Source organism: Asterias rubens, chromosome 2 (genome assembly GCF_902459465.1).
Source record: "Asterias rubens chromosome 2, eAstRub1.3, whole genome shotgun sequence".
Taxonomy (NCBI): Eukaryota; Metazoa; Echinodermata; class Asteroidea; order Forcipulatida; family Asteriidae; genus Asterias; species Asterias rubens.
The window spans coordinates 8,931,696-9,075,874 of NC_047063.1; the positions used below are offsets into that span (position 1 = coordinate 8,931,696).

Below are 144,179 nucleotides of genomic sequence, written 5' to 3' on the forward strand. Positions count from 1 at the left end.
AAAGTCTTGTTTACTTGGCATGTGCGCAACGCTGGTTACCAAGAGCCAGTTTCATAACACAGTGCAGAGTGACCAGTTATAGCAAAATGATAACAGGCGTCAGGCCGAAAGTCATGTTGATGAGTCGTTAATGGTCCGCCGCGGTGGGATAGTCGAGTTGTGGCAGTGCCCTTCGCGAGATCACTGCTCTCGTGCAAACTGCTGGTTGCCGACTTCTACTAAATGGGACCGTGGTATTCAGGGCAGTAGTCTCGAGGGGCCAGCAGTCTCACGCGAATACCGCAGGAATCGCGGGGAGATTGGGAATAGAGTCTGTGACTATCATCGCGACATCAGACATTTAACGACTTGTCCACAAGTCTAGTTGATGACATGACTACAGTCGTTCGCATGCTTTACATACGTCACTAAAAAACAACCATTCGCTTGTTAACCATTTTTCTTGCGTGAACTTGACTTAACTGGTCCTGCTAGCCAGTCCCTTAAAAAAGTTATGGGCAAACCCAGACATAATAAAATACTTCACCAATTAAAAATAAAATTGATAAAAACAAATTCTCCAATCCAGTCTTACCATTAGTCTTAGCGCGACTGTTGGCGGCAAACGGGAACTTTCCCACTTTGTAGGCGACTCCCTCCTCCTTAAGCTGCTCTTCCGTCTTGCCGACCCACGCCACCTCAGGATGGGTGTAGACGACCGACGGCACGCAGTTATAGTCAATGTGAACAGCGCCACCGGCAATTCCTTCAACGCATATGATGCCTTCGTCTTCTGCTTTGTGCGCAAGCATCGGCCCGTGGATGCAATCACCGATAGCGAAGACACTGTATCAATTTGAAAATAGATAGATAAATAATAATAATAATATGAATAATAATAATTATTACTAGTTCTTATATAGCGCATTTTACAATAACGCCTCAATGCGCTTTACATTCCTTTAACATGTTTAATCTTTCTCAGCTCCCTGAGGAGTATACAACCTGGGCAACCGTAGCACTCCTAAGGCTTTTTCATACACAGTATCAACCTCTACCCTCGCAGGTATCCATTTATACCCCTGGGTGAAGAGAAGCAATTGTAGTGAAGCACCTTACTCAAGGACACAAGTGTCATGGACTCAAACCCACACTCCAATGACTTTCCTACCAGATCTTGAATTTTTCACAGAATTCTGAGAAACGGATCATGCATGAATAGTTTCTCAGAATCAATGCGTTTGTTGATTTCTAATCAAGGGTAGGGGGGCCTTGAAGGCGAAATAATTTCACTAGATGCTTGATACCACTATCATCTTAAAGGCATTGGACACTATTGGTAATTACTCAAAATAATTATTATCATAAAACCTTACTTGGTAGCGAGTAATGGGGAGAGGTTGATTTTATAAAACATTGTGAGAAATGGCTCCCTCTGAAGTAACGCAGTTTCCGAGAAAGTATTTTTCCATGAATTTGATTTAAAGACCTCAGATTTAGATTTTGAGGTCTCGAAATCAAGCTTCTGAAAGCACACAACTTCGTGTTCTTTCATAGTCTCGCAACTTCCGACAACCAATTGAGCTCAAATTTTCACAGGCTTGTATCTTATGCATATGTTGAGATACACCAAGTGAAAAGACTGGTCTTTGACAATTACCAATAGTGTCCACTGTCTTTAATAACAAGTAAGCTTTTAAGCAATTTTTTGCAGGGACATTACCAAAGTATGACCCTACCTCAGTTAAATATCACATTAAGAAATAAAATGAACATAGTTTTAGAAAACATGACTACTGTTTTAAGAACAATTGACCGTCTTACACCCGTTACAGACAGGCGTGCCAAAGTCGCGCCGAATGAAATAGATTAGGAGCAACTCTAGGTCGACCCAAATAAATGTTGGTTTCAGACTGGCGAACTTGACATAACATTTACATTAGGTTCAGCTCATGACTAGATCTACGTCTGAAACCAAGGCACTCCAGAGTCGCTCCAGAACGACTACAACAGTTTCAGACATTGAACTTTTCATGTACTTAATGCAGAATTTGGTTTGTCTCGACTCTGGAGCCCCCGTCTGAATAGGGTGTTAGAAGTTAAACTTACCTTGGGACTTTACTGGCAAACCTTTCATTAACTGGTACTCTGCCGCGTGCATCTAGTTCAATTCCAACATCCTGTCAGAACATGTATTGATAGTATTAGAGATCAAATGACATAGATGCAGTATGGAACTTAAGTCGATACACGATGGTGGGCTATATACGTTAGGCCTACTGAATATTCATACATGTTCGTAATCTAACGAATCTAAGTTAAATCAAGAATCAAAACCAACCAAGTGGAATTGATTCTACTGAATATTCGTAAGTAATCTAACAAATCTAAATCAAGTTAAAAATCAAAAGTCAATCAAGAATCCAAACCAAATTAAGTGGAGTTGAATCTACTGAATATTCAAAGTAATCTAACGAATCTAAATCAAGTTAAGAATCAAAATCAAATATACCAAATCAAGATGTACTTTAATAATTAAAAAAAAAATAACAATAATAATAATAGTAATAATACTGGACTCTTATATAGCGTTTTATCACACCGCTAGAGGCGTTTTTTTTTTAAGTATTTCTCAAAATATAAAATGTTAAAGACATCAAATCACACTGACGTTATATTAATATCCTGTTTAAAAAAAGGATGAGTAAATAAGAAACAGTTAGAAACCAAAAGACATATCAGCTGTTTGAAAAATATGTAAACCTGCCACTGGGTTAGACATATAAATTGGATATAAAATGCTCCATGCCTAAACCAGGTCATTGCCTGTATTTGGTCTGGGGCATCGCACATCAATATTTCATTCACCTTAAAGTTGACATAATTCAATTCATATTGACACATATTGACACATATCTTGACATTTCAATATTAATCAGTCACCAAAACAAACATCTAAATCAATATTTGTTGATAACATTTATAAATAAAATAGCATTGTTGATTATAAACACACTTGTATTATTAAAATGCACATACTATCCCCAAAACCCAAATGAGGAAGAAATAGCAAAAAAAATGTGAGTTGAAAATGACAGAGCAGTGAGATATACTCATAGTATAATGCACATATCGAAAACCCCTGATGGAGGAAGAAATAGCAGACGAATTGAGAATAACAAGAATAAATATTTGCTGATAAAATCTATAAACGAGCAAAGATACACTCCTTATATATATGAACATATCGAATAAGCTCACTGAGGAATACAAAAGATGTACCAAGGTAACAAAAAATGTGAATTGAAAATAACAGGAGTAAATATTTGCTGATCAAATCTATAGAAGAGCAAAGATGCACTCCTTATATATATATGCACATATCATATCAGCTCAATGAGGAATATACAAAAGATGTAAAAACAAATGTGAATTGAAAATAACAGGAGTAAATATATGCTGATAAAATGTATATCACAAGAGCAAAGATACACTCCTTATATATGCACATATTGAAAGTTCAATGAGGAAGAAACATCAAAAGTGAAACAAATGTGAATTGAAAATAACATGAGTAAATATCTGCTCATCAAATAAATACAAAAGCAAAAGAACACTCCTTATATGCACATATCGAATGAGCTCCATGGGGAATAAACAACAGAAGTTAAAACAAATATTTGAATAGTTACTGATCAAATATATATACAAGAGCAATGATATACACTCCTTATATAATACACATTATTATCCAAAACCCAAGATATGAAAACAAAATTTAAATTAAAAAAAAAACGTAAGTGAATATTGGTTGCTAATAAATATATAAAAGAGCAATGATATACACTAGTAACATGCACATATCAATCAAGTTTAATGAAGGAAGAATAAACAGCAGAAGTAAAGAAGATAAATGTGAATTGAAAATAACAAGAACTTAAAATTGTTGAGTTCATCAAGACAACCAGAGAAAGTATACGGTCTCTCTTAATCACATCAAACAGAAACCAACCGGGGCTGGTATTTCACCTTTCAGCCGGGAAAGCCAATTTTAAATTAACATGGGCAATTGGTTTAACTCCTGGCCCGTTAATCACAACAAAAAATAGAAATCTACCAGGCCTGGAATTTTATCCTTGAGAGGGCAAGGCCATTTTTTTTTTTTACAAAGGACACTTCAATTGGTAAATCTTTATGTTTATGGGGTAAAGGGGGGGCACAAAGGCCAAGACCAGGGCAAAATAGTCCTAGGCCTCTGTGTAATTCTGCTCTGCAGTTTTTTCTCAAATCTAGGAGTTCGGTCACAACAAGGGTTACTACGATTGTCTTGTTTAAAGGAACGTTACAGAATTGGTAAGAAACAAAAATCGTTAAAGCCATTGGACACTTTCGGTAAACAGTATTGTCCAAAGGCCCACACTTCGTGTATCACAGCTTATATAGAAAATAACAAACCTGTGAAAATTTAGGCTCAATCGGTCATCCGAGTTGGGAGAAAATAACGGGAAAACCCACCCTTCGTTTCGCCGTGTCATGACATGTGTTTAAAATAAATCCATAATTCTCGATATCGAGAATTGATAATTGTTTTAATGTTTTCTCAAAAAGTAAAGCATTTCATGAAATAATATTTCAAGAGCAGTCTTTTGCCATTACCTTCTGTAAACCATGTAAGTTATTTGTAAATCTGTGAACTTTTATTTGATTTTTTTGTTCCGAAAGTGTATTTATAATGGCTTTAAGATCACAGATTTACATAAAACTTACACGGTCTAATGATGATGATAGTAGAAAACATCCCTTGAAAAACATTTCTGTCTGAAATTTCATATTTGATGAGAAATAAATAATCTAATATTGCGTTATTTTTTGTTTTGGCATCGATGCAATGCAACATTTGTAATCGGTTTTTCACTATTCTCTGTGACCCAGATTGCCGATCGATCTCGAACTTCTACAGGTTTGTCAGTTTATGTATATTGTGGGTTACATAAAGTACTTACACTGCCAGCCCCTATTTTGCTAGCAAAACCAGTTCTGTAATGTTCCTTTAAGATATATCCTCGCCTCTTAAAAGGGTGAATCGAGATCAACGAAAACTCCTCAAATCAGAAAGGTTCTTATTAGTGCCTAGTTCTTATTTTCAAATAAACGATTACGTACCTCAAGACCGAGATTTTGTGTGTACGGTCGTCGACCGATGCAGACGAGAACCGTATCACACTGCAGCTCCTCCGTCTTGCTCGCGTCTTTGACCGACTCGACGGTTACTGTGACTCCTGAATCTGTCTTGGTGGCTCCCATCACCTTTGTGTTCATCATGAATTCCATTCCTTGCTTCTTCAGAATTCTCTGGAAGTTTTTCCTGAAAGAAATTGGATGGAATCAAAATAAAAACATCAGATATGCGGAAACATCCAAAAGGTATCACAGACCTTAAGCCCAGTTCATACTTCCCCTGGACTGCGAAGGCGATAGGAAACTTGACGTCACAAAGTCGCAACGAATAATTCGCATCAGTTGATTTGTGCTCAACTGTGAAAAAGAGCCCTGTGACGTCAAAACTTGTGTCGCATTCGCATTCGCAGAAAGTAAGAGACGGGCTTTACTTCAAAGACGACTGACATTCAGTGGGCACTGCTGGATGAGCAAACAGGAGCAGGGTTCTCCACATGCGGTTTTGTCCGGGCGCTGCGCCCGGACAAAATTCTGAAAATACCAAATGCGCCCGGACAAGAAATGCAGCGCCGGGACAAACAAAATTGAAAAACACTCCATGACGAACTCAAACCACCGTTCGATGCGCTGTATCAGTTACCTTTTTGTATATAATAATAGTGTGCAAAGACTGGTACCCAGATCTCAGCTATTTCGTAACGGCATTACGCGTGCATGTTTCTCTGTGTCGCAGGGTATCCTGACTACCATTTGACAACAGCACGGTATTTAGACTTGGTCCCAAGTCTGTGAATCGTGCGGTTTAGTCGCTCTGATATATTATTGGCTGAAACAGCGCCCTCTCGTGAATTAACATCCGTCATTAGAGCACTCTCAGACTTGAAATCAAGTTTACGTGGTATAAGGAGACCGATCAGAGATCGAAAAATACCCGGACGTATTGTCTGAAAGTTGAATTTTTTTTCGGGCGATCGTGCATAAAGTGGTTTTGTTTGTTCTGAACAAGTGGTTTTGTTTGTTTGCACAATCAGTCGATCTTGCAGGAATACTTTGTGCAACTGCCGATCGTGCAGGAATGGTTTGTGGTTTGTGTAATTGGCTTATCTCATTGAGCATGAATAGTTTGCGCAATCTGCCGATAGTACAGGAGTAGTGTGCGCAATATGCCGATAGATACGGAACAATTTGAAAACAATGCAGGAATGGTTTGCGCAATTTGATAATAGTGCAGGATTAGTTTAGCGCCCGGACAAAATTTTACCCTGTGGAGAACCCTGAGGAGATGGCTCAACTAGTTTTACTCAGGGAGCCTCAACATAGCAAAAGATCAAGAGGGCGTCCTGCAACAACATTTTGTGGACACCCTACAGCGGACTCTGGCATTAACCCACGTGAACTACCAGCAATCATGAAGCAAATACATGTAGACACGAGGAGAGCCGTTGTAAGATATGCCCGAGCTCGCTCGATATGATGATGATAAAAATTTTAAAACTCAACAGGCCCTCTACTCTAATCTTTAGTGAATGAGGAACTTACGATATTTCCATGTCGATGCCAAGACCTCCTATATGTCCAAGGAATTCAACAGCAGTGACTTTAGCTCCAAGCCTCTGCCAAACAGACCCCTGAGGAACAAATCACAAGAATAGTTGGTTTCATTCTTTGAGTTGTCTGAAGGGAACTTGTTAGAGACACCGGACACTATTGGTAATTGTCAAAGACCAGTCTTCTCACTTGCTGTATCTCAATTGGTCGTCGGAGTTGCGAGATAATAATGAAAGAAAAAAAAACCCTTGTCACACGAAGTTGTGTGCTTTCAGATGATTGATTTTGAGACCTCAAATTCCAAATCTGAGGTCTGGAAATCATACTTTTGAAAAATTACTTCTTTCTTGAAAACTATGTTATTTCAGAGGGAGCCGTTTGTCACAATGTTTTGTACTATCAACAGTACTATTACCAAGTAAGGTTTAATGCTAATAATTATTTTGAGTGATTACCAATAGTGTCCACTGCCTTTAAGTCAGACAGTTTTATAACACCCAAAGAAATGAAAAAGACAGGGCCTCGTGTACTAAATCTATTTATTTATTAATTTATTATTATTTATTTATTTCCAGGCAAACAGTACATACAAAGAATAGGTAATCAAAATATGACTACACAGAGAACAAGCCTGCGGATAACCAAAAAGTGAAAATAATCACTACCTAAAGGCGATCCAGACAATAAAAATAACAAAGGCACAAAAGGGTACAAAGACAAAAACGTCATAAATTTTTTGAAAATAGCACATCAAATACCATCTGGTAAGTGTACCAATCTACTTAGCACATTTCATTTCATTTCATTTATTCTGGTGGTAGGCGAGTAAAGATACCACTATGAAAACTTGACGCCATCCTGTCAACCGCCCACAGATAAATCTTGCTCTAGACCAATCAGGTTCATGGACATGATATCATCGAATCAAAGTAATTTTAACTGGTTTATAAATAAAAACGTCATCCCAGGATTTGAAACGTTTTTAGCTACTGGGCGGTCTAGTGGTAAGACATCTGCTATACACCAATCCGTGTGCGCACGGGGCACGCAAGTGTTGAGCACCGCGCGCCATTTGCTGCGGTGTCTTCAGTGCATAGATTATGCACAAAAAGACACCGCAGTTGTTAATTTTGTCAATAGAGAGCGCTACCAATTTCGTTTCGTCGGATTGGTCTATAGAATCGTCAAGGTCTCGGGCACCAATCCCACCTATAGTTATTCGCCCGTGAATTTTGTTCTCAGAACTTGGGAAAGTAATCTACTATCTATCGTATCTACTCACCAGTTCAAGTCCGATAACACCAGCTCCTATAAGCACCATGTGTTCTGGAACCTTCTCTAGAGATAACGCTCCAGTGGAAGAAACAATCGTCGTTTCGTCTATCTAAATATTCAATTAACACAAACAAAAATAGAAAACATAAGAATATTGTCTCTTCGAAAAAAACAATGGCTGACTCTTGAATCGTCACTGTGGTCCAGTGGTTAGACTGCCCGACAAACTAAATGCTGATTTCACAATACCTAGAATAAGTATTGTTGTCTATGTATATTTTGTTTGCGGTAACACCATGTATGTGTCTACTTGCCAGGTAGAGTTTGTTCTTAGAGAACTGTCTTGCTTTATTCTACTACCGCGAAGTAGATGTTCGGGGGTTCGGGAGACTTCTCAAATCTCAAAAGAACTACCCTGCTTTTGAACTATTACCAGGGCGGATGGTATAGAAAAAAGGCTGGGACTACTACTTTAGCTTATAGGATCGTAATTAACTGTACTACTGTAAAGTCAGTTCTTAAACTGGTCTCAAGGTTTAGACTAGCTTGCTCTAATAATATAATATTGAAGTCTTATATAGCGCACGTATCTACCAAACAAGGTACTCAAGGCGCTGAGTATATACAAACTTTTAGAAAGATGGGTAATTGCAGTAATTAATTTTGAGACCCATTTATTTAGCACCTTTACAAGGTGCTACGGCACATACAGCAGCCACAGCCAGGAACACCGCGGCGAACCCCTTCTCTTTTTGATTAGTGCACTGGGTTCTTTCACATGCGTTACACAACACATGGGACCAACGGCTTTATGTCCCATCTGAAGAACGAAGCAATGGTTAAGTGTCTTGTATAAGGACACAAGTGTCACGGCTGGGGATTCGAACCCACACTCTGCTGATCAGAAACACCGCTCGGCCACAACACTAGTCATCGTCTAGTTACCGAATCATAATTCAAAATTGAGTAAGCTTACTGCTGGTTTCACAATGACTAGAATAAGTATTGTAATCTTTTCACTGAATCACAATTTCTTGATTTGTGCAATTCATAATCATAGACCTCAGACCAATGTTTGTATGAGAGAGAGATTGTCTTATAGCCAATTTGGTGTTTATATCCCTCTGTGGGAGCTTTGCAGGGTTCCTTTGCTGGGAAGATCATTAAAACAAATCAACAACCAAAAAATCCAAACAAACAAACAAACAAACAAACATAAAACAGGGCCCATTTCCATGTCGTATTCTGCACTTACCATCACCATTCTCAAAGGCAAGCAAGGAATTTCTGCGCCAGCTGTGTTTAAGCGAAGAATGCCTAGTAACGTGGAGTGCACAAGCCAAAATTCCTCGCTAACCCGTGAAATACGCTTGACATAAGCGAAGAATTCCCTGCCTCTGCAAGCGCTGATTCTTTGCTTACAGTAAGCAGAGTCATGAAATTGGAAAGAGGGGGCTAAGTTAAGTGTGAGATCACATGACAAATCACTATGATAATACTGACAATGAACCTGATGCATTGACGACATCCAGCCGCCATCTTAGAGGTAAAATGGTATGCAGCGCACAGAATTGGCCAATGAACAACCACCTTTTTACCTCTAGGTGAGGGCGCCATACGGAAAGCATGCCATGTTCATAAGGTCTATTTCTCTTCAATGAATTTTATTGCTTCGTGAAATCGACCCCTGGTAATATGAATGAAAAAAGAACGGCAACTCACCTCCAGGCCGGGAAATGGGGTGACCTCTGACCCGGTTGCGATGAGGATATTTTTAGTCTTGATGACCTCTTTGACCTTTCCGTCTGGGTGAAGGACGGCGACCTCGTTGGGTGTGGTTATTTTACCGTGACCCTCCAATCTTGTTACCTGCGGGTTCACATAAAAGCAGGAAGAAACATTTAAAGGCACTGGACACTAATGCTAATTACTCAAAATAAGTACTATCATAAAACCTTTCTTGATTACGAGTAATGGGGAGAGGTTGATAGTATAAAACATTGTGAGAAACAGCTCCCTCTGAAGTGATATAGTTTTCGAGAAAGAAGTAATTTGATTTCAAGACCACAGATTTAGAATTTGAGGTCTCAAAACCAAGCATCTAAAAGCCCACAACTTCGTGTGACCATGGTGCAACAAGGGTGGGTTTTTTTTCCATTAATATCTCGCAACTTTGACGACCGATTGAGCTCAAATTTTCACATGTTTGTTATTTTATGCATATTTTGAGAAGACTGGTCTTTGACAGTTACCAATAGTGCAGTGTCTTTAAAAGGTTGGAAAGAATACCATGATCAAAAACATTTATTATGAACTGAATCGTTTCTTTTGAGAGTTTTTGGTTTTAAATGACTGAAGCTAGACCACAAGTCCAAATTGATATAAAGAAAACACCACTGTGATGACGAGTATTGCATTTTGCTTCTGGAAAATGGGTGGTATAACGTCACTTTTGACGATGAGAATCACTGGAGTAAAATATTACATGCGGAGGTGCTCTAGTTTTTGAGAAATGAATGAGAATAATGTTCACTCAGGAGGTGAAAATTAGTTTAGCACGCACTAATGATTTACACGACCCCTGAAAACATTGCTCTGTGATTTTAACATTATTTTTTTCAAAAACTTGAAACTTGACCACTAATGAAGCTGAAACTTGTACAGGTCAATTATACTACATACATCTTCAGTCACAATGAGTAGGAATTAGTGTCAACAAAAGATATCAAAACCAGTGAAGTCGCTTGATTCATACGCAGTTATACTTTAAATCGTAACCCTCCAATGCCTAAGCCTGTGACCTCTGACCTTGTTCTGTTTGAAGAGGTGTGCGATACCGTTTGTCAGGGCCTTCACGGCTCCAGATTTCTGCTCCATCATCTTGGGTAGATTCAGCTTGATATCACCAACTACATCATTTTGAGTCAAATCAAACACAGAATTCTATTATTCAACAATTGCTAGAGTATTGGTTTGAAAATGGTAGAATTCAGGAGAACTTCACCACTTTAGCACAGGCCTGAAGTTTCATCTTTATTGAGGGGGCAAGGGCATTTTCATTTTGCAAAGGGCATTCTTTTGCTTTCTGTCAAACAAAAACATATTTCAGACCAAATACAGTAAATGCAGCATGAATGTTATATACACTTCTGTTTTTCTTGTACAGTGTATTCAAAACAAACACAAAATATCTCATATTAAATACACACCTCATTATGAAACACATTACACCAAAAAATACACAGAGCATAAATCATAGGAAATTCATATACAAACTGAATAAATGTCTTTCTTGTATACATCATAGCAAAAATTTAAACACAAAATATCTCAGATGTATTTTTGCAGTTTTATTGTGCAAAAATAGAACAAAACGTTTAAAATACACACCTTGAAGAATAATTCACAAATAAAATACACAGAGCATAAATCATAGGAAATTCACAAACACAGATTAAAAAGTTGCACAACAGTTCAAACACAAAATATCTCAGATGCGTTTTGCAGTGTTGGTCAAAGATTGGACAAAATATCAGACACACACTCAGTACAAAAGAAAGGTGTACATGAACATAAAAAGGAATGATTCAATGGTATTAGCAGTAGCTGAAGATTAGATTAGGTCAGAGGCAATATCCATAATACACACACAATACGCAGAAAACAAATCAAGAATAATTGACCAATCAAAGGAAAGTGTTTGAGATTTAAATACATAAAAATATCAAACAATAATATAAACATGTGGCCTGACAACATAATACACGAATATAGTTCACAGAGCATGACTCAAGAATAATTACTTGATATAGAAAGGTTTGCGGTAACACCATGTAATGACTATCTCTAATGAGTTGGGGGTGGTTCTGAACAGAACCACCCCAACTCAACCAACGGTTCTTTTCAGAACCACCCCAACTCATTAGAGATAGTCATTACATGGTGTTACCGCAAACCTTTCTATATCGTATTTCCACCATGCAAAGTTTCAAATCCTACTTAATAATTACTTGGTCGAGTGTTTTTCTCTACCAATACACCGATCCATTAGGCTCTGCCCACGGCGCACGTGTGAGCAAGAACATTCGAAGCCTCTCCAATGCCTTTCTGCACAACTCAGCCATGCGCGCAAAGCATACATGTACGCATGTCTGCCCACGGCGCACGTGTGAGCAAGAACATGTGAGCCTCTCCAATGCCTTTCTGCACAACTCAGCCATGCGCGCAAAGCATACATGTACGCATGTCTGCCCACGGCGCACGTGTGAGCAAGAACATGTGAGCCTCTCCAATGCCTTTCTGCACAACTCAGCCATGCGCGCAAAGCATACATGTACGCATGTCGGACTTTATAGTGTCGGACTTTTAATTGCGCAATAGGTTGTGATTGTACACAATGGGGCGGAGCTTAATGGATCGGTCTATTGGAGTCAATGCTCCCTAGAGTTGGGATTCTGCATGTTAGGTCCCCTAAGGTTGGGGTTGTGTATGATAAGCCACCTAGGGTGGGGGTTCTGTATGACAGGCCCCCTAGTGCAGACATGCCAACCTCTGGGATCACAAAACTGTATTCTGAAACCCCAAAACCTGTATTTTGAATCAAAAACCTGTATATTTTTTTTAAACACGAGTAAACGTAGTTTTAAGCCCCGAGATAGGCAAAATAGAGAAGGTGTGAAGGCCATTAAGTTATCAAACAGCCTAATTAAACCAGTTAATTAAAACTTGAAGAAGAAAAAATAACAATAAAAAAAAAAAATTAAAAGATTGGGTAGAGGTTTCCCTACGGGTGGTTAACCCAATGGAACAGGTTTTGTATGAAAAAAAGATATTGATAATCATATCTTAAAGACATTGATTAATCATCCTATTTCATATAGAAACCCTTGTCAGTTAATTAAATATCATTTTCTTTGTCAAAAGAAGACAAGTACAAAACAAAACCAATTTAATTTCAATGAAGAAGAAAAAAAAAAAATCATCCCAAAAAGTTTCGTTTGATGTATTTGGGGGCATAGTTCTTAAATTTATCTTATAAAAATCTCGCTTCAAGCGCTCTATATCTTTTGTGTCTTTATTTTGGCAAAAAATTCTTTTGCAAACTCGATTCGTCCATTCACAAAACGACCGATACCATATAAGGGCATTTGAAAACAGCGCCCTCTGTGTCCGAGCCCATTTGTGTCAATAATAAAATATTGAACTTGAGTTAAAAAAAGGGCACGACGGCCAACTGGGATAAAATTGTATATTTGCGGTGGCGATGCTCAAAACCGTATTTTTTGGCAAAACCCGTACACCCGTATTTTTTACAAAAACCCGTACGAAATACGGGAAAAACGTACTAGTTGGCATGTCTGCTAGTGTTGGATGTGTATGACGGGCCCCCCTAGGGTAGAGGTTGCAATAGACCTTTTCGCAAATACTGGGGCGCGAGCGTAACGCTTGGAATTAGGTGCATTGTGGTCTAGCTGGTATCCAAATTTGATTCATATCTATCCCACAATGCACCTCATTCAACAGTCTGCGCTTGCGCATTGGTATTTGCGATAAGGTCTATGTATGACAGGCCCCCTAGGGTTGGGGTTCTGTATGACAGGCCCCCTAGGGTTGGGGTTATGTATGACAGGCCCCCTAGGGTTGGGTTCTGTATGGCAGGCCCCCTAGGGTTGGGGTTCTGTATGACAGGCCCCCTAGGGTTGGGGTTCTGTATGACAGGCCCCCTAGGGTTGGGGTTATGTATGACAGGCCCCCTAGGGTTGGGTTCTGTATGGCAGACCCCCTAGGGTTGGGGTTATGTATGACAGGCCCCCTAGGGTTGGGGTTCTGTATGACAGGCCCCCTAGGGTTGGGGTTCTGTATGGCAGACCCCCTAGTGTTAGGATGTGTATGACAGGCCCACTAGGGTAGGGGTTATGTATGACAGGCCCACTAGGGTAGAGTTATGTATGACAGGCCCCCTAGGGTTGGGGTTCTGTATGACAGGCCCCCTAGGGTTGGGGTTATGTATGACAGGCCCCCTAGGGTTGGGGTTCTGTATGGCAGGCCCCCTAGGGTTGGGGTTCTGTATGACAGGCCCCCTAGGGTTGGGGTTCTGTATGGCAGACCCCCTAGTGTTAGGATGTGTATGACAGGCCCACTAGAGTAGAGGTTATGACAGGCCCACTAGGGTAGAGTTATGTATGACAGGCCCCCTAGGGTTGGGGTTCTGTATGACAGGCCCCCTAGGGTTGGGGTTCTGTATGACAGGCCCCCTAGGGTTGGGGTTCTGTATGACAGGCCCCCCTAGGGTTGGGGTTCTGTATGACAGGCCCCCTAGGGTTGGGGTTCTGTATGACAGGCCCCCTAGGGTTGGGGTTCTGTATGACAGGGCCCCTAGGGTTGGGGTTCTGTATGGCAGGCCCCCTAGGGTTGGGGTTCTGTATGACAGGCCCCCTAGGGTTGGGGTTCTGTATGACATTTTGTACTCACCATCAATGCCTCTGTTCTTGAAGTCATTTGATGTGGCCAAGTGGTAATAGTGGGAGTTATTAAGGAGAGCCTTGGATGGGATGCAGCCGACGTTCAGACATGTGCCACCGAGGGTTACGTTCTTCTCGATACACACCGTCTGTGAACAGGAAGCCATAACAGGAGTTGAAAGGCAGTGGACACTATTGGTAATTACTCAAAATATTTAGCATAAAACCTTCCTTGGTAACGAGTAATGGGGAGAGGTTGATAGTATAAAACATTGTGAGAAACGGCTCCCTCTGAAGTAATGTAGTTTTTTGAGAAAGAAGTTATTTTCCACGAATTTGATTTCGAGACCTCGGAATTAGATTTTGAGGTCCCGAAATCAAGCATCTGAAAGCACACAACTTTGTGTTACATAGGTGTTTTTTCTTTCAATATTATCTCGCAACTTAACTAACCAAATGAGCTCGAATTTTGACAAGTTTGATATTTTATGCATTTGTTGAGGTACACCAACTGTGAAGACTGACCAGTCTTTAACAATCACCATAGTGTCCAGTGTCTTTAAAAAAAAGGTTACAGAAATGGTAAGAAACAAAAATCATGAAGGTCGCAGATTTACTTAAAACTAGAACAGTCTAATGATGATGAAAGTAGAAAACATCCCTTGAAATATTTCTGTCTGAAATGTCATATTTGATGAGAAATAAATAATCGAATTTTGCGAGGAAACTCCAAGTAAGAAAACCCATGCAATTAGGAAGGGATGAAATCGCTAAAATATGTATCCATTTTAAATGGTTGTTCGACAGTTTTTTAAAGACATCCGACTAGGCTATTTTTCAAATATTATTTTTATTTACTTTTTTTAAAGAAAAAAAAGGAGGTGGCCTCTTAAAAAGGAAGCGAGTGGGAGCAGGGATGCTAAACATGTTTTTTTTTGCCTTAAAGCCATTGGACACTTTTGGAACAGATTTACAAATAACTTACAGGGTTTACAGAAGTAATGGTGAAAGACTTCTCTTATTATTCCATGATATTCTTTACTTTTGGAGAAAACATTAAAACAATTATCAATTCTCGATATCGAGAATTACGGGTTTATTTTACACACGTCATGACACGGCGAAACAGGCAGAAACAAGGGTGGGTTTTCCCGTTATTATCTCCCGACTCCGATGACCGATTGAGCCTAAATTTTCACAGGTTTGTTATTTTATATATAAGTTGTGATACTCGAAGTGTGGGCCTTTGGACAATACTGTTTACCGAAAGTGTCCAGTGGCTTTAAAGATACAGGCCTTACCTTCATGCCAAGTTGGGCTGCTTTAATTGCTGCTACATAACCACCAGGTCCAGATCCAATCACAACGAGATCTTGCTCCTCTACCCCCTCCGAATACTGCCTCCTATGGCCGACAAGAGAGGGCGCTGTCCATCTTGACAATCCCGGCAAATGCCCCACCTGTGTAGATCAAAATTACAGACCAGTTATTTATACAGTGTTCCTCCTTTAAAAACAGTGGCAGGCCTGTACGTAAAAAGCAAGGGCACCAAGGCATCAGTCAGTATCACTTTCAGGCCTGTAGTGGTCTGCCTGCCAAATGGCAATTAAAACCTCCAAGGACAAGTTTTAACTTGCCCACACATGCCAAGGCTCAAAAAGAATACTTTACCACAAGCCCGAGGACAAAGGTGAGTGATTTTATAGCATCGCACATTTTCATGTTTAAAAATGGCTCTATCACACTGCTTAGCAACTTTAGCATGCTTAGTGCTCTCCACAATTCACAAGTCGAATGAGCTTTGATAAGTCACAAGTCTGCAAGTGACAACTTGGTGCAAAATCTTGGCATAAGAGTATGCTTCTCTTCTGGGGAAGTTTATACCTCCATGGGTTAGGTTATTATGTAAGTAATCCTTGTGCAACCACTTTTTACTACTTTATAAAATAATTTATTTAGTAAGTAGTAAAATTTAAATTGAAAATATGACATTTATACTAAAATAGGGCCTGGAAAAGTATCTGTATGGCGCCACAACTTTTTCATTCGATATGAAATAACATACTTCTACTTCTACGTGATCCTCGGCAATGTCCGTAAGTCAGGATATAACGCAAATGTGCATGCGCAGCGTGGGCGCCTCTCCATACAGTGCCACTTAAATGTATTTACAAGGTGCAAGTAAAAAAGGGGTCCACAAAATTATGGATTTCATGTGACTGACACTACAACTTCCTTAACACCTCGTATGTGTGTGAGGATAAGGTGCTTCCAGGAAGGGTGTTCCACCAGGCGACTGCACGAGGAAAGAAGTGAGTACTTATAGAGCATGATACGGGAAACAATGGGTTGGTACTTTTATATGGGTGGTAAGATCTCAAGGATGATGGAGCCATGGGAGTGAGGTATATATGTCAGGATTTACTGCAATGATACTGTGCTGAATTTTGTACGTATGAGAAGACTAGATCTTTTGCGTCTTTCTTCTAGTGAGGCCCATTGGAGTTTTTGCAGCATTTTGGAGACGCTTTCAGTCCTCATGTATCTATTGAGGACGAATCCCGCTGCTTGACGTTGTATGTTTTCGATCCTGGAGATGTCCTTTTTTGTGTATGGGTTCCATATGGCAGAGCAGTATTCAAGGTGAGGACGTACCAAAGTGAGATATGCCTTTTCCTTTATCTTTACAGAGGTGCCTCTCAGGTTGCGTCTAATTAGCCCCAGAATCCTGTTGGCTCTGGTCGTAGCTTTACTGATGTGTTTGGACCAGGACATGTTGCTAGTGAATGTCAGCCCAAGATATGGGTAGTCTGAAACTGAAGTTAGTGCATTGCTGTGCTTCCGAGTTTGTAGTTTGTCTCTATGGTGTTGCGACACAAGGAAAAATGTCATGGAGTGACATTTGTCAGTGTTAAATTTCATTTGCCATGTGTGGGTCCATTGCTGAAGGCGGTCAAGATCTTGTTGCAGGATTACTGTACGTTGCTGATGGTTCTTAGAGGAGACAATCATCTGCAAATAAGCGTATACTTAAGGAAATGCTTGTGGACCAAGTAGCCTACCGTCCCTTGTGGAACTCCTGAACTTACATTTGCCCAGTCTGATGATTTTCCATCTATGACAACACGCTGTGAACGCTTTGTTAGAAAGTTTTCTATTCATATTTGTTGTGGGCCTTTGATTCCGTAATGATGGGGCTTTAGAAGGAGGCGCTGACGGGGAACACGATCAAAGGCCTTTGAAAAGTCAAGCACTATTGCATCCACTTGGCATCGATCGTCAATGGCTTCAGCAAGGGCTCCACCAGGGCGGAATCCAAGCTGGGCATCTGTGAGTATTTCATGATCATTGTAGTGGTCCATTACTTGGCTGAATATTATGTGCTCTATGATTTTGCTGCAGATAGATGTGATGGATACAGGGCGGTAGTTGGCTGCTGTGTTCCTAATGTATCTCCTTTCTTATGTTGGCATTTCTCCAGGCAGGAGGAACACATCGCACTGGTATCAAATCTGGACCCGTTGCTTTGTTGATGTTCAATGATTGTAGAAGTTTCAGAACTCCATTATATGTTACAGTGATCTTGTTCATTGCTGGGAAATCAGGTTCAGTAAATGAGGGAAGGTTGGTGGTGTCCTCACTAGTGAACACTGAGCAAAATTGTTCATTGAAGATGTTAGCCTTGCCTCTCCCGTCAAATATAACTCTTCTTCCTTCCTTAAGTGAAGAGACACTGGAGAAGTCTTGCTTCTTAGATTTTATGAATCTCCAAAAAGCCTTATTTGATTTGTTTTCAGGGTTGGTGAACCTGTTGTTTTGATATGACTGGAAGTTTTGAAGAACTTTCTTTTGTGTGACCTTCCTGAAGTCTTTGTATACTCCAGTCTTCTGGTGTCTGTGAGGTTTTAGCTTTGTTGTAAAGCCTCTGCTTTCTTTTGCTCATTCTCTTTATACCTTAGGTGATCCATAGACTGACATGCTTCGAACTGGACATCTTTGAAGGTACCCTGGTGTCATGTGTTTTCAGTAGGATAACAGGAGAATTGTTCACAATCAAAAACTATTTTTTTTTTTTTTTTTCAAATCATCTATCCAATTTTTTAACAATAATACGTTCAGTTCATGGTGTGTTGGAATTTTTAAAGTTTTGGTTTTACGTTGCGAGAGACAGTCCGCCATTAACAGTGCTTATGCATGCACGACATTGGAGCAACGTCATATGTTTTCACACCTTTCATTGGTTGGTATTTTTTTGAATATTCAGAAGCTAGTATGGCGTGCAAAATAAATCAAAAATATTATTTAATTAGTACTTAACAAATTTAATTACATTTTTGTCCTAAGGCATTACTAAGACATGAAAGTACAAAACCCCACCCCCCCTCCCCCCCTTGATGCACTCATACTTCATAACAATCCGTTTTCCCCATTTCAGACCAGTAATGTTTGGTTTCAGGAGATAAGAAACCAATCTATGATATTTTCTCTTTAATGTAGACTTAATATTTATTACGCTTATCCGAATTCATAACAGTTATGCAGTAAATAAATAAAACAAATTGTTGTCACTTAAAATATTTTAATATTTTCCCCACATTTGCACACCATAGAATCCCAAATAGTAACCACCTCACGTGATTCATCTAGTGACTAAAGCAGAATGAAACTCAATCTAGCAGATAGTAATTTTGTTTTGAACTTTCAAGGTTGGATGATGTTTCTTTGACTCATTTGAATGTTGGCATAATAATGCACTAGTGGTTAGTACCAAAAATCAATCATTTTATATAAATGTTTGAGCATAACCAACGACAGGAAACTTTATTCTCAGCATGATTAAGCCGGATGAAAATACAGACCGTGAGTAAACTGCATAGCTTCTGTCACCGGTGCAGCTTGCACAATTTCGCGGTAAACGGGAATCAAAGTTGGGGACCGAAAACATATGAGGGTTGATAACGTATGACGCTACGATATGCGTTGCTCCATCAGATTGGTTAACTTGGTTGTGAACATCTCCCAGTTAACATCTATCTACAGATCTTGCTGATGGATTGCTGTAACTTTACCCACCCATCATGCAGCCCAGCCCAGAGCAGAGGAGGAATATGTTTTCTTAAAAATCTTACTTAGCACCCAGCACGTCAGTGCAGTGACTGGCGTCCCGACTCCTACACAGTTTCTGCAAGTAGGGCTCAATGCAAATGATGCAACCGGTGCAACCATGGAGGTAGACCAACGTTATCAAACATTTTTTTTACCTATTTATACCAATGTTTCATTGCAAATGGCAGCTTTATTTGTAAATTTATCATGGTCCTATGCAGCTGTATACATTTTTGACAATAACTTAACATTTCTCACCTTCGAAATCCCAGCGGATACTCGACCCAAAGATGGTAAAAGTGCCATTCTCACAAAAGTGCGCAGAGCAGAGGCCGGTCAACATCGGATGACTAGTATTATATCATGGGTGGCGTCAAGTGAGGGCGCTATACTAAACTAACGGTGCCCCACCAGCTAGAATTAAAGGGCGGTTCGAAGTCGCTTTTAGAAAAGGAATGTTTTTAAATGACCTACTTAATTAGAAAGCACTTCTATACCAATTTTAAAGTGATAAATTTTGCATCAAAATGTTATAAAAGGACAGAAGGATGTTGCAAAACTCTCACCTATCCCAAATTGCAGGAAACCTGAATGACTTTGGGGGAAGAGTAAATAGATATTTCAATAACACTCTAGTTTTCAATGAAACCTATCCCAAACAAACAGTTGCAACACATTCGTTTGTCATATTCCTGGAAAACAAAACAAAAAATATTATTTTTGTTTTCATAGTTACGCTCTTTCATTGCCTTGTGAAAACTGGAATAAGCAACAATAATTTTGGGGTCTTCAATTATCAGTGCCATTATACTATAGGGTAAAACAAATAAATCCAACATTTTTCAAGGGGGTCGGCTTTTGTCAAGTTTCGTTGTTCTTTAAAGCCCCCTTTCAGTGCTCTTATTCAGCCCTTATAAAAAAAAAAATTCGGAGCATTTTAAAAAAGTGTAATGGAAAAATAGACACAAAGTAATGAGTTTTGTCGTTATATTGGCTCTGAAATACTGGAATCCTAGCTGCCTCCAACTACATTCCCTTCAAAACAAACTTCTATATTAAACTACAAAAACTTACAGGTAACAAATTTGTTTTCTGATTAACACTATTCTTTATTTCATCGTGATAAACTGCATTCCCCACAAACATGATAAATATAATTATATACATGTACTTTTATGTGTTTTTTCTATATATACTAAAAGTTCAAATTTGTTCCTCTGAGAATTATTTGTGAAACACTTGGCTTGATTGATTTTCATTTATATAAAAAACAGTTAAACAGCATTGATAACAAAATAAAGTTGCATTAAAATAACTCATCTCTGTATGTATTGAAGACTACCACTGATAGAAAGTATTTTAATGTTTGTTTAAAGTCGGACTTTTTATTAGTTCAAACTTCAAAGACCAGTCTTACTTGGTTGTATCTCAACATATTGCATAAAATAACAAACCTGTGAAAATTTGAGCATCCTAGTCCCATAAAAGATTGTGAGAAGTCATCATCAGCTGAGGTCTCAAATTCAGTTCAAATATTTCAGTGAGAAATCACTTCTTTCTCATAAACTAAGTCATTTCAGAGGGAGCCGTTTCTCACAACCTTTTATACTACCAACCTCTCCCCATTGCTTGTTACCAAGTAAGGTTTTAAAATGCTAGTAGTTATCTTGAGAAGGCTTAATTACCAATAGTGTCCACTGCCTTTAAAACATCTTTCTTTACCATTATGCTTTTCATAACAAACGGTTACAAATGCTTTTGTATAGAACAAGTCACCCCCCCCCCCCCAAAAGCTTTGATGTTAACATCAGGGGAAGGCATATATCTACATAAACATTTATTGCGCACAACAAAACTTCACATAAACATCAGCTGTGAATTTACAGAAAGAAAAATGGCGGTTGGTGTAAAAATATGTATCATTATGTATAAATAATTGCAGTTTTGGTACAGGGCAGGGGGGAGGGGGTTGGGAGGGGTGTAATATAATATTAACAATAACATAATAACAACCACTAATTATATAGCGCATTTCACAATAACTGTATCAATGCTCTTTACATTAGTGCCCTGGTCATCGGGCAAATAACATCCCTGTAATGTTTCTCAGCTCCCGTGGGAGTATACAGCCCTGACCTGCCTCTAAGGCGCTTGTGGCTTTTTCATACACAATATCAACCTCTACCCTCGCAGGTACCCATACCCCTGGGTGGAGAGAAGACATTATAGTAAAGTATCTTGCTCAAGGACACAAGTGTCAAGACCGGGATTCGAACCCACACTCCGGTGACTGCACCGGAACTTGAATTTGATGCTCTTAACCACTGGACCATGACACTCTGCTAATATTAAGAGTATGTGCAAACAAACTTGAGTCTTTGTTCGCTGTATATTTGTTAATAATTTGCACAAAATAGTTTGTGTGTGTTTTGATGCTCTTCACAAATTGAAGAAATCAGGGGATTTTAAAAATATTTCCATCCAAATTTGTTTTGTTCTAATTTCAATTATTAAGTTTTTGAATTCATTGCTCTGTCTGTAACCTGAGTAAGTTTGCATAGAAATACAATGAACTGGTACCCAGTGCTATTGTGTGTATAATAGATTGGTAATACATGTACATGGTTTAAATCAACACCAAACTATGTTAACAGCCTTTACTTTCATTCTCGTTATACACCTTTTAAAAGCTTTCTCTTTTTTTTTGTATGGTAAACAAAACGTGCTGGTCAGCATGGGCGTCCAAATGTTATCAAAACAATCAATCCTGTTAAAAATGTTCTAACCAAATTCAACGGTTTTTGCAAACTTTCAATTAAATAAAGTATCTCCCATGTCTGTTTTCAACAAATTCACCAATGTTTTGAATAATTGTGTGACATTGTTTAAAAACTACGGCCATCTATTTTTTATTTGCATTTATGACTTTCCATAGTTTTTCAACCTCTGTTGGCAAAAGCTCAGGCTATGACGTTGAGATAGAACAGGTTTTAGAGTAATTTAGGAAAGATAAAGGCAGCTCACATATTTGAAGTGAAATAATGGGTGTTTTCTGGGTTTTTTTTCTCCCCCCTGAAATACTTATATTTCTAGAAGTATAGATGTATGAAATAAACAAATCTATTTTAAGGTTTAAAGTGCATAGATTATTATTTTGGCAATACAAAAAGTACCACCCAGTCATGTGTAAAAATAATTATGTACAATAAAAATGTGTTCCGACATTTCCTGAATATATTACAATAGAATATTTGCTTATTAAACACAACTATTATACTTTTCTCAATTGTGATTAAACATCTACACTACATGTAAATCTTTGGCATTATTTTAATATATACTTTTTAGGCCAATAAGTTTAATTGTGCAGGCACTAGTAATTTTCACACAAAAAATATAAACACCAGCCTCCAATGTTACAAACTCATAAAAATGTTAAACAAAAATGTAATAATAGATGTTAAATTTGCATCGGGGATAAAGAATAATAATTTTGGTTTTTACCAATATATACACTGATGTGTATTAGCACTGTATACTCAGTACTTTCCCCAAGTTCTGTGAAAACAATCACAGGCATATTACTCGTGTGGGATCAACAAAAAATGTAATAAGAAAAATAATTTAGGAGGCTTACCATCCTTACTAACAGCTGAGAAGCTGAATTGCAAAAGACGCGGCTACAGCCTGTTTTAGACATAGGCTCTCAACTTGCAAGGGTACCTTTGGCAGCCAGCCTCGCTAGTACTTTTGACCACGTCACTGAGCACAGCTTTGGTTGATTTTTTTTCTGAGGGAGAAAAACCCTCAAAGTTATGACTAGAAAGTGCATAACTCTATACTCATCTATAACCCAAGCCGGGAATCAAATCAAAGCCAAGGTATTGATGAGAGGCGAGGACTTTACAAACTGAAAAGTTGTCCATGCCCATGTCAACCCTTACATTTTCGCAGCAATTCAGGGTCACCAGTTGTTAATAGTTTTTAAATTTATTTGTTGTGCAAGTCGCCAGACAAACAAGGCCTGAAGGCCACTTCAAGGTGTAGGCTACAGTTTTTTTTTCAGGGGTCGTTGCCACCTACTCCCGGGGCTGAAACAGGGTTACCCCCTTTATGCAGTCCATACGGATGAAGTGTCCATTACATTGTATTTTGGATGGTAGCCTGTTTTTGCTATGCAAGATTTAATGATTGTCTTACTGATGAAAACTATTAATAATATCAATTATAGAGCACAACCCCAGCAAACTTTTATCTGACGCAGCAACAGCAAAACAAATACTAAATCATTCCTAAACACTAATAAATAAAAATAAATAAATAAATAAATAAAGAAGAAAATAAATAAAAACCAAAATATGGTTTTAAAAAACATGACAATAAAAGGTAAACAAATACATTAAAAAATAAAAAAAAGAAAGTAAAACAACATCAACCAATCAAAAACAATGTAGATTGAATCAAAGCTCCAAAATGGAACGATAAATCAAAGAAACTGTAAATAATTAAATTGGTACTCTAATCAAAACCTCATGTAAAATATCGTAAACATGAATGTTTTCATATTTCAGTTGAGGCTGAAAGATCTTAGTTTTTTTTTTTTTTTTTACTTCTGTAAAATGCACGGATCTCAAAGGAACATCACAGAATTGGTTTTAGCAAAACAGTAGCTGCCAGTGTAAGCACTTCATGTTATCCACCATATACATAAACTGACAAAGCTGTAGACGTTTGGGAGCGATCAGCCATCCTTTTTCACGTTTTTTAAATGCTCACTGAGCGATAAACTCAAAACGTTTTATTTATTTCTCATCAAATATGACATTTCAGAAAAATATTTCAAGGGATGTTTTCTACTATCATCATCATTAGACCGTGTCAGTTAAAATTCTTTAATGTTCCTTTAACTGTACACTAACAAATGCTGTTTTTAGCGTTACGATTTTAGTCTTATACACATTAAGTGAATACTTGATGTAGAAGGCCGTGTTGTTCATTTCTTTGGACCTTTCGCAACATTCTTTGTAGCCTGGCCAAGTGAAACCTGCTTAGCATTTGAACCAAACTGTAGAGTGCTTAGCGTTTCGCTGATGTTGTTGACATCGGGGCTGGTGTTGACAAACAAACAAGCCTGAATCAAGAAAAAGTAAAACCGTGCTTAATTGTTAGCCAAACTACAAGAAGATTTTGCTTAACAAAAAACCGGTTACCAGCCCAAATCATCAAGTTTACATCGTTTTAAATTGAAAATGGTTCCGCACTAATTTGTTGCTTCGCAAAGACATTTGCTAAGAAGTTATTTCTGTTTATACAGCTTTATGACATTGGAGCCTGCAGCTGATTTCACGAAATGCTACGATTAATCCAATCTCGAGTTAGGATGAGTAACTCTTCCTAACTTAGGATGGGTTCAATGCATCCTAACATCTGTGGATACGGATTTTAACTTGTCCCAAATCCCAAGATTAATCTGAAATTAGGAAGAGTTTGTTGAAATCAACAGCTGGGCCCAATTTCATGGCTCTGCTTACCGTAAGCACAGAATCGGCGCTTAAGGAAGCAGGGAATTCTGTGCTTTAAAAGGCAAGCGTATTTCCTGGGCTATCAGCAAATTTTGGCTGCTGTGAGTGCGTACTGAACGTTACTAGGCATTCTATGCTTAAAGGGCTAGCGCAGAAGTTCGGCGCTCGCATGTAAGCGGGGAATTGTGATCGTAAGCGGGTTTTGGTGGTACGCAGAGCCATGAAATTGGGCCCTGGTCTCTTGCAGAAATATCATCTTTGACGCCGTAGCTTTACAATAGACAAACAATATTTTTACCCCAGTTCCTTTCAAAACAAATCACTCTCTTCTGAAGATTCATATAGACCATGTGAACTTTGTTGACAACAAGTGTGACCTTGTACATTCTTTGGCTAGTCTGGCAGGCAAGATACTGCACTGGTCATATGGGAAAGTTTAATTTTTGTGTCATAACTTCCACATAAATCCAAAGAGTTATGAAAGTAAAAGCTGGACAAGTTTAGAGATGTGCCCCCCTTTCATCATATCAAAAGTTGATAAGAAATAGACAGTGCAATCTCCATAAAATATAAAATTTTATTTTTTCTTCCATTGGGCTGTGTACAAATCGTGCCTGCAGAAAGTCCAGGCTCTGTGGCTCTTTTGTAAACATGTGATGTCACAGCTCACATTGTCTATAGAACCTAGACTAACCTTAGCATCACCTCCGAGCGCTTGTTGAAGTAGATGAGTCAGCTTGGAGTTCCGATACGGAACGTGAAGTGCACTTGTTCTGAGCCCATTGAAAACCTGAAAACATCGAAACAACAAAATATTGATAAGAAATTGCAATTGTAACTGTTGTTATAAAACACCCAAAGTAGAACCTTGTCATTGGATTGGAAGATTGTGGCTCACATGGCCGAGCGGTTAAGAGCACTGGATTCAATCTCTGGTGTTTGATCAACAGGGTGTGGGTTCGAGTCCCGGCGTGAAACTTGCTACGTAAAATTGGGGAGGTAGTGCTTTCTGCTCTACCAGCCAGGCTTTGGATTGATGATACCCAAAGCCTACATGTACATTCGTATGGACTGTGAAAAGGGTTAATCTGTTTCAGCCCTAGGAGCAGGTGGCAACGGCCCCTGTAATAAAATAATTGTAGCCCACACCTTGAAGTGGCCTTCCGGCCTTGTGTGTCTGGCAACTTGCATAAAAAAAAAATTAATTAAAAATCAAGCAAATTATTACATTGGGAGAAAAATTACTCAGTTTGAACCAAAAAAGCTGGCTCCTCTGTTCACAAATGGGTCAAAAGATTAGCTTAAAATGAGCCATGATTGGCTCACATTGAGCCAAGACTGGTGTGGTCAAAATTGAGCCATTTGTGAACAGAGGAGCCGGCATTTTGGCTCAAACTGTGCCGTTTTTTTTCTCTCAGTGTATGTACCTGCCCAACCACGGCAATGGGCGGGGAGGCATCGCTTTTTGTTGCCTCCGTAAAGTATCGGGCCAGTATTGGCGTTTGTGCTTGTGTGTGTGAATTAAGAAAAAACAAAAACGTGATTTGGTAGATTTGACGAACCTGGCCGAGCGAGGTGAGTGACTTATTAATGGCAGCTGCCTCCACCAAGGTTTGTCCTGTGGCACCCGTCTTGGCGATTCGTTCAGACCCTGCCAGATCCACCAGCATCAAGGAACCGTAACTCGTTGCATTGGACACCTTGTTGACGCCCTCAACGTTCAGAATCAGCAGCAGATGGGAACGAGAACTGAAGATTAAATACAATACAAAAAGAAATAAAATGCGATTTATGCTTTTGAAAAACCATTGGCTCAATTTGATTAAAGTAATGCTTTTAGTAGTAAGTTTATGGGCCAATAACACTTCTTTATTTTTTCTCAGCTTCCTGGGGAGTATATATAACTTGGGCAACCCTAGCGCTCCAAAGGCCCTTTCATAAACAATATAAACCTCTACCTTTGAAGGTACCCATTTATACTCCTGGGTGAAGAGAAGCAGTTCTAGAAAAGCATCTTGCTCAAGGACACAAGTGTCATGACAGGGAATCGAACCCAGACTCTGATTACTTAACCACCAGACCTTGAATTCGATGCTCTTAACCACTCGGCCATGACACCCTCTTAAGATTTGTCTCCTGACTGATCGTTATCTGCAGATGTGGCTCAATTGTGAGTGGACACTCTTCATACTTTGCTAAGTATGTTAAGCACTGGATTCAGAAATATTCAATGAAGTCTTTGTAGGGATTACACATACCTGGTGGAGTTCATCTTAGTGGCAGCCGTTGTTCGGTTAGAATCTCCGGTTTCCATGACAGTAGTGATGTCACGCTCCTCCTTCACCTCGACTTCCGTCAGTCCTTGCACAAAGAGTCTCTTGCCTTGCATCTTGATGTCCAATTTCTTCTTGTCGCTTCCTTGGCACAGTAGATCCAGCAGAGCTTCATTGTACACCTCTAGCATGGACACCTGAAATGAGAATGAAATGTATTTTCTCATGAGGATTCTGCTGGAGTTCAAAACGCATACAAAAGAATACAAAAGGCAGGATGGTGATTGTGGTGTACTCAGGAATGCATGGGCCACAGTGGACAGGGAGTGGTCCACTCAGGGCTTTGCCTCAAGATCGGTGCTCCCCAAATACAGGTCTGTATTGTTAACATGTTTTTTCTTTCCGGTGTAATTCGATGCTATGTAGGTAGGCGCATGAGAAAATGTTTTATTCACAGTCGAGAAATGAGATTAGGAATATAATAGATGTTAAACTTGCATCGGGGATAAAGAATATTAATTTTGTTTTTTTACCCATACACCGATGTGTTAGCACTGTATACTCAGTACTTCCCCCGAGTCCCGTGAACAAATATCACAGGCATATTACTCGAGTTTGGGAATAAAAAGAGTTTACGTAGAAGTTGGAATCATATCTATTCAGCCCGTGCTTATCTTCAGGATCTAATTCAGCATAATCAACCCACTAGAAATCTTCGTTCAAAGAACAAACATCTTCTGTCAGCCCCAGGTATCACTAATAATACTTCCTATATGGTTCTCGCTCCTTCCAGAACGCTGCTGTGCATCTTTGGAACAGCTTACCACACAATTAATGTCAAACAGGCTGATGGAACTACTGATCAATTTAAAAACCGGGTTAAAACACATTTTGTTCAATTAATGTTATCACAGTTAATTTCATTTATTTCTGTCTTCTTCACTGAGCATTTCCTCACCCCCATTCTGAAACAACTTCACTGGCTCCCTATCTCTCATCGAAACATCTTCAAACTGATGCTCATTGTCCTCAAACCACTACATCTCAGAACTACTTCAAGTTTACACTCCGTCAAGGAATCTTTGATCAAGTTCTATGCTTCTCCTCATTGAAGCCAAGTCTCGACACTCATGGGGTGATAGGTCTTTTTCTTTAGTTGTGCCACGCATCTGGAACTCTCTACCACTTATTCCTAGATCTTGTCTTTGTACCACAACATTCAAATCTCTTCTCAAAACTTATCTTATGTCACAGGTTTTCATAAACTGATTTTGTTATGTCTGTTTTTCTTTTCTTTTGTTTTTGGGGGTTTTACTGCCCCTAGAACACCCAGCAGGGTGGATATGTGCACATTTGAAGTCTTTATTAATATTATTATCTTATGAGAGCCTGGAATCACATCTGGTCTAAAATCAGCACTAAAAAACATCCATAACTTGACATCGTCAATCTCTTTTAGGAAAAAAAGTACACAATCAGTACTCTTTTTTTTTGTTTAATGGTACGTTGGATCATGGCATGTCATGGCCGAGTGTTTGGGGGCGCCAGACGAATCTCTGGTAATTCTGATCGATCTAGTGTGGGTTCTAGTCCCAATGGTGGCACTTGTGGCCTTGAGCAAGATGCTTTTACCATAATTGCCTTGGCCTAATTTCACAAAGCCTGTAAGCACACAAATTTGCTTAGCATGAAATTTCTTCCTTGATAAAAACAGGATTACCAACCAAATTTCCATTTGTTACACATTGCTTGATACGAGTAGGAAGTAGGTTGTTTGCTTATCATGTGGCAATTCGGTTGGTAATCCTGTTTTTATCAAGGAAGACATTTTATGCGAAGCAAATGTTTGTGCTTAAAGGCTTAATAAAATTGGGCCCTTGTCCTTTGGGACATAAAGTGGTAGGCTCTGTGCATTACGATTGGTAGTACAAGTAAACAACATTTATTGTGGAAGAGTTGTGGTTTGGGTTGTATTTCTGATCTTCCCAACTTAATGAGGGATAGACAGGGATGGGCAAATCTCAACATGATTCAGACCTCGGTCGACTAGAGAGAGAGAGAGTGAGAGATATACAAGCCCTGCGGTCTTGTCGATTATCCCCCAAAAATCGAGCCGTACTTCTTTCCTTACCTTCAATGAGTAAGACACCTGGTCTCTCTCACCACAGATCTTAAGAAGTTCTCTAATTGATCGGACGTTGACCCCGGGGTCATCCTTGGTACCCATCATGGTGAAGGTTTTACCGGAACCAGTCTGCCCGTATGCCATGATGCAGACGTTGTAGCCGTCAACGCAGGACGTGATGATAGGGAGGGCCTGGTTGAAAACCTATTGGAACGAGTCAAGAGAGTTAAAATTTGCGTCGGGGATAAAGAAAGTTCACTTTGGTTTACCCTTCACATTGGGGTGTGTTAATATCAACCGGTTCTTATAGCGCTTTATCACACCCCTAGCGGTGTATCAAAGCGCTCAGTAGTTTGTCCTACAAGGTATGTGGAGCTATGTATTGAAGTATGAGACCAATTCCCATTTATAGCACCATGTAATGATTTACAAGGTGCTGTGGCGCAACATGCTGCCGATCAGGCCAGGAGCACCGGGGCGAGCCCCTTTATTTTACGATAAGTACACTAGGTTCATTTACGTGCATTAAAATAAATAAATAATAAATATTTGAGTTTATATAGCGCTTTTTCACTCCCGAATGGGTGTCTCAAAGCGCTTCAAATTATTACCCCTGGTCACTGGGCCTTAATTCACTCCTTAAACCATCTCAGCTCCCTGGGGAGTATACAGCCTCGTGCAACAAATGCGCTACTCGGCTAAATCAATCACAATAACCATCTCTGCCCTCACAGGTCCCCATTTACCCCTGGGTGGAGAGAAGCAATAATAGTTAAGTGTCTTGCTCAGGGACACAAGTGTCATGACCCGGATTCAAACCCACACTCTGCTGAACAGAATCAGCGGAGCTTGAATTCGGTGCTCTTAACCGCTCGGCCACGACACCCCATACACACAACACACAGGACCATTACGTCCCATCGGAAGGATGCAGCAATAATGGTTAAGTGACTGAATTATTGCGGCACCCGGTGCTAAAATATAGGATTTGTACTGCCTGTAGCTACCGGGCAATCTCAGTGGTCTAGTTGGTAAGACACTGCTCTAGAATTCACAGGTCTTGGTTTGAATCACACGCGACGTGTAAGTACTGGGAACCAAAGTTAAAGGCAGTGGACACTAAATAATTATTAGCACAAAACCTTACTTGGGAACGAGTAATGAGGAGAGGTTGATAGTATAAAACATTGTGAGAAATGGCTCCCTCTGAAGTAACGCAGTTTTCGAGAAAGAAGTAATTTTCCATGAATTTGATTTCAGGACCACAGTTTAGAATTTGAGGTCTCAAAATCAAGCATCTGAAAGCACACAACTTCGTGTGACAAGGGTGTTTTTTTCTTTCATAGTTATCTCGCAACTCCGATGACCAATCAAATTCAAATTTGCACAGGTTTGTTATTTCATGCATATGTTGAGACACACCAAGTGAGAAGACTGGTCTTTGACAGTTACCAATAGTGTCCAGGGTCTTTAACAGAGTCCAGAATGATCACTGGTCATCAAATGGTCATGGTCACGATCACCGTAGTCCAGTGGTTAGACTGCATGACTTGCAATCACAAGATTGTGGGTTCGAATCCCACCATGCTACCCAATGGTTTCACAAAGAATATTATAAGTGTTGTCGTCAAGTTACTGAATCACAATTTATACATTTGTGCAATTGACAATAAATCGATGTTAGTATGAAAGACATTTTCTGTTGCCAGCTTGGCGTTTATAAAGTATCCACTTTTGGGAGTTTGCCGAGTTCCCCTGATGGGAAGATCATTACAAAATTTTGTAACAAAATGTCACATACTGTAACGTACCTAACATAATGTAATGCCAAGATCATAGCGCAAATAACACAAGGAAATTATCCGAATAAATTATGATTTTTTTTTTCTAGCAAATATTGTGGTGGGTTCTACCTCCGTTTGAGTCGATGACGGAGTGAACACTTTATCAAAGCTGTACTGCATCTTCTTGCCAGCAGGGTTCACACCACAGATTTCTGTGTCGTCCGGGAATTCCAGGCAGCATTCAGTGCGCGAGTCATATCGCACCCTGCAGAACACTCTGATATTCCCGCGCAGTTCCTGGAGCTACAAAAAAACAACAACCCAACTTTGTTTTGAAAGTCAATCCAACCAAAAAAACATCCAATAAAAATTATAATCTCCCTAAAGAATCATTTTAGTAAACACTTCATTGCGGATAAATTTATGTACGGCTCACACAGTAACACCACAAAATTCTTCAGTAAATGGGGCGCTTTCTCTGCACTGTGTCTTATCACAACATGATGGTTGTAAATAATCTGTACTTTTTATTTTATTTTTGCAATTAATCAAGAGGTCAATAAATGAAAATCTCCTTGGATTAAATAAAAACAACTAACAAATTGTTATCTTGGATCAAAATGTCATTTAATCTTCTAAGCAAAATGTTCATCACTTCTCCAGTCTCAGCCCAGGTCAAAATTCCAGTTGAACCTAGTTAAACTGGGTTTAACTGGAACTAGTTGAAACCAGTTGATAAACTAGTTAAACACAGTTAAAACCAGTTGCTTTAATATGGAAAATGGACAGAACCCAACTGGTTTATAATTTCAACCTAGTTGAACACAGTTAAAACTAGTCCAAACCAGTTGGTTAATATGGAAAATGGACGAGTTTGGTCACTATCCAGTTGAACCAGTTGAGGTTCAACTGGAATTTTGACCTGGGAGTCGATATTGGTTTCATGGTATTTGCTGGTAACCGATTAAAGCCTTTACCTGATTATAAAGCAGTTTCCTTTGGAGGCATTCTTTCTTGTAGAGTACTTTGAGACTGTCGAGTTCGTGAGACGTACTCGAGTCTAGATTCTTCATCTTGGACAAACCAGAGAGGGCAGCTTTAACCAGTTCCTTCATTTCTAAAACAGCAAAAGTCATACAATTAGATTCTTTGTTTTTAAAGACACCGGACACCTTTGGTAATTGTCAAAGACCAGTCTTCTCACCTGGTGTAACCCAACGCAAGCATAAAATAACAAGCCTGTGAAAATTTGAGCCTAATTGGTCATCGAAGTTGCGAGAAAATGATGAAAGAAAAAAACACACTGTTGGTCGAATTTGTGTGCTTTCAGATAAAAATAAAAGACTTAACTTCAAGAAGTCTTTTATTATTTTAGTGAGAAATTACCTCTTTCTCAAAACCTATGCTACTTCAAAGGGAGCTGTTTCTCACAATGCTTTAAAATACTATCAACAGTCAAGACGCTTTTCGCAAATTCAATCGAAGGGACTACAAACCTTTTCATTGTTGATAAACAAAGTGCCCTGGTTGGCATGGCCGGCCGAATGTTAGCAAAACAACCACAATTTTTTACCAACTTGAATGTTTATCTTCTATGATTTGTTTACTTGTTTCAAACAAGTTCAACTTATTTTGTTATATTTGTGTAACATTTCTAAAAACTATAGCTCCCCGTTTTTGATTTGCATTTTTGGCTTTCCAACGTTTATCCTGAGGTTGGCAAAAACTTAGGCTGTGACATTGCAGTAGGAAGGTCTATATATATAGTTGACTATTGTGGACCATTGGGCGATTTTGTTTGGTACTATGTACATACATGCATAGGTAGCCGTCGAACATTAACTAATGGTTGACAAATGGTTGCTGCTCGATTTTGGCCTTTGTAGCTGGTCCCCCTCATCAGGCCCGGAAGTTAATCTTTGAAATGGGCAAGGCCATTTTCATTTCGCAAAAATCTACGAGGAATTTTCAAAGGGGCACCAAGGCCTATACCAGGGGCAACGAAGGCCTCTGTGGCCTGCAAGTTATCCCAGGCCATGACACTTACCATCAAATCCTTGAGTCACTGCCTTCTTGAGTGTTAATTTAGACTTGTCCAACTCCTTAGCCGCTTTGTCCACTCTAAGCAAGAGGTCAGTGTCGATGGTCGGACCCTGTGGCTCTACCACTGGTGGTACTGGGGGTACAGCAAGGTGCTTAGGGGACTCGTCAAACGTGGAATCGGGATCTGTGTCCGGTTCGGCCGTTTCAATGTCCTGCATAAGAAAAAAAAAGACCGAAGGGCAATTCCATGGTCAGTCGCATTACACTTTCGTGTCATTTCTTGATCTTGGTGCTAGTAGTTTTATGTGAGATATTCTTTCCAACAAGTTTATAGACTGATTTGTACTTGACACCCAAGGCCTTGAAGTGATGATATAAGAAATGTGGGCTTTGTGCTCTGGATGTTATAACGTTGTAAAAAGTGGTCAGTAGCACTACACAAAAAAGATGGTAAAAATAAACTACAAAGACCTGTCTCCTTTTCTCTAGCGTTCGGGAAGACAATTAGCAACGCACACAAAAGCCCTGGGCCCACCAACCATCTCCTTTTAGGAGAACCAATCAGGGCAGTGACTGAGAAGTCTGAAAATCTACAACGCGGTAGTAGAATATAAAGCAAGACAAGTTCTCAAAAGAACATAATCTACCTGGCAAGTAGATACACACATGGTGTTACGGCAAACCAAATATATATTGATACCTGACCATGCAAGGGTATTCTTGGTGAAAAGAAACTACTTTTAGTAAAACTTACCGGTGTGGGCGCCTTGCGTCTAGCTGTAACTGGTCTGCCTGTTCTCGGTCTCTCTTGCTGCATTGCGGAAAGTCTAAGGTTGGCCGTCTTAGCCTCCACCTCCAGGCTGACAGCCTGTTTGCGAAGCTGCTCGACCTATACAACATCAAACAAAAGTGGATTTGTTATATTTGTGGCGCCTGAAAATAAGTCTCAAGTAAGATTCTCAAATCCATTCCATCCTGGCTCATATTTTAAGAAACATTCTTCTTAAATGGTTGAGTGCTTAGTACTGACTGTCTTTTTCCCATTATTTGTGCCTTAATTTATTTGATTCAGGGTTGAACAAAGAAAAATTTACTAATAATAATAATAATAATAATTGTGGCGGCTCATATAGCGCACACGTCCGTCACTCAGTGACGCTCCTGGGGCTGTAACATTCAGTATTTCCTGCAAGATGAGAGTGAGACTCGAACCAACGACCTCCGGGTCAACGCGCCTGCGCTCTACCAACTGAGCTATTAGCCCTATTTTGGCGGTCTCCCTATTTTCTCAATATCTTTGTTCAGGGGTGCCAGGAAAAGCCATAACACCAATAACTGCCGTGTAGAGCCAGGGATCACACCCAAATTATGATACGTTTTTATATGATTATTTATTTGCTTCACTTATATGTACCATTTCTTTGAATGGTTTTACACCAGATTTAGTGCGCCTCTATAAATGCTGTGTAATTCAAATACATTCCATGCATTCTGTCAGGGGCGTCTAAGTACAGGACAGTAAGATTACAAATCAACTGTTTAACTTCCAGTTATTGGGATTGCTACTCAATGCCATATGGATAGATTACCTCAGTCATCATCTTGTCAAAGTCAGTCTGCAGACGCTTTTTCTGATAATTGATATCTTTGTGAGACTTTTGCTGTGGAGAGAAAGAGACAGAGACAAAATGAATTTGATTTAAATGTTGATCAATAACTGGGCACTGCTGCAAATTTGAGTTTGTTAACTAAGATTTAAGTTTACAATTAAGAACTCACTCTGCAGTAGCAAGGTTAAAAACGAGAAGTTCCCCGATCCACTAAAGCGATTTACTACCTTCCGCCCAGGTATTAGTTAAGAGAACTCTCCCAAATTCCAAAAATCAACTTCGCTGTATTAGAATATAAAGCAAGACAAGTTCCCAAAAGAACATAATCTACTGTGGAAGTGTCGTGGCCGAGCGGTTTAGAGCAACAAATACAAACTCTGGTTTTTCTGATCAGCAGAGTGTGGGTTTGAATCCCCAGCTGTGACACTTGTGTCCTTAAGCAAGACACTTAACCATTGCTTCGTCCTTCGGATGGCACGTAGAGCCGTTGGTCTCATGTGTTGTGTAACGCATGTAAAAGAACCCAGTGCACTTTATCGAAAACGGAAAGGGGTTTTCCGGTGTTCCTGGCTGTGGTTACTGAATGCGCCATAGCACCTTATAAGGTGCTACATAAATCATGGGTCTCAGAATTCATCACTGCAATAACCTATCTTTCTGAAAGTTTGTATATACTCAGTGCCTTGAGTACCTTGTTTGGTAGATACTTGCACTATATAAGACTTCTATATTATTAAAATTATTATTGTTACTAATACCCAGCAAGTAAATTCACACATGGTGTTATCGCAAACCTCATTATTAAGTCCTGCTGTCTTGTGGATTTTTCCCCCAAATGAGCCCTGAAGACTTTTAGTACTATTATTAATATTAAATTATATAAAACATTCTGTCAATAAAACCTTAAGCAACGACGTCATCCAGCGGCCATCTTAGAGGTAAAACGATGACAAAACAATCAAAACGCACAGATTTGGCAAATGAACAGTTGCTTTTTTTACCTCTAGGTGAGGTCGTCCCACTGATATAACGTCATGTACAAAAGGTCTATTATGAATATTTGGTTTGCGGTAACATCATGTGTGTATCTACTTGCCAGGTAGAGTTTGTTCTTAGAGAACTGTCTTGCTTTATTCTACTGCCTCGGAGTAGATAATCAGAGGTTCGGGAGACTTCTCAAGTCTGAAAAGAACTGTCCTGCTTTTTAACTATTACCTAACAGACTAAAATAGACTGGACTACTACTTTAGCTATATGATCGTAATTAACTGTACTGCCGCGGAGTCAGTTCTGAATTGGTCTCAACGCTTCGACTAGCTTGCTCTAGTCATTGTCAGAACAAACTCTACCTGGCAAGTAGATACACACATGGTGTTACCGCAAACCAAATATACATTGATACCTCACCATGCAATGCCTCAAATCCTATATAGGTCTATATGTTTATGAAGGAACAAGCATTTTTCAACTTACTAATTTGGCCAACTTGTCTTGCAAGATGGAGATCTTCTCATCTTTTTCTTTGATGAGTTTCGTGTTGACCCCAGTCAGTCTATCCGGGCTGTCCATGGCCCCGGTATCGCCGATTGCAAAGTAGGTGGAGATGGCATCCTCCGTGTCGTAGTTGCTCTGACGTAGAGCCGCGATCATGTCATACTTGTCTTTCCACATGGGCAACGCTTCCTAATAATAATAATAATAATAATAATAAGACTTGTAATGCGCACATATCCACCCTGCTGGGCTGGGTGTTCACCAGAGAATATGAGGTCACAGCTACAATAACACAGGAAACATTTGTACAAGAGGGAGGACTGATTTGTTAAAGTAGTGTATCTCAAAACAGACCATTTTGAGATAAATAGGTTTGAAGATTTATTTACAGCTTTTTTTTGTATACATATATTAGTGTCACAAACTTTGAGTTTTACAGGCCGACATCCAGATTGTATCTTCCAAACCAATTATCGGTTGACATTGAGATTTTCAGAATCGGAGATAATAATAATAACCCGTTTTTATATCGCGCTTTTCACACCCGGAGGGCGTCCCAAACCGCTTCACATCATTAACCCTGGTCACTGGGCCTTAATTCACTCCTTAAACCATCTCAGCTCCCTGGTGGGGAGTATACAGCCTTGTGCAACATTAATATGCACTACTCAGCTAAATCAATCATAAGAACCGTCTCTGCCCTCACAGGTACCCATTTACCCCTGGGTGGAGAGAAGCAATTATAGTTAAGTATCCTGCTCAGGGACACAAGTGTTAAGACCGGGATTCGAATCCACACTCTGCTGAACAGAAGCACCAGAGCTTGAGTTCGGTGCTCTTACCTGCTCGGCCACGACACCCCACTCCCAACATTGCAATGTTTCTTTGCTAATTACTCAAAGTTGTCTGGTGTACCTGTGTTATCTTTTTCCATAACCGCAGTACTTCGAAGTAAAACGTTTCTCAAAATGCAATATACTATTCAAAGCTGTTGTACTTCTTACAAGGTAAGTTTTTAACATAAATGTTTTTTTGTGGAGAACTTTCAGAATCATAATCTCCAGCATTTAACCTGTCAAAAAATGTAGAGTTTCCTTAGACCCACAGGAGTTGGAACAGGATTAGATAAGATAGGATTTGATTTATTGTCCACGTTAAAAAACATAGAAACTAGCCAAATACAATATACACAATCAAAATCAAAACTATATAAATTACAAAATAAGAGAAGTAGAAATGCAAAGCAACAAAAGACATGCAAACTAAACAAAAAAAATGCACCAGCCAAAACAACGCCAACCAGTCACATGGGACATCAAGACAACAAAGGCTTGAAGAAACACCCAGCCTTCCTACCCCCGTGACCAGTTAACGCTGCCCCGACAACCAATTCAATCCATTCCAGGATCATGATAAGGTAAATTTTAGCCCGTATGGCCGTCTATAACTAAAACAATTACCTGGATCTGTCTAACAAGAGGTTTAATGAAGTCCGAATGTTGCTCCCAAGAAACTGGCATCTTCACCCACGCTCCTGACGAATCGTCAAAGTAACAGTGAATATTCCGCTTTTCCTACATTAATTATAAAAATAATAATAATAACAATAAATAGCATTTGTATAGCGCTTTCCACAAGCATTTCAAAGTGCTTTAGCATTGTCTGAAAAGATGTGTTTTTAAATGTGAGTTCTGAATAAGCTGATTGAAGATGAGTCACGGATGTGTATAGGGAGCTGTTCCAGCAAGTTGGTGCAGCTACTAAGAATGCTCTATCACCATAGCGATTATTCGTGCGTGGGCCATCGGAAAGTTGAAGATGAATGTTGGATGTTGATCGAAGGCTCACAGATGAAGAAGGCAACTTTTGTGAGATGAGATTATTGATGTATGTGGGAGCGAGGCCATGTATTTCTTTGTAAAGAGATATTATATTGCTTTGTAAACAGATATTATGTATATTAAAACCAAAATGAATACTCTTTATTCCCGATGCAAATTTAACATCTATTATAACGTTGCGGTACCTGCTGCCAAAAACATAGGATTCGAACTGCCTCTAGCTACCGGGCAATCTCGGTAGTCTAGTTGGTAAGACTATGCTCCAGTAGCAAGGGTCCTGGGTTTGAATGCCACCCGAGTAATATGACTGTGATTTTTCATCACAGCTGAGCTCAGGTCGGGTACTAAGTAATTACTTAGAATGTAACATAGCTAACACACATCGGTGTGTATGGGTAAAAACAAAAATGCAAATTGTTTATCCCCGATGCAAATTTAACATCTATTCTATACTTTACGCATTGTTGTTGTTTTCTTTCAAGATACTTGATCAAAATCACTTTGACGAGTTTACCTATTATCCTCGTTTAATTTTAGTTTAGGTTATTATTTGGTCAATAAGTAATGAAGTTTTCCTCCTTGTGGCATTGTTGAAATTTGATCAGAAAAAAATCAAGATTTTAGTTTAACTTTGTTTAAAAAAAAACAAGGTTCTGAATCTTACAAAAACACAACAATCGTAAAAAATTTGATGAAATATACCTCAAATATATAAGTGAGGAGACTTCCCCGAGTTGGGTGTTTGATTGATCCAGCCCGGTCGTCATTGTTACCGCTCCCGAGCCCTGGTGAGATATCGATGTCTCCGACATCATGGGTTTGTGATGTCGAGGAAGCTGGGTTACTATTAGAGCCAGCATTGTTGTCTTGTATTGGATCTCCATCCACTGAGAAATGACCCTGGCCAATCCATCGTTCTGGAAACGCTTGCCATTCCTGGAAAAGAAAAAAAAAGATTTATCAATGGGTGCTTTCAATTAGCTTCCCCGTCTCGACCCCACAATGCTCATTCGTGTGAGCCCCTGACAAGAGCTAATTGAACGATCACACTCGCGCTTTTGTGGTGACATCATGGAACTTGGGCCAGCCCCAAGTGACCCGCTCCACAAGCAGGGCAGACCGGGGTCAACCCGGGGAAGCTAATCAAACACACCCTATAAGATGTAATTGTAACACTAATAGCATGAAAGCCAAGAAGTCCTTGTTCTCAATTTTTTTTTTAATTGTTATTCCGCCAGTTTTTACCAAGTCATATTGTCGATTGCAGCTTTGCTCATCACACTGCCTCAACCTTATGGAACAATCTCCAGGAACATTTGAAAAAATATGGATTCCATTGATAAGTTTAGGAGTTGTCATCTAATTCATGCATTTTGTTTGATACTCACCAAGGCCCAATTTCATGGCTCTGCTTACCGTAAGCACAGAATCAGCGCTTACGGAAGCAGGGAATTATGTGCTTACGGCAAGCGTGTTTCACGGGTTGGCGGCGAATTTTGGCTTCTGCGCGTGCGTACTCCGTGTTACTAGGCATTCTACGCTTACAAGGCTAGCGCAGGAATTCGGCGCTTGCACGTAAGCGGGGAATCGTGATCGTAAGCGCAGAATTCGGCATTAAGCAGAGCCATGAAATTGGGCCCAGTAAGCTACATGTACCTCTTATATCTTGTATATTTTTTTGGTTGTCTTTATTTTCTCCATATCAGATAAGGACATGTTTAATTACTACATGTATGTGTTATGCGCTATGTGAACATTTTTATTGTGTCTTTTGTCATAATTTTCAATTTCTTTTGACATAAGCCAATCCATGACCCCACCTTTGAAAAAAATCTTGATCTTTGAGGGGCAAACAAATAAAAAATGACATCCCTGAAGACAGTATTTCAGTTGATAAATAATGAATGTCCGATAGCGGCATAGTAGCCACAGGACATTGAATACTCCTTTAATAACCTACGTATGTAGTTGCTAGGAAACACACACAAATTTACTTTCTATTTTAGGATAGTTATTTTATGACCTACTGTACTTCTAGAGCTTAGCAGTCTGCAAGTTATTAGCGATAATGATGGTTCGGCCATACATTAAATATTAGGTTCTCTGGCGTGTCGTTGCCAAGCAGATAAGAACACCGGACTCAAGCTCTGGTGTTTCTGATCAGCAGAATGTGGGTTCGAGTGCCGGTCTTAAAGGAACACGTTGCCTTGGATCGGTCGAGTTGGTCTTTGAAAAGCGTTTGTAACCGTTTGTTATAAAATGCATATGGATAGAAAGATGTTGTAAAAGTAGAATACAATGATCCACACAAACATGCCTCGAAATTGCACGGTTTTCGATTTTACCTCGTCGACTAACTTGATCGGCCATTTATGGGAGTCAAATTATTGACTCCCATAAATGGCCGACGCAATTTCAAGGCAAACTTGTGTGGATCATTGTATTCTACTTTTTAAAATATCTTTCCAACCATATGCATTTTATAAAAAAGGGTTACATACGCTTTTTATAGACCAACTCGTCCGATCCAAGGCAACGTGTTCCTTTAACACTTGTGTCCATGATTTAAGGAGATACATTGAAATGGTGCTACGTCCACCTTTTGGTAAACCCTTAAGTTATTTAGAATTACATTTAATAAATAATACGGGAAAGTTTCCTTTATAAGGGAGTTTTTTTTTTTAATTTGCTCAGGAGAATCTGAAATGATTGGGATTTTTAGGGGACTTTCTGCAGAATCAAGGAGAGCTGGCAGCTCTGTATGATGGCTGGATTTGTCCTATATTTGCCTCACAAGATGTTTTGTTTGGAATGCCTTAAAACACACCTTTGGTAATTGTTCTTACTTGCTGTATCCCAACATGCATAATAACACTCAACTGGTCACCGTTTCTCACAATGTTTTATACTATCAACGGCTTTCCATTTTATACTATCAACATGTGCTTTCTCCAGAAGACGTTAAGAGCATACTGATTGAATTGAGTCTAAACCAACGATTCTTTTCAGAACCACCTAAACTCACATAGAGACAATCATTATATGTTACCGCAAACCTTTCAATATCATATTTCCACCATGCAAAGTTTCAAATCCTAGTTTCCATTGCTTGTTACCAAGTAAGTTTGTATGCTAAAAATAAAAAGTTATTGTGAGTAATAACCAATTACTCAGTGCCTTAAATGTAAAAAATTAGTCTGTGTGCCTCGACTGTGGTGTTACATGGTTTGTTACCTGCGTATTCCAGTTGTCCAGGTAGTGTCTTTTGCCAGACTGTTTGATACACGTGTAAGTTCTTCCATTACTGTGATGAAACGTCTCAAACACAATGTCGTCCTCGCCCTGGTTGGGGGAAATAAAGGTTCATTTAGAACAAAATTTATATTCAATTGACCCAATTCACCTGACGTCATCATCAGAATAATCTTGGATGCGCCATTTTGGCGGTCAATGTCAACGTGTTATTCAGTGAAGTGCGCATTTTAGGCGAGGCGGCGTTTACATGTAAACCTATTGACCACCAACATGGTGAGCGTAGCATCAGTTGCTGCGTGTGACACGCGTGCAGGTGGTCAATAGGTAGATAGGCCCTATGGTGTTTTGTGTGCAGCCTCTGTAGTTTTTTTCCAGAAATTAATTCACTAATTTGGAAGTTTAATATGTAATTTGAGAAAAATCTAAGCTTTTGAAGAATCATTGGGGTGGCTTCTGACAACTCTTTGAAGTTATTATTGCTCTCCACTGGAGGGCCACAGATCAGACGAGGGTCTAATTTCATGGCTCTGCTTACCACCGAGTTCTACGCTTGCAATCAACATTCTTCGCTTACTGGGCAAGCGCTGAATTTCTGCACTAGCTGTGTAAAGCAATAGAGAAACGTGGAGTACACACCCCCACTAGGACACAATTGTGTTTATATGGTGTCTACTCATAGCTGTGTTTATGGTATCAAATGAGGACTTCTCTTTGTTCTCCAATTCTTTGGACAAAACATTTTTTTTAGACGTCCCAATTGGTTTTATATACATGAAATCGAATCCAGGATGTCCTCGGTGCAACTTTTCCCTGGATCCCTTCTGTTAAAGTCCTCGGTTAGAGTGCATAAAAATTCTCTGCTCTCTCATGAAATACACTTGTCATAAGCAAGGAATTCCCTGCTTCCAAAAGTGCTGATTCTTTGCTTACGGTAAGCTGGCTTTCAAAGAGAAATGAAATGGGGCCCAGGTGGCCAGAAGGACTTTAATAGCCTATGCTACACTTACTATAATAATAATAATAATAATAATAATAATTTGGGGGGCTAATCATCCTTACTCGCAGCTAAGAGCTGAATTGCGAAGGACGCGGCTACAACGTGTTCGAGAAGCAGGCATGCAAGGGCGCATTTAGCTGCCAGCCACATCAACCCATTATGACCATGGAGCACAGCCAAGATCGAAAGTGTTTGATTTTTCCTAAGGGAGGAAAACCGGATGGTCTGGAAAACCCTCGTGGCACAGCAGAGAACCAACGCACAACTCAACTCACATATGGCCCTGACCGGGAATCGAACCGGGGTCACCTTGGTGAGAGGCGAGCGCTTTACGCTTTATGCACGAGCCAACCGTGCCTAGACATACATCATATAGGTTTAGTGCAAGGGAGCTAATAATCATTCCAATCTCAACAGTGCTTGGGGCCAACAATTTTTCTGGATACATATTTTGCTTATTTGCTTAAAACCGAAATTATACTCTAAGGGGCCATTTAGAATAGTCCATGTTTCAAAAATAATTTTATTTAATTTTGTATAAATTGGTTTGACCCACCTACCCCAAATTTAGATTTTTAGATAGTGAACGGCTTCATAATATAATCTATACGAGCCAGATATTTCAGATCAAACATCTCCAACATCAGTAGTTTCCAATGGCCTTTCCCTGGCTTGAACATACAACTTTGCAGTTTAATCAGGAATGAATTTCATAATCTTCACCAGCTGCGTTATTGTTTAACTTCTTTTTTATAAAATAAAAGTTTATTTGTTAACAGGTATTCTGTCAAAATAAATAACTGAGTTTTTGACCAATCCACCTAAAATTTTGAAGAAAAACGATTTTATTGATTTTGTTTTAATTTTCAACATTAGGCCTAACTGTTCAGAAAGGCTGCTAAGATTTAAGATTTATTATTATTGGTAAAACTCTATTGTTGAAAAAAAAAGGCAAACACATGTTTTAAAGCAATCGCACAACATCGCAAGAACATAATCTACTCTGGGAGTGTCCTGGCTGAGCGGTTAAGAGCACCAAATTCAAACTTGGGTGTTTTTTGAATCCCCAGCCGTGACACTTGTGTCCTTAAAGCCATTGGACACTTTCGGTAAACAGTATTGTCTAAAGGCCAACATCGTGTATCACAACTTATATATAAAATAACAAACCTGTGAAAATTTAGGCTCAATCGATCATCGGAGTTGGGAGAAAATATCGTGAAAACCCACCCTTGTTTCGCCGTGTCATGACATGTGTTTAAAATAAATTTGTTATCCTCAATATCGAGAATTGAAAATTTGAAAATTGTTTTAATGTTTTCTCAAAAAGTAAAGCATTGTATGGAATAATACTTCAAGGGGAGTCTTTCACCATTAACTTCTGTAAACCCTGTAAGTTACTTGTAAATCTGTGATATTTTAATTTTTGTTCTGTTCAGAAAGTGTCCAATGGCTTTATGGGGATGTAAATTGCAGCATCATACATAAACGAGCCCTCAAGCGCAATGAGCAGAGCGTTAATAATACTACATTCAGAAACACAAATGCAGCGACGACAAAACCAGGTGAGACGACGCTATTATTAACTTCAAGGACGAGACATGTAATTATGGAAAACATGACGTGCACATCAGTTCCTTGCAGTTATTGCATTCGTACTAAATTGAATAAACTCAATTTCTTGATCTTCTACGATGACTGTACTAACGCAACCAGCGATCTCTCTTATAGTAAATCAACTATGGTGAAAATGTAAATTAACATTTCAAATGATTTAATTAGGATTTTTGTTGTTGCTTATTATTGGTTTGATTTTTATTATTCATCTGCAAAGTTAAAGGCAGTGGACACTATTGGTAATTACTCAAAATAATCATTAGCATAAAACCTTACTTGGTACTCCCAGTCTTCTCACTTGGTGTATATATTATGCATAAAAATAACAAACCTGTGAAAATTGGTCGTTGAGTTTGCGAGAAAACAATGAATAAAAAAAAACCTTTGTCACACAAAGTTGTGTGCTTTAATATGATTGATTGTGAGACTCCTAAAAATCTAATTCTGAGGTCTTGAAATCAAGTTCGTGGAAAATTAGTTCTTTCTCGAAAACTAAGTTACTTCAGAGGGAGCCGTTTCTCAAAATGTTCTATACTATCAACAGCTCTCCATTGCTTGTTAGCAAGTAAGTTTTTATGCTAACAATTATTACCAAAAGTGTCCACTACCTCTGTTCTGCCTCTGCAGAAGGTCTGGTTTGGATCAAAAGCTAAGGCCATCTACCCTACTCATTTCATACTAACACTACAATAAATTTCTCTCTAAAGGCAATTTCAAAGTCCTATGAGTTAAAAATACTGCCTCTCAATCCTGACGACAAACACTATATTATTGTATTGTGGAAACCCCATGTCTTATTATGGAGACAAGATGAACTAAAATCAATACAAGCAGCTTGCAGAGGAGCTGCTATTGTTCGCTTGTATTTAATCCTTGTGTAGTGCTTGTACAAACCAACCCAGAGATAGATCGTTGTGAAATACTTGACATTTTGTAATGACGTGTGTTAACATGGTTCAGTAGGAAAAATATAATGCACATTTCTCCTTTATAAATCATATTTATTTTATATAAAGTATCATATTTTCTTTGTTGAGGGGAGGGAGCAGAGGTGGGTAGAAAATTCCTCTAACGGCAGTGAACACTAATGGTAATTTACTCAGAATAATTGTTAGCATAAAACCTCACTTGGTAACGAGTAATGGGGGAGAGGTTGATAGTATAAAACATTGTGAGAAACTTCTCCCACTAAAGTAACGTAGTGTTCGAGAAAGAAGTGATTTTCCACTAAAATATTTGAATTTGATTTCAAGACATCAGAATTAGATTTTGAGGTCTTTAAATCAAGCATCTGAAAGCACACAATTTCAGGTGACAAGGGTGTTTTTCTTCTACTATTATCTCGCAACTTCGATGACCAGTTGAGTTCAAATTTTCACAGGTTTGTTAATAATATGTTAATTTGTTAATGTTAATTTATAAATGCATATTTTATGTGAGGGGACTGTCTTTGACAATTACCGGTGGTGTCCAGTGTCTTTAAAGGCACTGGACAGCTTTCATTGCCTTTGTAATCTTTAAAGTGTAATCCCAACAAATCCATAAAATGACAAACCTGTGAAAATTTGGACTCAATTGGTCATAAAGGTTGCAAGAGAAACAAAGATAAAACATCCAGTCTTTGACCAAAAAATTTGTGTGCTTTCAGATGCCAATAAAATGCTTCAGGCCTGACGTTTTTTACTATTACATGTATACCCAATGTATAGCTGAAGTTAAAGACACTGGACATTATTGGTAGTTGTCAAAAACAAGTCTTCTCACTTGGTGTATGCGTAAAATAACAAAATTTGAGCTCAATTGGTCGTCGAAGTTGCGAGAGAAAAATTAAAGAAAAAACACCCTTGTCACACGAAGTTGTGTGCTTTCAGATGCTTGATTTCGAGACCTCAAAATATCATTCTGAGGTCTAAAAATCAAATTTGTGGAAAAATAATTCCTTCCGACCACTTTGTTACTTCAGAGGGAGCCGTTTTTCACAATTTTTTATACATTCAACAGCTCCCCATTACTCATAACCAAGTAAGTTTTTATGCTGATAATTATTTTGAGCCAATAGTGTCCAGAACATTTAAACTGCATGGTATAGCCACTACTGTTAGTTGTTTGTTCTTTTTATTTTTGTCTTCTTCAGGAATGATGTTATGGTCCTGAGAAAAATAGTATGATTTTTTCAGCGCAAGGGTTGTTCAACATGTTCAACATGTTCAACGTGTTCAACATGTTCAACGTGTTCAACGTGTTCAACGTGTTCAACGTGTTCAACGGTGTAGGCTTTATGGACTTTTCAAGCTATTTATGCATGGAATTTCATCTTTGAGAAGGCAAGGACCATTTTCATTTCATAAAATCTGCAATTCTATACTCGACACTTTTGAAGGGGCACCAAGGCCAAGACCTGGGCCACTGGAGGTCATGGCCTCTATTTATTCCTGGCCTGTATTTAATCATGTCTGGGTTTTTTTCAAGGGCCAAAAAATAAATCAAAAATCAGGTTTAAGTAGGAAAAATATAACGCACATTTCGCCTTCTCTAAGGTAAATAAAATCTTTCTTTTTTTCTAAACTAGGCACCTATCACATTTTCTTTGTTGAGGGGAGGGAGCAGAGGTAGGGAGAAAATTTCTTTAAAGGCAGTGGACACTATTGGTAATTACTTAAAACAATTATTGGCATAAACCTTACTTGGTAACGAGTAATGGGGAGAGGTTGATAGTATGAAACATTGTGAGAAATGGCTCCCTCTGAAGTAAAATAGTTTTTGAGATTAGTTTTTTAAAATCTTCGCAAATTGTAAAAAGGTTGGTGCTTAGGTCTCTACAATTCCTATAACTCTGCTGGCCAATCCATACTGACACGGTTTACTTTTTCCACTAAGTTCTATGGTCAAAGATCCTTCCATTTAAGTGCTCTTTTGTTATTGACTAACTTATTACTCCTTCATATTCTTCAATTCAAGCTGACTCTCTTCAAATTTTTAAGGGCTGTTTTAAAAGACTCTTTGTTTGAATCTTTATTTTTGTAACTATTGCTTGATATTTCTTGTCATTGTTTTAGTATGTTGTGTTGCGCATAAAGGCTCCAGCATTGTTTGCAACATAAATGTCTTGTATGTATGTATTATTTCATCTTATCATCGACATAGTACGCAAAAGAAAGTTAAAATTTTTCCTTTGTGCCGGTAAGTGTTTAAGTCGGGCTACGTCTCATCTCCTTAGATCTCAAGGGTTTTTCTTGGGGTCTATGCTGTTCCCATAAACGCAGGCTTCTGCAATAGATATTTTATATCCTCACATTTGTAACTATTTCGTCTAGATGTTTACCAAGTGTTTTCGGAATGGTGCCAAATCTTACAAAGTTCCCTGGCCAGGTCTTGCTACTTTCGGATCTTTTCTTTCTCCTTCGAAGCTACCCTTCCCTTAAATCTCCCGGCACAGCTATGTCAATGAGATGACACGTCTTCTTCGTCTTAATCTAAGACTACAACATCCGTACGCCTACATGTATGTTCTATAACATGATCAGTCTGACTGTTAAAGTCCCAGAGGTTCTTGACCTGGTCGGTTTCTGCAACTTTCTCCCAAACATATTATTTGTATTAATATTATTATAAATATTATTAAAATTCTTCGAGATTGATGGCAGAGGCTAAGAATTCTGAATTATCTGAGATACCTACCATTTCCTGCATCTGTAACGCCATCGACAAGAATTCATCGGGGTCTTGATTCGGCTGCGGCAATAGGGTAGGAGGCTCCTGGGCCTGTTGATAGTGCGACTGCAACGCGCTCGTGAAGTTCTGCTGCGTATTGATAGCATTACCAGCGTACTGCCACTGCTCCTGTGGGCCCTGTTGACTATACCCGTTATACCCGTTCCTGTAGTGGTCAACGGGTTGCACTCCTCCGTACGAGCCCCCACCGACCGACTGCGACGGCTGCTGCCTTTGTGGTGAAGGCCGCGCATTCGGGTCGTGAAACTCGACTTCTTCAAAGTTACGTCTGCCGCGACTCTGCGAGCCGCGGCTAGACGGTTGAGTCATGTTTGTGAGATCTGCTCCTGATTGGGATGGTGTGGTTTGCTTTGAGCTGGACCCACTTCCCATTATCAGGGGCGGAGTTTAATCTAAGAGGATTTTATCAGCCGACCAGCATCATTTGCTGGACGGTGATAGCTGCATGTTGTAGAACGAAGGTGTTACAAACTCACTACATGGCCGTTGCTCTGATAAGATCTATCAAACTTCAAGATATGATGAACTATTTTTTTTCAAATGAGTCCAAGTTTATTCCAATTGAAAAGCGTCACATCATCATGGAATCCAGACCTGCATAATGAAACAAAACATTTAAGACAGAATGAGTGAGTAATTAAAAGCAACATCTTTGCAGAGATTGTTTGTTAGTTGATGATCTTGATCAAGGTGCTTTACAACATTGTTATCCCTGCTCATCAGGGCCCAATTTCATGACTCTGCTCACCTTATACAAGGAAGCGGCGCTTGCGGAAGCAGGGAACCTCGCGCTTACGTCAAGCATATTTCACGGGTTAGCGGCGAGTTTTGGCTTGTGCGCGTGCGTATTACAATTCACCATTACTAGGTATTCTATGCTTATATATACAGCTTGTGCAGAAATTTTGCTTTTGCACGTAAGCGGAGAATGGTGATCGTACGTAAAAGGCAGTATTCCTGACAGCTGGAGGAGAGTTGTGAATATCGCAACTACTCTCTGGTTGAAACCTGATGTCCCTCACTCATCATAGAGGTCAACCCATTCCAAAAACTGTTGAAAGTCATTCGAAGATCGGTGCGTGGTGTGAACAATTCAATGTCCATCAAGTTTTAAATTAATATATGTTTGCATACTTCTTAAAAATATAGACAACAAAGAAAGGTAATTAGGACATCAGTTGATAATGATAAAAATGGCATCATTATATTTTTTGAACTCAAAGAAAAAGGAATGGTACCTAGAAAACAGGACAGTGGAGGATATGAGTGTCATGTCCTGTGTTAGTCCTGTGCTGGATATCCATCAGGGGCCCAATTTCATGGCTCTGCTTACTGCCGAATTCTACGCTTACCTTACGATCACAATTCCCCGCTTACGTGCAAGCGCCGAACTTCTGTGCTAACCTTGTAAGCGTAGAATGCATAGTAACGTGGAGAACACACGCATAGAAGCCACAATACGCCGTTAACCCGTGAAATACGCTTCTCCGTAAGCGCCGATTCTGTGCTTGTACCGGCCAAAATTGAGTTTGAACAGCAGTGCATACAGCATGTTGTACAGATACCTATATACTCCTAAACTATGCGGTTTTGATTCGCTATCGAAACCGTATAGTTCTAGGAGTAACAGATACCGATACGGTCAAAAGCAGTGTGACTGTGACCCCCTGTGTGGAGGATGCAGGAAGGAATGTGGGTAGGAAGGAAAATACACTACTTCTAGAAACTATGGCTCCCCGCGAGCCTTAGGGCCTACAGTTTCTAAATTCTAGGTAGGAGAGAAGTAGAAAATACACAGTCATTGAGTCTTGACAGATCTGATGACAGTGACACCAGGCAGGATCGGTTTTGGTCACAGTTGAACCATGAACCTACACCGTGTAGTCAACGCAAGTAATAACCACACAACTTACCATTGTTTATACTTATAGTGGACAGAAAGTCATCTTAACGTTGCAATCGCTCTCAACATCTCCACCGATCGCAAGGAGACTGATGACGGATCAATCAAAACAGAATGCACATTCTTCAGCGTCGTGTGCTGCTAGGTGACGTCTAACCAATAGAGGGCGCTGTTTACGGTCACCACTAAAAAGCATCATCACATTTTCACGTCGTCTGCTAACTTTTTTATTTTTACGGTATACCACTTTGTAGCCTTTTCTCATGTACCTTTTTTTTATACTAAACTGTTATGATTTATAATTCAAGATTATTAACAACTTTTAAACAGGAGCATTGTAATAAAGAAGGGGGGAACACATATTCCATTTATTTCCCCTGGACCTGGTTTTTAACTTCCATGCTTTGTCTTTTTCTACCTCCATGTTTCGACCACCAATAGTGTGTAAACAAAAGAAAAATCGACTATTATTATGTTTATAATTGATTGGGCAGGATGTAGCACAATTTTCGCCATCCATCCTCGGCAGCTTGACTTGAACACTGCAGAACAAGAAAAATAAACTATTCTATTTGATCACCTACTGAAGCATGATCGTGCCTCAATTGAACAAACTGGCAAGTGTTTTCTTAAAGGGATAGGTTTTGTAGACATTAAAAAAAAAAAAGTTTGAATTGAGGGGAGGGGCGGGGTTGAAACGGGATTATTATTTGTTTTATTCATTTGATATTGATACAAAAAAAAATGTCATTTGCTCATGTTTCGTTTTGAACTTAATAATTTGACTCATCAACTGAAATAGTTTTCCTTCAGTTTTATTATTATCTCCCTCTTTTGAGGTACACTTTTTGCTTGTTTGTCTGGTGTTTCGAGTTGCAAAAGAGAAAATACAAAACACGCCTTGGGATGGGCAAAAAGTTGTGTACTAGAAGTTCGTAGTATGGTTCCTCCACATGCACGGTTTCCTCTCTGCTCTATTTAAGATGTACTGGACGCCAGACCTAAAATGTGGCAAGTTGTTTCGGTTGTGGTATTGTTTTCATAGTTAAGCTAAGGATACGTATAGGCTTGACAGTCATGCCCGTAGCTATCATAGGAAATAACTAAGTTGTTCGGTTGCAATGTACCGTCACCATCTGAAAAATGTTGCGGGTCATTTGATAAACGTCGTCTTTCTTTTGGCTTTAGCTTAAAAAAAGAGTCTGCTTTTAGGATTTTAGAGTGTTTGAATTTGGGTTCAAAGATCGTCAAAATGATTGCGGTAATTGCAACTATTCTTGTATTTGTTGGCTGCTGTTCGAATGTGATATTCTTGGAGTTAATCGTAAGGTAAGTATTTCAAGTTTCAACTCATTCCAATTTCATGTTCATTTCTACACAACACAATCACACCAGGGGCATGACAGTTTTTTGAGGGAGGGCCCAGCACAAAAAACTTGCTAAGCACAGAATAGTATATCCTTGCCTGCTTAGCAGACACACGTGTTACAGCCCAAATAACGTTACTAATTATTTTAGTAAGTTTTTCATGTTGTGGTTCAATCAATCAATCAATCAATCAATAAAACATTGGTTGTTGCCACACTCAAATTTGCTAAATTTAATTATAATTTAATATCCTCCTCTTACCACTACCAGTTTTCACGGTATTACAGTATGCCCTTTTCTTCGAATTGTGAAAAAAATATTGATGTCAAATATCAACCAATGCCCTAATTATCTTCATTTGTTAACATGAAGTATGCAAACATATATTAAATCATGATGGACATTGAAATGTTCAGGAAAAGTTTCCGTATGGCGCAACCACTTTTTCATTCGAAATAAAATAATATAGTATCTAATTTACCTGATTGATATATAGACCTTATGCACATGACGTCATTTCAGTACAGCGCCCCCGCATTGAGGTAAAAAGGAGGTTGTTCATTGGCCAATCTATGTGCGTTTCGATTGTTTCGTCACCGTTTGACCTCAAAGATGGTGGCTGGTTGACGTCAATGCATAAGGTCTATCCCTTTGTGTAAAAATGAGTGAAAAAGTGGTGGCGCCATACGGAAAGTTATTCAATGTTCACACCACACACCGATCTTCGATGACTTCAACTGGCCCCATTTGTGTTCTTTGAGACTCTGTGTATGACTCTATATTCAGCAGTTTTCTTCATTTTATTCAAAATATTTTTTTATTAAATTTTAAAAATTACCATGGTAACTTGCAAAAAATAAAATAAAATTATAAAAAGTGTGAATAATTACTGGCTTTCAAATCTGATTTTTATTTCTTTATTTTATTATTTTATTATTGATATTTATAATAAAGCGTATAAATAAACAGTGATAATTGAATCAAAAAGCTGTTGGTTTAAATTTTAATATTAATAATAATATTGATATGAGGGTTAAAAAATAAAAATCTAAAAAAATAATAGAAAATGATATAAGGCACATGGCTTCTTTTAAGCCTCTGGGTGTATTTTTTTCCCAGAATGCTCAGCAAAATATTCAGTCATATGATTTTATCATCATGAATTGTGAATTGAAATAGTGTTTGATGAAACTTTTTTGGTGGGCAAATATTTTTATATGGCCTCAACATTATGAAATATTTTTGTATCTTGTAGAAATGCCTAAAATACCAAACTTTTTGCATTTACAAGTGCAGAGAGAGGTAAAAGATATGCCACGATTTTAGGGACACCTCGAAAACAGGACCTCGTGCGATAAAACAAAGGAATTTGTCAAGCATTCTGTCATTATTGTCACGCAGTATTTTCTGCTTTCAACTTTATTAATGTACTACCATGACTACTAAAAAATGTATAGGTAATTATATACCTCATGTATAGAATCCTCTTATCCGATTGGTTAAAAATGGAGTCATGAAAATAGCTATACCCCTTTTTCTACCAAGATGACGTCATTTCTATGCCCGGGGCATCTATAGTCAATTGACTATGCCCGCTCTGAAAATAACACAACTATGATGTGTAACACAACTATGATGTAGCGTTCCGTGTACCGACGTGCGACCTTTCTTCGCAGACAACCTTTCACCGTATAGTCAGAGTATTGTTGATTTGCTTAACATAATAATAATCGGGGCACAGTTAAATTTATAGGCCCTCGGTGATGTCAAAACCATGACTATGACCGAAGCGAAGCTGAGGGCATGGCCAATGCTCATAGCAGTCAATATTTCCATACTATTAACAACAAAGGGTCGTTTTGTGTCAAATCACCCCAAAAAAGAGCTTCTGTACGTGTTTTTTTATGATTATAATGCATTATTCTGATTACTTTAAACCTTGTTTTTGACAATTAACTAATTAGTTACTAAATCATGTTTTTATACAGTGAGTTTCCAGGGAGTGGGAACTTGTTCACATTTGCACAGTTTTTACTCATCTCCGTTGAAGGCTTCATCTTTACAACACAATTTGGCACAAAGGCACCTGTTATCCCCATAAAGTGAGTATTAGTTATGTTTCTTGTCTTTTATCGGTGATTGCCTAACATCACAAGCCCACAGACGCCGGCTTTATGGTGAGGGCTGTGGACCCAAATCAACTGTCACCAGAGGCACGTTGCCACCTACTCCTGGGGCTTAATTACAGTCTGTAAGGATGTAGGCATTGGGTATAATCCACTAGGAGCTTGGCTGGTACAGCAGAATGCACATCATTTTAGCCTGGGCGACTAGTGTGACTAGTGTCCCAGGTGTGACTATTGATTGCTTAGTCGAGTCGCAACAACCATTCAACTACATTCAGTTGATCGTGCCACAATGACTACTACAAAAATAGTCGCAACTACTACAAAAATAGTCGCGGCTACCTGTTTTATGAACCTATTGTGTCGCTCACGATTATCCACGAAAACATAATTTACTCTATGTAACACGATCAAACATCAGTGACACATTTGTTCAACCCTTTCGGTGTGATATTTACTATTGGACCTGCGGCAAACATGCCGTTAGAAAGAAGTTGACAATTTTGTGAGCCTTTTAACAAACAATTTGTTCTTCTACTTCAACAGAAATTATTTTGTACTAGTGTTCTTCTTCTTCACAACAAGTATTGTAAACAACTATGCTCTCAACTTCCATATACCACTACCTCTTCATATGATATTCAGAAGTGTAAGTAACAATTCTCGTTAATGTTTGCTGTTTAAAGCGCTGGGGTCGATTTCACAATGAGTTAGGGTCCTAGGGGATATTAAAAACGATCAACTCGTCCTAACTCGAGATAAGACGAATCCAAACTCTTTGTGAAACGGACCCCTGGACACCTTTGGTAAATGTCAAAAACCAGTCTTTTCACTTGGTGTATCTCCACATAAAACAACAAACCTGTTAAAATTTAAGCTCAATTGGTCGTCGAAGTTCAAGATAATAATGAAAGAACATATGTTTTTGTCACACAAAGTAGTGTGCTCTCAGATACTTAATTTCAAGACCTCAAAATCTAATTCTGAGGTCTCAAAATCAAATTCGTGGAAAATTACTTTTTTCTTGAATACTGCGTTACTTCAGAGGAAGCCGTTTCTCACAATGTTTTATGCTACCAACAGCTCCCCATTACTCGTTACCAAGTAAATGTTTATAAATGCTAACAATTATTTTGAGTAATACTAATAGTGCCCACTGCCTTTAAGCAGCTCTATGAAATTGGGCCCAGGTTTTACCATAAACTTGGGTGTAATACCAGGCTTTACCATAACTTGGGTGTGATCCCTGGCTGTGCCATAAAGGACCACGCCTTTGGCTTAGACCCGCGGCCTTGACCCTGTCAACAAAATTTGTATTCCCTTATTAAAATGATGTAAAAAGTTGCCCTGTGAATATATATTTATTTGCCGCTTGCATATTGATGCAGATGACCACCAGGGTCCAATTTCAAAAAGCTGGTTAGCAGAAAATACTGCTCAACAAGTTTTTTGCTAAGCAATTTGTTAATTAATATTTTCTGCTCAATAGCTTTATGAAATAGGATCCTGGTTGTCATCTGCAACCAAATGCACTGCAAAGTAAAAACAAAAATTAGTTGGGCGAAGTAACTCTATTGGCTGGTAACCTGTTTTTTTGCTAGGCAAGATATTCCTGTGCTTAGCAAGTTTTTGTTCTTAGAGGCTTCTTGAAATTGGACCCAGACCTTAACGTGCAGTTTGAGTCCCAAGGAGGCTAACCATGAGCAGACCATGACAAATGACCATCTTCAGAGCTCGAAATTAACACTGGACCACAGGCCAGAAGCCAGTGATTTTAGCGTCGAGCCAGTAAACTTATGACCGGTTATGTCCAACGATCTTGTGTTTTTGAATTATAACACCTCCTGTATATTTATTTTAAACTGAGTGAGATATATTGAGATACAAGAGAGGTTTTGCAAGCGTGCGGATACAGATACAGATACTGATATAATGATCGTATCCGTTCACGTCAGTTGCGTGTTGGATTTTGTTTTGCAAACTGTAGGTATGTTTCACTTGAGTGCGCTCACATTCATCATGGGTGTTTTTCCAACAAGCATGACCTATACAGACCCAGTGTTTTATACACTGCATTTTCTCATCGTTTTGCTTGCAAATGACTAACAACTTTCCATCTATGTCAAGCACGATACCAGTGAAAGCAATTCCGTGGGAAAATGTTTTTGATCTGGGACAAAAATAAAATTTAAAGTCTTAAAAACAGTTTCCGTTTTTCTACGACATGTACAGTATGAGCTCCCGTATCCTATGCTAACGTGTATGCAAAATACGATAGTCGCGGATATATGGGTCACGTGAACACACAAAGTGATAACGTATCGATATCTGTATCCATACACTTCAAAACCTCTCTATTGTTGAGTTGAGAAAGTGCGATCTTAGTGCATGTGGCTAAAACAGCTCAAATGTGAAACTACCCTGATAGTGGTCTTCTCATTTTGATTCCGGTCTTATAACAAATTCTCTTGTCCAGTAAAAGTGTTTGAGCTGCAAGCTCTGCAGTCTTGTGGAATTGTTGTTCCCCCTAAATTCAGGCCCTGATCTTGGTTTCTTTTTTTCTCACCAGGGGTCTCTAGTGGCGAATATGGCCCTTGGAATCATCCTTCTTCAGAAGAAGTAAGTACAGCATTTCAGCAAATATATTTTTAGTCTATATTTATTATTACTTTACCACATACATATTCATGACCAAGAGTTCGAGTTCTTACTGGTCCTTTCGTCATCACGTGCCAAGTGCTAATTTTGATATTTACCAAGCGCGCACGCGAGTAATCACGCACATGGTTTATACCCATGATAATTAGAATAGTGCCACTTCAATATTAGTCGATATTAGTATTATACACATATTGACTGGCAATGAGGTAACTAGTATACGTCTATTCCCACGAGGGACTTTGAGTGACCAGAAGAGGGCCCTATTTCCTGAGGCTGAAGGCAGTATTTTCAAAGACTAGTGCCCGCTCGGGTACTAGTTCCCGCAAATCCTATATGGATAATTATTCGGCGCTTCAAAGTGCTGTTTCTGAAACAAATGGTTTCGGCACTGTTGTCCAAACGTCTACAAAAAGTTGTCTATATTTTTTAGAAGTGTGGGGTGGACTTGTTATCCTTGCCCGTTTTGTGTTTATTTTAAACTTGACAAAGATAAAAGACAAAGATAAAGGAGTGAGTAGTATATCAAACACGGAATGCAACTTTGCTCACGCATTTTTGGGCAGCATAGTATATAATCACCCGGTGAAATCTGGCTCTTGCATTTTCACTCGGTTTCCCCAAATAAAATGTTATAGTTCAGGATTGTTTGTGGATAATGCTGCTGGTAGGATAATATCCTACCAGCATCATATACAAATATTGTGTAGAGGAAACAATCTATGGGTATGTTCAGACAGCGTACAAAGTTAGACCATGGTTAGACCGGAACTGGTTGAAAGAAACAGAACACTTTTAGTGATTGTCAAAGACCAGTCTTCTCACTCGGTGTATCTCAACATTTGCATAAAATAACAAACCTGTGAAAATTGTTACTGCCTTGTCACACGAAGTTGTGTGCTTTCAGCATTCAGATGCTTGATTTCGCAACCTCAAAATCTAACTCTGAGGTCTCAAAACCAAATTCGTGGAAAACAACTTCTTTCTCGTAAACTACGCTAATTCAGAGGGAGCTGTTTTTCACAATGTTTTATTTTATCCAAAAATCATTTACAAATTTACCCAGTCAGTTTCCCTTGTGGTTTATATTGATATCTGAAACAAAAAGTCGCATCCCCTTAAGGTGATCCCCTAGCTGCCGCTTCCCAGGTTGTATCGTAATTTGGGTGTGATCCCTGGCTACACGGCAGTTAACGGTTGTATGGCTTCTGACTGGCACCCCCGAACAAAGATATTGACAAAATAGGGACACCGCCAATATAGGGCTAGATAGCTCAGTTGGTAGAGCGCCGGCACGTTAACCCGGGGTCGTTGGTTCGAATCCCACTCTAGTCAATTCTTTGTTCAACCCCAAAAATCATATTACAAATTTACCCAGTCAGTTTCCCTTGTGGTTTATATTGATAATGTTTTATTCTATTAACAGCGATAATTACTCGTTACCAAGTAAGGTTTTATGCTAATAATTATTTTGAGTAATTATCAATATTTATCACTGCCTTTAACTTTCGAGGTGGTTGTAAAAAGTTGTTCCCCTTGCGTTCAGACAGCACTGAGTTAAACCCGATACAGTTTTTCTTTGGTTTTAAGAGGTCAAAGCAAACACGACCCCATTACTCTAAAATCCGGTTTATTGTCCAGTTCATCGGTCACCGTGTGTTTACAAAAGTCAACGAGTCGTCTTTTGTGAGATAAACTGGAAACTTGGTGTGGTCTTTTTTTATTCTGGCCACACACAGTGTTGAAAGACAAACCCGAAGCGGTCTAAAGATAAACCGCCTCACTGGACGGTCTATCTTTTGTGGGTTGAATTCGATTCGGTCTAACTTTAGTACCAGACACACAGAGTTGAACTCGATCTGGTTGAACCATGAGTTAAAGGGTATACTTTATATGTACTTTTTCCTAACAAAAAAACACAATGTCCACAGATTTACATTAAACTTTCACACTTTGAAGATTATGATAGTAGAAAGGTTTCCTTGAAATTTTACTTAGGCCTACTGAGGTGCTGTAGTTTTTGAGAAATGAGTAAATGTAATAATTTTCCTCTCAGTTTTAGCATGTAAAAACGTATTAACCAGTTATGCTATGGTTTTGGTATAAAATCATAACTAGTTCAGGGGATTTTACATGCTAAAATCATTTTAGTCTCATGAGACCAAAATGATTTTGTGACTTGTTTTACTAATTTCTCAAAAACTACACAACCTTATTTAGTAATATTCGAAGGGAAGCTTTCCACTATCATTATCTTCAAACCCTGTAAGTTTAATGTAAATCTGTGGACATTTTGAAAAAGTACCCGCATCCTTTAAACCGACTTTAGTACTGTGTCTGAACGACCTCTTTATTTGTTCTTTATTTGTTGATCAGTTCAGTAACACTACACCACTAAGTACCAGTATGTCTACCGACTGAAGCCTGGTTCATACTTCCTGCAAATGCAAATGTGATAACGAATTTTGTCGCCAAAACCATTGCAACAAATAATTTGAGACAGTTGACTTGGGAAAACATTTATGAAGTATGAACCGTGCTTTATGTTTTATGTCTCTTTTGATAGTTGCTCTGATCACAGAGGTGCGCCTTTAAATTGTAAATTATATTCCAGGCACCAGCATGATAAACTTCTGGTTTTAAAATAGAATTCCAAGTTGATGGTTTTTTTTCCCCGTTCAATGCAAGAGTGTGCATTTGATATATTATTTTTCCGAAGTGGGCTTGTTTTTGCTGTTAATTTAAAGACACTGGACACTATTGGTAATTGTCAAAGACCAGTCTTCTCACTTGGTATATCTCAACATATGCACACAATAACAAACCTTTAAAAATTTGGTCATCGAAGTGGCGAGATAACAATGAAAGTAAAAATACCCTTGTCACACTAAGTTGTGTGCTTTCAGATGCTTGATTTCGAGACCTCAAAATTCTAAATCTGAGGTCCCGAAATCAAATTCGTGGAAAAATACTTCTTTCTCAAAAACTACTTCACGTCAGAGGGAGCCGTTTCTCACAATGTTTTATACTATCAACCTCTCCCCATTACTCGTTACCAAGTAAGGGTTTTTGCTAATTTAGTAATAATTTTGAGTAATTACCAACAGTGTCCACTGCCTTTAATAGTGTTGAAGAATAAGCGTACAGAACACAGACATGTCCACACAGTTTTGAAGGGAAACAGATGAGATCATGCTTTTTGTAAGTTAACCTTGCCATTTGTTTACACACTGAAGTGATAATTACAAATATCTATTTTGTTTTTTAGATATGAAGTTCATAAGTACATTTCAGTTTTTATGATCACCATCGGAATATTTATCTGTACGCTCATGTCTGCTCAGTCAGTGGTAAGTCAGGAGTTAAGCCCGGTTCATACCCGCTGAATGCAAATGCGAAGCCATTTTTGACGCCACAAATGCGCAACAAATAATCCGCATCAGTTGACTTAAGTGCTAAACTCCTGCAAAACTTTTGCTGCAAAAAATTGCAAGGTGGCGTCAAAATGTTATCGCATTCACATTCGCAGGAAGTACAAACCAGGCTTTAGTTTAGTCATGAGGCAATAAGAGTGTGGGAGCCGGTCTTTAATGTCTGGTAATGACCGAGTAGGTGGCTGTTGTTAATGGACCGAGCCAAAGGTGAGGTTCATTAACATCTAACGGCCACCAACCAGGGTCCAATTTCATGGCTCTACTTACCCCCGCGTTCTGCGCTCACGATCACCATTCTCCGCTTACATGCAAGCGTCGAACTTAAACTTAAACTGTGTAAGCATAGAATGCCTAGTAACATGGGGTAAGTGCGTGCACAAGCCAAAATTCCCTGCTAACCCGTGAAATGCATTTGAGTCATGAAGTTTGGGACCGGTCATTACCATACTGTGAAGATCCACTATTATTACCATTGATATATCTTTAACAACAAAACTGTTAAAGCCATTGGACCCTTTCAGTAAACAGTATTGTCCAAGGCCCACACTTTGTGTATCACAACTTCTATATCAAATAACAAACCTGTGAAAATTTGGGCTTAATCGGTCATCGGAGTCGGGAGAAAATAACGGGAAAACCCACCCTTGTATCCGCGCGTTTCGCCGTGTCATGACATGTGTTTTTAAAATAAATCCGTAATTCTTGTTAACGAGAATTGATATTGTTTTACTGTTTTCTCAAAAAGTAAAGCATTTCATGGAATAATATTTCAAGAGAAGTATTTCACCACTACCTTCTGTAAACCCTGTAAGTTATTTGTAAATCTGTGAACTTTTTTTTTTTTTTTCTGTACCGAAAGGGTCCAATGGCTTTAAAACGTCAGAATTTGTGATTTTCCATCGTCTTTGTTTCTTGAAACGTTCTACTCAAGTCCAAGGGCCATTCCTTAGGCTGTTCAATTTTGGTGTGGCACCTACTCTCTTACTCATAGTAAACTGTATGTGTATGCATATTTTCAAGAACCAGACTATGAGCTTTGAAAGTGAATAGCACCATAAACAGAGAAATATTGTGGATGGTGTTTGGCTTTACGCTTTGCGTTATGTTGGGTTCATCGGGCATACCAGCTACCCTAAATTCATACACTGTCTGCGTGTTCGCGTGCACGCTTGGTATGCACATTCATACAGCACCGTCTGTCCTTGCCAAAAAGCTAATATCAATACGCACAAAGAGCCAGTTGATATCGATGAATCGCTTGGCCATGCTTGCTACAATTTACATAATGGGTACGTTCGAATAGCTTTGACGGGGCTCACCTGGGTCAGCCCCCAGTGCCCTGCTTGTGGAGTGGGTCATTTGGGGGTGACCCGAGGTGCATGCCGTCACCACGAGAGGGTGAGTGTGATCGTCGGATTAGCTCTTGTCAGGGGCTCACCCGTGTGAGCAACGCGGGGTAGACCCAGGGAAGCTAAACGAACGCACCCAATACTAAACCCAAACCCTTGATGGTATAAACCAAGCAAATAACTCTTGATTAAACGTCACTTTTAAGGTCACTGGACACCTTTGGTAATTGTCACTGACCAGTCTTCTCACAAGTGGTGTTTCTCAACAAATGCATAAAATAACGAATCTGGTCTCAGTTGGTCGTCGAGGTTGAAGAAAAAACACCCTCGTCGCACAAGTTGTGTGCTTTCAGATGCTTGGATTCGAGACCTCAGCTTGAATTCAATTCAAATATGTATTTTTTGTGTTGCTAACCCAACATGTTGGGCACCACCAGGCAATATCACCCACTACTGGTAGTAGTGTCTCATGGCCGAGTGGTTAAGATCATCAAATTTAAGTGTTGGCTTTAAGTCTTCGGAGTGTGGGTTCGATACAGGTTATGGCACCTTGTGTCCCTGAGTAAGATGCTTGACTGTAATTACTTCTCTTTACCAAGCGGTATAACAATAATAATAATAATAATAACAATAATGTCTCAAAGCGCTTCCAACATTATTACCCTGATCACTGGGCCATTTCATTCCTTAAACCATCTCAGTTCCCTGGGGAGTATACAGCCTGTGCTGGCAAATATGTAGCGCACTAAGCTAAACCAACCACAAGAACCATCTCTGCCCTCACAGGTACCTATTTACCCCTAGGTGGAGAGAAGCAATTATAGTTAAGTGTCTTGCTCAGGGACACAAGTGTTACGATCGGGATTCGAACCCACACTCTGCTGAACAGAAACACCAGAGCTTGAGTTCGGTGCTCTTTTATGCTCCGGCCACAACACCCCAATGGGTACCTGCGAGGGTAGAGGTTGATATTGTGTATCCACTGGTGCACCCTGGCAGCTCAGGCTTATATACTCACCAGGGCAGGGAGCTATGAAAAATTAAAGGAATGTTCTTGGCCCAATGACCAGGGCACTAATAAAAAGTGCATTGGGGTATCATTATGAAATGCGCTATATAAGAACTAGTAACTATTATTATCATTATCACTCAACAAATTGTCCTTTTCCTATTATAACTTGGCCTGTATTGTAAAGTCTAACACATAGACTTCCTTCGTTCTTAAGGAGGATCTTCATTTTGTTTAAACTTCTGTTTTTGTCAATTATTTAGGGTGAAAAACATGCCAGTGATTCAGAGAGTGGTCATCAAACAACATCATATGACATCTTGATGTGGATTATAGGTAAGTATAACAGGGTTGTAACTAAACCAATTTTAGTCATTGGCTTTCAGTCAAGAGCAAGTTATGCAGTTTGCGTCTCTTTTTCCCCGCTCACCTAAGACAAGCACCATTTTCAAGATGATTTGGTTTCTATTTAGTTGCAAATATTTGTGGTCAGTGATCTTCATTAGTATATCATGATGTCCTGACAAGGAAATTGTGTAAGTCTTTGAGGAAAACATTTAAGTTTTATAAAGAGTGAAAAGGAACATGATTTCCTCGTGTCTTTGTGCACAAAACTAGGCACCTGTGCCCGGTGCGCGCCTGGATTGGTCTATACCACCGAGTTCGCCCGGAAGCTAGAGGTACTTCAAATCCTATATTTGATTATAGCACATTTTTCGAATACCATTTTATGGCTGGAGAGTCGTCAAAACTTTTGCCATCTACCAGGCAATGAAGCCCGGTTCGTACCACTTAAAATGCAAAACAAACTTTCACAAATTCTTCGCCAGCAATTTGTTTCCAATATCTACCGCAAGCTGGGTACTAGTGCGAGTGCTGGCGCCTCGTTGCCTTGCCTAAATAACAGACAATTGCATGTTGCCGAAAAACCTTTAGCATTTTATACCAGTAAATTTGTACAACAATAGGATAAAGATCTGTAATCGGGGGGGGTTACAAAGCAGCTCCGGGAAAGGGATTTTACAAAGCAAGTTTTCCAGAACCTGTTGTCACTCTTGTATGGTGTGGGTGAAACCAAGTGTATCACAGTAGGTACCTGCTTCAACATGATACACACTGGAAATTCTAGGTGGATAAAAGCGTTGACCATCCGCGCGTCAGCTAAAATCCGAAGTTGTTTCTGGCATTAAAGACACTGGACACTATTGGTAATTGTAAAAACCCGGCCTTTTTCACTTGATGTATCTCATCATATGCAGAAAATAACAAACCTGTGAAAATTTCAACTCAATTGGCCGTCGAAGTTGCGAGATAATAATTAAGAAAAAACAAAGTTGTGTGCTTTCAGATGCTTGATTTCAGGACCTCAAAATCTAATTATGAGGTCTCAAAATCAAATTCAAATATTTTAGTGGAAAATTAATTCTTTCTCAAAAACTACATTACTTCAGGGGGAGCCGTTTTTTCACAATGTTTTTTTTTACTATCAACAGTCTCCGTTGCTTTTTACCAAGTAACTTTTTATGCTAACAATTATTTTGAATAACTACCAATAGTGTCCACTGCATTTAAAAAGACACCTAATGTGAGTCTGCCCCCCCTCCCCAAACAAAATTGTGCTCGTTCAGACAAAATGAAGTTGTTAACCACCCACCTAACCCAAACATTTCAATACTTGTACTACAAGCTTTTCTGAACTATTGTCTTCTATTTATAGGTCTATGTATGTTGACATTTGCCCTTTTCATGTCTGCTCGGATGGGTATCTACCAAGAAGTACTCTATGCAAAGTTTGGGAAGCATCCGAGAGAAGCGTTATTTTATTCAGTAAGTTGTGGCAGGTCTTTCTGACATTTGGTCTGCACCCAATGGGATACTTTTGAACGCTAGGTGGCAGCAGACTTACCAGGTAAATTTCCATTGTTTACGTATTTCTGAGCGTGCGCACGTAACTGAGAACAATGGATTTACCTGGTTAGTCTGCTGCCACCTAATGTCCTAAAAGTTCCTCATTTTATAGAGCTGCCTAAACAGAAAATATTGCTTAACAATTGCCTGCTATGTAGAAATTAGTAGGATACCAGTTACAAATTGTACATGTGACATGGTAGTTTGGCTGGTAACCTTGCTCTGGTAAGCCTAATTTTGTTGTGCTTATCTACTTGCTGTACTTATGCAGTTGGGCAAAACGATGCGTAGTCATGGTAAGATTGCATACACTTTCTAGATGGCTGCCAAAACATAAAGGTTTTGCCCGGCGGTTATGGTTTTTGAGTGGCGTCAAAGGTCACATCGTTTTTATAGCGCGCATATCCGTCACCCAGCTCAAGGCGCTGTAACATACAGTATTTCCTGCAAGATGTGGGACTACGTTTTCAATTATGAGACCTTATCCTTAGATAGCACCATATAATGTTTTAAAAGGTGCTGTGGCGCAATTTGCTGCTGATCAGACCAGGAGCACCGGGGCGAACCCCTTCTCTTTACGATAAGTGCACTGGGTTCATTTACGTGCAGTCATAACACACAGGAACAATGGCTTTACGTCCCATCCAAAGGACAAAGCATCATGGTTAAGTGTCTTACTTAAGGACACAGGTGTCATGACTGAAATCCTCACTCTGCTGAACACCAGAGCTTGAGTCTCTTGCTTTTAACCGCTGGGACACAACACACCAAGGCCCAATTTCATAGAGCTGCTAAGCATGAAAGTTCTTCCTTGATAAAAACAGCATTACCAACTAAATTTCCATTTGCTGCAAATTGCCTGTTACTAGTATTCAACTGTTGTTTGCTTATCCTGAAAAACACGTGGAAATTTGGTTGGTAATCCTGTTTTTTTTATCAAGGAAGACATTTCAGGCTAAGGAAATTTTTGTGGTAAGCAGCTCTATGAAGTTGGGTCGTGGTTGCTTGAGTGAGGCATGAAATTGCCCTGTTTGTTTTCACCCACTAAAGCTCTGTCATTTGATTGATATTTCCAGCATGCACTGCCTCTAATAGGTTTCACTCTACTGGGGAAAGATATTTACAATCAAGCACTTTTATTCTCAACATCTGGTAAGTATCATAGCCTTTTGTTATATCACTTTATTAAAAGACAAAAAATATCAAAGTCGTATATAGTGCATGAATTTACCAACTAGGCACTCAAGATGCTTAGTATATACATTTATAGGCGCTTAGTATATACATTTATACAGAAAGATACGTTATTTAAGTTGTGAATTCTTAGACCCAATTATGTTGCACCTTATAAGTGTTTACAAGGTGTTACGGCGCATTCAGCAGCCGCTGTCAGGGACGCCCATGTTTCTAGGGGCCAACTTGATGGCTTTGCTCATCGCCTAATTCTGCGTTCACCATTCTCCGCTTGCATGGCAAGCCCCAAGTTTGTCTGCACTAGCTGTGTAAGCAAAGATTGCCTAGTAATGTGAAGTATGCGCGCGGAGAAGCCAAAATTCCATGCATGACTTAAGCCCCTTTCACACGAGAGCAATTTACCAACGGTCCCTTGCTAAATTGTAGCATGGTTGTAAGATTTTACAAAATGCACCTCGTGTGAAAGGACAATAATTTTTGGAGTGTCCAGGGTCCCTTGTCAAATCTTGTCCAACATTGCTACATTTTGTCGGAGGTCCGGACCTACGTCAAAATCCTACACTAGCGGAAGTTTTGACCAAGGACGTGGGCTACATCATCGTGTGAAAGGAATCCTTGTTTATTGAACGATGTCCCAGGTGAAAATGCATATACAGTGCGTGCTATTGTTGGTGCTATCTTGTCCAATCAAGGTGATCAGGATTACCAATTCGTCATATCACTCTCATGTCGCACGAGGGTTGTTAGTTTTTTAACTTTGCAGTGGGAAAGCTCACAAAATCAGTCACACATGGTGATAACAAATAAACAATCCACGCTCGCAAATTTTGTAGCAAGGGACCCTGGCTACATTTTGGCAGTGTGAACAGGGCTTTAAGTGCAAAGTTCCCTGCTTTGGCAAGCGCCAATTTTAATGCCTATATGGAGAGGCATGAAATTGGGTTCAGATCAGGAGAGTGTGGGTTTGGGTCCCGGTCTTGACACTTGTGTCCTTTAGCAAGACAATAGGAGACTTTCCAACGCTAGGTGGCAGCAGACATACCGGGTAAATTTCCATTGTTTGCGTAGTTCTGAACATGCGCATAATTCTGAGAACAATGGATTTACCCGGTAAGTCTGCTGCCCTCTATCGTCCCAGAAAGTCTCTCATTAACCATTAAAACTTATATCTTTTTACACCTTGGGGTAACCACATTACTTTAAAATCAATGTGAAATGTTTCTCAAAATGCTTTATACTATCCAAAGTTGCTGTGGGCTTCTAACAGCAAGTTTGTATTGCCATTAATTTGAAGAGTGATTACCAAATGCGGGCTAGAATAGATTTTAAAATTTAGGTTCTGACTTTATTATCAATGTATCCATAGTATTAGCCCTATTTATCTTCAAAGCTTAGTTGAGGAGTTCAAAGCAACTAGAAATCTTCGAAGAAATCCCGTCTGACTCCCGCAATTTATCAAAACCAAGTCAAATGTTCTCGCTCTTTCCAACATGCATCAGTTCAGTTATTGGAACAGTCTTCTAGAGGTTGTTAAACAGGCTGAGACATCAGAACAATTCCAAACCTAGATGAAAACATCTGTTTACTTTGTACAATTGTTGATCTCCCTTTACAGCGCATAGGGACCTCACGGTGATATGCGCTACATAAGAATGGTTTATTATTATAATTATTAAATGTGCACCAGCCTCTTAGTAAGTTATTTTCTCTTTATTTGTCTTTATTTCAGAACCAATGACAATACCGATGTTAGAGGCTTCTGTACCCAAGATGTGGATTTACATGGCGGGCAGTGTGATAACACAATATCCTTTGAAACAAAATCATAAGCAAATTTATTTAGCCGAGTAGGGCATATTAATTTTGCACAGGCTGCATACTCCCCACCAGGGAGCTGAGATGGTTTAAGGAATGAATTAAGGCCCAGTGACCAGGGGTAACAATGTGAAGCGCTTTAGGACCCCCACTGGATGTGAAAAGCGCTATATAAAAACTGGTTATTGTTGTTATTATTATTATTATTATTATTATTAATTGGATCATGTACAGGGCCATCATTCATAAATACGGCAAAACACTTTTTTTTTTGCAAAGCAAAAAATGAGTTCCAAGTCGCACCAATGTAAACTTTATGGAATGTTGGCTGATGATCTGTTTCTGGTAAGCATTGTTTTTAAATTATGGGAGATTGCCTAAAGCGTATATCCTTCACCCAGTAATGCTCAAGATGCTTTAAAGACACTGGACACTATTCGTAATTGTCAAAGACCAGTCTGCTCACTTAATGTGTCTCAACATATGCATAAAATAACAAACCTGTGAAAATTTGAGCTCAATTGGTCGTCAAAGTTGCAAAAGAAGAAAAGTACTATTTTGCTAATTGCTATTTTGAGCAATTACCAGTAGTGTCCACTGCCTTTAACACCCAATATATTCCTGCAAGGTTTGTGGGACTACGTTTGAATTATGACGCCTAGTTGGGCTAGTGATGCTGGTTGATAAGTAGGGGAGTGAATTCCAGTCTTTTGCAGTATTGGGAAAGTAACCAGTGTCCAATATTGTTCTGTGGACCGCTAAGCATGGGAGAAGGAAACCTAGTAGACCGGCAATAACTTACACTGACATTCTTAAAATGGACACGGGACTTAAATCAGCAGATTTCAAGTCAGCAATGGGGGACAGAAAAGCTTGGGGAACCATCGTGATTCGAGGACATCACTCAACTTAAAGGGAAGGTACATGTTTGGTAATTACTCAAAACAAATATTAATTTAAAAAGTGACTTGTAACAAGCATTGGAGAGCTGTTGATAGTATAAAATATTGTGGGAAACGACTCCCTCTGAAGTAACGTAGTTTTTGAAAATAATAAAAGACTTCTAGAGCACACAAATTCGTCCAACAAGGGTGTTTTTTCTTTCATCATTTTCTCGCAACGTCGATGACCAATTGAGCCCAAATTTTTACAAGCATGTTATTTTAGTGAGAAGACTGGTCTTTGACAATATTACCAAGCGTGCTTACACAAGCAGCAAGCAAGAAAGTAAGACATATGAAAGGCGTTAGTTCTTGAGGATTGAATTCTAGGGGTGAGTGGGTTGTAATTTTTAGTGGTGACAGCTGTGGGGTATAATCAAGATCAAGTGCGTCTTCCTTAACCAGATGTTTCTTTACGTATGTCTGCATCCGTGGTGTCTTCATCTTGACCACAGAGTGTCCGTCCCTCATCGTCACTCTCATCGTTACACTCAGGAAGTTCTTCAGTTTAGTCTTCTCCATCTTGTACTTCCGCAACCCTTTTACCGTGTACCACTGGTTGGGCACAGCGTTCGTCTTCACAGGAATCTTCCTGTTCACCGGCGTGTTCCACAAGATGAGAGATTTTCTTGTACCCCCGAGCAAGACTAAGAAAGTGGAATAAAATAAAAAACGGTTGACTTTGTGAAAGGGACACATTGCCTTGGATCGGGTGAGTTGGTACATAAAAAGTATTTGTAACCATTTTTTGTGAAATCGCTATGGTTAGGAAGATGTTTTAAAAGTAGAATATAATGATCCACACAAATATGCCTTGAAATTGCGTGGTTTTCCTTTTAATTTTGCGAACTAACACAGTCGGCCATTTTGTGGACTCAAAAAATTGGCATGCGGTGTTAGTTCACAACGTATAAAGTAAAACCGCACAATGTTGAGACATATTTGTTTGGATCATTATATTCTACTTTTCAAACATCTTCTAACCATATGCATTTCATAACAATTGATTTAAAACGCTTTTCGTGGACCAACTCGCCCGATCCAAGACAACGTGTCCCTTTAAAGGGTGTGGGTACTTTTTGTTGCACAGAACACAATGTCTACAGATTTACATTGAACTTACACGGTTTGAAGATAACGAAGGTAGAAAGCTTCCCTTCAAATATTACTGGCTGAGGTGCTGTAGTTTTTGAGAAATGAGAAGAAAAAAATGTCACAACAGAAAAACTCGTCTCAGGAGACAAACATTATTTTAGTATTACCCAATCCAGTATTGGTATTTAATATCAGTACTGGTAAATACATTTATAAATGATGAAATAATTTTCGTCTCATGAGACGAAAGTTATTTTTCGTGAGATGTTTTTACTTATTTCTCAAAAACTACAGCACCTCAGCTACTAATATTTTCAGGGAAGCTTTCTACCATCATTATCTTCAAACCGTGTTAGTTTAATGTCAATCTGTGGACACTGTGTTTTGTGTCCTACAAAAAAAGTACCCAAACGTTTTAAAGGGGAAGTATACTTTGATTTTGTTTTAATCCTATATAGATATAGATATATTATAAAATAAAACTAACCCGTGAAAGTCTCATTTCAAAAGATGTTCTCGTTTTTGAGATGTTGCCGAAAATCTGGAGCGATTTTGTCCATGCAGGAAAACAAATGCAAGATGCAAATTTGGGGGGGATAAAAAATATATATGTTTTTCATAACCACAATATACTATCAAAAGCTGCTGTATTTCTAACCAAGCTATGTTTTAATTGCTATTAATTTTAAGAGTGATTGCCAAATGTATACCTTCCCTTTAATGGCACTGGACGGTTAGCAGACAAATTTACTTGGAAACTAGCAATGGGGAGCTGTTGATTGTATAAAACATTGTGAGAAACAGCTCCCTCTGAAGAAATGTAGTTTTTGAGAAAGAGGTAATTTCTTACTCCAAAAACAAAATACTTCAGGCTTTCTTAGGCATCTGAAATCACACAAATTTGTGCAGCAAGGGTGCTTTTTGGTTTTTCTCTTGCAACTTTAATTGGGTCTAAATTTTCAAAGATTTGCTGTTTTTGTTGGAATACACCAAGTGAGAATACTGGTCTTTGACAATTACCAAACATGTCCGGTGCCTTTTATCAACCAGCTCTGAAAGTCATTTTGGGGCAAATTATTTTTAAATGTATAAAAAGCATTCCTTTGTATCTTGTGTTATTAAAGGCAGTGGACACTATTGGTAATAACTCAAAATAGTTATTAGCAATAAAACGTTACTTGGTAACACGGAATGGGGAGCTGTTGATGGTAGAAAACATTGTAAGAAACGGCTCCCTCTGAAGTAACGTAGTTTTCGAGATAGAAGTTATTTTCCACAAATTTGATTTTGAGACATTGAGTTAAGAATTTGAGGTCTCAAAATCAAGCATCTGAAAGCACACAACTTCATGTGACATGGGTAATTTTTCTTTCATAGTTATCTTGCAACTCCGACGACCAATCGAGCTCAAATTTTCACAGGTTTGTTATTTTATGCATGTGTTAAGATACACCAAGTGAGAAGACTGGTCTTTGACAATGACCAATAGTGTCCAGTGTCTTTAATAGAGGGGATTAGAGTTGTAACTGCTTAGAATCTAAGGTTTAATTTCTTTCTCTTGGTACCTTTTGAGAAATTGTGAAATTTCTGATCGGAAATAATGCATCTTTAGTATTAGTTACTTCTCACTTCTGATTGCGATTTTGCGAACACTTAGATATATATCAAGTAAGTATGAAGCTTATAGAAAGGTTTGCGGTAACCCCATGTAATGACTATCTTTAATGAGTTGGGGTGGTTCTGAAAAGAACCGTTGGTTTCAACTCAACGTTTCGATCAGTATGCTCTGACATGTCTGATCGGCTTCTGGAGAAAGTATGAAGCAGTAAACCAAAAGAAAACTGAAGCCTGGTTCATACTTCCTGTGAATGCGAATGCGATATATGAATTTTGACGTCGCAGGGCTGTTTTTCGTAGCGAATGTCATGCAGGAGTTCAGCGCAAGTCAACTGATGTAAATTATTTGTTGCGAATTTGTGACGTCAAAATTCCTACCGCATTCGCATTCGCAAGAAGTATGCAAACCGCGCTTGACTAGGTATTTTGTTTTTAATGATTTGGGGTTATTCAAAGAATATTGAATAGAGTGTAGAAGTATACCTGGTGCCTTTTTTTAAAGGAATACGTTGCCTTGGATCGGTCGAGTTGGTCTTTGAAAAGCGTCTGTAGCCATTTGTTATAAAATGCATATGGGTAGAAAGATGTTGTAAAAGTAGAATACAATGATCCACACAAACATGCCTCTAAATTGCACGGTTTTCCTTTTACCTCGCCGATTAACCCGGTCGGCCATTTATGGGAGTCACCTTTGTGACTCCCATAATGGCCGACCATGTTAGTTTGCAAAGGAAAAGGAAAACCACGCAATTTTGAGGCAAATTTGTGTGGATCAATGTATTCTACTTTAAAAACATATTTCCAACCATATGCATTTTTTAAAAACGGCTACAAACGCTTTTTATAGACCAACTCGTCCGATCTAAGGCAACATGTTCCTTTAACCATGGCTTCCACTCTGGCTTAGGCTCCATTGGGGCCAAATTTTATGAAGCCTGTAAGCACAAAAACTTGCTAAGCACCGAAAAGTTGTGCTAAACTTAAAGAAGTAACCAGCCCAAATTACATTAAGTTTGCATTTGTTGTGGCTGGTGCCCAACTAAATCTGTGCTTAGCAAAGACATTTGTCAAGTAGTGTTTTCTGCTTAGCAGCTTTATGAAATAAGGGCCTGTTTGTTTGAAGCCCAATACAAACACTTAGGCAGGCCGGAGGCAGAGCCAAGGTCTTGTTTTGAGTGGTGCTGCATCTGTGCAATGTAAGTATTTATTAGTCTGGTTGCCAACACGGATTACCCGTGAATTAGGAGGTATCAGAATTGTGGGCTACGGCTGCATCATCCTGGGTTGAAGTATATTATGCCTGGTAGGCATGTATGCTTCATTTTTAAAAGGGCAAGGGCACCAAGGCATTTTCCTCCTTGTAGTTGAACCAATGTTTGTGAGAGAGATTTGCTGTTGCCAGCTTGGAGTTTATATCCCTTGTGGGAGTTTGCCGAGTTCCCCTGATGGGAAGATCATTCAAACAAACAAAAGAGCACTCTATGAGGAAGTTGTGAATTTCTCCTGGAGCATTTTAAGAGCACCAAGACAAGGACTAGGGGGCATGGAGGCAATTGCCCTTGTTGCCTACGTGAAGTATCAGGCCAATAGCAACACCCTTGGCAACAGTCGTAGCCGTAGCTGTAGCCGCTGATTTGGATACGGCTTATGTCTGTGGTATGACACTAGAATCTAAACCTGAAATATTTCCCTGTGACTTCTTATCGTTGGATGCTAATGTGAGAAGCTTAGTGCACTTTTTACTCCATTTAAGAAAGATGCTAAGAAACACATCCTTTTCATCTGGCAACTCACACCTGTTATCTCCATGTATTTGCTTATCTAAACAGTGGCATTATCCTTTGATCACGCACAATGAATGAATAAATATTGCAAAGATTTTTTACAGAGGTTATTTATAGCATTGTAAAGTAAAGTAATTCGGAACAAAGTTTTAAATTACTTAGAAATCATCAATTGTACCAAGGTACACAGATGTATTCAGGGAAGTTACTGGTTTTAGTTTGGCAAATAACGCCACATAATATTTTGTTGGTTAATTTTATCCACTGTTAGGTGTTTATATACACAATAAACCTTTTTTTAAACTACAACAAAAATAATGAGTAATTATTGTATTTTTTTTTTTTACAAATCTTTGGTTTAGGGTTGTTTATTTTACTCTAAGAAACTATCCAAAACAAACTTGGGTGGCTTATTTGCGTAAAGCGCTCGCCTCTCACCAAGATGGCCCTGGTTCGATTCCAAGCTAGGGCCATATGTGAGTAGAGTTGTGTGTTGGTTCTCTCATATGCCACGATGGTTTTTCTCCAGACCCTCCGTTTTTTTTCTCCCCCCAAAAATAAATGAAACACTCAAACATGAGGCTAGCTGCCGAAGCTGCCCTTAAATACCTGCAGTTTGAAAGCAAAGTAGCCACATCCTTTGCAATTCAGTTTCTAAGTTGGGAGTAATGAAGATTAGCCTCTCAAATAAGTATTATTAATTATGATAATTTATATTTGATAAAATGAATAGACCTTTATGCACATGTGGACATTTATAGGCGCACTCCCATAAAAGTCAAAAGAAGGGCGCTGATTGGCCAATTTGTGGCCTGTGCACAATGTGTACAATTTCGCCATTTTGGTGCTTCGGGCATAGTCCATCATTCGGTCTCTCATCACTCATGGGGAAACCGTCCTTTCTATCGGTCGGGTCCTTCCCTATGGAACTCACTCCCCATCAAACCGAGAAAGGAGACTTCTTTCAACACTTTCAAGAACAAACCTTAAAAGCCATCTCTTCTAATCGGCTGCTTCTACTTTTGTTCTTTGGTTAATTAGTTCCTAGATGTTAGCTGAGTAAGGTTTCCTGCGACTTCTGTACAAGGAACATTTATGGGAACATTTTGGGGTACCCTGCTCCCATATTGTGCATGGTATAAGTTCTGTTGTTTCAGCGTAGGATTACCTCCCAGATGTGGGGAATGGATGATCTGCCCAATTCAATGGTTTAACCACTCAAACAATCAATAATACACAGGGATTAATAAAGAACAGTGTGTTATTTAGTGGTCGGGATATCCTAGTAAGCACATGATAGCTTAACTGATCTGAGTTGATGTTGGGATAGGGTCGCCTTACCCCCTAGTGAACTTCTCTGATTATTTTGAGAAAGAAGAAAACTTAGATCAGGGATATTTTTCTCCCTGCTAAAACAATATTTCCTTGCTCGTTTTGTTAATAATTGTTCACAGAGCTAGGGTTCGTTTTTTTGCACCCTTGAATGATGCAGTATTTGTGAAGATAAAAAAACATTGTTTACTTTTTGTCTGAAAGCTTATTGTTAAATAAGATCCATACTGAGTAAATATAACAAGTGTTTGGAAATTCCTTAAGGAAAAAGCTCAAAGCTGAAGTGAAATCTTGGCTCATAAAGTACAAAATAAACTGTGGGAATTTGTTTCCCAAGATAGTAGACAGAGACAGGGAAAGTATTTATTTCCCACTAGAATAACAGCAAATCATGCTCCAACAACTTAATTAAAGGGCGAGCACGAGAGGCACGAGAGGGCGCTATTCGGCACGACCGCTAGAAAATATTGACGGGTAACCAAACTTGGGATGCAACGTAGAATCAATGCAACATACCAGTGAATCTGTTTTCTCATTCGTTTCTACGTCTGTCATGCATGCAATACATGTTTTGTACACACGCACTTACTTCTACTGCATACACCGAAAGTATGCACGTCATTTTGGTGAAGACGAGTTGTCATTTTTCGAGAGGGATTTTATAATTTTAACATCGACTTTGAAATGCTGCCATGTTGTGGTGAGTACCATTATGATGTATACGTTAATTAGTGAATAACTGCCCTTTGAGAAACCTGTGACACTGTTACAATATGCTACAAAAGTAAACGGCTTTTTGCCCCGACTTGACTTTTTTTTTTGGAAATTTGTTTTCTTGTCTGCTTGGCCGGTGTATATTATTGGGTTTCATATTATTTTATTGTTGAATGTAACGGACGACACCACATCACTGTAAAACCATGGTAAAACCTGCAACCATACTCTTCTTTTGAGAAGACCTGCCATTTTTTGTTACACTTACTCAGTCACTGTAAAACTAAAAACTGTATTCTTCGTTTTTATATTGTTGGAGTGAGACATGTCCCAAGAGAAAACAACCAGTTACCAAGCGCAAGTCTGAAAACCACAAACAAGAATGAAAATATGTGTGTATTTTTACTTGGCCCCATCCCACTCCACTGTCCTGTCTTGTGTGTTTAAACGAATGTGAAGGGAGGGACGCATCCCCTACAAACAAGAGTGGTTCAATGGGTTTTTTTCAATCAACTAAAAAATGTGGAAAAGTTTCTGTATCCTGGCACCACATTTTCATTTGTTATGAAATAAAATAGTACGGAATTTACTCAAATGAAATTTTCCTTTTTGTAAAAATGAGTGAGAAGGTGGTGACAGGATACGGAAACTTTTTCCCTGTGCAGGGCATGCTTTTAATTTTAAAAACGTGTTGTGAATTTTTATTCTACAGGTTCATAGTATAAACATTGTGCATAATTTTAATGCTAACATTTTAGTTCTCACTACTGCTACAATGCAGGCAGCCCATAATTTAATAGGGTTCCATAAATAGTGCCAATATGCTTGGCTCGCTCTGCTTCTTGGCCCTTTGCCCACATAGCATTAGGGGGTGACATGATTTTCCAAGTTGAAACCTGCGTTGTTAATGTTTTGCTGAGATTTCCCCCAAGTTGTCACTGTACAATTGTTGGGACGCATTAAAATGAAAACCTGCAAGCTCGTTTTGGTGAAATCAGAGTTCTCCAATATGGTTGTCCGTTGGCCAAATGACGGTTCAAACATCGGGGGACCTGGGGTGGATTTCACAAAGAGTTAGGACTAGTCTTATCTCGTGTTAGGACCAGTTACTCGTCCTAACTTAGGACTATCCATGCAATTTTTATATCTCCTAGGACTAGTCCTAAGTTAGGACTAGTCCCAACTTATTGTGAAATCGACCCCTGACCAGTCAGAAGTCCATGTCCGGCTGGCTAGTTTATAACTAAGCTCACACTGCACTGTAAATCACAGAAAAGAAAAAGGGCAAACTCTGGTAGATTGTTGAAAAATCTCTGAGCTGACTGTCACTCAAGTGACAAAAAGTTTGCAACTTTCCTTTGTGTAAACAAATGCTATCTGTTTTTCAGTAGGAAATATTTCCCTGGTTGATTGGTACTTACTATTGAGCTTTGTAATAGCGAGCTTTCAGATTGAATGTAATTTAGTTTATTTTAAAACGTTATTGCACACACATAAAAACAACATGGTACAAAAGGGAAACCCCAAACAGGCACGCAGGCCCACTAAATGGGGACCCTTGATCACACATCAAGAAACAACTTTGTTTCTTGATGTGTGATCAAGTAAGAAAGAAAAAACAGCTATAGAAAACATGTACAGTAAATGGTAATAAAAGTCATAAAATCACAGGAATACTAATTATTTGTTTGTTCTCAAAAATCCATGATTTAAACCGGCCTTTTTTTTCTTCATTGACTTTTGTTACCTCAGCCACTAATGATAACAACGGGAATATCATTGTGGTCAAAGAATGAAACTAACAACAAACTGAAACTACAGTTCTACCTGACAGTCAAGGCAAACAAGACAGCCATGCTTACTATGGATCATTTCTATTTCTACCTCCAATGTATATTGTTTAAAATTCTTGTTAACAATTCTGACCTTTATCAAGCTGTGGAAACAAATGTGTATTGAAAAGCCTTCACCTCGTGTTCTCCACATGAGTCAAATTGTAAGAATTGGGCACGCACCACAAACCTTGGGGTTGTGTTGGAACGTAGCATTGTAGAATGACTATTTGAAGGGACATGTATCATTTTGTTTGTAATTTTTTTTTATAAGGCCGAACTGGACTGTAATGGTGATTTTTTTTTGCCCATGGGAAAAATTAGAAAATTTAGTATGAAAAAGTTATTCAAACCCCACACGTTTTGGCATCCTACAAGTTCATATTCTACAGTCCGGTATTATATTCTTCAGCCTCATAGGCCTACACAGGAAGAAATGGTACTACATGTTATTGTACACCGTACGCATTCTACATGTTATGTTCCTCAGTGCAATGTAGCCCTGTGCTGGATATATCAACCAGATGGAGTTTGCACAGTAGCGAACCGACACAGAAACATGCATACTACACCATATTCTGCAGCAATGGTGCAGTAAAATATGGTACTACATGTACAAGTACAGCGGCTGATTTCACGAAATGCTAGGACTAATCGTATCTCTAGTTACTTGTAGGACTAAGTAACTCGTCCTAACTACTCGTCCTTACTTAGGATAAATCAATGTTACAGTGCAAGGCTGGGACTCTTACATGTAGGTCTTAAGATTAATCCTTAGTTAGGAAGAGTTTTGGTGAAATCGACGACAGGTCTGTTATAGTACACAGTGAGACACATTCTACTGTACTTATGATGTCACATACATTCTTTGTTGATATAACTAAAATACCAAGCCCAATATACACATCATGGCTTTCATCGCTAATTAACTTAGAGCACTTTCAATCAGCATGCTTTATACACTGATCCTAGTCTACCTTCCGATCATAAGAACAGCAGCCCCAATTAATATTTCTGTTGTCGTGGTACAGAGACAGTGTGTAGTTAAGATTCATGAACCCAGTTCCGAGTTACGTAGCAAAGGGTCCACTTATAAAATTGATTTCCAATTCTAAGCTGATTTGCTCTTCCTGTTAGCTCACTAGATCTCGTTTGGATATGATCTGGCCTATTATTAATTGCTCAGTATCTTCCATATTACCGTGACGTACATAGACTGATAACAACGATAATTTTGTGTTCAGGGAAACATCCCTTGCAATTGTTGTGTGCGTGCTGCTGCCAGAGCATTATTGAAAAACAACATGTCCCATAGAGACATTGTGTCAGTCCACATTGTTTGTGGATGGGTTGGTCAAGTTGGCCTAATGGTATCTTTCCTTGCCTGGTTAAGAGCACTGCATTCAAACTCTGTTGTTTTGGATCAGCAGAGTGTGGGTTCGAATCCCCAGTCGTGACACTTATTAAGCAAGACACTTAACCATTGCTTCTTCCTTCGGATGGGACGTAAAGCCGTTTGTGATACAAAGACAGGAAATGCATTGTGAAAATCAGCAACATTTATTTTCAGTTGATTTATCTAAGACAGATACCAGCTGACCCTTTTTAATATGCTACGGTTTGAAGGATGCAGACTTGATTTCACAAAGAGCTAAGATTGATGTTACTACAAATCACTCTAAATTGCTGAGCAAAGTGTGATGTGTTGTCACATTACAAATCACTATGGCAATCTTGAAATGCACTGCACACTTTTGGTATTTGTCAAAGACCTGTATTCTCACTTGGTGTATACATTTTTTTATCCAAACATGCAAAAAGTAAGAAATTTGTGAACATTTTGACTCAAGTTGCAAGGAAGAAAATGTACTTATAAAAATATGTGCTTCCAGATGCCTAAATAAGGGCTTCAGACCTGAAGTCTTTTAATATTTAACTGAAATTTTTTGTCTTTCTCGAAAACTGCGTTATTTCAGAGGGAGCCGTTTCTCACAATGTTTTTTATATCAACAGAGCTCTCCATTGCTCACTACCAAGTAAATTTTTATGCTATACAACTATTTTGAGTAATTACCAATACTGTCCAGTGTCCTCTTGTGTTTTATTATTTGATGTGGTGTTATTAATTACTTATTTTTCCAATATTTGTATCAACTTACAATGTAAAACCTCCAGTATCATTTGGTCTAAACTTCAAGACCTACCTTTAAAGGCAGTGGACACTATTGGTAATTACTCAAAATAATTATCAGCATAAAACATCACTTGGTAACGAGTAATGGGGAGAGGTTGATAGTATAAAACATTGTGAGAAACGGCTCCCTCTGAAGTGACGCAGTTTTCGAGAAAGAAGTAATTTTCCATGAATTTGATTTGGAGACCTCAGAGTTAGATTTTGAGGTCTTGAAATTAAGTATCTGAGAGCACACAACTTTGTGTGGCAAGGGTGTATGTGCTTACATTATTATCTCGCAACTTCGACGACCAATTGAGCTTAAATTTTCACAGGTTTGTTATTTCATGCGTATGTTTAGATACACCAAGTGAGAAGACTGGTCTTTGACAATTACCAATAGTGTCCACTGTCTTTAAAAACGACTGATCATTTTGAGTAATTACAAATAGTGTCCAGTGCCTTTTTGAAATCAAGTCCAGAGCTGTCAAATATTAACACGTTATTATTACCATCGACCTCTTCTGATGTTCGAAGGAGTCTGTGATGAGTGTCTTGAGAAGAACTTCTCTTTAACATTCCATTCCAAAGGAATCTGCCCCCAGTAAACACAAACCTTGCTATCTGTCTGGGTAAGTCTTGGGCACCAGCTGTTGCGAATAGCAGTGCCTTTGGGGGGGGGGGGGGCCATGGAAGGAATAAATATAGACAGTTGACATGAGATTAAGCAGATATAGCTTGATGGATTGAAATAGTTTTCTGGAGATGTCATAAAGTTTGTTTTATTTTCTGTGTCAAGTCTTTGGACCAGTGTTATTGTATGCAAAGTGTTATCCAGTATGATATGGGTTAGTGCTGGGCGAATAGTGAAATTTTGTTATTCGGATACCGCTGGCCAACTATCCGAAATAAACCGGATATTCGGATATAATTTTTTTTGCCGCTAGAGGGCGCTGTTCGTTTGTGAATTAGATCTTATGGGCGGATTGATATTAGTTTTAGACAGTGTCACTCGGTTCATTCATAAAAATGACCGGATCTAATTTAAAGATGGCGATTTGCTTTTTCTTTTCATCGTGATTGACTCTACGTGAAGGAAAAATTTTGTAATCTTTGAACAAATTACGTCAGATATGTCATTGTTTTAACTCTTCACGGAGGTGAGCATATTTAAATACTTAATTTATGCTGTTTTATGCTGTCTTAATAGAAGTTTCATAAGGATTCAGACAAAACATTCATATCAGTTGTCGCCGACGTCCGCGGATATTCGGATATTAAAGAATATCCGGTTACTCGGTTGTAATTACAGAATTATTCGGTTTGTAAATAGGTATTCGCGCCCTATGCGGATATCCGGTCAAGAAAAAAAAGGCATTCGCTGTTACGGATAGGAAAACCTATTCGCCATTAACCGGATATTCAAATAATTCGCCCAGGCCTAATATGGGGGATTGTATGCAGAAATTAATGCAGTCATTATTTTGATTAGTTTTCCATCTTTAAGAATATTTACATTTGTTGCTTGATTCACCTTAGAGACACTGGACACTTTCTTGGTACTTGTCAAAGACCAGTCTCCTCACTTGGTGTATATCAACATATGCACAAAATAACAAATCTGTGAAAATTTGAGCTCAGTTGGTCGTCAAAGTGGCGAGAAAATAATGAAAGAAAAAACACTCTTGTCACACGAAGTTGTGTGCATTCGGATGCTTGAATCATGACCTCAAATTCTAAATCTGAGGTCTTGAAATCAAATTTGTGGAAAATAACTTCTTTCTCACACCATTTTATACTATCAACCTCTCCCTTGTACTCGTTACCAAGTAATGTTTAATGCTAATAATTGTTTTGACTAATTACCAGTAATGTCCACTGCATAATAGATGTGTCTACTGCCTTTAAGAATATTTAAGATGATTTGCATCACATTTTGTTTGGTAGTTAAGATTCACACTTAAGATCAATCTACATGTAAACTCTTTCTAAAATGACCCCATGTTTATATCTTTGATAATTTAAGAAAATCTAAATACAGATGGGCGAAAGTGTGCAGCACTATAATAAAGCATTGTATTCAGCACTTTTAAATATGACTCAGCACTTTTTGAAATGTTACGTGTATATACTGTAGGTCCCTAAACTAACAACAAATATCTACCTTGAAAATAGTGTGGGCCTTTATGGTTGTGCCTGAATTTTCCTCTCCAAATATCCTTAATCCAATTGCCAAAAAGAAAAACAATAAGATAGAAATAAGGAAACAATGCAATTTAATACATTTTATAACAATATAAAACAAGATATTTAGCATTCCTTTGAATTGTTGATTAACAAGTTGTAAATTTTCGTGTCTCTGACAAACACTCTTCAATTCTGTTGAGTAAGGAAGAGGTCAATACTAAAAAAGACCCTTGTTTTTGTTAAAATAAAAACAGAAATCTTGATCTACTGTTAACTGTGTCAGGAATTTCTTTCTCATTTTGATTCTGGTCCTGTAAAAAGATTGCTGCTACATTAAACCATGGAGCCACGATTAAACCATTTGAGCCACAAGCCCTGGTGTTAACTTGTGGAGTTTCCCCCCAAATTCAACCCTTGATGTGTGCAAACCTCAGTTTGACCTGTACTCAAACTTCTTGGTAATCAAGGCCTTGAAATAAACCCAGGGCACCCACAGCAATGGTATCCTGTGCTTTTCCTGTGGTGCCCTCTGCAAGGTTCCAATTCAATCTTATGATGTACATTCTCCACATTGAAGTTCACCTTCCAGGTCTGAAATTTCACGGAGGCCATGGCCTTGTGTACCTGGTCTTGGCCTTGGTGCCCCATCAATTTTAATAATAGACTTTAAGATTTTCAAATGGAAGTGCCTTTTTCAAAGTGAAAATGGCCTTGCCCTCTCAAAGATGAAATTCCAGGCCAGCCCTTACCAGAGGAAAATTGCGGTGTCCCTTTAACGTCCCTTCAAGGGCGCAGTTCCAGGCATGTTTTAACACATACTGTACATTGCACTGTGTTATCCATTTAGCAAATGGTGAATTACATTAAGTGCACACAAACATCTGATAATAATCTATATAGGACTACACGTTACGCATTATTGCATGTGGGACATTGGAAGTTGCCCCTTGTCGTAGAGGATTTGGTAATGTATTGTACTTATTAGCATTAGGCCAAACAAAACACCCAACACACGTGACCGTCAGTCGTTGCAATACTAGTACTTGATCAACCATGGATCAACGACGTCTTTTCTCGTAAGAAAATGTGTATTTTCTAATGCTTTATTTTAAATGTCAAAACATTTTAGAAAAAAGGAACGGTTTTATTTTATTTTGTCTGTAAATGTATAAAATTCTGTAGGGTCGGCGTGTTTTTCTAGGGTCGGTCGGGTAACCGGAAACACACATATTATTTTGTTTGGCCTTATGTGATTATATCACAGACCTAGGAGCAGTGGCTTGTGTTACTCATTGCCCTAAGGGATCTATCAACCAATCGGCTGTCAATCATGTTTTTATTGACCAATTAGGCAAGAGTATTTGTTGAGATACTGTAATGTGTAAACCAGGATGTTATATAACTGTCATTTTCCCTTCTCTCTGTTTTGAATTAAATTCTATCCAATGGGAGACTTTCTGTGACGATAGGTGGCGGCAGACTTACTGGTAAAGCCATTGTTCTCAGAATTATGCGCATGTTCAGAACAACATAAACAATGGAAATTTACTCGAAAAGTCTGCTGCCACCTAGCGTTGGAAAGTCTCCCATTAAAATTAGAAATATGGGAATCTGCTTTGTGAGAAGGTAAACAAAAACAGTGGACACTATTGGTAATTGTCAAATGGTCTATCTCAACATTATACTTGTATAAAATAACAAACCTGTGAAAATTTGAGCTCAATTGGTCGTCGGAGTTGAGAGATAATAATGAAAGAAAAGCACCCTTGTCACATGAAGTTGTGTGCCTTCAGATGCTTGATTTCGAGACCTCAAAATCTAATTCTGAAGTCTCGAAATGAAAATTACTTCATTCTCGAAAACTACGTTACTTCAGAGGGAGTCGTTTCTCACAATGCGTTATACCATCAACGGCTCCCCATTACTCCTTACCAAGTAAGGTCTTATGCTAATAATTATTTTGATTATTAATTAACCAATACTGTCAACTGCCTTTGAAAGGTAACAGCCAATTTCAGTTGAGGTTACAACCAAAACTAAGATCAATTTGTGTATGGAAAATTTGTACATGTTTTTTCTCTCCTGACTCACACAACAGAAAAATAGAGCCTAACAGTCTACCTGCAGTACACTAATCCCCATTGTTATTTATCTGCGGGGATATGTGGCGCTTTTTCATGCGTGACCTCTATGTGAATATTAATTAGTCATAAGGGCTTCTGGAATTCGGTAATTTTCAGCCTTTTTTGAAAAGTCTCAACCAAAATAATGTATCAGTAAATTGGAACGAAGAGCATATCTGTAGTTATGTTTAAAAACAATCGGTGAAACTCAAATTTTAAAAAGAGAAATTTGTACGTAAAAAATGGCTTCCAAAACAGAGAAAACAAGTCACAAAAACACGGAAAATTTTCATGTTATGAATGTCGGCAACAGTCCCCAATTAGTATGTATGGATAGATTAATTCATATTCTACCTGGAAAAGTTAAAAACGAGACCGGATCGTTTCTAGTCCAGTCAGGATACAGCGGTTTCAACCGTTAATCCAAATCTCACATTACGAAAAAGTCAACTATTAGACAGAATGGTTTTCTTGCATGGGTGATTGGCTGACGATGACATCATCGACTGATAGGGCAGCATGCTGTTCGTCGGCATGGTACCTTGACCACCAAGCCTAAGTTAGGCAATAACAAAAGCGCCTGTCTATACCTTTGGCTGAATGACGATAACAAAAGCGCCTGTCTATATACCATGGGCCGCTGAATGAGGAATCAGCTCATTCAGCCCATGGCCTACTCGCGCAGATAAATCACAAAGGAGACTTATTAAATCGAGTGTTCTGCGGGTAGACTGCTAACTATCACAGGTTTATTGTTTTTCCTGAATGGTTGATCACACAAAACACAAAGGCTGTCTGCGACTATTTTGTCAGCTCTTCCAACCCTGTATAACCTACATGTATAGAGTAAAACTATCCTTACTCTATGGTAAACCTAGTGGGGCAGTTCGCAGTCTGGCAGTATGACGTTATTAATCCACCACGCATGAACAGCTTCATAGAATCGTGAGTCTTCATTTGTTATGAGACAAACTGCATTGCACAACATGCAAACATTAATGTACTGCAAGGATGATGACGCATTGTTCACACATAGTGTTTACCCGCTTACTGTTTTTTAGACGATGAATCATGGCGTGGAGGAAAACAAGTACCACTGCATAAGTAGATCATTGTTGTCCACAGATCATATGATTCATGGAACAAGTAAAATATATATCAGGAACTAGGAACACAAGGGCATCATTTTGTAGTAAAATGTTCTGATGACCCAGATCAAGTTTTTCTAGGAGAGACTTTTTTGCATTTATAAGTGCTATTCACACGACAATAATTTAACTAGAGGGGGTAGAGTCCCTAGCTTTATTTTAGCATGGTTGTAAAATGTAAATGTTTGACAAGATTTTACAAGAGAACTTTGACAGTAGAATGAATGTTTGTTATTTCACACGAGGTACATTTTGTAAAATTTTACAAACCATGCTGCAATTTAGCAAGGGACCCTTGTTAAATTGCTTCATGTGAAAGGGGCTTTAGTGGGTTAAATTCCAAACAAACATTCCATTGCATTACCCTGTATTCACCTTTGCATGTTTACACTGTAAATTAATGACCCCAGAAATGTTGGTTGGCAACCAAGTTACCCAGGATTAGGGCTTATACCCATGATTAGGGCTTATACCCAGGATTAACACTTATCCAGGGATTATATTACAATTAATCCAGACATCTATTCTTTGTTTACAAACTGCAGGTTAGGTTAAAACTTGCTTTCCTCTCCTCTCAAACAGAAACTGTAAACAAAATTGCAGTATTCCTAAAGATCATTTTTGAAATGGCACAAGGGAAACTGACGACGAGCTTCACTCTTCATGGAGGCAATGAAGGCAATTGCCTCCTTGCCCTCTGGTCATGGCCTTGGTGCACTTGAAATGCTCCACCACAAATTTACAATTTCCTCGTAGGGTGCCCTTCACTAAGGAGAAAATGCCTTGGTGCCCATGCCCTTTCAAAAAGGAAGGATACAAATGTACAGGCCTGTGACGAGGTCTACAGGTAGCTCTGGTGCAATTTTTCTTTTGTTCAACCCAAAATGTTGAAATGGATGTGTACAGCGCTGAACAGGATTGTAGTCGGTAACTAATGCTACCGTTGTCTTGTCTTTGTGGTCCTTGCTAATGGTAAAACCATGGTTTAGCCTTCACTGGTAATGTGTGTACCAGACATTGTTGACAGTGAAACAAACATACATGTAGCCCTGTTGTTTGTTTGTTGGGGGGGGGGGGGGGTTGGATTTTGAGATTATGTGTTCGTCATTTTGTGTATAAATTTAAAGGAACACGTTGCCTTGGATTGGTCGAGTTGGTCTTTGAAAAGCGTTTGTAACCGTTTGTTATAAAATATGGTTAGAAAGATGTTGTAAAAGTAGAGTACAATGATCTACACAAATTTGCCTTGAAATTGCATGGTTTTCGTTTTAATTTGCAAACTAACACGGTCCACCATTTATGGGAGTACAAAATTTGACTCCCATAAATGGCCGACAGTGTTTGTCGACGAGGTAAAAGGAAAACCGTGCAATTTCGAGGCATATTTGTGTGGATCATTGTATTCTACTTTTAAAACCTCTTTCTAACCATGCATTTTATAACAAACGGTTACAAATGCTTTCTATAGACCAACTTGTCCGATCCAAGGCAACATGTTCCTTTAAATATTATTTGGTTGTCCAATACTTACAGTGTTAGCTCTATCAAAATAAATGTAGTCCACTTACTTAATAATATCCAATATGTTTCATGTGAGTAATATGTTTATGGTATGTTTGGCTTCATGCTACAGAGAATGATTTTGTCAAGCAATGTTGAATTGTTCAATGTTTTGACTGTTTATATGTTTTATGCACAATTGTATAAACATTGGGAAGCAAAAGATGATTTTAGAGTTAGCAACTGATACATTGTGACCAGAATGTTGCTAATGCTATGCTATCTATACAAGGTAAATTGTCCACTGTGCTAAATTGCTAACAAAGTTGAATGGTTTTGGGAACGTGTAGCATACATTTTATGATAGTACATATAGGCCTACCTGCCCAATTTTGAAATAACTCATAAATTTCTTGATATGGATTTTGAAGGATTTACGCTGCTCAGGTTTACAGATCAACTGCTTCAATTCAGTTCCAGAAGAATGTTGTGCACTATTTTTGTCTTTAACAACAGCAGCTGCATGACATTGGGTCTGTCATCCTCTAGATTCTTGGGTCCTTAATGCTCTATTGATTGGATTAGCAGCTGACCTTAAGCTGTCCTTATATCCCCTCCTTCTACTAATCCTTGACCTCATGCTGTCTCTAATGGGTGTTGGAGGTTCCATAGGTAGCTCCTTTATTTCTACTTAGGCCTCCGGAGGCTCATATTTCAGAGCATTGAAGTGTGTGTAGAGAGACCAGATATAATTGAGATTGAGACAGTTCATTGCTAATGGTTTTAGGGATTGAAAGAGTCAAAGGCACTGGTCACTATTGGTAGTTACTCAAAATAATTGTTAGCATAAAAAAACTTACTAGGTTGATAGTATAAAACATAGTGAGAAACGGTAAGTATTATAGTTTTTGAGAAAGAAGTAAATTCTCTGTAAAATAGTTGATTTGATCTTGAGACCTCAGCTGAGGTCTCAAAATCAAGCATCTGAAAGCACACAATGTCATTTTCATTTTGCAAAGGGCACATTCATTGGAAATCCTTACATAGACCATATCAAGGTGTGGCCATCTTGATTTTTTCCCATTCAAATCAATGTAACAATAGACCTACCTAAGCTGGAATGAGATAAAGTCTGGTTCCTTTTCAGACATTGAGTACGTATGCATCCATTACTGTTAATTGGATACAAAGAACATGACAAAGATGGTGGTCGGGTGATAATGGTCTACTGAGTTCACAGTGTGTTAAGGGCTACAAAGTTAAACATTGATAACATAAAGAAATCTCAGTTGCTTAGATTCCAGATCACACAATACACTGAGTGATAAAGAAAACCCTGTGATTCACCCAGCTTGGTTGCTAGTCTATAGCCTGGAGGAAGACTAGCATGAATACAGACCGAACAATGGTCTGACTGAGTCATACAGGGACAACCCTATGTTTGGCAACTTGACAGTAGACTAATGTCAAGGTTAATGCATTCATTGACCTCCATGGGTTTCATTTATAGAGTGGAGGAAAAGAGAATATCCCAGTGCCCCGAGGATACCATTTGGTTCGGCCTCAAAACCAAAAGTGTGGACAATGGACAGTTCTTGTGGTTTTAACGTTTTATGAGGTATTTGTTATATGTGCGCACAATCACAGTGACACTAAGAATATTATTACAGTCATGTAATAAAACTGTCAGTCACTGGCTTGGAACAAAAAAAAAAAAAACCCAATGAAGCAGAGTCATATTTGAGAATTAATTTGCCCATGCCAACATGCGTTCATTGCAAAGGCCAACTGTACTGCATCAGCCTCGTTGTTCATGTGTGTGAATATTTAATATGATAAAAATACGCTGTAATGTAACTCAAGTGCACAATAAGACCTTCATGTTCGTGTACAGTGTACTAAAGGCTCTGCATTACGCATGTATGTAGAGCACATAAATTAAAGTGATCAAACATGTAGGCCTACGTACCATGTATTTAGCCTACACTACATTGTGTATAACATACATTGTACAACATGTACATTAGTACAACATTGAGGCCTACTGTACCACATGGAATTTTATCTTTGAGAGGGCAAAGCCAATTCATTTTGCAAAGGACATGTCCATTGGAAATCTTTGTGAAGTCACACCAATTAGCTTTAAATGTTGGAACTACATGTACGCGTACAGGTATGTGATTTTTAAAATACTATTTTTTTTCTACCATAATATTCAGAAGGAAATATTTCATAGGGGAAATTGGCAACTTGATACAAGCTTTAAGACTAAGTTCGGTTCAACCCCACCCTCTCCCCCTTTCCTAACAACACTCAAAAGGGTTCAATGGTTCAGGTTCTTTATGACTGCGGTTGGATAGAAATGATCATAGCAGTAGGGGAATTTATAAACAACAAGATCTTGCCCCAAGACTGCTATGATTAAAGATTAAAGGGAAGGTATACATTTGGTAATCACTTTTAAACTTATAAAGGCAATAAAAACCATTGGTTAGTTAAAAGCCTACATGTACAACAGCATTTGATGGTGTACAAAGCATGTTGAGAAGCATTTCACTTTGAAATAATGTGGTTAGGTTGTATAAAAACATACCAGTTTTTATAACAATAAAAATTGATTATGAGAAGCGTTACTGCGGTAACGCTTCTCAGAATGTGTATTCCTTTTAAGGAGTGCTCTTCCTGCATGGGCATTATTCGCTCTAGATTTTTAGTGATATCTAAAAAACGGGACCACCCTTTGAATATTATCAATTTTCACATTTAGTTGTCATTGTACATTTTATATAGGATTAAAAACAATCATAGGGTTCCAAAACCTAAAGGTCGACATACTTTTCCTTTAAACCACAGCGGAGCAATGATGCCCTAGGTAGTTGTAGACAAGAACTCTCCACCTCAACAGAGTAAATGGCGGAGGCACTGTGTCAGACCATAGTCTCAGACAGACCCCCCACTCCTCAGAAATGCTAGAGTACATTTGTAACACATGACTTTTTCCAAGAAGTCTTAGTTCAGAAGTTCATATTTTGTCAGTCAGTGCTACCCTCATGTCGTCTCACAGCTGCTCGTTAATGGCACTGGACACTTGTAATTAACTTCAAATAATTAGCATGAAAGCTTACTTGGTAATGAGCAATGAAGATCTGTTGATAGTATCAAGTATTGTGAGGAACGGGTCCCTCTAAAATTTTCAGGCCTGATACTTGTCAGTATACAAAGGCGATTGCCTCCATAACCCTTGGTCATTGCCTTGGTGCCCTTGAAATGCTCAAGTAGAAATTTACAATTTTCCTAATGTAATAGGGTTTCCTTTACCAAGGAGACAATGCATTGGTGCCCTTGCTCATTAAAAAAAAAACAAAGCATACAGGCCTGGCCTTTTATTAAATTTATTTGAAAGCACTCAAAGTTTTGCACCAAGGGTGTTTTTCTTTCATTATTCTCTTGCAACTTCAATTCATGACCCATTGAGTCAAATTTTTCAACACAAGACCGGCCTCCAGACTTAAAGACACTGGACGCTACTGACCTTATTGCAAATACTCGGCACAATTGTCAAAGACCAGTCTTCCCACTTGCTGTATCTCAACAAATGCATTAAATAAAAAACCTGCAAAAATTTGAGCACAATCGGTCGTCGAATTTGCGAGACAATAATGAAAAGAAAAAACAGCCTTGTCAAACAAAGTTGTGTGCCTACAGATGCTTGATTTTGAGACCTCAAAATCTAACTCTGAGGTCTTGAAATCAAATTCGTGGAAAATTACTTCTTTCTCAAAAACTACTCCACTTCAGAGGGAGCCGTTTCTCACAATGTTTTACACTACTAACCTCTCCCCATTACTTGTTACCAAGTAGGGTTTAATGCTGATAAATATTTTTGGTAATTACTGTAAATAGTGTCCACTCCTAAGTTCACTGGCCCTAGGCTAAAATCACTGGCCTCAGGCCAGTGGTCCAGTGTTAAATTCGAGCCCTGTAAAACTGTTAGGGCAATATTTTTTACAATTAACAAAACAACTTTTGTTTGTTTGGAAACTGTATCTCTTTGGAGGAACTAATTTATTTCATTCAACTGGAAACCAATCTATAAATAAAATATTTGATTACAAAAATAACACATAACTTTAAATCCAATCCATAGTTTTTTTTTATTAGGGCGTTCTGTTTGTTTTTAAATTTTCAAAACTTCATGAGCATTTACTGTCAATTTTTTTTCTGATACCATTTAAAAAAAAAAAAAAATAGTTCATTCCCTTCTATTTTCAAATTTCAATAAGTTCAATATAAGCATTTATTGTAAAAAAAAAACAAAATTCAACTGTTACATGATTTTTTTTCTTCTTCAACCGGCAGTTCTGAAATTTTGTCAGAGTCTCAAGTGTTAAAATGAAATATTGCACACAATGATGTAATCTCTTGGTTAGAAGGGAAAGTATGGGGGTTTAAGTGCTGCACAGTATACAGTTACAGAGATTGTATTTTGTTATTCCCTCCACTACACACTGGAGTAGGTTGTAATGTGATACCATGACCATTGTCAATGCCTCTCAAAGCTAATGCATGTTGAGAACAGCAACAGGAAAGCTAAATTTACCCAGCAGTAGTGAGCCTGGCCTTTTATACGTGTACCAAATTTAGAGTGTAGTACAAGGACATGAAAAGAATTTGTGCTTTGTGTGCAAGTGTGGAAGACTTCTGGGCCCGATTCCATGGCTCTGCTTACCGCTGAATTCTGTGCTTGCAGAGTGTAAGCGTAGAAAGTCTAGCTTCGAGGAGTACATCTGCGCACTAGCCAAAGTTCCCCGCTAAACTAGTGAAATATGCTTGCCGTAAGCACAGATCTGCTTCCATATACGCAGATACTTTGCTTAATGATAGCAGAGCCATGAAATTGGGTCAATCTTCGATGACCAATTTAGCTCAAATTTCCACAAGTTTGTTATTTTGTGCATATGTTGGGATACACCAAGTGGGAAGACTGGTCTTTGACACTTACCAAAGGTGTACCTTCCCTTTAATTGTTTGTTCCTTTGTCCCTTTTCGAAATTCCCCCATGGAGACCTTTTGTTTCCACATTTTATTTTGTATGGGGGAAAACAAGCACAGATCTGAAATTAAGCTGGGGCCATGGAGGCATTGTTGCCTCCATTGCCCTGAATGTAGCCTTAGTGCCCCTTCAAATGTTTCCCATAGACTGTAAGACTTACAAATGGAAGCTCTCTTTGTAAAATGAAAGATAAAATTCCAGCCCTGAATTTTACAATTAAAGTGTTTGACTAGCTTCATGTGCATTGTAGAGTAGTGTCTACACTGGAATCACAATATGAAAAATTGAAAGCGCCATCAATTTTGAGTCTTTCATGATACTATATTGTAGTGTAAGTTTAGAAAAGGCCTAAATGTTACTTCTGAGCGCACACATGAACAAACGTGGCACATTTTTGTGTACATGTACGTATACATGTATACCTGTCCATACTGGGCTTGAGGCTTGTTAATTAGTTTATGTAGGCCGGCAGTATGTATTATGTCTGGAGAGCTTGCAGGGGAAAGAAACAATTAATGTGTTTTCCATCATGTCTAAACACAACAGCAACACAACATGTTCACGGTTCACGGTTCACAAATGCAGGTTGTGTACATACAATTAGCATATTATCTCATTGTTCTACTATGCGTTGGACTGATTGTATAATAAAGATCGCACGGTCCTCACAGTTGGAGCATTGTAAGACTAACAATGTTTATGTACAGTATGGGCTTATGTGCATAGTGCTCATTTTGACACAACATAAATTTGACTTTTTACATTAAAACGCATGCTATAGCGTTTAAATAAAGCTTAGTTGTTTTTGTTTCTCATTAAAACAAAAATTCAGTAATGATGAACTTAACAAACATTTCTTCAGAAAAACCCCCAAAACAAATGATATTTGTTGCCAGTACGAGGCCTTTTTAAATTTGATAAAAATTATAAATTGATGCACTAAAATCATATCAATAGTGCATCATATAAAAAAACCAAGAAGTTAATTTATTACAGTGCATACTTATAGTTAATCCATGCGGATTGTATACAGATTTACATGTAAAGTGAAATTCATAACGATCAAAGCTAATCAGTCACATGATCTCCCTCTGGGCTGGTACCTGCACTTCTCAAGATTATATGCATTGATAAACAGCTCCTCCTTTGTTGGTCGCCAAGGTAACCTTCCGGGCAGAAGCCCAACAAAAGCAGCGCTTTCAATTTGTTTTCTTCCGAAATGAACCTTAACCAAAAGCAAACCCGTCTGAGCTTCTGCTTTCGAATAATGTCAGATAATAAGCCACAAAAGAAAAAAGTATGTGGATTTGACTGAGTAATAAAATGATATCCTGTCAGTTTGTACCTGGGGGACCTCTTCCTGATATGGAAGGAACATTTCTCTTCAGTCAAAGCCGTATCTCAAGATATGTACTCGAGCAAAATAATTAAATTAGCGATCGCCCTCCGAAAAAACATGACGTCCGTGGGCTGAGGACGCCGCAGGGGGTTTCATGTAATGTTGTCAGTTAAAACAGCTAAAAAGAAATATAATGAAAGTACTTCATGCAGACCGTTCGAGGAAACAAAATCATCTCATTTCAGCTTAAAGGCACTGGACAAGTTTAGTTATTGTCAAAGACCAGTCTTCTCACCGAGTTTATCCCAACATACATGCATTAAAAAACAAATCTGCAAAAATGTTGACTCAATTGGTCATCGAAGTTGCAAGAGAACAATGAAAGAATAAACACCCTTTTTGCACAAATCTGTGTGCTTTCAGATGCCTAAAAAAGACTTCAGGCCTGAAGTCTTTTCAGATTCAAATATTTGAGGTAGAGATTACCTGTTTTTGATTACCTGTTTTTGTTTACTCTCTAACAGTTTTCCATTGCTCGTTATTTTGAGTAATAACCATCGTGCCTTAAACGTATGTATAATCAATTACATTGTCAATGCATGTGTTTGTGCTTGAAGCATTGAGAGTTGAAACTCTCTGAAAGTGCCACGGTGTCGGCTAACACCTGCAACCTCCGTAGATGAAATTAAATTTTGCAAAGTTTCAAACTCTACTATCAAAACCAGCGGTCTCTCTTTCATTAGCAACATTTGACTTCAATGCTACAATCCAGGCAATATCTTGCTGGTCCCCCACACCACTGCCCCCTCGCCCCTTCAATGTTGGCTCTCATTGCGGTCTGCGCTTTCATTAGCAACATTTGACTTCAATGCTACAATCCAGGCAATATCTTGCTGGTCCCCCACACCACTGCCCCCTCGCCCCTTCAATGTTGGCTCTCATTGCGGTCTGCGCTTTCATTAGCAACATTTGACTTCAATGCTACAATCCAGGCAATATCTTGCTGGTCCCCCGCACCACTGCCGTCTTGCCCCTTCAATGTTGGCTCTCATTGCGGTCTGCGCTGCCATCAACATTGAGCAGGGGGGAGCGGCGAGAGAATGTTTATAGTCATCTTGCGAAAGGGTGGTGCAAGCATTTTGGCCGGGATTGTAGCTTTTTTTGTCCCTTCTGCCCACAACAATTAAAATTAAATTATCAAGTCGGGGTATGATCGCTGTCAAAATCCAGCAATTTGGCAAATTGAAGACTCCGCACAACTTAACTGCTTTTACATGAAAAGTGTTTTTGACTTGCTGCCACTACGATTACTGACCATTACACCAAGGCCAATGTCGACCAAGCGGTTTTCTACTTCGAATGATTGCCGACGCTGCGTTTTTATTACGACCACAGAGATCTCACCACGATGCTGCCATGCTGCTTGTACGATAATGGCATTCCCACTACGGCTTTGACCCGCTTATTATTGGCCAGACCCAGCCACGTTTATATTGAACATGTTCAGAATAAGCGTGGGAGAGAAAGCAGTATCCCGAGCTAGGAGATCCCACCCCGACCAAACCACGCCCATGGAGATCCCCCCCCACGTTGGCCAACGATTGGCTAGCACTCGGCAACTTTTCCATCAGAGTTGAAGCAGTGGTTATGTGTGAACGGGGTATTAGGCAAAAGTTCAAAGATTCAGATTTTGAGAACCATTGAATGGAAATTGCAAGTTTAATTTAACAATTTTGAAAATGTGTGTTGGTCGGAAGCAGAGAAAATTCTTCCAGTGAATATGTTGGTGAATCCTACGTTACAGGCGTTTTGTTTTCGTACATGTAGCTCTTTGTGGAATCGACCCTTGGTCATAGGTAGCGTTATGTAGGTCAAGGAAAAGTATTAAACTCAAGTCGCCAATGCTACGGAGCATTTCAATTGCAATGTCCATTTCCCATTACTAAGATTGGTAGAACTGCTTGGTCAACACAAAGTGTTTACTTATTCTTCAAATGTAATTAACAATCTGTTTAATTAGACAGGGGAGGGGCTAGACCACTCGTTTGGGGTAAACTGAAATAATGAACTCGCTTTATGTTTGGTCTTGGCCTCTGAACAAATTCCTTGGTGTCAAAGGAAAGATTTATATAGTTGAAAGTAGTCCCAGATCTCATTTGACACGTAGCTGATGTCATGTTAGTGTGCTATGTCATGATGGACAGACTGTATTTGTTCAACTACAAGTACAAATAAGCTCTCCTAAAAATGGTTCATTTGAAAGTGAAATAAGGAAGTAGCATTTAAAAGCATAAAACTAAAAAGTTGTTTTTTTTCCAGTTTTGTCACATCGGACTAAATATTTCGTACAAAAGAAAAGAAAAAAGGAACAATCCAGACAAACATTTATGTACATCTCAGTTCTGATACTTCATCGAGGCAATGAAGGTGATTGCCTCCATGCCCCTGTTCATTGTCTTGGTGCCCTTGAAATTCTCCCATAGGCATCTAATATTTTTCAGCATTATAGTTCAACAAAATCAACACAACAAACCAGAGAGCGATGAAATTTCACTTTTAAAACAAACATCTAAAGGGCTCGGTTTTAGGGGAAAGTAAAAAAGACTGCAGGGCGGACCAGATATTCTTTTTTTCACACAACCAGAATAGAAGCAATGACAAAAAAAATCTATCTTCACATTGTCACAACTTCAACTGTTTTATAATATATGGGTACAACTTATCTCATCATAAATACTCAACAGAATTAAAAGATATTTATCTGACTCAAATTTTGTTTTACATCATTTTTATTTATTGGTATTAATTCAATCACACAAGACGACAGACGGACTTATCCATTCATAAATTTACTGGCCCAATGCTGAAAACGCTGCCCTTGGTACTGCAGCCCAGCGTTAGATTCGGGCCCTGAATTCACCAGTATAAAGATTTTGCATTTTCAACTCATTTTAGTCAAGCGATTTTCCTTGCAAACAATTTCCCTTGTACACCAGAGCAAACTGCTACACAAATTGTATCAGTTGCTACTAAACAATAAGGATTTGCTATTCTGTGGGTGTGTTAGATTAGCTTCCCTGTGTCCACTCACTGTTCAAGAACACGTAGTTGAGAAATAATTGCATTTAGTGTCTGTGATTGAAATGTCCACTTTCGGTGTGATGCAGTTCCATTTTTTTTTTTTTTTCCCCTCCGTTTTTTCCTTTTTCTCGACCATGTTGTGTTTTATGCAGCTGTGGGAAAAAAAGTAAACAAACATTGCTCAATTTTGTAAAGCCTCTGACAAGAGCTAATCAAATGATCCCATTCGCCCTCTTGTGGTGACTTCATGCACCTTGGGCCAGCCTCAAGTGACCCGGTCAAGCAGGACTGGGGGCTGACCCAGTTGAGTCCCTGGAATGATGTCAAAGCTATTCAAACGTACCGGGGTCGACCCGGAGGGAAGCTAATCGAACGCACCCAACATTGGCATTCAGTGTGCACAAAATAATTTCAGTCGAAACGTTTTGCTATGCAAAACGGTTGGACAAAATCGTTTCCTGGAGCCACAAAGTAGGCAGTTTTTTCCTGAATCCCAATTTGACAATTAAATTTTAGACCTCCTATAAATGTTCCCATGCTGTTAAACTTGGAGTTCAATGGTTCAAACCACACCTGAGCTGCCTGTGGTTTAAGTCTCGTAGTAGTATACTAATTTGATGCAGTAATGAAACTTGGTTGGGGGAAAACATCCTGCAGTAATTTAGAAAAATCTTGTCAGGCCAGGTGTATGTAAGGGCCTGGAGACAGAGAATGTGAAGTGAAGTGTAAGCTTAAAAAAAATACATTGCCTTGGATCGGTCGAGTTGGTCTTTGAAAATGCATATGGGTTGAAAGATGTTGTAAAAGTAGAATACAATGATCCACACAAACATGCATCGAAATTGCACGGTTTCCCTTTTACTTCGTTCGATTAACACGGTCGGCCATTTATGGGAGTCAAATTTTTGAGGCACATTTGTGTGGATCATTGTATTCTACTTTTACTACATCTTTCCAACCATATGCATTTTACAACAAACGGTTACAAACGCTTTTTGTAGACCAACTCGTTTGATCCAAGGCAATGTGTTCCTTTAATGTGACGTCCTACAGTACAGCTCTCAAGTAATTTGTGTTAAAGGGTCTGGGTACTTTTTGTAGGACCGTAAACCAAAGTCCACAGACTTGCATCAAACTCACACAGTTTGAAAATAATGGTGGTAGAAGGCTTCCCTTAAAATATGACTTGCTGAGGTGCTGTAGTTTTTGAGAAATGAGTATTAAAACAAGTCACAAAAACACATTTTTGTGACTTTGTTTTACTCATTTCTCTAAATGACTAAAGGCACACAACACTATTTTTAATTGTTCAAAGTAATTGTTGGCATAAAATACTTACTTGACAACGAGCCATGTACAAAACCTTCTAGAAATCTTCGTTCTAATAAGAAAAAGTTGTTTGTTATTCCACCAGTGATGACCAAATCATATGGTGAACGCAGCTTCATTCACACTGCCTCAACCTTATGGAACAATCTCCCGGAACACATAAAAAACATTCAGCGTTCGACCTTAACGCGGGTCCGCTGGCCAAATGCCAGTAGAAATTGCGGCGGACCAGCTGAAACACCTTGCCAACTGGTCCGGCTGACCAGTCAAAAATATCGGCAGGTACTACAGAACTATGACTATTTTAAAACTATTTTTAGGCTCGAATAAAACGTAAAAACATTCACTCAAGGTTGGGATAAAACGTAAAAAAATCCCTCAAAGTGCCGCTGAACGCTGGCAAACTTCCGACGATCACGCATACACATTTAATGTACACACACAGCGCAAAATCCCATCATGCAACGCAAAGGCTTGTAGTCTTCGTATTAGTTCACGTGTGGCAAAAAGTGTAAGAAACATTGAAGGCTAGAGGGCGTTTCAGAATATTCGATAGCGTGAGAATAGACGCCCTCTATTGGTGAAAGTACGCGATAGCTTACAAAATTAGCTTCAATCGCCTTGACAAAAGACCATAAAGCAAAACACATTGTCAGCAGCATGGTCGTCAACGGAGCAGATTTTCTGGTGGGAATAAGAGTCTAGCGTGTTTACGAAAAACGAGCGAGACGGTGAGGCATCATTCAACAAAAAATACCAAGTTATGATACTCTGGATGAGCAAAAAGGAGTATTTAATTGTGTTTAGTAAGGTTCTTTCGTCCTGATTTTGCAATTTTTTTTTGTTATTTGGGGCTTGCTTTTTTTGCAGGCGATTGGTGGGTGATCTAGTTTTGCTCCATGGTTTTATTGGTCAAATATAATGCGCGGTTGTTTGGGGTTTTTTGTGGGTTGATTTCAAGAAAGACTTGGGTTCTAGAATGCAATACCTCCATGGTTAAAACAAAGGCGCAGTTGTTTTTGCTGCTTTTAAAAACGTTTTTTAAATGAAAACTTTGTTCACAAAACAGACGCCGGCACCGACCATTCCATACACATAGTTGAAAAAAATACCGTAAAACTCATATGCTTCTTCATGGATGTTGCAACTATTTTGATGTCTACTTTTTGTTGGGGGTTTTTCTGGACGAAAGTGGGAAGATTTTGGGAACTTCGGTTATCGGTATGATGTATAATGTTCATGAATACTTATTAAAACTACAATAATAGGCAATGTTTATACATGATAAAATAACTTGAGCGATCGCACGTAACCATCCCCACCGTAGATTTGAAGGCAATATATAAAAAGTTAATTATATTTTAACAGTCGGTTTTAAAGTGTTTTGTTTTGTAAAAGTAAAACACTAATTTTTTTTCATAACAAAGTTCTTCTTACTTAGGAATACTTCGATGTTTAGGGCTTACAATAAACCGTGGACTAAAAAAACTACCTAAATAAAGATCATATTAAATTTTTCAATTTGCTCTGACAAATAATTTGACCTGTTTTTAAATTAATTTTAATAACATTATTATTACATTTTTAAAGAAACAATACTCTCAAATTAGTGAGCCCCCTTACGGAAATCGAGCAGTTGGTATACAACAGTATACTATTAGTTAAAAAAATGTATATAAAAATTGACGGACCAGTCAAAAACCTGGCGGACCAGTGAAAAATCAAGCCAACTGGTCCTGCTGGCCAGTTGAAAAAAAGTTAAGGGCAACCCCTGACATTGATTCCATTATTAGGTTTAAGATTGCTTTAAAGACGCACTTATTTAACATTTAATTCATCCATTTTGTTTGTTACCCAGTACATCTTGTCTTTGTATTCTGTTGTGTTTTTCTCAAGAGCGCTTAGGGACATGTTTGATTTCTATGTGTTATGCGCTATATAAGAATGGTTAATTAATGTATAGCTGTCGATAGTATAAAACATTGTGAGAAACTGCTCCCTCTGAAGTATTGTAGCTTTTAAGAAAGAGGCAATTTCTTACTAAAAAATATATAAAAGACTTCAGGCCAAGGGTGTTTTCAATATTCTTTGGCAAAAACAAAACAAAAAGGGAGGTTGTCTCTAAAAAGGAAGCGGTCGGTGACACTTAACATGCTTTTAAAAATTTGGCCGTACTGTACAAAACTGCTCATCCCACTCATTCTAGAAATGTTCCCTGTTTGCTATTATTGAAAGTAACCTTTGTGATGTTGATGACAGGTTTGTAGCTTTGTAAAAAAAAAAAACAGATGTTCATGCATCAGCTCTTTCCAATTTCACTTCTTGTTGTTATAATTCCACAGGGACACTCCTTCGGAAATTACCTGTAAATTGTTTGTATTGTTTGTTAAACCATAGCAGCCAGGTTAAAACCTGGATTGTTAACGACTCATTGTGCATTGAAATCACAAGTTGATGATGTTGATGAGAAGGTTTTGCTTTGTTGATTGAGTTGAAATCAAAAGCCGACAAAACTTATCACATCTATTTGGTTTTATGGAGCGCCTGTCTGAAACGGTGTGTAAAATGTTCCCCCTGTTTTCTGGTGTCTGAATTATAATTTCCAAGACATGTGTGCTTCGTTTTTGAAAGGGCAAGGGCACCAAAGCTTCTTCTCCTTGGTAAAGGGCACCATAAGGAAAGTTCCTACTGGAGCATTTCAAGGGCACCGAGGCGTTGACCAGGGGGCATGGAGGCAATTGCCCTTACAGAGTGCCATTTACCAAGGAGGAAATGCCTTGGTACCCTTTCCCTTTAAAAAACACAGCATACATGCCTGGAACAGCTACGATGCAGTGCTCCTATGAGAGTGGCTGGGGGGGGGGGTGGGGTTCTTCTACTCTTAGGTCTTAGCCTAGCCTGAGGTTTATGTACATTTCAGTCTTGGATTAGGAGTGCCTGAAATCAATTTGGGGAAGGTTACTTGAAAGACGAGACTCTTGAACAAGGACCTGGAGGTGTTTCGAGCACAGTGGTTTTCAGTTTCTATAAAATATAAAGGATTCGAATAGAAGATGAAAGTTAAAACGAAATCCTGTGTTTCTGTAAAAAAAAAATTAAAAAAAATTGCAGTTTGTTACGAGTTCACAATGTGATCAGTTGATTGTGGTCACGCACGTCAAGCAGATGTGTGTTTAGGCTGCATGCGCCGAGGTTTATCAGTCTATCGTATGTGTCTTAGAGGCACTGGACACCTTTGGTAATTGTCGAAGACCAGTCTTCTCACTTGGTGTGTCCCAAAATATGAATACAATAACAAACCTGTGAAAGTTTGAACTCATTGTTCATTGAAGTTGCAAGAAAATAATGAAAGAAAAAACACTCTTGTTGCACAATATGTGTGTGCTTTCAGATGAGAAATTACCTCTTCAAAAACTACGTTACTTGAGAGGAAGCCATTTCTCACAATGTTTTATACTATCAACAGCTCTCCATTGTTTGTTACCAAGTAACCCTGGTATGCTACCTATTATTTTGAGTAGTTACCAATAGTGTTCAGTACCTTTAATCTTGAATGTTAAAGGTCAAAACGGAATGCTAATTAGATTATGATTGAGAGCAGTCCAGCGTTGATTGGTTTTTCTGTTGTTGCGTTATGTTCACCTACAGGTGTATAGCTATAGCTTAAGGTGCATGCATGGCATGTCAGCAGTCTTACATCCGCTTGACGCGGATTGCTAAAGCACTGGAATGCACCGGGAATGCCAAGCGGCTGCAATGGATTCGATATTTTGGGAATTTAAGATTGATCATGTCTAATGGGTCGTATCGTATTGAAGCATTTGTTTACACTTTTCTTTTTCGTTTGTGGTGTGGCGGAGATGCGGTTTTGAATTGAAGATCTTTATCTGTGGTGTTGTGTCTAGCGACCGTGAAGTATTTCAGCTTTTTATTCTCTATGGTATCACAGACATGCTGGGATCATTTGCCGCCACAGTGATGTACAGAGCCATTAATCGTCTTGGAGTATCAAGACAGGGGTTGATGTCACAAACCCTTCCTAACTTAGGACTAGTCCTACATAGGCAATGCTAGGAGATACAATGTAGTGTTTAGATTCTCTTCCTTAAAGACACTGGACACTATTGGTAATTACTCAAAATAATTATTAGCATAAATCCTTACTTGGTAAGGTGTAATGGGGAGCTGTTGATAGTATAACATTGCGAGAAACGGCTCCCTCTGAAGTAACGTCGTTTTCGAGAAAGAAGTAATTTTCCACAAATTTGATTTCAAGACCTCATATTTAGAATTTGAGGTCTTGAAATCAAGCATCTGAAAGCACACAACTTCGTGTGACAAGGTAGTTTTTTCTTTCATTATTACTCGCAATTTCGATGACCGATTGAGCTCAAATTTTCTCAGGCATTTTATGCATTATGTTAAGATACACAAAGTGAGAAGACTGGTCTTTGACAAATACCAATAGTGTCCAGTGTCTTTAAGATGTGAGGAAGGAGGCAGAGTCCCATGTGTACAAGTACATGTTGTCTGTGCTGCCCAGTGCCCAATTTCATAGATTTGCTTCAAAGGGGGCACTTTGCCTTTGGATTGGGCTCTTTTTTGGGGCTATAATAAGCGTTGTTTTCAAATGAATATGATTTGAAAGGTCGTTCAATAGTACAAGATAGGGCTTAATGATTCCTTGAATATTCCTTGAAGTTATGTGGTTTTTGTGTAACTTCATGACTGCATTTGTTTATATCAAACATGTAGGCCCTCTTGCTATTTTGTCACAAACAATATAGGCCTACATTGTATGGTGTTTTGGCCGGATATGTGTTTCTAGTACGCTGGATTTTTTTGTCATGCTTAGCATATTTTGTGCTTTTCTGTTTTAAAGAAACTGGGCCCAGGTCAGCTTGTGTTCAATTTAAAGACACTGGATATTAAACCTGTTAAAATTTGAGCTTAATCGGTCATCGAAGTTGCGAGATAATAATGAAAGAAAAAACTCCCTTGTCACACGAAGTTGTGTGCTTTCAGAGAGAGCTGTTTCTCACAATGTTTTATACTATCAACAGCTCCCCAATTCTCGTTACCAGTTAAGATTATATGCTAATAATTATAAATGAGTAATTACCAATAGTGTCCATGCCTTTAATTTTACAATCAACAACTTAAAATGGCCTTTGTTCATACACCAAAACATTCCCCTGGAAGGACTTCTGATGTATTTCCTGTTGTCTTGTTGTTGTGGGATCTCTATTCAGACCACATCCTCAATTTATTGCTGTGTTTTATTTTTACACAATAGACCTTTCTTTTACCGCATCACAGCCATATAATAATACAGAACAAGCACAAAAATAAATATCAATAAATCTTTTAAAGCGCTTGTATCTAGAAAAACTATTTACTGCGCAAATGTGACATGACCGCAAGGAGACACACGCGCCATTTTGTAAGATGAACGTTGTATGTACGTGCGTTGAATATGAACTATGTCAGTGTGCGATAAATAAACGCTATGCGATGTTTTTTTTTTCAACTTACAAAATGGCCACATGCTGGGCCGCGTAACTATAGGTCAGTGCACCCTCTAGTTCTTATATACATGTATATCTCTATACACAGCCCAAATTTTGCCAACCGAGGTTGGGAAAATTATGGAAAGCCATAAATGCAGATCAAAACCAGGATAGCTACTGTTGGTAACAGTGTTACACGAAATATTTAAACATAGCAGCCAATCATGGAAGGTAATTTATTCAATTGAAAATTTGCAGAGAGTATGGTTAAGCCCTGTAACATGGTTGAGTGTATTGCTAACATTCAGCCGGCCTTGCCAATCAGTGTGATAAGGGACACTTCTTTTAAAAGGAAAATGTTTTTGGTTTGTATCATAGGAACTTGGCAAAGGGCACCACAGCAATTATAGCACGGGGCACCATGGCAATGCAATTGTTGTTTGTACTGTGTGTGTGCGTGTGTGTGTGGGGGTTGCCGTTGGTTATTTTTAGGCCTGCATTCAAAGAGTTGGTAAAACGAAGGACTGATGTTTCATGACTTTAGTCCCCTTGTATAAAATGACCTTGAATTGAATGTCCCAGTTGTAGCCCCAATCATTCACACAGGTGTAGTGCACTGGCAGCCTTTCCCACTCAAGCATTCAAAATGTTATAATATGATAAACAGATGTTTAGATAAGACACTGATAAAACATAAATGAACGCTACACAAACACAAACTGTTTGCATAATTATCAGAGGTTACAATCTTTTTAAAGGCAAAGTACATTGTACGTATATCTTTGCTTTTTGGATCTGTTTTATTGTTTTGCTTAGATACAGTAAAACTGTTGTGAAAATTTCATTTCAAAAGGTGGTAGCGATTTTGAGATATCTCCGAAACGGAGCGGTTATATCTACTATGCAGGAAGAATAATCTGAAATTGGAAATGCATCTGAGAAATGTTTCATGAAAGAACGTTTTACATGCTAAAACAATTTTCGTCTCATGATCATGGAGACAAAAATTATTTTCATGACATTGTTTTGACTCATTTCTCAAAAACTACAGCACCTCAGGAAGTAAAGCTTTCTTCTATCATTATATTCAAACTGTATAAGTTTGGTGTAAATCTGTAGACATTGTGTTTTGTTTTCCTTCAAAAAGTACATAGACCCTTTAAATAGTTTTTTTTTCCCAGTAAAAGTTCTGCTGGCACCAGCCCTGTTTGTAAACTGACTGGAAACTAAACACCATGTTAGCAATAACATGTTGCTCTGAAAATGTGGTGTGATTAGAGATCAAGATTAAAATAGGCCTGTGAAATCTCCGCTTTAAAGCGGATTTCCGCTCTTTTTAATTTTCCCAGTCCGCATTTTTCTTTGGTTCCGCTTTTTTCGGGAATCGGGAAGCACTTTAATTGCGATTTGATTTTGACATGTGAGTCGGGGGGCTAGACCCAGTACAATGCTCCGTGTTGGTCTTTCATTGGAGCCGTTGTTGTTATTTTTTTGTTTAGCACGATGTCTATTTTACATGTACTTCAATGTCATTGTTCCATTGCACCAATAGAGGGCGCTTTACTAAAAAGGCAACACCTTGAGACAAGATTAGGCACACATGGTTTTCCCCCACGCGTCGTACGTTGTGTACGGTGTGTATTTTTTTGCGACAAGTAAAATAAATGGCAGTCAACGACAAGGACTCATCGCGCTTGTGGATTTATTTATAAAGGAATGCTACAAAAATATCTTGAAAATGATGATGTACAACACATTGTTTTTCATTCACTTTTTAATTAAAGCCTTTTATTACGTTCGTAGTGCTGGCCCAAAATCCGGACAACAATTTTCCGCTTTTTTTTTCATGACCCGCTCACAGGCCTGTTAAAAGGAGAGACACATTTATTGTTTAGAAAACAACTTTAATGTTTCTAGGTATTCACTCCATGATAAAAAGAACAAACATGACTCACAAGAACAAACATTGGAAACATCTTGACAAGGAACTACATTTTAACAAAAACCAACAACAAAATAGCTAATAATAGAATTAGAAGATAAACACTTCAGAATGGTATGACAAAGTACAGAGGGTTAAGAGAGCAGCGAGACTATTTTCAAGAGTTCACTGGTCAGCCGAGACCAATTAATATCAAAGACCTCTTCAGACAATAGTAATACGGCGCAAATATCTACCAATAAAACACTCAAATTTTGATTGATGAGCCCCGCTTATGTAGCACCTTGTATAGGTTTACAAAGATGCGGCGCATTCAGCAGCCACTGCTAGAAACACCGGGCAAACCCCCTTCTCTTAGCGATAAGTGTAACTGGGTTCTTTTTATGTGCATTGCACATTGCATAAGATCTACGGCTTTATGCTCATCTGAAGGAAGCAATGATGGTTAAGTTTCTTGCCTAAGGACACAATTGTCATGGCCTGGACTCAAACCCACACCCTGCTAACTAGAAACACCAGAGCTTGAGTTCAGTGGGCTTGACCTGGCCGTGACACGCCATACTAGGGAATTGTACATGTGCATCAGGCAAATGATACAGATAGCGTACATCTCATAAACATTTATCATAAGCAGCAATGTTTAATTCTGGATTGTTTTAATTGTAACTTGTTCAGGCTAGTCAAATGTCGGGTTTATGAAAGTTATCCAGAATTAAACATTGTAGCTAATAACCCATAGTTGAGCAAAAATATAAATGTTGATGGGATGTACGTCATCTTTCCATTTGCAGATTTTTGGTTGGCTCGTCTACTAATTCCCTCGATTTCTAGACTTCAGCGCTTGGGGGAGGTGATCACATCTTGGATTATATTTGAAGATGTCTTAATTCCCTTGTTTAGAATTCCCATATCATCACCTCCGGCCTCGAGGGCCTCTCAGCCCCAAGGTGTTTGTTTTTAGCTTCCCTTGGCACACAATCAAAGGATCTTCCTCCAAAAGTCATGCCACTTTCTACTACCACCCGAAACCCGTTTATAATCACATGCAATCGCTCCTGATGTTTACTCAAGTCTTTTTTCTGTTTCCTTGTTTCAGATTTGCTAATACGTCATTGGTTGGTGCAGTGTCAGGCTCTAGAGAGACTGATGAGGCCGCGATTTGACGCGAAGAACTGAAGACGGAACAAGTCATCAAAGCTGCTGTCCCACTCTAGAGTCTTCATTTCCCAAGTGGGGGGGGGGACCACGGCAACAAACAAACACTGAAGCTCTCGTCCCTGGGGTTGGGAAATTTAAGCAGTCACCAGACTAAACAACATTTAAACAAAAGCTAGATTCTGTCTAGCTGTTGGACCCCTGTCAAACATGAAGCGATTAAAGAGGAGACTGTCGAGTACTTTTCGGACGAACTCGGTGATTGAGGACTCGCTTTCAGAACTCACAGAAAGTATGAGTATAGAAGAAAATGGCAACGGGGCAAGAGAAGGTTTGTCGTTTATTTTGTCAACCCCCCCACCCCCATTCTCACTTTCCCAGACTGCATGTTACATTTCTTGTTCTGCAAAATGATTGTCAATTATTTACAATCTGTATGTCTGCAAGATTGCCCCAAACAATGCATAACAGCCTTTCTTGGTAAGGGGTTATGAGAAGAGCATTTTTAAGATGAAATTAAGTCTGGGGAGCTGAAGGTTGAAACTGATGTGCCTCCTTGAACAATCTGGATTGTAGGATGGAGGGAAACACGCACCAGGCAAGGAGTTCAAAAGAGATGCAGTACGTAGAACAAAGCTGGTTGAAAGACTCCTTGTAAAGACTCCCTAGAATTACACGCAGGCCACAGGGGCCATGACCTCAGTTGCCCCTGGTCTTGGCCTTGGTGCTTCTTCAAAAGTTTCCTGTTGACTTAAACAAAATTTCCAAATGGAAGTGCCCTTTGCAAAATGAAAATGCCCCTGCCCTTTTAAAGATGAAATCCTAGGCCTGATACGGGTGTGAAAAAAAAACCAGAAAGCCTGATTTCACGCTAAAACACTCTGATAGGAGGAACCAGGTCGGACACACTGGTGACACATTTACCATGAAAATATCTGTAGAAAAAACAAAGGCTGGCAACAGTCCTCGGGTGGGAAAGATAATTAAATTCACCCTCATAAAGTTGTTGGAAGCATAATAAACATGCTTACATTCAGAAATTCACAAAATGTTACTTCCCCATTCAATTCACTCTGGTCACAAAGTTATTGACTGATTGATTGATATGAAAGTACGGATTTTCATTCCATAAACCGAAGGTCTATAATTTGTACAGGATGTTATTAGAGGGAAGTGGCACTATGAAACTATTTTTGCAATGTGGTATGAATTATACTTCCACATTGCTTTGCGATGACTGGTGGTACTCTGTTTATGGCCAGTATCCATCTTTGCAGTGGCAGCCCTGTGCAATGGGGGACACAGTCTGCATGGCCCAATTTCATAGAGCTGCTAAGCACAAAAATTTGCTTAGCATGAAATTTCTTCCTTGATAACAACAGGATTACCAACCAAATTTCCATGTGATTTTCAGGGTAAGCAAACAACAGCTGATTACTAGTAACAAGCAATATGCAACAAATAGAAATTTTGTTGGTAATCCTGTTTTTATCAAGAAAGAAATTTCATGCTAAGCAAATTGTTGTGCTTAGCAGCTCTATGAAATTGGGCCCAGGTCATAATGTAATCTGAATTACATTTTGTCATGCGATTTAAAAGTGATACAGTTTCAACAATTATGGGGTGGGGACTTCAGGAAGTAATTCTGTATAAACACATAACTTGTCCTTTGAAGATATGATATACAAAATAATGACCATACAAACTTACTTGGTGAGAAGCACTGCAGTTGTTTGTAGTAAGAACTATTTTGAAAAAAAAAAAAAAAAAAAAAAAAAAAAAATTCCCTTTGAAGTAATTATGGTTCAGAAAATTTGTTCAACCGTAAACATTTGAATCTGAGAAATGATTTTTTTTAAACCTTTCAGCGTGAATTTTACTACATTGCGCCTGCGGCAAACAATGTAAAAACTAGTCGCGACTATTTGAGGCGCAACTAGTCGAGTAATAAATTTCACTAGTTGCCCAGACATTGATTTTCACCCTAGGACTTTGGACGAGTTAAGTTCCTAAACCTAAGCAGTTATGACAATAGAACCACTCAGTTTTTAGGACGATTTACTTGTCCTAACTTGAGAAATCTGCTGCAGGCTTACTTGCATGTATAAGACTACCCACAAGTAGCCAGCCTAAGGATTCCGTCAGGCACTGCGTTTTTAAGGTGCCTTTTTTTTTTCAGAAGCTGTATTTACATCTTGATTGATTGCACTCCCCGGTTCTGCATACAGCCAATCTAGGCCCTGCAAACTTTGAGAAATTATCTTCACCCTCGGAGGAAGCTCTCTGGGGATTGGATTGGCTGGAACCCTATCTCACAATAGGAAATGTTTCCCCCCGAGGTGCTCGCTGTCTCAAACCAGTCAATTTCTGCTGTGCTTCATTGAAAGGGAATACAACAAGTTGTGTGTTTTCCTGGGAGACAATAGAAAGGATGGTTGACCCTCAGGGTTCCAACTAGGCCTAGTTCCTTTAAGCAGAAAGTTATCCTTGCCCAACAAATGTTTAGGTTCTCGTTAGACTATAGACTTGAAATCCTGTTTCCTGAGAGAAGAGACCTGGTCAAAATTTAGTAGAGCTGCTTAGCAAAAACAAAAACAAGTTGCTTAACAACTATCTGCTAAGCAGAAGTGAATGAGATACCAGTCTCAAGTGGCACACATGACAGGGTAGTTTTGCTGGTATTTTTAATCTGGTAAGCATAAATTTGTTGTGCTTAGCATTTAGCATATTTTTGTGGTTAAGCAGCTTTATGAAATTGGCCTAGAGCATTCTATTTTCGCCGAGGCGCAGCCGAGGGACAATGGAACAGTCCAGGGATCACCGAGGGAGTCGCAGTTTTAACCATAGCACAAGTAAAAGCAGTCAATATTGGTTTTGTACCCCAACAGACTATTTATCATCCTCGTACACGTAACATTTGAACGCATTTCAGACACACAGAAGCACAACCGATTGGCTTCAATGTGGGTAAAAAGATGTCTAGGTACTGTGCATGCCATTTAATAGTCTTTGGACTATTGCATGGCAAACACCCATCACAAGTCAGCCGGGTTTCTAGAGAACTAAGACATATTATGTGAAGCGTTCTAAACCAAAATGGCAGAATTTGGTGGGCTAGTGAAATCACTAATTTGTCACGCAGGCTAGTCATCACTGAACAAAAGTTAAGGCCAAATTCTTTTGATGGTTTTCATAGATTTTATTTTGTGTTTCTTTGTTCTTGTTTTTTTCCTTCTAGATATAGTGCAAGAGAACGGTATGAGAGGGTCCGATGGGGAGAGTGACCAAACGTCTGGAGCTTCAGATGAAGCCTACACACCAGTCAAACTCAGGTCCAGACCACATAATAGACTACAGCGAAGATTTAGTGAAGTAAGTACCAAATCTCCTTTAAAGGCAGTGGACACTATTGGTAATTACTTAAAATAATTGTTAGCATAAAAATTTACTTGCTAACAAGCAATGGGGGGCTGTTGATGATAAAACTTTGTCATAAACAGCTCCCTCTGAAGTTATGTAATTTGTTCCCCCACTAAAATATTTGAATTTAATTTCGAGATCTCAGAATTTGATTTTGAGGTCTCGAAATCAAGCATCTGAACGCACACAACTTTGTGTGACAAGGATGTTTTTTCTTCCATTTTTATCTTGCAACTTCGACGACTAATTAATTTAAAATGTTCACATGTTATGTTTTGCACATGTTGAGATTACAACAAGTGAGAAGACTGGTCTTTGACAATTACCAAAGGTGTCCAGTGTCTTTAAGGACAGTCAGTTAAAGGTTTTTCTTCTTCTGGAAGAAAATGTGTTACCAAATTAGGTACAAGTGGGCTACAGTCAACTTCTGTAGGATGTCATGGCCGGTGGTTTAGAACATCCCCAAAAAATTCTGGTGGTTTGAAATCATCAGTTGAAACTTTAACAAGTGACTCTTATTTTGTCTATAAATCAGCATCTCATGGAGAAAATGTGTTACCAAATTAGGTACAAGTGGGCTACAGTCAACTTCTGTAGGATGTCATGGCCGGTGGTTTAGAACATCCCCAAAAAATTCTGGTGGTTTGAAATCATCAGTTGAAACTTTAACAAGTGACTCTTATTTTGTCTATAAATCAGCATCTCATGGAGAAAAAAACACACACACCCTAACTTTAAAACCGCACACATTACACCCACTATGGCCTCGCTATTCACGGGCGGGTTCAACAGTTTCTTACAAACATTTCATACTAGGTCATCAGCTCCCTATTGCTTGCTACCAAGTCGGTCTTTATCCTAAAAATAATTTTGAGTAGTTGGCAATAGTGTCCAGTGCCTTTAAGAGTGAGACTAACAATAAGACAAAGATTTTCATCTGCCATGACTCACGGTCTGCTTGGCTTTTGACTCTATCCTCACACAGTCTCTAATCAACACAACCTTCTATTCCCTACTCCCAACAGATAGCTCCTGATATTTTCAAATGTCAGTACTGAGTTGAGCGTACATTTGCACAAAACCCAGGAGGTTGGGGGAGGGGGAGGGGGGGGGGGTGTAAGTAAACAGCCTCAGGTAACAAACTCTCATCCTGATGTCTTGTTGAAACACTGTTTTTAAAGATCAAGGCAATCTGTAGATTTTCGTCCGTAATCTTCATAAGAAGCTGACCGATGAATGCAAAAACAAAAAATATTTTTACCTGAGTGTGTAGTTGTTATAAATCAGATTGGGAAAGTGTGATCGATGTTTTTTGTTTGTCAGATCAGATTTTACACAAAGCTGCTGCCATTCTCAATGTTAAATCAGATCGTCATCATCTCTGGTGTGGTGTTCCACAAGGTTCTGTAGCTGGGCCACTTGAATTTATATTGTTCAGTGCACCCTTGCAAGACCTCATTGCTGCCCATGGTATTTCTAGTGTTGCTTACGCTGACGACACCCAGCTTTACATTACATTTGATCCAGCTGATCGCGCTTCTGCCAGTGCAAAAGTTGAAGTGTGCATTCAAGATGTCAAATCTTGGGCGTTGTAAAATAAACTTGCTTTGAATGACTCAAAAACTGAGATTTTATTTTTGAGATCTCGTTTCGCAAAAAGATTTCGCCGCCAACAATACAAATTGCCCAGTCTGTCATTGAACCATCTGAATTTGCCCGTAACCTCGGTGTTATTATGGATTCTTCATTGTGCATGAGTAGACATTGTGATAATGTTTGCAAAGGAGCTCTCATGGCTATTAGGAAAATATCACAAATTCGCCGCTACCTGGATGAAGCAACTACTCTTTGTCTTGTTGATGCCTGCAATTCACTTCTGTATGGACTCCCCGATAAAGATCTTGCTAAAATTCAACGTTTCTTGTCTGCCTCGTTCTCACCATATTACACCTGTACTAATGCAAGTGCATTGGCTCCCAGTTAAGTTTTGAACATGTCAATCTCCTGCTTATTCCCCTACTCGGACTTTACGATCATCTCAACAGTCACTGCTTTCTGCTACTAGAGCTTCTTCCATTTTTTATGGCCACTAGTCTTTCTGTGCATATTCGTCAAGCTAATACTTTACAATGCGCTTAGAGGCTTTTGCATTAGGCGCTTTACAAATGTCTTATTATTATTAAGAAGGAAATGATGTGGAAAATACTTGGAAGCGAATAGGGAACTACTTACGCACATCATTAAATAATTGGGGGAACTCCCAGGGTATTTCTCAAATAACGTGGACATTTTTTTCATGGGTTTGTCTGACAAATATTTTGACTTCACTGTACACCCCATGCTGAGTTGCGTTTGTAGTCGTTATCAGATTTAGAGAAGTATGCTCATTTGTTTTTAGTTCGTTGGATTATAAAATGAAGCTGCTGCCAATGTGTTTGAGAAGGAAACGTTGTGGAAAATACAAGCAAATAGGGAACTTCATCGGCATATAATATAATCATGGATATGATTTCTCTGTATTTAACCGGAAATCTGTTTGTTTTGTAACCCAAAACCAAATTTAGATTTTTATTTTATTTTTTTATATATTTTTTTTTAGTTTAAATATTTTTTATCAGTAAGATCAGATTCATAAGAAATTGAAGACAAAACCAATGGAACATCCATATTGCAGAGTAGGGTACCAAGGCACATTCGCCTTCATTGCCTCTGTGAAGTACATGTATCTGCAAACACAGGCATGTATGCTTGGTTTTGAATGGGAAACGGCAAGGGGCACAAAGGCACATTTTCTCCTTGGTAAAGGGCACCCTACGAGGAAAATCTAAGTTTGTACTAGGAGAGCATTTTAAGGGCACCAATGCATGTAGGCAATTGCCTTCATTGCCTCTGTGAAGTATTAGGCCTGTCAACCTCAAGAAGCGCAGCTAGAAATTAGAATGTCAAGTGAACTATTTTTTAAGGGACGTTCTGAACGAGACAAAGTCGTGAAACTCCATAGTCTTAAGAGATTATTGCATTCACACGTGAACACTCTCTGTTGTAGTCGAGCATTTCTTCCTGTTTGTATCGGTGCGGGGTTTGAGTGTTTTCCACATGGAAATAATGCAAAGAAGAAATATCCAGTTTTGAAGTAGAAGTTGCCTTCCTTAACTTAAAAAAATAAATAAAAAAAATACACTCATGGGCTTGCTAGTTATCCATTCTCCTTAAAGGACAGGTTTGGTAAGAGGCTCAAAATAATTATAAGGATAAAAACTTACTCGGTAACGAGCAATGTATAAAACATTGTGAGAAACTACTCCCTCTGAAGTAACAAAGTTTTTGAGAAAGAGGTAATTTTACACGGGTGCTTTTTCTTTCATTATTCTCTTGCAACTTTGATGACCAATTGAGTCCAAACTTTTACAGATTTGTTATTTTATGCATATGTTGGGATACACCAAGTGATTCCCTTTCTTTAATCACTCTGCTGTGAATTTTTCGGTAGTTTTTTTTTTCTTTTTCCTATCACGTTTCGGGTTAAAGGGTTTGGGTGCTTTCTGTGCTACACAAAAAACAAACTTCCATAGATTTACATTTAACTAACTCGGTTTGAAGATAATGATTGTATAAAGCTTCCCTTGCTGAAGTGCTGTCGTTTTTGAGAAATTAGTAAATTAATTCCACACAAAAACAATTTGGTGTCTCAGTGACACAAAAATAGTTGTTCGTCTCAGTGAGACAAAGGTTGTTTCAGCATCGTGTACAACAGATTTATGTGGCTCTCCTGAAAACGTTGCTCTTTGATTTTCACCTTTTTTCTCAAAAACTAGACGACTAATGAAGCTGAAACTTCTACATGTAAATCATATTGAATGCATCTTCGTTCACAGTGAGTAGGGATTCATGCCATGGCCAAAAGCTTGATCTACAAAAGGTATCAAAACCCTTAAACGTAACCATGATCTTGTACCAAACAACGACGACGTCATCGTTGTTGGCCGCAGGGGACATTTCAGTGAATGGTCCTGCTGAGACATCCTTGATAGTCAGGAAATCACCTCAGTGCTCTTGCTTGGCTTTTTATTGATTCCGTGGTGGATTCTCTCCCCTGTCTTTATGTTTTTCCTCCCATGATACTGTCTGGTGCTGCAAAAACGTAAGAGGAATTTCCACTCACTGTTCAAGAACACGGAGTTGAGAAATAATTGCATTTGGTGTCTGTGATTGAAATGTCCACTTTTGGTGTGATGCCGTTCCGTAATAAAAATGTTTTTTTTTGGTTCGGCCGTGTTGAGGTCTGTGATGATTTTATGCAGTTATGGGAAAAAAGGGAAATAAACACTTTGCCTAATTTTGTGAAGACCGTAAACACAAAAAACTTGCTTAGCACAGCAAAGTATTTTGAGATGCAGTTCCATTATACAAATATTCTTGTTTGTTTGGCCACGTTGAGGTCTTTGATTACTTTTTTTTGTGAGAAATAAATATATAGAAATAAATAAATAAATAAATAAATATGGCCCAAAAGCCTGTAAGCACAACAAACTTACTAAGCACAGAAAAGTTTTGCTTAACAGTACTTGGTTAACATCAAGAATTTCATGAAGTTTACATTGTTGTGACTGATGCATACCCTCTCAATTCATTTTTTTCTCAGCAAATAAATTTGTCAAGCAGTATTTTCAGCGCAACAGCTTTATGAATTCATGCTCTATATTTTTCCTCTGAACATACACTCTAAGAAGGTTTTCCGCTAGCACTTACATATTTAGAAACAAAAATATCAATTTTTTATTTTCAACATAATTTTACCATGGACAGATTTGTTTACCATATTAATGATAAGGAGAAGGGGAACAGCTAAAATGAAAATGTAGGAAGACAATTGGAGAGGGAATTACTTATCGTTAGGCCTAATGGTTTAGAATCAGAAATGGTATTGAAGCGGGTTTATTCAACCATGTGTGATTTAATCAAACACTGTTACAAATTATAATTTGGAGTGGCACAATGTACATTATAGGACAGAGAATAAAATTATTATTTGTTAAGTTTCATTGGTCTAACTGCTCAATGCGTATAATGTGTGCATCATGAATTTTTGAAAATATTTGTTAAGTACATGTAGATGTTAAAGGGTTTGTGTACTTTTTGTAACACAAAACACAATGTCCACAGATCTACATTAACCTTGCACCATTTAAAGATAATGATGGTAGAAAGCATACCTTAAAATGTTACTTGCTGAGGTGCTGTACTTTTTGAGAAATGAGTAAAACAATGTTACGAAAATACGTAAGGCGAAATTATTTTTGTGACTTGAAAAGCATGAACAACATCTTTTCTACTGACGCGGTCTTGTTTATAAATTTCTTTTTTAAATTTATCATGTTATGAATATTGTACATTCCATGAGGGAAAATCACTTATAAACCACAAATTTTCCCTTTTTCTCATTATAGAAAAAACATTGAATTGAATCTATTTCTTTAGTCCTTCAAGACAGTAAAACAGTACTGAATTGCAAAACATGTTTGATGTAAATATGCGAACCCTCGCACAAGTCCGACTTGACCCCCAGAGTCGCTGGCTGCTGTAGCAATTTTACCTGGAGGGACAGAGACGTCTGGATATTTGATACAAAAAAAAATTGGGTTGATTCATCCACCACAAACATGTATTTCATCGGCATCGAGGAAGGACCTACAGCTCAGGTCTCACTGACAGCGAGACGTTTGTGCGTGCAGACGTAGTATCTGCGGGCAGGGAGGGGGTGCTCTCCGTGTTGAAGGAGGGTTGATGTGTCGGCCTCGCCGTGGGGGGTCTTTCCCTGACGTCATCGGCACGGCTGCTGACATGTAGTCCAGTGTTACATTCTTGTGGTGTCGCTGAAAAGATCCCCCCCCCCCCCCCTCATCGGTGGAAATTGTGTCTCGCTGAAGACATTCAGCCATCTGCTGTTAATACACATTCATGTTGAATCTGGGTCAATCAAATGTTAGCACTGACATCGTAATAGATTGTTATTGAATTCTTGAAAATGACACATTTAAAATGGATAGATTCGTGTAAAGTAATGGTACTGCTTGAAGTCACGCCTGTTAATGATTATGCTAAGCTTGTTTTTGAAATTGTCTCTCTCTGCTTGTCTCCTACTTGCATCTCTGTGGATGTATTCATTAACTATGGTGCGTAAAACGATAAGAGTTTTCTAAGGGTAGCAAAGCTCTGTTTTGGACTTCTGGTGAATGCGTGTTCACAATTTACAATTTAGTAGACTTTGACTCCAACAGTGGGGTTGAGCCAGCCTCTGAAGTGAACAAGCATTGAATGTGATTACGTACACGATTTACCTGTAAATGCAAGCGGGATCGTAGCAGATTTCCCATGTAATGGTGAGAAATTGACAGTCAACTGCACAAATAGCAATGTAGATTCTACGATCGATTTTTATTTGATTTTTATTTGTTATTAATTTATTTTTTATTAATTTATTATTATTATTTTTTTTTTTGGGGGGGTGGGATGGGGTTAAAGCGCATAGAAACACTTTGTGTATGTATGAAGTGCTATGTATATAAATGTTGTATGTTATAGTATTAACATTATTATCATACTTTCTTCTCCTTTCTAATTTACAGGACATCTCAAAGAGGTTATCCTTGCCAGCTGACATGAGGTTGTCAGATCAGTTCCTAGAGAAATATAGTCTTAGTCCTCCGTTTGAGAAGATGAGCAGACGGTCAAGAAGAACTTCACTGGTAGGTTATCTTTTTTTTTTATTCCTTCAAAAGGTTTGGCTTCTTCTTGTCCACAGATATACATTGATTTTGAGACCTCAAATTCTAAATCCTGAGGTCTCGAAATCAAATTTGTGGAAAAATACTTCTTTCTTAAAAACTACGTCATTTCAGAGGGAGCCGTTTCTCACAGTGTTTTATACTATCAACCTCTCCCCATTACTCGTATACCAAGTGAGATTTTTTTTATAATAATAATTTTGAGTAATTACCAATAGTGTCCACTGCCTTAAAGTGTAAAATTACTTCTTTCTCGTAAACTACATTACTTCAGAGGGAGCCAATTGATTCTCACAATGTTTCATACTATCAACAGCTCTCCATTGGTTGTTACCAAGTAAGTTTTGATGCTAACAATTATTTATAATAATTACCAATAGTGTCCAGGGCCTTTAATAGGTCCAGCTATAAGGGTCTTAAAATAGTGCAACATTCATTGGAGCTGTACGATACAGCTTCTCCTGGGGCGAATCCCCTGTTGGTCTCTACATCCTCTCCTCACTGTTTTCTCTTCCGTCAACAAACATGTCCATCTAGATTAGCTTTTCCTTTGATGGAGAAAGCTAATTGAGAGGAATATTTTTTTCGGGGAGGCTAGAAAGAAGATCTGGCTGACATTTGGGGGCTGATTACCGTTGTGTTAAGCCGGTCCATGTTTGCTACGGGAAAAAACATCACAGCTGTATAGTCCTTAAAGGCACTGGACACCTTTGATAAGTGTCAAAGACCAGTATTCTCACTTAGAGATATTGGTAGGCTCGTCTACAAAGTCCCTTGAAAGGCTTGTTGTCATAGCCTAGTTGTCAAGCCCACTGGACTCAAGCTAGGGTCTTTCTAAACAGCCCCTGAGTGTGGGTTTGAGTCTCGGTCGTGACAATTGTATCATTAACGGCACTGGACACCTTTGGTACATATAATTGTCAAAGAACAGTATTCTCACTTGTTGTATCCCAACATTATGCATAAAATAACAAACCTGTGAAAATATGGGCGTAATCTCCAGAAGACAATCAGAGCATACTGATCGAAACGTTGAAACCAATGGTTCTTTTCAGAACCACCCCCAACTTATTTAGAGACAGTCATCACATGGTAATACCGCAAACCTTTCCATATATTGTATTTTCACCATGCAACGTTTCAAATCCTACTTATTAGAACCTAATTGGTCATCGAAAATGCAAGAAAATAATGAAAAAAGAAGAAGAAAAAAAAAAAAAAAAAAAAACCCACGCTTTTGTTTCGTCACTTTGTGTGCTTTCAGATGCCTACATGTAATCAAAGGCTTCAGGCCTGGAGTCTTTTAATATTTGACTGAAAATAATTACCTCTTACTATGTTCAGAGGGAGTTGTTTCTCACAATGTTTTATATTGTCAACATCTCTCAATTACTCGTTACTAAGTAAGTTTTAATGCTAATAACTATATTGACTAATTACCAATTGAGTAGTGTCCAGTGTCGAGAAATAAGTAATTTCTCACTAAAATATTTGATTTTGATTTCGAGACCTCAGAATTTGATCCTGAACTTCGACTACCAATTGAGTTAAAATTTTCACAGTTTGTTATTTTGTGCATATCTATGTTGAGATACACCAAGTGAGAAGACGGGTCTTTGACAGTTACCAAAGGTGTACGGTGCCTTTAAAGAAGATTGGGTTATTGAGATCCAACAATCTTCGGAGGAGGGAGTTAGTACGTCAACAAGACAAAAAAACAAAAACATTCAGACGTTGTTTTTGTTTGTTGAAAAGGAGTAGTCGACAGCTGCTAGTTTGGGAAAGAATTAAAGATGAGGGTTAAGATTTTTGATTTAAAGGGAACTTACACTATTGGTAATTGTCAAAGACCAGTGTTCTCACTTGGTGTATATCAACATATGCATAAAATAACAAACCTGTGAAAGTTTGAGCTCAATCGGTCATCGGAGTTGGGAGAAAATGATGAAAGAAAAAACACCCTTGTTGGACGAATTTGTGTGCTTTCAGATAGGAATAAAAGATTTCTAGCTAGAAGTATTTTATTATTTTAGTAAGAAACTACCTCTTTTTTGAAGAAGAAATACTTGTATGAAACTGAAGCATGTAGAGTTCAGGCATGGTCATAGATTTGTGAATACTCAACAAAATTATGACCATCAAAACTTATTTGGTGAGAAGCACTGCAGCTGTTTGGAAGTATAAACTATTTTGAGAAGGTATACCTTCTTTTAAAGGATTGGGGTTGATTTTGGAAGTACACAAAACACAGTGTCCACAGATTTACATTAAACTTACACAGTTTGAAGATAATGACAGTAGAATTAGAAAGCTTCCCTTAAAATATTACTTGCTGAGGTGCTGTACATTCTGAAAAACAAGTCACAAAAATTAGTTTTGCATGTTAAACGTATAACTGGTAATATACGTTTTACATGCTAAACTTACATGAAAATTATTTTGACAACATTGTTTTACTCATTTCTCAAGAACGGTGTAAGCTTAATGTAAATCTGTGAACATTGTGTTTTGTGTCCAATAAAAAGTACCCAAACCCTTTAATGGGAATCTTGTTTGCCAGGCTTGTTGTTTTTCTGTGTGAACACACCGTAAAACGTGATTATGAAAAAAATATCTGCCCGATTTGTCTTTGCAGTCTGAAATTGGGTTCGGCAAGATGGAAACTTACACCAAGCTGGATAAACTAGGCGAGGGTACTTATGCAACAGTATTTAAAGGAAGGAGCAGACTGACGGACAACCTGGTAGCTCTTAAAGAAATCCGTCTGGAACATGAAGAAGGGGCGCCTTGCACTGCAATAAGAGAAGGTAGGCAGGCCTCTATGCTTCATTTTTTGAAAGGGCAAGGGCACCAAGGCATTTTCTCCTGGTTTGATTGGTAAAAAGGAGTAGAAAAAGGTCGTATTTATTCACACATAGTCCCACATACCTTACAGGAAAATATTGAACGTTGAAGCACCTTGAGTGTCACCGAGTGGCGGATATAAGCGCTATATCAGAAGCCCCTACTATTATAATTATTTGATAGAAGCACATGCAAGCTTATCTCGATACTCTACCTGTTATATTCATAGCCCTAGAACCTGTTTTTTTCACTCCCACTGGGGAAATGTTCTTTCTCAGATCACAGTCAGTTTTCTCATCTTGAAATCAGAGATGAAGCGTGACACACGTTCCCTTCCCCAAAAGGTCATCACCGGTAGCATGCGTACATCTAAATACTGAATGGATACGCTTTGTTCGCCAGGGAGTTTATGACGCGCCTGGCCACTAGAGGCCGCCAGACTCACACATGATGGCCCTCTGTCCTTATCTAGAATAATTATGTACTGGTTTATACGTATACGCATCTACGTCAGACTTAACTGCAAATCTCCAGAACCATGAAGGCCATGTAAAGTGATGCGAGGCAGATCTCTGACGTAATTCACGAGCCTTGAAGTGTGACGTCATACGTTCTGGCTAAAGGTTGCACCGCACTAAATAAACTCCCGAAGAAGTCAATGCTAAATGCTAAATAATTAAAAAGTACTCAACATATATTTAAAGTCTCTCAGCCTCTTGGAAACTAATCAAAGATATTTTCTGACAACTAAGCTTCAGATTTCCTTTCAATTTTTGGCAGGCCAGCCGTTTCAAAATTTTGCCGATTACCCCAGAAGAAGAAAAAAAAAAAACTTTTAAAAAATAAGTTTGTTTTCTTCCCCCAAACTGATTTGCTGCCAGTTTTGTGGAACACTTATCCTCTTCCCAAGATGAGGAGGACCAACTTTCAAGCTTAAATTTATCCAGTCTCCTTATCAGTTAAAGCACAGAACCACCTGCCCCCCCTACACAATCTATTCATTGCATGACCCCCAAAATGTTTCCGCAATTCCTGTGCTTATGTAGGGAGGAAAACCCTGCTACAACAACTTCAATGTTAAAAATGTGGTTTGAATCCTAGAAGGTAATTGAGGCCTGATACTTTACAGAGGCCCCGAAGGCGATTGCCTCATTGCCCCTGGTCATTGCCTTGGTGTCGTTGCCTAGGGTACCATTTACTAAGGAGAAAATGCCTTGATGCCCTTGCCCTTTCAAAAAAAAAGCGTAACAGGCCTGGGACTTGTTGTTATTAATGCAGCGGGCCGTCGTCCAATCAAACTATGTAATTAAAATGTTTCTCGGTAACGATCACTCAAAGTCCGAAAGAGAACGGTGTATAAACAGTGGTGTATTTCCAAAATGTGTGCACGGCAGTCACGACCGACAGGTTCAGCATAAACCATCAATATTGTCTCATTATTTATCTGGGTCAGCTATCTGAGAAAAAAAAAGAGAGAAAAAAAAAAAAAAAAAAAAAAAAAATGATCAATTTGTTTTGTTGCTTCAAAGTGCAGTCGGTTCACTGTTGGTTTCTCCTGTGTAGGATCTGTCTGGTATGTAAATTGTCGGCTCCGCAATGGATTTTCTCTCTTTAGACATTAAATGTTGTGCCTGGAAATTTTTTGTTTGGGTGCGTGCATCATTGGTAAATCGTGTTTGCCACAGTGTGCTACACATGTCCACGCATGATAGCCTACTTAGCTGGAAGTTAAAACGGTTAGGCCTACAGACTGGACGGGGGTGTTGCGTTCTGATATTAAGACAGCGATGTTTGTAGGTTTTCATTTGGTCATATTGACCCCTTGCATGCGCGTCACACGCGGCGACTGATGGCACGCTAACCATGTTGGTGGGCAGTTAGGTTTACTTTTATTAACGCTAAAATGCACACTTCACTGCATAAAGCACGGCATAGAGTTATATATGAAAACGCACAGTGAAATTGCCCTATGGCGCATTCAAGATTTTTCTGATGATGACGTCAGGTGAAATGGGTCAATAAGGGAGGGTGAACCTTGGTAATTAATGACCATGAAAATTAACTTGGTAATGAGCAACGAAGAGCTGCTGATATTATAAAACATTGTTAGAAAGCAGGATAGGTCTTCTCAGAACAGAGTAGTCTCCCGAAAAACTACTCTGCGGTAGTAGAATATATTCTCTAAAGAACAAACTCTACCTGGCAAGTAGATACACTCATGGTGTTACCGCAAACCAAATATTGATAGTACTTCACCATGCAATGCCTCAAATCCAATTGTTAGAAACCTCACCTTTTTAGAGAAAGCTGAAGCCCTTATGCAATAAAGGTGTTTTTTCGTCATTGTTTTGCCGCAACTTCAATGAATAAGTGAGCCCAAGTTCTCACAGGTTTGTTATTTAATGCGTGGTGGGAGACACCAAGTGAGAATACTGGTCTTTTCCATGTACTTAAAGAACAACCTGCCTTTAAAGGTGTATTACACATCACCGGTTAGGATAAATAAAATAAAAAAATAAACTCATTGGTTAATTGGAGTCTGTAAGCTTACTGATTATGAAGATCATATTAGACAAATTTTTTCTTTGAAATATTTCCCTCTGAAATAGAAGTCATATTCAGGAACACCTTAGGCCTAACCGAATAAACTTTTTAAAATATGAAAAAAAAAACCAAAACCCCGCTGATTTTGGTTGTAGCAGTCAGTAAACACACACACTATCTGACCTTTGCATTCACATTTTACTTGCCACCCACCGAATGTAAATATTTAAACTTCCTTAGTGATCGAATATTAAGATTATTAGGTGATATTTTTTCTCCACAGTTCTACCTGATATTAACCTTTGAAATCAAATTACGCATAAAAAACGTTGTCGTACTACATCAAACTTTGCCATTAATCAGACTGAGGTTGAACGCTCCAAGTTGCTAGCTTTGACTCAAAGGCACTGGACACTATTTGTAATTAATCAAAATAATTGTTTGAATAAAAACTTGCTTGGTAATGAACAATTGAGAGCTGTTGATAGCATTGTGAGAAATGGATCCCTCTGAGGTAACAGAGACGTAACTTCTCAATTAATTATTTAAAAACTTCAGGCCTGAAGCCTTTTATTAATGCATCTGAGAGCACACTTTCTTTCATTATTTTCTTGCAACAACAATGACCAATTGAGTCCAAATGTTTAGAGATTCGTATTTTATGCATATGTTAGGATACACCAAGTACAATTTAAGAATACTGGTCTTTGACAATAAGCCATAATTGCGTGTTAAATTTGAATAGTGTCTATTACAATGACTTGTTTGGTTACAATGCACTCTTTACATTTGAACCTCCAGATGAGCAAACCCTGGTACCATTGTGTCATACACATCCATTCAGAATTGTGTATGGGTGTTCACCGTCTCTTACGTAACTACGCAAAAGCTTGCCCCTAATCACGTGGCGTAGCAATTGTCTCGATAGTCTGAGGAAATAATATTGAGTTAAAATGTAAGCGGTGCATCGTAACTACTTGTAAGCTAGTCATTGTACCAGACATTATTTAAATCTAACTCCTAATGGCTTATTACCAAAGGTGTCCAGTGCCTTTAACGAACATCCTCCATTACTGCAAGCTTGACATTATCGCAGTGGTTATCTTGCAATCCACACTGCCTGGGTGCATTATGGTGTATGGTAGCGTGTAATAGCGTGTCCATCTGAGGGAAAAGGGAATTGATGACTGACTGCAAGGAAATGTTTCAGCTTGCTCAACTCTGCGTACATATCAGTACTCTTAACCACACTAGCCAGCCTGGCGTTCAAAAACTGCTAGGGGCTGCTAAACACAATTTCTCAACTTGCCCTGTCATGCCTGTGGGATGCTAAAAGGTGTAACCTACATGTACTTACATGTACATGTTATACATGTAGATGGACATTTGCATCGGGGATAAAGAATGAGAAGTTAATGAGAAACCTATTTTGTGCTAATGATGACTGTCTAACTCTTATGTTTCTTGTATATCTTCTCTTGATTTATAGTTTCTTTATTGAAAGGCTTGAAGCACGCAAACATCGTGACGCTACATGACATCGTCCATACAGAAAAATCTCTCACACTAGTCTTTGAATATTTGGTAAGTATGTATTGAAGATTGAGGCCTTTTAGAACCAGTTTCATAGCACTGCTTCCCATAGAAATGAAGGCATGGTACTTCACACGGAGGCAACGAAGGCAAATGCCTCCATGCCCCCGGCCAACGCCCTGGTGCACCTGAAATGCTCCAGTAGCAATTTACATTTTCCTCAAAGGATGTCCGTTACCAAGGAGAAAATGCCTTGGTGCCATTGCCCTTTAAAAAACAAAGCATACCTGGGTCTTTTTTTTGGGGGGGGGGGGGTAGCTCCAAGGTACAAGTGAACCCGATCCACCGACTTCTATTAATCATGAATATATGAATGACGTCAAAGTGACCAGTAAAACACCAGCAGTTAGTGCAGGTGGCCCCTTTGTTCAAATTAAACAAAGATGACTGTACAGCAAAGTTAAGAATAGACAAGACGCCAGGTGGTAGGAAGCTCTAGTGACGGAAGTTCAAGTGCCATCGCGGGCGCCTAAGTTGTTATATGTAAACAGCTAATTGTCTAAAGTTGGCTGCAGGAAAAAAAGCGAAACTAAGCTAAAAATATTTACTAGCGGGGAAACCAACCGTAAACAACATATATCGTATTGCAATTTGGCTGGTAACCATTGGTGTTATTATTGTGCTTTAACAACATACATCATATTGCGTTTTGGCTGGTAACTGTTGGTGCTTATTATTGCGCTTATACCAGCCCCTGTTTTTTTGGTGTGTTCACAAATTGGAGAAACAAAAATGAAAATATAGACCATTGTGATCAAGAGCATTTGACTCAACAACAACTTGACTAATAGCTGTAGTTGTGGTTGGAATGGATTACGACATTTCTGCCCCCCATGGTCACTTTCTTTAGCTCTGGACATAAATGAATGTGACACTGTGGTGACAAACATTAAAGGCAGTGGGCACTGTTGGTAATTACTCAAAATAATAATTATTAGCAGATAACCTTACTTGGTAACGAGTAATGGGGAGAGGTTGATAGTATAAAACATTGTGAGAAACAGCTCCCTCTGAAGTAATGTAGTTTTCGAAAAAGAAGTAATTTTCCACGAATTTGATTTTGAGACCTCAGATTTAGAATTTGAGGTCTCTAAATCAAGCATCAGAAAGCACACAACTTCGTGTGACAAGGGTATTTTTTCTTTTATTATTATCATGCAACTTCGATGATCGATTGACCTCAAATTTTCACAGGTTTGTTATGTTGAGTTACACCAAGTGAGAAGACTGGTCTTTGACAATTACCAATAGTGTCCATTGTCTTTAAACAGGGGCTCCAAGGTCACATTCAGTTTTGTGATGTCTTCATTTTGAAATAATATCTACATTGATACAGTGTCAGTAACACTTCTCAGATTCAAATTTTGGGGAATAAAAATGATATACTTTTCATAATCACTATACTTCAAAGTGAAATGATTCTCAAAATGCTATACACCATGTACACTATCAAAAGTTGCATTTACTTTTAACCAAGTAAGTTTTTAATTGCCACTAATTTTAAGTGTCATTATTACCGGGCGTATACATTCCATTTAAAGATACACAAATGTGGCAAATTTAACAGTTTCCTAACAACAAATTACAGATTTACCGATAAATATTATAAAAGGGATCAAAGACACTTGATGTTATATCCAAGAAAATTATGACCAACAACACAATGTACATGTTTTCTGTATTTGTAAACATGAGCTTACTGATTTTAATCTATTTTCTCCAGCGACAGACTTGACTTATTAATGAGAAACGTGGATAAATTATTCATTGTGTGCGAGACATGTGGAGCATGTCAAAGAGCACAATGGGTGACATCAATTTCTTTTAACAACCGATCTCCCGCATGCTTTTAAATAATAACATGGCAGAGAATTACCTTTAATTAAAGGCACTGGACACACTTGGTAATTGTCAGAGACCAGTATTCTTATTTGGTGTATCCCAACATGCATTACATATGAATCTGTACAAATTTGGGGTCATTTGGTCATCGAAGTTGCAATAAATAATCAAAAGAAAAAACACAGTTGCTGCACAAAATGTCTGTGCTTACAGATACCTGAAGAAAAAAAAAGACTTCAGGCCTAAAGTCTTTTTCAAATTCAATGTTTTAGTGAGAAATCAAATTATGTTACATGTACTTTCAAGGGAGTCGTTTCTCACAAATAAACTATCAACATGTCTCCATGAAAAGTATATCTAACAGAAACAGGTTACCAGCCAAAATTACATATAAAAGTGTACTTTGTGACTGGTGCCCACTCAATATTTTGCTCAGCAAAGAAATTTGTCAAGCAGATTTTTTCCCTGCGAAACAGCTTAATGAAAAGAATTAGTTAACGGGAACAGCTTGCCAGCCAAAATTACTTTAAGTTAACATTATTGTGACTGGTGCCCCACTCGATTGTTGTATCATGTCTAGGAAACTCACGTGTTAAATGCCTAATCATTTGTCCATCATGATCATCGTATTCACATAATACTACATTTAACAGTTTCAAAATGGTGGGGATGTAGTGTTATGCTATTTGCAACAAAGGCGATTGCCTCCCGGCCCCTTGGTCATTGCCTTGGTTCCCCAGGAAATGCTGAGACAGTAGAAAATTACTCATATAGGTGCGCTTTACCAAGGAGAAAATGCCTTGGTGCCCTTACCCTTTCAAAAAACGAAGCGGACAGGCTTGGTTTTCTGCTGAACAGCTTAATGAAGTTGAGCCCTGATTGTCAACGTGGGAATACATGACTGCTCTGAGTCTACACACAGTCCGTAAACACCGTTAACACTTGTGCGTGCCATCTTCATGTCAAAAACACATGCATGACTGCGTTATCAATAACACACACACTGTACGGATTGCTACGCTTGCCGACTCCATATGCTCTGTGCTGACAGCCCCCACTTATCCACGCATTAGAATTGTTGAGGGATAATGCAAAATTGATCATACTCTTTATACAAAATTGTTTGTTGTAGGAAGTATTATTTTCTTCATTGACAGGCCTGTGAAATCTCCGCTTTAAAGCGGATTTCCGCTCTTTTTATTTTTCCCAGTCTGCATTTTTCTTGGGTTCCGCTTTTTCCTCGTTTTTACATCCGAAATAGATCGTCAAAAGCAGCATGTACCTGGAATCAGGAAGCACTTTAATTGCGATTTGATTTTGACATGTGAGTCGGGGGCTAGACCCAGTACAATGCTCTGTGTTGGTCTTTCATTGGAGCCGTTGTTGTTAATTTTCCATTTAGCACGATGTCTATTTTACATGTACTTCAATGTCATTGTTCCATTGCACCAATAGAGGGCTTTACTAAAAAGCCAACACCTTGAGACAAGATTAGGCACACATGGTTTTCCCCCAAACGTATTTTTTTGCGACAAGTAAAGTATATGGCAGTCGTCGACGAGAACTAATCGCGCTTGTGGATTTATTCCTAAAGGAATGCTACAAAAGTATCTTGAAAATGATGATGTACAACACATTGTTACATGTAAGAATTGTGCCCTAAATTTCTGTGAATGTGTTGTCTACGCTTCAGTTTTTAATTAAAGCCTTTTATTACGTTCGTAGTGTTGGCCCAAAATCCGGACAACAATTTTCCGTGTTTTTTTTCATGACCCGCTCACAGGCCTGATTGAACGCCCCCTCCTTCTGAAGCAAATGAAAACATGGCCATGGATATTAAGTAGGATTTGAAACTTGGTTTGGAGTAGACTTAGGTGAGGTTTGCGGTAGCACCATGGCTATAGACCTTTGTCACGCTGTTACCATCTTGGTCATGTTCCCTGTTTCCAATAACAGTAATGACTGCTAACATTCATTGTGCAAACAAGGCACCAGACTATAATTTCGTCCAGCCTCAGTTTGGTTACAATGAGTTGGAATGGAGTAAAATCAAGATGGCCACACCGTGATAAAGGTCTATACATGTATCTCTTTTGTGCTGTTTGTTCTGAGAAGAACTGATGGTTGACAACCCAATGTTTCGATCAGTATACTCTGATGGTCTTCAGGAGAGAGGTTGAGTTGTTGCCCACCGGTTATTTTTCAGAGCCAACACTACTCAAAAAAAGATATACACATAGTGCTACCGTAAACCTCACCTAATTGGGCATGAATTTTTTACAAACATAAGGATCACTTCAATGATTTTTCTCTCACTACGTAAAAAATATATTAAACAAATAATAAAATTAAAACATCCCCAAACCCGACTGAATTCATGAGATGAGAAATGACTGTAACTGATTTTCCGTTCAGCATTGAGATCATAATTTAAAGCTAAACTCATTGGAATGTTACAATGCGCCCAACATCCTCTTTGCTGAGTTGTTTGTCAAATTACGCTCTATTTATAAAGTAGGACGGCGGCAGTGTGGCATTGCTGCCTCTGACATTCAAATTTGTCAGTGTCTAATGGGAGTGTTTCATTGAAAAGCTTGATTCAAAATGCAATGTCACTTTGTGAGAATGAAAGCATCAGTCTGTACACGTCTGCTGTTATAATTCAATTAATTTTGAATTTGTACAAACTGTACATGTGTCTTGAGTTATCATGGTTTAACTGTGGATTTGTGATGATCTACCTATGTATGGAAACTGTCAAAGACCAGTCTTCTCACTTGGTATATCTCAACATATTCATAAAATAACGAACCTGTGAAAATTTGTACTCAATTGGGCGTCGAAGTTACGAGAGAATCAGAAAGAAAAAACACCCTTGTCGCTCAAGTTGTGTGCTTTCAGATGCTTGAATTCAAGACCTCAGCTGAGGTCTTGAAATCAATTCAAATTTTAGAGGGAAATTACTTCTTTCTCACAAACCTTGTCACTTCAGAGGGAGCCGTTTCTCACAATGTTTTATACTATCAACAGCTCTCAACAGTGATGTGGTTGTGAGTCTTTACTTTACTCTGTTATAAACTCTTTCGTAAATGCCCTTTTGTTTTAAAGCACAATAAAGTTGGAAAATCTGTCACTCAATGGTTGTGTGTACACGCGTGTGCTGGAAGTTTTTGTTTACTACTGGTGCGGTACGTATTGATTGCTTTACGCAAAAATTAACACCACGCGTAGGCTCCCCCTGCATCACGCCGTTGTTCAAACACTTCTTTCTGTTTTGGTAATGCCCTCTCGACCAATCAGAATGGATAAATTTTCCTGGGTATTTATGATGATAGATTAAAGCCTGGTCCATACTTCCTGCGAGTGGGAATGCAAAGCGAATTTCTGGCGTCAGAACTTCGCAACAGTTGAATCTGTGTGTCAGTCCTTACAGGATAATAAATACAATTGATATAAGAGATGTTAAATTTGCAAGAATATTATTTTTTAAAATTTCTTTTTTACCCGTACACCGATGTGTGTTGGCATTGTTTACTCAGTATCTTCCCGAGTCCTGTGAAAAAAATATCACAGGCATATTACTCGGGTGGGATTCGAACCCACAACCCTTGCAATTCTAGAGGAGTGTCTTACCAACTAGACTATCAAAGTTACCCGGTAGCTAGAGGCAGCTCGAATCCTATGTTTTGGCAGCGGGTACTGCAACGATATAAGAGATGTTAAATTTGCATTGGGAAAAAGAATATTAATACAATTTATGTAAGCTGTTTATTTGTTTGTTTGTTTGTTTGTTTGTTTTTTAGGAGAGAGATCTGAAACAGTACATGGACGATTGTGGTAGCATCATGAGCATGAACAACGTTAAGGTAAATTTCCTCTATATTCTGCATTTAAACATTTCAAGTTTCATTATCTTTGCGAGAAATGTCTTCGTCTTTGCTTTGAACCGGGTATAATGTTTTTACTAATTAGGGTCAAACTTCATAGAGATGCTTAAAGACACTGGACGCCTTTGGTAATTGTCACTGGGTGTATCTCAACATACATGTATGCACAAAATAACAAACCTGTACAAATTTGAACTCGATTGGTCATCCAAGTTGCGAGATATAATGGAAGAAAAATTACCCTTGTCACATGAAGTTGTGTGCTTTCAGATGCATGATTTTGAGACCTCAAAATTAAATTCTGAGGTCTCATAATATCAAATACCAATATTTTAGTGGAAAGTTACTCCTTTCTCAAAAACTATGTTACTTCAGAGGGAGCCGTTTATCACAATGTTTCATACTATCAACCTCTCCCCATTACTCATTAACAAGTAAGTTATTATGCTAACAATTATTTTGAGTAATTACCAATATTGGCCAGTGCCTTTAAGCAGCCAATGTGGCTTAATTAGTTTCTGCTAAGCAAATATCAGCAGGATACCAGTCACTTTTATTGCATTTGCGATGTTTGTACACGTATGTAGATTGTTTCTTTTTGGCTGGTACTCTTATGCTGGTAAGCATATTTTTGCTGTGCTTAGCTGCTTTTGCACTATGAAATTGGGCCTTGGTATTACGTTCTTTTGCTATTGGGGTCCAATTTTATAGCTGCTTAAGTACAAAAAAGCTAAGTACAGCAACATTAAATGCTTACTAGACTAAGTTAGCCAAAATACAATGACACATGTGCATTTTGTGACTGATATCCTGCCCATTTTTGCTTAGCAGGAAATTCTTATGGAATTTCTTTGTCAGACTCTGAGCCAGATGTGTATGATTATTATCCTTCTTTTGGGTCGGGGTGAATATAAATAGAATCTTAATCTAAATTTTCACACATTTTTTTTGGAGTCTTCGACACCTTTGGTCTCACCTCACCCTAGTATAAGGTCGGAATGGACTGTGACGGCCAAATTTAAAATGTATGCTGACGGCTAGATAATTAATTTTTCTAGGTGGTTGGGAGATGGGGGTGGGGATGGAAGATCAATCATTCAGAATCCATTGAATGACCTACATTGAACATGAAATGAATCATACTCCAGTTGAATAAATTATCTTCGCTGGACCGTTAAAATAACCCCACACGTTTCTAACGTAGCGCGATTCAGGTTTTTCCTGTTCGTTTCATTTCCCTGATTGCTAAAGAAGTTCAGTCTGTCAAAAACTGAACTGACGAGACTGGGGTAAGGGATATTTATGGTGTCACATTAATTAAAATTATTCTTTAGTTTTGAAAATGATTTGACAACAAAAATATCTTGTTCAGTTAGGGTGGTACTGAAAAGAACCATTGGTTTCAACATGACGTTTCGATCAGTATGCTCTGATCGTCTCCTGGAGATAGCTTAAAGTTGGTTTTATCCTCTTAAATCTTGACCGATTTGTGAGATGTCAAAGTCCAGTGGGGAAAAAACAACCAGACTATAATAGGCTTGGGATTCAAATCCCTCCCTAAAAGAGTAAAGACTTAAACCTTGCATGGCCGTTGCCATTTTATTGCACAACCACGACACTGCCGGTTTTAAACGGATACTTAAAGGCACTTGACACTTTTGGTAATTACTCAAAATAATTGTTAGCTTAAAAACTTACTTGGTAACAAGCAATGGAAAGCTGTTGATGGTATAAAACATTGTGAAAAAACGACTCCATCTGAAGTAACGTAGTTTTTGAGAAAGAGGTAATTTCTCACTAAAATAATAAAAGACTTTGGTCCAGAAGCCTTTTATTCATATCTGAAAGCTAAATATTCTGTACAACAAGGGTGTTTTTTCTTTCATCATTTTCTTGCAACTTCGATGACCAATTGAGCCCAAATTTCCACAGGCTTGTTATTTCATGCATATATGTTGGGATACACCAAGTGAGAATACTGGTCTTTGACAACTACCAAGCATGTTCAGTGCCTTTAAAATCAGTTCATACTTTCTGCGAATGCGATACAGAATTTGAAGTCAGGGCCCTGTGTTTCGCTGTAAATGTTTTGCAGGAGTTGCCCACAGCTCAACTCTTCGGAATGAATGGTTGCGAATTCGTATCGCATTCGCCTTAGCTTAAAATATTTACATTCTAAAACCTTGCTGACACGAGTCAAAAGTAATTACTTTTACTGCTTGCAAGCGTGATGTTTCTTGACAGCACGTTTTATCCTCCTATCCCCAGCGGGTGAAACAAAAACCACATACCCTACTCAAACATCCAAAATGTTGTTCTTGCCTTAAAACAAAACAAAAAGGAAATTAACTTCACAAAGAGCCCCGCTCTCCTCAGCAGGCAATATTATACATCTGTTTTTCTTATCGTTCCACCCTGCAGTTATTTTTATTTCAACTCCTACGAGGCCTCGAGTATTGTCACAAGCGTCAAGTCCTTCACAGAGATCTTAAACCACAGAATCTACTCATCAACGACAACGGCGAACTCAAGTTGGCAGATTTTGGTAAGGTTCGCCCCCCCCCCCCCCCCAAAAAAAAAAAAAAAAAAAAAAAAATCAGAATATTTTAGTTCTCTCAGCAGGCCTGTATGCTTGCTTAGGGCAAGTGCACCAAGGCAATTTTCCATTGGTAAAGGGCACCCCATCGAGTAAATTGTAAATATCTACTGTAGCCCTTAAACTGATATTCAATCAAAATGTCATTGATTTATTTAAAACATGTTTTGACTCAAAATAAAGAATTTTTTTTTTTCCTGGCCATTTTCCTCAACTGCTTAGATTTCAGTTTCAACATTTTTTGTGTTTAATTCTCAAGGCTGTTCTGAAATGTCATCCAGTATCCTTTGATAATCTTGACAGATCTCCGTTGCGCAAGGATCCTGTCCGAATCAAGGACATTAAGAAAGCAATCTGTTCCCAATTTAATACTCAAAATTTGAAGTTGGTCTTTGTCACTTCAGTCCAATTAGGTGTAGATTTTTTCGCGAACATAAATGCGTTAAGGTTTATCACAGCACTGGTTGTTATGGAAACCTGCGATTTGATAAGAACACTGAAGCATTTCTGTAAGTGATCCTAGGTTTGCGCTGAAAATGTTTCAATCTGTCAGCTTTTGCCTTGCCCAGGCTGTTGTAAAAGGCCTCAGAAGTCATCACGTAACTCTTCCCCAGTTTCTCAATTTGACTTATTCAGCGGCCAAATAGACACAAACATTTTCCAGTTGTTTGTTTCTGTTTCGGTTGTACATTTGCTTTAGATAGCTGCTACTAATAATAATGCTACTCCCTGGCAGTAGAATAAAAAGCCCGACCTAGTCCCCAAAGAGCAAGAAAATCTACACAGCAAAGTAGATTTACACATGGTGTTACCACAAACTGAAATTTAATCCAATAATAATATCAGTTCTTTTGTAGCGCTTTCACACCTTAGGGCGTCTTAAAGCGCTCATTATAATTTTTTTCTAAAAGGAATGTGAAGCTTTGTTTGAAATATAAGACCCAGAAACGTACTTCCTCTGAAGTATTATGTAGTTTTCGAGAAAGAGGTAATTTACCACAAATTGATTTTGAGACCATAGATTTAGAATTCGAGTTCTCGTAATCAAGCATATAAAGCACACAACCTCGTGTGACAAGGGTGTTTTTTCCTTCTTTTATTATTATCTCGCAACTCTGACGACCAATTGAGTTCAACTTTTCACAGGTTTGTTACTTTATGCATATGTTGAGAAACACCAACTGTGAAGGCTAGTCTTTGACAATCACCAAGAGTGTCCAGTGTCTTTAAGATTGGAGCCTCCTCAGGTTTACACACTGTAGTCTTATGCAGGGCACGTATCAACTAATAAGGTACGCAAGGTGCTTGAGCAAACTTTTTATGACAGGTTTTTGAAAGTTTTGAATTATGAGACAGGTTTATGTAGCACCTTATAAGTGTTAACAGGGTGCTGTGGCACATTCAGCAGCCACTGCCAGAAACACCAGGGGCAAACCTCCTTGTCTTAGCATTAAGTGGAACTGTGTTATTTTATGTGCATTACACAAAACACGGGACCTTTGGTTTCAACCAATTGCCACCAACAAATCTTTTATTATATCCAATAATTTAACAAACGAAAGAATACATAACACATACATGTACTTGCATTCTTTTTGCAATGTTTTGTTGTGTGACCATTGCTATTATATACTTTTGATTTTTAAAAAATTTGTTCAAGGGGTGTAGAACAATTACCTGCATTCTAGAAGCTTCTCTGAATTCGGAAAAGTATCCAAGAGGCTAGATTGTTCAACATCTTGAATGTAGAAATCTCAAGGAGGTTGGGCAATTTTTCTCCAGTGATAGCAGTATCCACAGGGAAATCTTCAATCGAGTCCTAGCCTTTGCACTATAACATTTAAACCTTAAGATTAATCCTAAGTTGGGATTGCAATAATCCTAGCGTTTCTTGAAATCGCTTAGTGGGCTACCGGCTAGACAACCACCCCCCCCCCCCCCCAAAAAAAAGTCAGTATTTTCATAACGTCTCTTTGCAATTACACAAAAACAAGGGGAGTTTGGGAACAAGCAACTCTCCAGGTATCCACTGCTTCATCCATTAAAACATTCTGTCCAGGTGCTCTAGACACCCCCCCCCCCTCCAAAAAAAAAGGGGGACGGAAATCATCTTACTTAGAGCTGTCACTTTTCTTGCAATTTCAATCCAAGCCACGTCTTGGCAAACAAGCCTTATTCATTTCCCAAGGCGGGTCCAAGTTCAGTTTGTTGACAGTTCAATGTCTATAGACCATCGGCATTACATGTGAACCACATTGAAGCCACTCCGAGTACCCGAATAGACTGGTGCTTACAATGTGCTGACCCAGTTCTAAGCAATCAATGGCTAATGCCCCCGGGGAGCTAGACAATTGTACCTGAGCCCAATGAAAGAGGGTCATTGTATTCTTTGAGATGCAAGTGGCTTATGAGTGGCATTTAATTGGTTGAGATATTGACATTACAACAAATGAGCATTGAATTTCACTGTAGATACAGATATTGATTGTTAAGTTGTGCCCAGGGTCCAATTTAATAGAGCTGCTTAAGCACAAAAAGCAGCTAAGCACAACAAAATGATGCTCACCAGAATAAGGTTACCAACCAAACTACCATGCCACATTTGCAATTTGTGACTGGTATCCTGCTCATTTATGCTTAGCAGAAAATTATTGAGCATGAAATTGGGCCCTTGTCAATAAGCCTGTTTAGTTATTGTGAAAAATAGGGGAAAGTCTCAAAATTACCCCTTTTTTTTTTATGTTGACAAAGTCTCGGGCGTTTGTTTATTTTACCTCAATTTTAATTATGTCTTTCTCGCGGCCGTCAAAAACAGTTTAAAACACGTATGTGAAATCTCCGCTTTAAAGCGGATATCCTTTTAAAAATTTTTACATTTTACATTTCTGTTTGTTTTTGTCTTTTTCCTTCTTTTTTTGTAACCCCCCCCCCCTTTAAATAAGCTTTGCATGCCTTATATAAGCTTGGCAACAATATGTACAACTAGTTACTGGATTAAATGGGGTGCCCCGATTCGAACAGCTCGCTCTATGTTACAAGATCATTTTTACATCATGTACATGTAGGCCTAGAGTGTTTCATCTCTTTGTTTTTAAGGTCCACTCACAGGCCTGTTTGAAGGTAGGGTCATACATGTAGGTTGGTGTTTGTCAATGTAATGCTGATTTAAAGGCAAAAGTAGCTAGAAAGAAAAGTCACTTGTGGAAGTTTCAACTGAAAACAGTATCAACTTGCTTTTCCCGAAAACATTGAATCCATTCATGCTTAGCGATGGTGACAGCGGGTACTAACCGCAGGTCTGGCCAAAGCATTTACGAACGCACGCATCCACAGAAATCTGATAAACGATTCACGAATGAATCGTTTTCCAGATTCTCTTGCAGCCTTTGATAATAAAAGCTATTTTTTTTTTAGCGAGGATTCCATTCAAAGTAATATGGTTTTATAATAGATGTTAAATTTGCATCAGGGATAAAGAATATTAATTTTGGTTTTTACCCTTATATTATGGTTTAGATCATTTTTGAGAAGACTGGTCTTTGACAATGACCAAAGGTGTCCAGTAAGACTGGTCTTTGTCAATGACCAAAGGTGTCCAGTGTCTTGAAATTTTGTTGTAACCACCAAATTCATTTTAATTTTTAAAGGTTTTTATATAAACAGCTTTCTGAAATATGACTTCATTCCAGAGGGTAATATTCCACAGAAAAAAAATGGTTCTTAAAAAAAAATGAACTGTAAGCTTTGGGACTAAATTTAAATAATTAAGTTTTTTTATCCTGGTATTGTACCTCTCAAAATCAAGCATCTGAAAGCACACCACTTTGTGTGACAAGGGTGTTTTTTCTTTCATTATTATCTCGCAACTTTGACAACCAATTGAGCTCAAATTTTCACAGGTTTGTTATTTTATGTATTATGTTATTATGTTGAGATACAACAAGTGAGAAGACTGGTCTTTAATAATCAGCCAAAGTTGTCCAGTGTCTTTATATTTTGTTGTAACCAGTTTTTTTTAGTTTTTTTTTGTATACAGCTTTCTGAAATATGACTTCATTCCAAGCTTTAGGACCAAATTTGAATAATATTTTTTTTTTATCCTTGCATACATCATCATGTAGTACCATTAATTGAAATATTACTAGACTTTTCACAAGCAAACGGGCTGCACTCTGTTTATTGGAGCGAGCATTATTGGATAAACAAGTAGTTCCCCTGAAGACGAGCAGATTATACTATTCAAAACGTTGAGACCAAACCGGCTCTTTCCAAAGCCAACAGTCCCTCCATAGAGGTTTTACACATGGTTGTACCCGCAAGTCTACTATTCATTATATTCATAGCTACTCTTAAACAAGTAGTTGTTTTGAATGCATTCAAATTATCACCGGTAAATAAACAGTGTTTTTGTTTTCTCAAATCCGCATTATCACATAATCAAGTGGGAATTTTCAGCATAATGCGAAGCTTCACCAACGTTCAAACGTTATTAAGTCGCAAAATGAAATCTCATGGGAGATTGGCTTGCGGGAGAATACTGACTTTGAGTCAGAAAGAGCAGGAAGTACACTACAGTAATGAAGTGAATAGGTAAACTATGCGCATAATTTACAGCGGAACCAACCAATACATGTAAATGCAGCACTTTATTATACTGTTAAGTAAGCTGCAGTTGATTATTATTCGTCATTTTCATTCTTTATTTTGCAAAAGTGATGTTTTACTGATCACCGTGGAAAAGAAAAAAAATCATAATTATGATCGCTTTACGTTATAATAAGTGTTTTTTTACCATCACAAGTTGGGACGCAGACACGGACACCAATTTTCTTTTCTGTATTCCACAAGTATGCCTGTGATAACACTTAAAGGCACTGGACACTATTGGTAATAACTATTAGCATAAAAACTTTAAAAAAAAGAGTAATTTCTCACTAAAATATTTGAATTTGATTTTGAGGTTTCGAAATCAAGAATCTGAAATCACACAACTTCTTGTGACAAGGGTTATTCTCTCGCAACTTCGACGACCAATGGAGTTCAAATTTTCACAGGTTTGTTATTCCCTGGATATGTTGGGATACACCAAGTGAGAAGAATGGTCTTTGATAATTCCATATAAAGTATAAAAGACAATGGTTTTATAATGTCTCATTTCAAAACCTTGCGGAGCCAGCACCCCAGCAATGGCGGCATGGTGTACAGTGCTTGCGTGTATGAATCGATCTACTGCAAAGTAGGATTTATCAATACAAGATTCATATTGAATGAGTCCAATGTGTTTTTATTCGTAATGCATTGTTTGTAAAAAAAAAAATGGTTGCCGAAAAATACCTCTTATTGGTTATTGCATAGTCTGTTTTGTTCAGAACTATGGTAACAACGGAAAAAAGAATCTTGTATGTCTACTGCCGCCTCAAGGCCTAAACTCCCCAATTAGGACAGATTTGCTCGCCAGATTTCCAGCCTTTCTTCTTTTTTGAGTGGTGTCCTCGGTCAATGATGCTACGGCTGAGTTGTCCCCAGATCTCCCTGTCCCTCATAATAATAATAATATAATATCAAAGTCTTATGTAGCACACGTATCTACCAAACAAGGTACTCAAGGTACTGAGTATATACAAACTTTGAGAAAGATAGGTTACTGAAGTGATGAATTCTGATACCCATTTATTTAGCACCGTATAAGGGTTTACAAGGTGGTATGGCGCATACAGCAGCCACAGCAAGGAACACCGGGGCGAACCCCTTCTCTTTTCGATAAGTGGGTTCTTTTACATGCGTTACACAACACATGGGACCAACGGCTGTATGTCCCATCCGAGTGATGAAGCAATGGTTAAGTGTCATGCATGTAGATATTTCCCCAACTGTCACAAATCCAGTGACCCCTCTAAGTAGATCAACATAAGTCAGGTGACCTCGACCTCTTTGAGCTTGACCTTTACATGCAAATGTGACCTTTAACCTTTTAACCTTTTAATCTTTTGCAGGGTTGGCCAGAGCAAAGTCCGTCCCCAGCAAGACGTTTTCCAACGAGGTTGTCACTCTTTGGTATCGTCCACCTGATGTTCTCTTGGGAAGTACAGAGTATTCAACCTCCATTGACATGTGGTGAGTCTTTCAAACCTCTTTCATCGGTTACCATTGCTGAGGTCAATAGAGCCCTTGAATAACGCGAAACGGTTAAGAGCATCAAATTTAAGTTTGGTGGTAAACGCCCGGTTCATACTTCCTGCGAATGCGAAGCGAATTTGACGTCACAACCCTCCTTTCGCAGCGATATTCGCAAGTGAGTTGAGCACAATTTAACTCAGTGCGAATTTCATTGCCTATTTGTGACATCAACATTCGCTTTCGCATTCGCAGGAAGTATGAACCGGGCTTAAGTCATCGGAGTGTGGGTTCGACTCTCGGTCGTGACACTTTGTGTCCTCAAGCAAGATCTTTACTATAATTGCTTCTCTTTACCCAGGGGTATAAATGGGTACATGCCTGGATAGAGGTTGATATTGTTTGATTGAAAAATCCTTTGGAACAGCTAAGGGCTGTATACTCCAAAGGGAGCTGAGAAAGATTACAGGAATGTGACTGGCCCAATGACCAGGGCACTAATGTAAAGCCCATTCATACAGTTATAGTAAAAAGTTATAATTTAAATGCTAGTTATTATTATTAGAGAGGTTTCGAAAGCGTGCGGATACAGATAATCGTATCCGTTTCTCTACTCTTGATGTAATGAGTCAAAGTGTTTGAGGTTGCGGTTACACGGGAAACTCCCTCTGGGATGTTGTCCAAGTTATTTCTTCCTGGTTGGATGGAACTAAATTAGTCATAGAAAACCTCAACATTAATTTGGCTGGATAAAGGGGAAATAAAGGTCAAGTTCAAAGGCATTAAACAAATAAAATTTTAAAAAAGGTGTCACCTAGTGGTATCTTTTGTCATCTTCCACCTCCTATAGTTTTTTCCCTTCAACATTTGGTCTTTCTCGCCAAACAACATCTCAGTCTAGGTTGGCTTTACCTCATCTTGAACACTTTTCATCGAACCCGTTTTATTTGGCAGGGGTGTTGGCTGCATCTTCTACGAGATGGTATCAGGGCGACCCCTCTTCCCCGGCTCGACAGTCGAAGATGAGCTCCATCTGATCTGGAAGGTCCTAGGCACCCCGACTGAAGAGACATGGCCCGACATCTCATCAAACGAGGAGTTTCTCTCGTATAACTTCCACCAGTACCGACGGGAGCCCATCGTCAATCACGCCCCGCGGCTGGACGCAGACGGACAGTGTTTATTAAGTAAACTATTACAGGTGAATGCAACATTTTGTCTTTTTAAATCCTGCAATACATTTCTGATATATGAAACCAAAAAAGCCTCATTTAAGTGAAACTAATTATAAAAATCGCAAGCCCGAGGAAACCTGTAAACGAGGGTGAACGAGAATTACTTGGGTTAGCCACTGCTCTTCCACGATAAGTTTTTACGAGTATTACCAATCCTAGTACACAGGATCAACTGCTCTAACTGCCTGTCTACCTAACACCAAGAGGTATGAATACCTGCGAGGTAGGTGTACAAATATTAACTTGAAAACTGACTTGGTAATGAGCAATGGAGATCTGTTGATAGTATAAATTATTGTGAGAAACGGCTCCCTCTGAAGTAACATAGTTTTCGAGAAAAAGTAATTTTCCCACGAATTTGATTTTGAGACCTCAGAATTAGATTTTGAGGTCCGGAAATCAAGCATCTGAAAGCACACAACTTCGTGTGACAAGGGTGTTTTTTCTTCCATGGTTATCTCGCAACTCCGACGACCAATTGAGTTCAAAGTTTCACAGGTTTGTTATTTTGTGCATATGTTGAGAAACACCAAGTTAGAAGACTGGTTTTTGACTATTACCAATAGTGTCCAGTGTCTATAAGATCGCCACGGCAGCCTGTGGCTGTATACTCGCCAGGGAGCTGAGTAAGATTACAGAAATGTTATTTGTCCAATGACTAGTTGTTATCATTATTCTCCTTATTTGTTCCCACAGTACCAAGGCAAGAATAGAATATCTGGTCACAACGCTATGAGGCATCCATTCTTCAATGGCTTCGGCCCTCGAATCACGCAGCTAGGAGATGGTAAGATTACAACAAATTTCTTTAACCCCCCCCCCCCCCCCCCCCCCCCCCCCCCCCGGATCCGAAACAGACAATTGGCTAGAGTGGGGTTTTAACCTGCAACCTCCGGAATATCAGCGGAGCTGTCAAGAAGAGAAGGAAAAATAGCGCAAATCCCAATCTGTTCTTTATTTCTTTGTTCCACCCCAAATTTCTTCTTATGTGAGCTTTTGTCCTCTTGTCTTTTATCAGAGGAGTCAATCTTTGAGCTTGAGCAATGTAAATTGGAGAAAGACCCTGGAATCCGGTCTTCAGCTGTACCAGTGCAAGGTAAGTTGCTACCCATACTGTATCTAAGTGATACCCAGATCATACCAAAGTGGTACCATGCAGTTACCCATCTATTGCCAGACTGTACCCAGTTTGTACCCAGTTAGTGCCCAGTTATTATCTGGTACTAAGTTTGTAATCAACAACTGGCAAATACCAATCTAGCTACCACGATAGCATAGGTATCAAAATAGTACTCGGCGTACGCCCAATCAAACCACAGCCGATACTCGACTGTCACCCACAAGTTACCCATGTGCGTACCCAGATAGTACCCAGTTGGTGCCTACAGACCATGTTGCCATTGTTTACAGAGAGAGTGGCCTTGTGCATTCCATTGCATTTTATGGCAGGCAACATACTACACTCGTCAGTCATACGAGAAATGTTACATTTGGATGGCACATTGAATCAAGGATTGGGGAAAATACTAGCTGTAAAAGTGAAAGCTGAACAAGTTTTAAAATTTCACCCTTTTCTTCATATGACCAAGAATTGATGAAAAAAAATGCACATTGAAACCTCCATAAAATGCAAGTTACGTATTCCACCGCTGGGCTTTGTACAAATTGTGCCTGCTCAAAGTCCAGTCTCTTTGGCTCTTTTTGTAAGCATGTGATGTCACAGGTCACATTGGCTACTGATCTTTGCTATCCAAACATTGTATTTCTTTATAGATGATTTTCATAATTATTTTTAAAAAAATACTTTAGACAATAGTTGAAATTAGTTATCTGTTTTTGCAGTGTGCATAAATGTTTGAGCATGCAATTTTTTTTCCCTCCCCTCTTTTAGCGCATTTTATTTGCTTCTGATATAGAAATATCATTTTGCCTTTAAATTTTTTCCCCGCTGAAATGACGCATTGGAATAGCAACTAGTTTTGTTCATTTTCATGTTTACTTTTAAAGTTGTGGGAGTCACTTTGACCGCATTACTATTAAGTTTTTTGTAGACAACCAACCCCATACCCCAATAAGCCACAACTGTGGCACTTACGGGCACAACATCATGACATAGAGAATAGAGACATTGCACATTGTGCTTCGATGAGTGCGGTAAAATTGAGAAGCCATCAGTGCCCAAAGTCATGGCTCTGCTTACCACCGAATTCTGGGCCTGCGATCACCATTCTTAGCTTACTGGTCAAGTTAAGCGAAAGAATGTGCAAGTGAAGAATGCCTTGTAATATTATATGGAATAAGCAAGCAGACAAGCGGAAGTGCCATGCTAACCTGTGAAATACGTTTGACGTAAGGCAGAAATCCTTGCTTCCCTGAGAACCAATTCTGTACGGACAAACCGTACTGTAGAATTCTACCCCTCCAGTTTGTTTTCGTTCAAGAGATGCAAGCTAGCAGTGTTACAAATCTAATGGGCCCAATTTTTTAGAGCAACAAAGTTATGCTCACCATTCAAAATATCAGTCAAAAAGCGTTTGCTTATAGCGAAGTTGTTTCAGCAGTATTTTCTGCTTGAGCAGCTCTTCAAATTGGACCCCAATTAATTTAATTTTTTGTTCATTATGCAATGCTTGCCCTTTTCCTCTTTCTAGCTGTGCTGTTAAAGGGAAGGTACACATTTGGTAATTACTCAAAACAAATATTAACTTAAAAACTGACTTGGTAACGAGCATTGGAGAGCTGTTCATAGAATAAAACATTGTGGGAAACGACTCCCTCTGAAGTAACGTAGTTTTTGAGAAAGAGGTACTTTCTCACTAAAATACCTAACTGAAAGCACACAAATTTGTCCAACAAGGGTGTTTTTTCTTTCATCATTTTCTCACAACTTCGATGACCGATTGAGCCCAAAATTCAGGAGTTGTTATTTTAGGATGGGATACACACAAGGGAGAACACTGGTCTTTGACAATTACCAAACGTGTACAGTGCCTTTAAGGATTTGGTTTGCATGTTTAGGAGTCGAGCAGAAACAGTATGTTCATAGAGCTGTTATAAGCGCTGCTGCAATGTTTATGGGATTGTAGAACATTGGTTTTGGGACCAATCTTTGTGTCCGTTTGTTATGTTTTCAAGAAGTATAGTTTAGCTGTAGGATAATACACAGTCTGGCTTTCACTTACAATCTACTTGGATCGTTAAGTTGGATTTTGTTTTATACATACCTCTAAAAAACAAATTTACTTGATGCATATTTCCTTAATGTAAAGTGCACTTTAAAGGCACTGGGCACCTTTGGTGAATGTCAAAGACTAGTACTCTCACTTGGTCCCCACATATGCAAATACATTGTTGTAACAAATCTGTGAAAATTTGGACTCAATTGGTCATCGAAGTCGCAAGAGAATGATCAAAGAAAAAATACCCTTGTCGCACAAATTTGTGTGCTTTCAGATGCCCAGTAAAAGGTCTCAGGCCTGAAGTCGTTTAATATTTTATTGAGTAATTATCTCTTTCTCAAAAACTACGTTATTTCAGAGGGAGCCCGTTTCTCACATTTTGTTATATTATACTATCAACAGCTCTCTGTTGCTCGTTACAAAGTGAGCTTTTTTTATGCTAACAATTACTTTGAGTAATTACCAATAGTGTCCAGTGTCTATTTGGAGGAGTATTTCTCATGGGACAAGATGTTTGTTCAAACTATCCGTAGAATATTCAATTTATTGAAAATCAGTTGCATCTCCTTTAGGTGATTCCTCCTGCTGCTTCACAGGTTGTATCATAAACTTGGGTTTGATCCCTGGCTACATAGCAGTTAAGGGTTGTCTAGCTTCTGACTGGCACCCCAAACAAAGTTATTGACAAATTAGGAAGACCGCAAACAAGGGGCTAGATAGCTTAGTTGGTAGAGCGCCAGCTCGTTATTCTGGAGGTTGTTGGTTCAAGCCCCACCCTAGTAAATTTTTCTTTTTTCAACCCCAAAATCTGTTTGTTTTTTTGTGTGAATTTTCAAACACACCAGTTGACATGATTTTATTTGGGCATGTCTTTCTTGAAGCTATCGTTCTTTCTCTCTGCGACTAACAAACTTTGTTGGAGTGGTGTTCGTTATAATTTCTAAAAGCTATGCATGACATATCATCATATCATCAATCCGAAGCCTGGCCAATAGAGCAGAAATCACTACCTCCCTAATTTTACATAGCAAGTGTCATGACCGGGATTCGAACCCACACTCTGTTGATCAAACACCAGAGCTTGAATCCGGTGCTCTTAACCGCTAGGCCATAATTATGATATCAATATCTATGATATTTCGTCTGTTCTGTTTGTTTCTGCATTTATTTATCTGCTTTGTATTAGGGTCATTAGTTGGTAAATACTTTTAAAATGTTCGCCCTGGTCTTGGCCTTGGTGCCCCTTCAAAATTGTCCCATAGACATTGAGATTTCCCATTGGAAGTGCCTTTTACAAAATGAAAATGGCCTTACCCTCTCAAATAGGACATTCCAGGCCTGCTGGCTTTGATTGGTCAGGTGGATGTTAGTCTTGTCTTTGATTGGTCACACAGTCGTTGGTGTTACATTAACATGCAAGGGGAGTACTGTTGTGATTGGTTACCTCTGAACACCTGTTGGGCCTTTATGATTAGGCACGGGTATTTTTGTCTTGACCGTGATTGGTCAAGTCTGTGAAGTTTGATTTTTATTGGTGGAACGACCCTCTGGTCTGATTTGAGATTGTTTTATTGTCTCAACCTTGGTTGTGATTGGTTGAATTATTTGTAATTTGTTTTTTGTGATTGGTCAAATGACAACCAATGGGTTTTTACCACTGCTGAAAAGATCCTAAGACTGTTACGGTGGGATTCGAAGCCATGTCCGTGTCATTGTAGAGCAGGGCACAATTTCATAAAGCTGTTCCGCAGAAAATACTGAAAGTTGAGTCGGGCACCAGCTACAACAATGCAAACTTAATGTAATTTGGTCTGGAAACCCGTGTTTAGCTTGTTTGTGAGATTGGGCCCAGATGGCTGTCTAGACAACCGAGCGTTTAAGTTGAATCCTCTTTATACATTAGCAATAACGTTTGACCACTAAATTGACATGACAAAAAAGGCATCGCTAGTAGTAGCTACGTAGTTTGTTGCATTGGTAATGTTATTCTGGACTTATCCCATACATTGGGCGTGACTTCAATGCTATTTCAAATGTTAGGCCACTAGCTGAAGCCATTGCAGCTTAAGCCACATCCGCTTAACTGAAGCCACATCTATTGGAGCTTAAGCCACAGCCCTTGTAGCTTAACCCTCATATGGTTTAGAAGCCAATCCACAGCCATCGCAGCTTAATCCACAACCATAGGAGCTTAAGCCACAACCCTAAAGCTCAAGCCAAGCCACAGCTGCTCTTTGTGCAGCTTGGGCCACAGCCATTGCAGTTTAAGCCAGAGCAAATGTCACGGTCACAGCAAAGATTGGGAAAAGTCGTCCTGTTGCAAATACATGTATGGGAGACACTAGTTGGCAGCAGAAATCACAAAAATAGAATTATGTATCTCTTGCCAGCTTATGTCTAAAAATGTCTCTCATTTTCAAAAAAGCATAAAACAAATTGTGAACTATTGCCAGTTCTTCCCCTTAAACACCAGTCCAGCAAAAAAGTACAGTAAATTAGTGAAAGTAGAAACCCATCCCCCCCACCCCTGCTGGTTTTGATTAAAAAAAACTTTAAAAACACCTTGTTGTTTATTTGTAGTTCATGTGTTGACGTGCATGAGAGTTTGTTGATATCCACACGTTTTGACCGTGTCCGTGTTAAATGTTGTTGATAGTGAGATGTAACACACCGTGTCAGACTTTGTTGATTCCACACCAGCCCCGCCCGCATGAGTCCACACCAGCCACGCCCACATGTTTCCACACCCCAGCCCGCCCACATCACCTCAGCCCCTGCCCGCATCACACTTGCTGCATGCTGAATGTTTTGATGCATTGTGAGAGTTGAATATTACATTTTTCACTTTTGTCATTAACTTTTTCTCATAATACTGTTGGTTTTCTTTCTCTCTTTTCTTTTGTCTTCTTTCTTCCGTCACCCCCTTCCCATCATTTATCATCATGTTCCATTGTTCCCTTGTGTCTACCCCTTCTCTGTCTGTCTTTGTGTCTCATCGTTGTTTGTTGGTCGCCGATTCGTGGGGGCATCTGTCTGAATAAATTCCCATGTTTGTACAAATGCTCTTTGTTTGTTTGTTGTTATAACCTTTCTGTTTTGTATTTCTGTGTTGTTCTTACCCTATTGTCTAATTTGTGTCTCTCCCTTTTATCCAATACCACCATCGTCACAATCATTCCTTCCTCCCACCATCCCCACCCACCATCCCCTCCTACTAATCCAATCCCACCAATCCCTTCCATTAATCCCCTTCCACCAATCCCTTCCCATTAATCCCCTTCCACCAATTCCTTCCAATTAATCCCCTTCCACCAATCCCTTCCCACTAATCCCATCCCACCACTCTCTTCCCACCAATCGCCTCCTACCGCTCCTTTCCCGGCCACCAATCTCCGCCTACCACTCCCCTCCCCACTATCCCCCATCCCCTCTCATCAATCCGCCATCCATCTTCCATCCTCCCATCATAATTTATCCCGCACAGATACTATCCAGGACTCCACTACCACAAACATGACAAAGCATGCCTATGCAAACTGTGGAAGGTATATAACTTTAGACTTAGGAACTCTACATCAGGCTTAAGTACATACCATCATTGGCTTTATACACCGTATTTAATAGCATGTTTGCTGCTATGAAAGTCACCATCTTGTAGGGCAAACCGTATGCCATCTAAAC

General features: G+C 38.7%; 4 protein-coding genes across 5 annotated transcripts in view; 2 read left to right on the forward strand and 2 right to left on the reverse strand.

Annotated features, from left to right (window-relative positions):
* Nucleotides 1–574: 574 nt before the first annotated feature.
* Nucleotides 575–19,900, reverse strand: LOC117307409 (dihydrolipoyl dehydrogenase, mitochondrial-like; the record flags this gene model as incomplete). Its single annotated transcript, XM_033792157.1, is given in 10 exon segments — nt 575–825; nt 2,089–2,159; nt 5,143–5,344; nt 6,697–6,785; nt 7,988–8,089; nt 9,703–9,849; nt 10,789–10,889; nt 14,452–14,590; nt 15,743–15,901; nt 19,806–19,900. Coding segments are annotated over 10 exon segments (1,309 nt in total), but the record flags the coding sequence as incomplete, so codon positions are not given.
* A 4,501-nt stretch (nt 19,901–24,401) lies between these two features.
* Nucleotides 24,402–49,831, reverse strand: LOC117307047 (kinesin-like protein klp-3). Its single transcript, XM_033791685.1, has 16 exons — nt 49,754–49,831; nt 47,787–48,434; nt 41,474–41,581; nt 38,942–39,175; nt 37,859–37,972; nt 36,378–36,587; nt 34,884–34,955; nt 34,049–34,183; nt 33,299–33,506; nt 32,229–32,368; nt 31,381–31,554; nt 29,474–29,671; nt 27,328–27,539; nt 26,632–26,818; nt 25,764–25,859; nt 24,402–24,678 (listed from the first exon to the last, which is right to left on the reverse strand). The coding sequence occupies exons 2-16, from the start codon at nt 48,210–48,212 to the stop codon at nt 24,541–24,543; spliced, it is 2,652 nt and encodes an 883-aa protein (XP_033647576.1). The 5' UTR covers nt 48,213–48,434; nt 49,754–49,831; the 3' UTR covers nt 24,402–24,540.
* A 1,054-nt stretch (nt 49,832–50,885) lies between these two features.
* Nucleotides 50,886–68,271, forward strand: LOC117307051 (UDP-xylose and UDP-N-acetylglucosamine transporter-like). Its single transcript, XM_033791694.1, has 10 exons — nt 50,886–51,072; nt 53,100–53,213; nt 53,784–53,886; nt 55,807–55,856; nt 59,164–59,245; nt 61,951–62,023; nt 63,405–63,514; nt 64,672–64,747; nt 66,519–66,594; nt 67,963–68,271. Exons 1-10 carry the CDS (start codon nt 50,996–50,998, stop codon nt 68,207–68,209), a joined length of 1,008 nt encoding a protein of 335 aa, XP_033647585.1. The 5' UTR covers nt 50,886–50,995; the 3' UTR covers nt 68,210–68,271.
* Nucleotides 68,272–73,982: 5,711 nt separating this feature from the next.
* The window catches only part of LOC117304954 (cyclin-dependent kinase 17-like), a 73,090-nt gene continuing 2,893 nt past the window's right edge, over nt 73,983–144,179 (forward strand). The window contains exons 1-13 of one of the 2 annotated variants that reach the window (XM_033789613.1): nt 73,983–74,073; nt 104,401–104,790; nt 107,698–107,831; nt 114,506–114,625; nt 117,300–117,471; nt 121,542–121,636; nt 127,291–127,353; nt 129,796–129,919; nt 135,964–136,084; nt 137,039–137,285; nt 138,016–138,106; nt 138,338–138,415; nt 143,983–144,043. In XM_033789613.1, the coding sequence (XP_033645504.1) occupies nt 104,670–104,790; nt 107,698–107,831; nt 114,506–114,625; nt 117,300–117,471; nt 121,542–121,636; nt 127,291–127,353; nt 129,796–129,919; nt 135,964–136,084; nt 137,039–137,285; nt 138,016–138,106; nt 138,338–138,415; nt 143,983–144,043 (1,427 nt within the window). In that variant the 5' untranslated portion in view covers nt 73,983–74,073; nt 104,401–104,669. The remainder of the gene's footprint in view (nt 74,074–104,400; nt 104,791–107,697; nt 107,832–114,505; nt 114,626–117,299; nt 117,472–121,541; nt 121,637–127,290; nt 127,354–129,795; nt 129,920–135,963; nt 136,085–137,038; nt 137,286–138,015; nt 138,107–138,337; nt 138,416–143,982; nt 144,044–144,179) is intronic. The other variant, XM_033789621.1, reaches the window with a different exon arrangement.

Coding starts and splice junctions, on each gene's coding strand:
- LOC117307047 (XM_033791685.1), bottom strand. CDS start 48,212: ATGGGAAGTGGGTCCAGCTCAAAGCAAACCACACCATCCCAATCAGGA. Junction 27,540..29,473: donor AGGTGTCTTACTCATTGAAG/GTAAGGAAAGAA, acceptor TTCTCATTTCAG/GTGTCCATGCTAGAGGTGTA. Junction 24,679..25,763: donor CGCTCGGAGGTGATGCTAAG/GTTAGTCTAGGT, acceptor TTCTTGATTCAG/GCTTGTTTGTTTGTCAACAC.
- LOC117307051 (XM_033791694.1), top strand. CDS start 50,996: ATGATTGCGGTAATTGCAACTATTCTTGTATTTGTTGGCTGCTGTTCG. Junction 53,887..55,806: donor TTCATATGATATTCAGAAGT/GTAAGTAACAAT, acceptor TTTTCTCACCAG/GGGTCTCTAGTGGCGAATAT. Junction 64,748..66,518: donor ACTTTTATTCTCAACATCTG/GTAAGTATCATA, acceptor TCTTTATTTCAG/AACCAATGACAATACCGATG.